The sequence below is a fragment of the Silurus aristotelis genome (genome assembly GCF_946808225.1).
Source record: "Silurus aristotelis genome assembly, chromosome: 9".
NCBI lineage: Eukaryota > Metazoa > Chordata > Actinopteri > Siluriformes > Siluridae > Silurus > Silurus aristotelis.
In genome coordinates, this window is record NC_139582.1 from 2,085,888 (window position 1) to 2,198,387 (window position 112,500).

Below are 112,500 nucleotides of genomic sequence, written 5' to 3' on the forward strand. Positions count from 1 at the left end.
TTTTATTTAATTTCTGATCAAACGAACAAAACGAACTAAATGACAAAAAAAGATTCGTTCATTTTAGAACAAAGTTAATAAAATAATAAAATGATCTTCCCACCACCTGGAACCACACACAGAATGGTGCAAAAAAATTAAAATCATCTTGGGAGTGAAATATCTGCAGACTGAAACACTTTATTCGTGCAAAAGAACCAATGTGATTGACCAGACTGGTCTGAACTTACATTTACAACATTTGGCAGACACCCTTATCCAGAGCGACTTACATTGATCTCATTCATAAAACTAAGCAGCTATGGGGTTAAGGGCCTTGCTGAGGGGCCCAGTGTGGCTGGGATATGAACCCACAACCTTCAGATCCAAAGTCCAATGCCTCATTCACAAAGCTACCACTACAAAAACACATCTCAGAAAGAACAACACATCTAAACTCGAGCAGAAGACCAGAACAGGTTCCACTCCTGTCTGCCAAGATCAAGAATCTGAAGCTATCATGGACACAGACTCACCTACATTAAACAGTTGAAGATCAGGTGTTGTTTTTTTTCACCCAATCTTCAACTCTTCCTAAACCCAATGTGATCCCATCGACCTCAATGTGTTGTGCATGCTGAGAAGATGTTCTGCTCACCATAGTAGTAAAAAGTGATTATTTGAGTTACTACAGACTACCTGAGAACTTAAACCAGTCTGGCCATTTTTCTCGGATAGAAAATTCCAGGAGATCGTTAGGAATGCAGTATGATAGAACACGTCAATTAGATGATATACATTAATAATAATATATAAAACTAAAAGTCAGTGGTGCATCTGTCTGTCTAGGAGACATCATGTTCATGTGCAGGGTGATCTTGGGTCTTCTGGCCCTGCTTCTAGTTTGCTGTGTTCAAGCTGAGGAGGAGGTACAACACACACACACACACACACACACACACACACACACACACACACACACACAAACACAGAGCAAGATTAAGAAAGGGAGTTCATAAACTTCATTGTATTTAATGTTTTTCACTCCTGTTTTTACGCCTTGGCCATCGGTGATGTCGTGTCCAGCATGGTGAGTGACATTTGTGACTAATTGATGTAACTGTACATCTGCAATAATTAACGAGAGGATTAAATGCTTTGAATAATCGAATGGGATCTGTTTTTGTGACAGCAGCTGAATTATCTGTTGGGGAGCTTCTGGAGAGAGCAAACAGAGGCGTTGGTATACTCTCCCTCATACACACACACACACACACACACACACACACACACACACACACACAAATTAAGGTTGTGCATTTCCATCACTGAGGTCGATGCGATTCACATCTAAATGCATAGCGAATGATACGATACATTAAAAACGATACGATTCAAAACAACGCAAAACAAAAAAAATCTTCAGTTTACTCAAGTGCCTTCTGACTTCAAACACAAGCTCCTTTTAAACACACGCCTTTGTAGTTAAAAAAATAAAAGGTTATTTTCCTGTTGTGTCTGCAGGAGGTTACAGCTCTACCTCTGCCATGTTAATCTGTATTCTATGTGACTCTCAGGACACGCCTCGGTCTCTGTAGCGTTGTGATGCGTCATATTCACGTAGCAGCAGCGATGCTGAGAGAACTCTTACCATCTCATTTCTATACACACACACACCAAATCAGACACGTGTTTAATGGAAAGCGTCACAGCCACGTGTTCGACACGTTTCCATGCTACTCTGTTAGCTGTGATATCTGTCTCTTGTGTATGTGGCAGTTCGTGACGCGACCGAGCCGAAAGTAATAGAAGATATTGCTGTTGATGATGAAAATAGCGAAAGAAATGCTGATCCCTGCACCTCGAGTTACTGCATGTGGCCAAAGTCCAGTGACGGCAAAGTCTACGTGCCTTACGTCATCTCCAACCAGTTCAGTATGTGAACCCGACTTACTTCCTGTATTCCTGAATTCCAGAATAACGTATGAAAGACCTTCATGATGCATATTCTTCGCATGTTCAGATTCCCGTGAGCTGCAGATCATCCAAAGGGGTTTGGATTCCTTCTCTTCTGTTACGTGCATTCGCTTTGTTCGGCGCTCGAACCAGAGGGACTACCTCAGCATCGCGTCCAACAGTGGGTGAGACACAGCATCAAGCAAATCATTCAAAGGAAAGATCAACATCTGGAGGAAATATCGGAATTATGATATTTTAATTGTATCTAAAGGTTTGTCTGGAGTTTTAGAGGTACTCCACAGTTGCCTCCAGGATTTCTGGTTTTATCACAACTCACAAATAGATTGTGTTAAATTGTCCTTGAGTGTGTTAATGAGCATGTGAATGTGTGTGATGAACTAGCATCCCATACCAAGTGTATTCCTACTTCACACACAATAGTGTTCCCAGTGATCCACCAAAACCCTGACCAGGATAATGATGTTGGATTTAGAAAATTCAAATATAATTAAGAATTATAAATAAAAATCAATTAAAATAAATAAAACTAATAAAAAACTAAACAGCAGTATTTGACATTACTTTTATCTTGCGATCCACAGATGCTATTCCTTCGTCGGACGGCGTGGAAATGCCCAGAGCTTGTCTCTGGATAAGAACGGTTGTATTTATCATAACACCGTTCAGCATGAGCTTCTCCACGCTCTGGGCTTCAACCATGAGCAGTGTCGCAGTGATCGTGACAGTCACATCCGCGTTGTGTGGGAGAACATCATTGACAGTGAGTCTCCACAGTGACTATTCTGCAGGAACGAGTTTTCGGTTCATGTATGCAGTGAATACTGTTCAGCTTTCTGTAAAACTTTATGGGCTCAAAACTTGTTCTCCTGTTCCCTAAGGCTATAAGTACGCCTTCGACAAGATCGCCACTCTGAACCAGGGAACTCCGTATGACTACAACTCCGTCATGCAGTATCACAGGTCAGGCAGCTTTCAAACATCTTTTATAAATTTGTGGGCAACTTTGTATTTGTGAAATCAGAATCATCTTTACTGCCAAGTATCACGGGTTTGCATGTAGAAGGAATTTATTTATGGTGTGCTATTGCTATAAAGATATGTAGAAATATATATTGTTATACCACAAAAGTCCTAAAAGACCACGAATTCTAATCTTTTTTCTTATTGTTCTCTCGTGATCTCGATGTAACAAAAGTTGTTAAAGTTGTTCTTCAATTTCTCCTGATATCGACGTGACAAACAAGTTCTCGAAGCAGCATCGTGGATAATAACTATAACTATTTATGTAAATTAAGTCATGATTAAAAATTCATTTGTGATCAAACAAGAAGAAAAATACATTATGATGCAGGGCCTCTTAGGACGTCTGAACTATGCAATTTGTACAGTGGATGTAAAGTAAAGGAGGGCAATGATCATTTTTCCGAATAAGTCCAAGGTGCACAGTTGCAGTATGGAAGTCCTTGTTGATTGCACTAATGAAATAAACAATGTGGAGTTTGTGTTACTGTTATTTATTTTACATTTATGGAAATTTTTTGTTTGTTTCCTGGAGCTGTTATTATTTTATTTGTTATTTCAGGACTGCCTTCTCTAAGAATGGCCAGCCCACCATGGTCCCCATCCCGAACAGCAATGTAGCCTTTGGCCAGGGAACTCAGATGAGCCAAAATGACATCACCCGTGTCAATAAACTCTACAAATGTTGTACGTGTTTTCATTCTTATTCTATTTATTATCTTCGTATATATTTTTTATCATATATTATATTTATACACAAACAATTAACATCTTCAGATTATAACTTCCCATTCGTATAAAAACTTTTATTTTAATTTTGTCCTTCAGAAAAACTTCATTCAACCACAAGTCCATCTCCAGAGAGAAGACAGTGAGAGCTGCACCTCTGCCCAAATCCACACACTCGTACAACTTTCTTAAACCTTTAAACAATATTAATATAACACAATCCTCTCCAGCATGATCCTCAGCCTTGTTAAAGATGTTTGATGGACCTTGTCATCAATTTGCTTCATTGAATTAATAAATAAAATGATTTTGAAAATAAAGACTGTATTTCACACTTATTTTCACTTCCAGAAATGTTCATGACCTGAATGTTTGTTTTGTACGTTCACCTCACTGTTTATTAACTGCAGAGATCATAAATAACGTTTGTTCAATAGGGACAAATTATACAATATTTTATTACTGCTTAATCTTTCTAAAGCTGCTCTACAAATAGAAATGGATTGAATTTAATGAAACGCCTGTGTACTGACTTTCAGCCATCAAAGATATATGAAACATGCACCCATCACACTGTTCTTCTGTATAATTGTAAAAATGAGAATGACTGGAGGGGGTGTTTAGCTGGAGGGTCCATGAGATGTTCAAACGTTCAGCATAAACTATTAGAATTCCAACACAGCCATCTAGTGGAGAATGAAGCCATCTGTGTCTTTACTATTGAACTTTACAGCACAGACTGCAGGAGACTGATGGACTGACAATCACTCAAAGGCATTACATATAGTAGGGATGTGCATCTCCATGACTGCGATTCACGTCCCGATCAACAGCCAACAACAAGATACGCTGAAGATACATATGAAGCAACTCCTGATGTGATGTAAGATTCAGTGCGATCCGATTTATATTTATTACATGCGGTTTAATTCACTATTATTGATAAAATTTATAAGCGAATAAATATGCATCACTGTTTTATTATTAGAATTCAATCCTATTTTATTTTTATAGCACTTTCATCAATGGAGATTTCCAGCTCATTATCCCTAACGAGGAAGCCAGAGGCAATGAGGCTGAACGATGATATGTGCTAATTGTGTATCCAGGGAATTTGTTAGAAGAAAACAGAGAAAATAGTTAGAAAGTGTGTGTTTTTTTTTTTATAATAAATGCTAATTTAAGTACTACTGGAAGAGGGTTGCTTATAGACTACTGTCCAGACATCATGTGGATGTTCATACCACCATCTAGGTGCCAGAACAAAGAAGAGAATACTTGAAGATATGGAGATATGGAGGGACCTGTTGGGAAGTAGTAGAGGATGGATGGAGCATGGTGTAGTGCAGGGTGAGATATAGGGAGATACCAGGAGTGTAGCAGTGGGATGGTGTGGAGAACCTGAGAAGCTGAGGCAGAGCTGGTGTGAGTGAGGTTTAGGAGTCCATGTCCATGTTGTGTATATACTCCATGTTATTTGACATAACGGACCTTCACAATAGGAGTACAAACCATGTGCCATGAAGTCCATAACTCCTGGGAATGGACAAGAGAGTCTTGTGGCTGAGGATACAAAGGGGTGAAAAACTTTCAGTAAATTTCCAAAACTTTTTATCTGATAAATTTTTTGAATATTCCAAGTTGGAAACTTATTGGGAATTTATGAGAATTAATTAGTAATTTTGGGAAATTTGTATAAACTGTATCAAGTCAAGTCAAGTCAAGTCAAGTTTATTTGTATAGCGCTTTTCACAATAGACATTGTCTCAAAGCAGCTTTACAGAAAACAACAGTGAAGGTGAATGGTGTGCGTTTGTCCCTGATGAGCAGCCGTGGCGACAGTGGCAAGGAAAAACTCCCTTAGATGATATGAGGAAGAAACCTTGAGAGGAACCAGACTCAAAGGGGAACCCATCCTCATATGGGTGACATCAAGAGTTTGGTCATAAATCTTTCAACAATACAGAACAATTTGTGATCATCATAGATCCAGCATCAGCTTCTCCATGCCAGGGCCTTTAAACACTCGGCATCTACTTCTCCATGATCATCCATAGGTCCATAATCTTCACGAGGTGGGACGTGACTGGAGCTGGCAACATGCAAACATAAATTTTAACATTTTGTTTGGTCGTTAGCTGACATGCATTCAAACATACAGATTTACAAAAATGACGTTGTTTTTGCCAAATTTGTATTTAATTGTAAGTAGAAAACATTGTAGCTTTTTCTAGATATATATATTTGTGAATATATATTTTTTTTTTTACAATATTATTGTTTTGATCTGTATTTTTAAATAAATAAATGCAGGCTGGATAAGCAAAATTCAATATTCAAACATTTTAAAAATTGTAATGTGTCCAAACTTTAGACCAGAACTGTTTCTTCTGTATGATAAAAAAAGGTGGAAGACAGAACATGAGCTAGTAAGCGTCATAAATTATAAATAAAATAGTGCTGGCTTACATTTACTTTAAAAAAATATGTAATATATGTCATTTATGTGAATACTCAGCCAATAAGGAAATTTTTTTTTTTTTTACATTAATATTGTGTGCAGGATTATAGAATGCGTTATGGAGAAAATGCACATTGCCTGTAGGGGGCGTGTGTCCTCAGTGGCCCTGCAGTAAGTGTGCATGTAATAGAATAGCCCAGCTTGCTCAGAAACTGGGGTCAGAGGGTTAAGGGCCTTGCTCAAAGGCCCGAGTTGCAGCTTGGCGATACCAGAGCTCGAACCCCCGACCTTCCAATCAGTAACCCAGCGCCTTCACCACTGAGCTCCCACTCCCCTGATTGATGAATATGCAGGTAGAAATTCAACTGGAATTGAATTCAATCTGGTTGTTTAACCAAAATTATTCTGCAGGAATTTTTTATAACTACATTAAAGTTCCCTGTTATAGGATAACCTGCAATGTTGTAAATTCCCAATTTATCCCATTAATTCCAATGAAAGTTTCCAGTCTTGAAAGATCCTGGGATTTTGCAACCCTACCTGTGGTTGACCGTGTCAGATACTGCAGAAAGGTCAAAAAGGATAAGAAGTGATAACAGCTGTGCTGATGTTTAATGCAAAGTCGCGGAGCTCAGACCCAATAAGGACAAATATTTAGTACATTTTTGCTCAGTTAATGAAAATAATTCCGCAAAAAACCCACTTGTGGATAGAGCATTGTGATTTTCCACAGTTACACACAGCCTGACTGAAAGCCTGGAGTAAGTGTAGTTATGGTAACGCAATGAACTATTGATAGAATTTGAATGTTGTCTATTCATATTAGTGGAACTTACTGTGTAAATTTGTCTCTCAGAAAACAGTATATTTATTTGCTCGCTAGCAACAGATGGCTAGCGGGTGATATTAGTCCTGGAGAGACAGTCCTTATACAGCACATAGTAACCTGTACAAGCTTCAAATGATCACGCTGAGTTCTTCATCTCAGTCACACACATACTGAATTTAGTTCCCAGTCCATCAGAGTGTCTGCTTTCATCTTGCAGTAATTATAAACACGTCCTCTAGGGGGCAGGAAATGAAAAGTTTAATGAAATTTTTGTTTCAAATCAGTATCATTAGCTGTGATAATGCAGAGGATGTTCCCTGGGTGTAAATACATTTGCAGAATGCTTTGATTCCCCCAAACAGTTCTAATTTTGATATTTAATAAACTTTCAGTGTATAAATCAGTTTCATATTTACATCATGTTGTTTAACTTTAAATTTGATCAAATTTTGGTATTCTGAATAAGTTATAAGTCACAATCTTACATGGCATCAGCCGAATGAGTATGACGCAGTGTTGCTGTCTTCTAGCGTGATTATTGACCTCATTCTGTTCTCTGAAGCTCATGTGAATAACATTAACAGATATTTTAAAAATATTGCTAAAAATAGAAATATGATGTCGTTACAGGATGCAGAAAAACTAGTTGATGCTTTGGTAACATCTGGATTAGATTACTGTAACGCTTTACTGTCTGGGTGTTGGAGTAAGTGCAGAAATAAGCTTCAGTTAGTTCAGAATGCAGCAGCAAGAGTCCTCACTAGATCTAGAAAATTTGAGCACATCAGCCCTGTTTTAATCATCTACACTGCTCCCAATTACATCTCACACTGATTATAAAATACTACTACTGATGTATAAAGCACTTAACGGTCTCACGACGCAGTATCTGAGTGAACTTCTGTACCAGTATGATCCTCCACGCCTACTTAGGTCAAAAGGTGCAGGCTGTTTGTTGGTACCTCAAATAATAAAGACAACAGCAGGGGGCAGATCTTTCTCTTATAAACCCCACAGTTATGGAACAACCTTCCAATCAGTGTTCGTGATTTAGACACAGTCTCAGTGTTCAAGTCGAAGCTGAAGACGTTTATTTAGTAAAGCTTTTGATCGGAAGATTTTTCTTAGGTAAAGGAGCAGATCTGAAGGGATCAATTATCCTGCTATAGTGAGTCTTGCCAGAGTCCCAACTGCACACTGACTTAACTTTCATATAACGATACATAAAAATCCATATCTTTCTCTGCCTTCTTTTCCTGTTTCTCATCTACGGCCTGGAGCTCCATGAAATTACGGAGCAACACAGGAGCTTTAAGGATTTGGATTTGGACAGCAGTTTTTCTGCTACACTAACTCAGGACTACAGTTTGCATCTGATCACCATCACTGCACCTCAACATCTTTTACCTGTAATACATGGATATTCAGTTCAGCCCAGATGAGGATGAGGTTCCCCTTTTGAGTCTGGTTCCTCTCAAGGTTTCTTCCTTATGCATCTCAGGGAGTTTTTTCTTTACAACTGTCACCACCGGCTTGTTCACAAGGGACAAACTTACACTTATAAAGAACATTTTATTCATTTTTATCATTTTTATTCTACTCTACTCCACTCTACTCTACTCTGTACTACTTTATTCTAATCTACTTTACTTTTTACTACTCTACTCTATTGTACTCTAATGCACTCTAATATAGTCTAACCTACTTCACCTACTCTAGTCTACTCTATTCTACTTTACTCTACTCTATTTTACTTTAGAGTACCCTACAATGCTCTACTTTTCTATACTCTACTGAACTCTACACTATTCTACTCTAATATATCCTGTAATATACTCTATTGTATTCTACCCTGCTCTACTGTCCCCTACTCCTCTCTGCTCCTCCCTACTCTAATCGATTCTATTTTACTCTACTCTACTCTATACAACTCTACTCTACTCTTCTCTAATCTACTCTACTCAACTCTACTCTACTTTACTCTATTCTAATCTACTCTATACAACTTGACTTTACTCTACTCTACTCAACTCTACTCTATTCTAATCTACTCTATACAACTTGACTTTACTCTACTCTACTCAACTCTACTCTATTCTAATCTACTCTATACAACTCGACTCTACTCTACTCTACTCTACTCCACTTTATTCTACTCTACTCTACTCTACTCGACTCTACTCTACTCTATACAACTCGACTCTACTCTACTCTACTTTACTCTACTCTACTCTACTCTACTCTACTCTACTCTACTCTACTCTACTCTACTCTCCTGGACTTTGGATCCAAAGGTTGTGAGTTCAAATCCCAGCTACACCAAGCTATCACTCCACACCTTAACCCTGTAGCTGCTTGGTTGTATAAATGAGATACATGTAAGTCGATCTGGATAAGGGCATCTTCCAAATGCCATAAATGTACTTTATGGTACTCTTTTGTCTTTATGTACTCTAATCTAGCACACTGTACTATACTCTATTGTACTCTACTCTACTCTACTGCACTCTATGCTACTGTACACCTCTCTACCCTACTCTATTGTGGTATACACCACTTTACTCTACTGTTTAATCTACCATAGCCCTTATCTACTGCACACTACCCTACTTTACTCTACAATACTTTAATCTACTCCATACTATTCTCTACTCTACTGTGATCGACTGTACTTTACTATCTTACTACTCTTCTCTACTCTACTTTGCTTTATTTACTCTACGATATTCTATGAACTCTAGATCAGTATACTGCAGTAAGGAGTCGTCGTTGTAAATCTAGAGGTGCTCAGTCTATCCTGCTCGCATTACACATTTTAAATACGAGCAATATGTTTTGTAACTAATTTATTTGAATTATTTTGCAATACATTTGTATGTCTCTCTTTCAATTTCGTTGTGTTTCTTTTGCTTTGCTTGGTGCAATGCAGTGTATCCACTGAAGGGCTCCGTCCCCATATTTTCCTTTTTTTCTTTATGATAATTCGTCCCTAGTTTCCACAAGCTGTGGGTTAAACCTCCTTCACTGTGGGCTAATGTATTTTATGTAGCGTTCCCCAGCCTTCAGTATGCTTATTGTGTTTATTGTCACTACACTGCTGTGTGTGTACCAGAATAGAGCGAGGTTCTGCCCTGAATAACCTGCATCCCAGTGAGGCTGCAACCGTGTCACTAGTCTGCCATGCATTTTGAACAGAAGCCTTTTGTTTTGTTCTTTTGTGGTTGCTTTTGTTGCGTGTGTGTGAGTGCGTGTGTGTGTGTGTGTGTGTGTGTGTGTGTGTGTGTGTGTGTGTGTGTGTGTGTCACGATGTCTGTGTGTATTACACTGCTTGATCCTGTTTAACCTGACCAGTGTGTGTGTACTGTTATATATATTTTTGGTCTACTGAATTTAATAATTTTTTTAATGTGCATGATTGGATTAATGACCTCCAAAAGTGAATTTGCTCACAATATTACAGGACCTTGTTTACATCTTTAACATTTCATGTTAAAATTCACATTTCCTCCAGTGCACAAATACAGATACATCAGTTTCTCCTACTAACGAAGAAATTAGCTTTTTAAATTCTAATATTTTAGTTACGTTTGTTTTCGCACCTGATACACATTGAACACTATTAAGCACTTGCATAAAGCCTCACCTTTCATTGCATCATTTGTTTCTCATTTGTCTTTCCATGTAATTATTATTATACTGTATATATTAATTTAGTGACTGAAATTCACTCAGCCTGCTAAGTTGTGACATCAGTTTTTAGAGACCTGAAATTTCACTGGAAAAAAATATATATATTTAATAATATATATTGGATTAATCAAATTAATTTAGCATTCAAAGATTATTTCAGTTACAAATTTGTTGAACTTTGCTAGACTCTAAACTGAAGTGCTGCATGGTTAATAAAAGATCAGCATCAAGGCGTTTAAAAAGAAAACATGGAGTATAAGAACTATAAGCAACAAACCATAAAATATTAGAGATGGTTACATCAAAAATATGTGGCAATAATGTGTAATGTTGAAATAATTTGGTCGTGAAATGATGGTAGTTCAGCGTTCAGAGAACTTTTAGCATTTCTAAAATGGTGAGTTTAAAGAACTTGTCTTAAAAATTCACAGTTGTATTTTTGGAGCTCTTTATTCAAAGCTTTTCAATGGCTGAGATCTTGACAACAAAAGACTCCATCACATGCCATTTCCACCCTGCGACAAACCAGTCAACCAGCCAATTCCAGACCAGACCAGACAGAGATAAAGGGGAGGAGTCAATGGAAGGTTATTCATGGAGGAGATTATGCAATTCACATGGGTGCAATTGTATTGAAACAGTTTAATAAAGTTCTTACTGTATGTTGGGAATATTAGTAATTGGTCATTCATTAATGATTTGCTCCTTCTGAACAGATCTTTTATATGAATCTGGACTGACGATTCATCTCATATTTGTGGCTTTGTTTGTGCTTTGTGTTATAAAAGATTTGCAACGTTCTTCGTTGTTTGTTCTTCTGATCCTATCCAGACAAAAAGTCTCAGACCAGAAGCCTAGAAAAGCTGAACAAATCATTTCTGTATCCTGTTCTGATCATTTGTCCTTAACTGCATTATCATATTGTTTTCTTAAGACTTTGATCACAATTCAGGTGAAATTTGGCTACTGAAAATGAAAAAAATAATTATTCTGCTCAAATGTACAAAATTATTTAAATTAAAAATTATACATTTTTGACTAAATGAGAGTCAAAAAAATGAGCCAATCTTCCCATCACTAATTAATATGTAAATTATGATTAAAGTAAAAATCAAGCGGCAGCATGTAGCTGCAAAATGAAAGAAGCCCCAGTTCTGAACCTTGTGGGGTAACAGACTGAGAGCAGTCAGATAGATAAGAATTAAACAAATTCAGTGCTCTTTAAAATCTCCAAAATTGTATTTTGTCTACAGGAAGTCAGCATGACTAATATATTGCACAAATTACAACTTCTTAGCTTTCCTTTTTGCACTGTTATGGTCACTTTACTACTCCTCTGTGTTTAACATCAAATTTGCACATTATACTGTATGATATGTAACATGTAATGTTACACTCCTACAATATGTTTATTGTATATACATATGAATATTTAAATATATTGTATTTATTTAATAATATATATTTGTACTTCTAGTTAAATGCTAACTGCATTTTATTGGCCCTGTGCTTGTAGTCTGCACAATGACAGTAAAGTTGAGTCTAATCCAATCTAATGTCATTCTCAAAAATAAAAATAAAAATAGAGATCAGTTCAGACCAAACAGTTCAGACCATATAATCAGACAAAAAAAAAAAAAAAGAGCAGCTTCAGCGCAACTCGTACTGTAGGGAGAAAAAAATGCATCACACATCATTTTCTGCATGACCTACTTCCACCAATGAGAAATAAAACTGCAAGAACAAACTGCAAGACCTTTTCTAAACTATGGATTTAACACACGTAGCTGTACTGCCGGGGAAAAACAGGCCTCAGCATTCTTAGCATTAAATGACAGATTTACATATTTATACATATTTACACACAAATAAAACACATTTATTTAATTACCTGAATGTTTATAGGGTTTCATTCTGGGGTTTGGTTGGACTGAGAGTGTCTCTCTCTGGAGTTTTGTTCTGGGCGTCTCTCTAGGGTTTTTGTCTGGATTGAGAGTGTCTCTCTGGGGGTTTTGTCTGGATTGAGTGTGTCTCTCTGGGGTTTTTGTCTGGATGGAGTGTCTCTCTCTGGTTTTAGAGTGTCTCTCTGGGGTTTTTGCCTGGATGGAGTGTCTCTCTCGGGTTTTTGTCTGGATTGAGAGTGTCTCTCTGAGGTTTTTGTCTGGATTGAGAGTGTCTCTCTGGGGTTTTGTCTGGATTGAGTGTGTCTCTCTGGAGTTTTTGTCTGGATTGAGTGTGTCTCTCTGGGGTTTTTGTCTGGATGGAGTGTCTCTCACTGGTTTTTGTCTGGATTGAGAGTGTCTCTCTGGGGTTTTTGCCTGGATGGAGTGTCTCTCTCGGGTTTTTGTCTGGATTGAGAGTGTCTCTCTGAGGTTTTTGTCTGGATTGAGAGTGTCTCTCTGGGGTTTTTGTCTGGATTGAGTGTGTCTCTCTGGAGTTTTTGTCTGGATTGAGAGTGTATCTCTGGGGGTTTTATCTGGATTAAGAGTGTCTCTCTGGGCTTTTTGTCTGGATTGAGAGTGTCTCTATGGGGTTTTTGTCTGGACTGATTGTGTCTCTATGGGGTTTTTGTCTGAATTGATAGTGTCTCCCTAGGGTTAGCTCTTGGTATCTAAGGGTTTTATCGTGATGAACAGTTTTTTTAATCCTATTTTTTGGGAGGCATGAAATTTACTGGACTTTTTAACATTTTATTTGATTTATGAACAGACCCCCAGACATCACATCCATAGAGCTGCAATGAATTTGATCCAGATTCTGAGTGGAACAGTAGTGTAAATTATTTGATTAAATGTACCTCATTACTGTACTTACGTCATTTTTTTATTGATACTTTTTTTTACTCAGTGTTAAATATATAATAATGTTTACTTTTTACTCAACTACATTTATGATTTAATATCTGTACATTTTGCACCTCTGTTGAAGACGTCATTAACACTTCCATACCCACACCTGTTGCTTAGGAGGTTTTTTTAGCACCGCTGTCACATTTTCAACCCGAAAAAAAAAATTTTTGTAAATAAAAAAAAATATTGGCGCATTTAAAGGTGCATCAAATCTCAGTCAGCTCTGAATATTTTGTTTTGCATCTAAAAACGATCTACTATCTATATAAATGTAAATATTATATATTATAATTTAATCTAATCTAATTTCATTTTAAAAATTACTTTTATTTTATTAGTTAATTAAAGATTCTTTTGATTCCTTTTCACTTTTCTACTCTCTTTTTATTTTTGACCCACTTGTTTGATCTTTGTTTTATTCTGGCATGTTGAAGACGCTGTTGTGTTGATGATTAATGCAGTTTTGAGGTGTACAATCTGATTTGCATTTTAGGAAATAAAACCTCACAAATCAACTGTTTTTGGCTTTTCACTAACACGTGTCTTAGTGTCATGGACTAGTCATCTTTTAGCCTACGTTTAATACGAGTCACAAACTCCCAGGGTTCTTCTGGAATGTGTCCTGGAAGTCTTCTTCTGTCCAAAAAAAATGTGTACGATTCTTCTACGATTCAACGGTGTCAAAACGGCGAGCTTGGATCTTCATCTTCGGGGAGAAGAGACGAATCTGGCGAGTAGGGTAGGTGCAGGAATGAGATCATGTGGATGATACTTTGATGATCATCATGCGCAAGTTGTCGAACGGTTTCCACATCGAAGGTCTCCCTGATCTCTCGTCGTCTTCCGGCGATGTTCTTGCAGCGTCGGCATACGCCAAACGTATGTCATGTCGAACGTCCGTTTTCACGCAGAATTTCACGTATGCTCTTTGTTCTAACTTGCTGTCCCTGATGAAATCGCAGACGTGGGTCAGAACAGCACCAGTTAGACTGTTAGTCTCGAAACTTGTTGATACCACCGTGTAAACTCATAATTTGCTTATAAGACCAACATTGTCTGAGTACACACTTGTAATCCCTTTTAAATCCCTGGTTCCTCTTGAGGTTTCTTCCTCATATCAACTCAGGAAGATTTTTTTTCCCTCACCACCATTACTTTTGTCTCGCTCATTAAATTGAGTTAAGTACTGTATTATATTACTAGGTTGAATATTCCCTACTCCAGACTGCAGTGAGTCATTTGATGTGTCAGCATGCAAGAAGAAAACGAATCAACAACATTCGTAACAACAGCAGGAAAATTTTAGAAGTATTAACAACTACATCGGTTGTACAGCGAGCACCGGTGTTATATGGAAGGCTTTGTTTTGTGCAGTTCAGAGACGACATCCTGGGATATGAGGCAGTGTACACGTGGGAGTGTTTGGTATAAAAGTAAGGTACACATTTGCTGCAGGACGAAGGTGTGAATCCGGTGTGCACTGAGATTGGATGTGGTAGACAGTCAGTTTCTTAGCAACAGCCCACACAGAGCTCATGAGGAAAAAAGAGAGAATCCTCGAGTCTGATTCTATCTTCAGGATGACATCCCTCCTGCAACTGATCCACTGATAGCATCATGATGTATATCTCGAACAAACCTGTAGTAAAGAAGAAAAAGTGACATAAAGCCTTAAAAAAATCCTCCTCAGCTGTTGTGTGCGAGCAATCTCACTGCAAATCCAAACTATTGATTTTCATGAGACTAAAATGCAGATCCAGTGATCATTTATTCTCACTGTGAGGATGAACAAGACGCCATATGTCTTTTCACACACACACACACACACACACACACACACACACACACACACACACACACACACACACACACACACACACACACATATATGATTCAGTTTGTGTAATGTCATTCATTCATTCATGTTTTTGACTTTGATCAGATGTTCTTTCCTCTCCGCTTTTCAAATCTGCCGTGATCGTTCAGTCTTCTTCTTCACTGCCTCGATGGTCATTGCTAAGCCATTTTGCCAGATTGTTGGATTCTGCTTCCTTTCCTCTCCCCCACCTGTCTCCACGCTCATCGGGAGGTGAGAATGGATCTGAGAGCTCCCTGGGGCTTGGCACCACACCCTCCATCTCTCATGCTTGCTCTTTTGCTCTTTCTCTCTCTCTCTCTCTCTCTCTCTCTCTCTCTCTCCATCGCTCTCTCCCTCTCTCTGTGCCAGATGGCAGTTTATCTGAAAGAGTATTAGAGCAGGACATCTAACAAATGTCCATTCACTCCCAGGGTTTATTCTCTCCATGGAGCCTGAAACCATCATTGGTTTTAAGGTCGTTTCTTTCGTGTTTTAGGGAAATAATTGTGAAACGTTGCCACAAGACTCCGTTCTTTTGTTTTTTGTCAGAATGTGAGAACGTGTTTTGGAGACTCTTCTGTATCTGTGTGCACAGAGAGAGGGGGACTGAGAGAGTAAAAAAAAAAAGAGAGTTAGTGATGGAGTGAGAGAGGGAGAGAGAGTGTGTAGAAGTGAGGATGTGAAAGAGAGAGAGTTAGTGATGGAGTAAGAGAGAGAGAGAGAGAGAGAGAGAGAGAGAGAGAGAGAGAGAGAGAGATAGTGGGAGGAAGTGAAAGTCTGAAGGAGTAAAGGAGAGATAGAGAGGGAGAGAGTTAGAGAAAGGAGTGAGAAACTTTGAAAGTGAGAAAGTAAAAGAGTGAAAGGAAGATGAAGTGAGAGAGTAAAGGAGTGATAGAGTGAATGGGTGAGAGAGTAAAGAAGTGAGATAGTAAGAGTGAAATAGTGAAGGAGTGAGAGAGTGGAGGAGTTAGAGATAATAGAGTGAGAGAGTGGAGGAGTAGGAGAGTAAAAGAGTGAGACTGTAAAGGAGTGAGAGAGTAAAGGAATGAGAGAGTGAAGAAGGTCTTTGTTTTTTTCTGAATTTATTCACTCTTACTAATAAATAATCTGTTCTTATAGCTACTACATGAGCCACTCTAACGGCTAATCAGAAACACTCCTCACCACCATCCAAGAAATTCCATCTGAGGACGAAGAAAAGATCTTCATGTCCTGAGGCTGAGCTTCAGCTCTTCCTGCTTCACACAACGGACCAGGTTCTGTAGAAGAAACCCATTTAATGGATTTTACTAAATTTGGTGGCTTATGTAACCTCATTAGATGTGGGCGGTTGATGTTTTGTAATGTAAGGCTGTACGTGTGTGTGTGTGTGTGTGTGTGTGTGTGTGTGTGTGTGTGTGTGTGTGTGTATAAATAGACAAACAAATGCTCAAAAAAAAAAAAATCCACAATTATGCGTACCCACTGCACGAACACACTGCAACAAACAAAACCAAACGTCACGAAATCGTATGAACATTACGAAGAAAAAAAAAAACATTTTGCACGTGCACATCATCATCATCATCATCATCATCATCATCATCATCATCATCATCATCGTTGTCCTACTTGTCTTCGTTCCACATCAAATCTATATTTCAATTACAATATTTGCTGATGCACAACACAACGCAGCACACGAGCCCAATGCAGGCGCAGCACAACGCAGTGATGGAGTGTGAGATCTGTTGTTTCCTCGCCAAATTAATTATATTCAGTTTGACATGAGAATAATCTGTGAGGCAAAAACTAATTATTTATTAATTTCTTCAGCAACACACACACACACACACACACACACACACACACACACACACAGTCGTTTCAGTGTTCTCACTATACCCAAATGCGATTATTTATGTGTTCCAGCCGACTGCGTTTACATAAGCAGCCGAGCTCGAACAGCTCATACACGAGGATTTCGAATCGGTTAGAAATTGATGTTCTCTGTCAACATAATCCGTAACAGGGATATCGCCGTCCAGACACCTGCTAGAGAATAATACCATATACCCTTGAGGGGAATTAAGATTAAAGAAAAAAGAGCCTTCTGAAATCCTAAGCGCAGAGATTTCTGGGAGCAGCGTCTCATTTCTGTCTGGCGCTGAAGCAGTGACTCTTAGAGCGAAGCTAAAGCTCACATTGGGCCTGAGGAAGATTAAAGGGATTAGGTTTCACACAGAACATGCATACGTCTTCTCCGTATCGGACACACGGGACTCGGAGAGCGAGAGCGAGAGCTTCCAGCCTGAGATTCGGTAATAAAGGTCACGTCATTCAGGAGAGTGCAGTTTTCTGCACTCATACATATGTTTTCATACACATCATCCTAAACACACCACCCAACACACACCAACCAATACACACCACCAACACACACCAACCTAAACACACCACCAACACACACCAACCTAAACACATCACCCAACACACACCAACCTAAACACATCACCCAACACACCAACCTAAACACACCACCAACACACACCAACCTAAACACATCACCCAACACACACCAACCTAAACACATCACCCAACACACACCAACCTAAACACACCACCAACACACACCAACCTAAACACATCACCCAACACACACCAACGTAAACACACCACCAACACACACCAACCTAAACACACCACCCAACACACACCAACCAATACACACCACCAACACACACCAACCTAAACACACCACCAACACACACCAACCTAAACACATCACCCAACACACACCAACCTAAACACATCACCCAACACACACCAACCTAAACACACCACCAACACACACCAACCTAAACACATCACCAACACACACCAACCTAAACACATCACCCAACACACACCAACCTAAACACACCACCAACACACACCAACCAAAATACACCACCAACACACACCAACCTAAACACACCACCAACACACACCAACCTAAACACACCACCAACACACATCATCCTAAACACACCACCAACACACACCAACCTAAATACACCACCAACACACATTAACCTAAACACACCACCAACACACACCAACCTAAACACACCACCCAACAAACACCAACCTAAACACACCACCAACACACATCATCCTAAACACACCACCAACACACATCATCCTAAACACACCACCAACACACATCAACCTAAACACACCAACCTAAACACACCACCCAACACACACCAACCTAAATACACCACCAACACACACCAACCTAAACACACCACCAACACACACCAACCTAAACACACCACCAACACACATCAACCTAAACACACCACCAACTCACACCAACCTAAACACACCACCAACACACACCAACCAAAACACACCACCAACACACACCAACCTAAACACACCACCAACACACACCAACCTAAACACACCACCAACACACACCAACCTAAACACACCACCAACACACATCATCCTAAACACACCACCAACACACATCATCCTAAACACACCATCTAACACATCAACCTAAACACACCACCAACACACACCAACCTAAACACACCACAAAACACACACCAACCTAAACACACCACAAAACACACACCAACCTAAACACACCACCAACACACACCAACCAAAAAACACCACCAATACACACCAACCTAAACACACCACCAACACACATACCAACCTAAACACACCATCTAACACACACCAACCTAAACACACCACCCAACACACATCATCCTAAACACACCACCAACACACACCAACCTAAACACACCACCCAACACACATCATCCTAAACACACCACCAACACATACCAACCTAAAAACATCACCAACACACACCAACCTAAACACACCACCAACACACATACCAACCTAAACACACCATCTAACACACACCAACCTAAACACACCACCCAACACACATCATCCTAAACACACCACCAACACACACCAACCTAAACACACCACCCAACACACATCATCCTAAACACACCACCAACACATACCAACCTAAAAACATCACCAACACACACCAACCTAACACACCACCCAATACACATCATCCTGAACACATCATCGAACACACATTATCCTGAAAACACCACCAACACACCAACCTAAACCCATCACCCAACACACTTCAACCTAAACACACCACCCAACATACATCAACCTAAACACACCACCAACACACAGATAGATAGATAGATAGATAGATAGATAGATAGATAGATAGATAGATAGATAGATAGATAGATAGATAGATAGATAGAAAAGGTGAGAGAGAGAGAGGAGGTGTGGGAGAGAGAGAGAGAGAGAGAGAGAGAGAGAGAGAGAGAGAGAGAGAGAGAGAAAGAGAGAGAAAGATTCCTCAGTAGTATTAGATGAATAATTTAGATGTATTTGTATAACAGTGAACATTTTCTCAGAGCAGCTTCACACTATTTTATTCTAAATCCTTAAGTGGATCCCTGTTAAGTGAGTCAGAGGTGACGGTGTTGAGGGACCAACTCACGGTCTGAGGAAGAAACCTTGCAGGAACCAGACAGAAAAAACCCTCATTCTTATCCAGACAGTGGATATTCATTCATTTTCCTACAGTTTCATCATGAAATCCATTGTGTAGAAAATGATGGAGACTTGAGTGCAAAATTGAGATGCTTTTTAGCTGCATCCTACAGCTGTACTGTAAATGCAACCGAAAACCAAATACCGCTGAAAAAATGCAATAACAGGAAAAAAAGATTATTCTGATTCAGCAAATATCATCATAAAGTGTAAACGTGTAATAAATTGAATCATATTATAATGAACACAAGCACCAGATTGCAGTCTGTCCAACTGGGTTTGTATCTGAATATACTGAATAAACGGAGGTCCAAAAACCACATGACTCCCATTAGTCTCAGACTCTGTCAGTCACAAGACCCAGTCACATGTCACTCATCACCCACACCTGTATCTTATCACCCTTATTAGCATATATATTTTTGGAAGCTCCACACTCCTCCCTCATGCTTGTCCTCTTGATTTTTCACAAGATTTGGTTTTAGCTCCAGCTTTCTGCTCAGGTTCTCATCTTCATATTCACTCGCTACTTGATGTTTTGCTTTTTTCTGTATCAGAAGAACCAGAAGAACACCCAGAGCTAGAGCCTGGACTCATGTGCACAACATCACACCTGCTTTTTTAGCATTTTGCACGACACTCTTCAATTTAAAAATTGCACATCTGGCACAGCTGCACTTTATTAGGTATAATTATGATGTCATAATGTTCTGCTGCATGTGTTCACTACGTCTTTCTAATATTCTATTTTACTGCAATGGTTCTATTTTTTATTTCTTTTCTTTTATTATATTATTTTATTGCCAGATGTGTGAGACTTGGCACATCAGTAAAATAAGTGTTTAGTGATTAGGAGTTTTCCCGTGGGCTCACCACCTGCAGGAGGGACCGTAAGGGACGGTGCTGTGAGGATTGGGCAGCAGTCAAAGGCGGGGGCCTGCTTAGACTGCTGCCCCCGCGACCCGAATTACGGATAAGCGGGAGAAAATGAATGGATGAATGAATGAATGAATGATTAGGAGTTATTTTTTGGTGGAGTTTATATCTGAATGTATGAGTAAAGAAAGGACGTCGTTAAAAAAACGTGTTGCAGTGAAGATTTTGCCTCTTGCATTTATTTATTTATATTAATGGAATAAAAGCCGTAAAAATTTATTTGCTTATTTCTTTGTTATTTACAAGGTAATTTTGACAGCCCAAATATATATATATATATATATAGTTACACTTTATACTTTTATTTGATTTCTTTATATTCTACTTCGATTTCTTTTTATATGTTAAACAGCTGCAAGAAAAATGTCACTACATGTCGTACACTGTATGAATGTTTGTGACAAATATAATTTGATTTGATTAATGTACAGTTTTAACGTCAGTGTTGCAAATGACACAAAACGTAACACACAGCGAGGTGTGTGTTTGAGGTTCCATGTTTCAATAGAATTATTCTAGAAGGACGTGTCATTTGCCTAGAAATGCTGTTAGTTTACATTTTTACGTTAACAGCATTTGGTGGATTCTCGTATCCAGAACAATTTACATTTACCTCATTCATACAATTGAGCAGCTATGGGGTTAAGGGCCTTGCCCAGGGACCCAGGGGTGGCAGTGGCTGGGAATTGAACTCATGACTGTCGGATCCAACGTCCAATGCTTTAACCACTAATCTTCATTTAGTACAATTCTATTCTATTCTAATAAATATCATTATTTTCTTGGGAAAACCATAAAAAATCCATAGAATTTTTATATTCGCCGCTTTATGGAAACACACACACACACACACACACACACACACACACACTCTCCCCCTGATGTCACCCCAGATGGTCATTTCTTTTGTTCGTCCTCTCCAGAGTCCCCCGATCGTCCCGTAGCCCCCGATTTCTCTTAGATCATCCAATGAATGTATGACTTTCAGTGCTTATGTGTGCATATGAGTGTGTGTGTGTGTGTGTATGAGTGTGTGTGAGCAGGAGAGATATATAGAGAGAAAGAGAGAGAGAGAGAGAGAGAGAGAGAGAGAGAGAGAGAGAGAGAGAGAGAGAGAGAGAGAGAGTGTGTGTTTGAGTGTATGTGAGAGTATGTGCTATGCCTGCAGTTTGCCAGACATCAGCAGCAGGTTGAGAACAAACACGTAGAGAAGAGAGGAGAGAAAGAGAGAGAAATAGAGAGATAAAGAGAGGCAGGGAGCAAGGGAAGACATCACACCATACATCTGATAGAACTTTACACTAACCTTCTACCTACAAGTCAGAGGTAAGCAATAATTCATAATCTCTCTCTATCTCTGTTTGTGAATCTAATTACTGCATGTGTGTGTGTGTGTGTGTGTGTGTGTGTGTGTGTGTGTGTGTGTGTGTGTGTGTGTGTGTGTGTGTGTGTGTGTGTGTGTGTGTGTGTGTTTGTTTCTCAGATCTGATGCGATGTGGATCAGGGCTTTGTGTGCATTTCTTTTCTGCAGAAATGTACAATCAAAGCCATTAACTGCTTGTGTATTTTCTCTCCTGCATGTTTATCATGCAAACTCTGGAGCTCATTAGAATCTAAAGCAGCTATATGAGGACAGGTTGTGTGTTTGTGTGTGTGTGTGTGTGTGTGTGTGTGTGTGTGTGTGTGTGTGTGTGTGTGTGTGTGTGTGTGTGTGTGTGTGTGTGTGTGTGGGACCTGTTTATATCTTCGCATGCTATGTGATCTCCACTGCTTCTTTATCTCAACATCTTACTGCCTTTTTCTCACAGTATCTCTATCATGTCATTCACTCTGTTGCTTATGGACTAATTAAGCACTAATTAAGGACTAATTAGAGAAGATCATTAAGAGCAGACAGATTTAAGTCGATCCTAAAGCTTTATATTGAAGGAGATTTGAACACAAACACACACTGCATGTGGAGGTGTTGAGTAACAAAAGAGATGCACTGTGATGTGTTCTATCCCTTTAGGCAAGACAATGAAATGGACTTAAACACCACAAAGAAGCCTTACAGGTGTGGGTGTGTGTGTGTGTGTGTGTGTGTGTGTGTGTGTGTGTGTGTGTGTGTGTGTGTGTGTGTGTGTGTGTGTGTGTGCGCGAGCGTGAAAGATGAGACAGTGAGAGACCGCCAGCTCTCAAAGGACTGATGCTATTTTTGAACAGATTTTGTGTTGCATCTCAGAGAAATTGTGATTTTCACGTGTTTATTATACTGAAGATTCGACCTGAAAACACACCGGAAAGTGTGTGTATACGATCGATCTCTCACTCCATCCTTCTACTCCACTCTGTTTTCTTGTTCTGTGATCCCACACTCCTACAGCTTATTTCGTGTTTACTCCATGATACGCTGCGGTATTAACTGTTTCACACACACACACACACACACACACACATACACACACACACACACACACACACACACACACACACACACATACATACCACAGCCAACTATTCCCACTCTAATATTTTGGTCTTTAAAATAAACAGCTGTGATGAAATTTTGAGGTTGGACGAGTCGCTAAGTGTGTGAACGACTTTAATGACTCAGTTTGTCAAGTCAAAGTCTCAGAGGACACGAGACTCCTGTCTTCATCACTTCATCGTCTTTTTTTTCCTCTTTAAATAAGGGCATGTCTAATTCAAAATAAAACAAATTGATTATATAAAAATGTGTGTGTGTGTGTGTGTGTGTGTGTGTGTGTGTGTGTGTGTGTGTGTGTGTGTATAAAACACATGAAATGTAAAACTTTATAATGTATTATAAATCATATGTAATAACTGGATTTATGGTTATTGAATGATCTGATTTATAGGTTTAGTTGATTAATCTATAAAATTATTACTGATTCAGATAGAATTAATAATTATATTCTGATTTCCTACTAAATAGACTCAGTTTATTGGTTTATTATTTATGATTGGTGCTCAACGGAACTGTGATTTATTTATAATGAGATGGTGAGGTGGTGAGATGGTTAGATGGTGGGATGGTGAGATGGTAAGATGGTAAGATGGTGAGGTGGTGAGATGGTAAGGTGGTGAGGTGGTGAGATGGTAAGATGGTGAGATGGTAAGATGGTGGGATGGTGAGATGGTAAGATGGTGAGATGGTAAGATGGTGAGATGGTGAGATAGTAAGATGGTGGGATGGTGAGATGGCAAGATGGTGAGATGGTGAGATGGTAAGATGGTGGGATGGTGAGGTGGTGGGATGGTAAGATGGTCAGGTGATGGGATGGTAAAATGGTGGGATTGGCAAGGTGGTGAGATAGTGAGGTGGGAGGATGGTGAGGTGGTGAGATGTTGAGGTGGTAAGATGATAGGATGGTGATGTGGCGAGGTGGTAAAATGTTGAGATGGTGTGACAGTTAGGTGGAAGGATGGTGAGGTGGTGAGATGATAAGATGGTGGGATGTTGAGGTGGTGAGATGATAAGATGGTAGGATGGTGAGGTGGTGAGATGATAAGATGGTGGGATGTTGAGGTGGTGAGATGGTAGGATGGTGAGGTGGTTAGATGATAAGATGGTGGGATGGTGAGGCGGTGAGATGATAAGATGGTGAGGTGGTGAGGTGTTGAGATGGTAAGATAGTGAGGTGGTAAGTTGGTGAGATGTTGAGATGGTGTGACAGTTAGGTGGAAGGATGGTGAGGTGGTGAGATGATGAGATGGTGAGGTGGTGAGATGGAGATTGGGCCTTTTTCAACATGCATCTTAGGTTTCTAATTGGTAATATCGTGAAACCTAAGCGGCTCTAATAATAAAATTTCCCTTTGGAAAAGTCTGGCTGTATTTGTTATTCAGTGAAGCAGAGGCAGGGAGGATGTTGTTTACACCACAATGCACTGGTTCTAATTAGTTTGCCCTATTGAGTCTATTACATGTCATACCACAGCCATATCAGTTTTGGATGCAAATTGGCTCGGCTTATTAAGCTGCTCGGATGAAGAGACTCTGAGGACTACCTTCAGATATCTGACCAAGAAGCTGCGTATGGATGAGCAACAATCCGTGCTGTCTTTCTCTTCTAATGAGAGTATGGTCAATTGTTAAAGGTCAAATGTGAGTGTTTGTAGGAGCTGGTCATTCAATTAAATCACACAAAACTGTTTAAGAATGAGTTATTTTTGTCTTGAAATCTTACACTGCAATTCAACAAGCTTCTGTAAAAAAAGATCTTATCCAGGCGGGGTGGATGGATGGATGGATGGATGGATGGATGGATGGATGGATGGATGGATGGATGGATGGATGGATGGATGGATGGATGGATGGATGGATGGATGGATGAGCAACAATCCAGTAGCTTAAATCCAGTAGCTCGGAAACCCAACACAAGTCCATCCAATCTCACAATAAACATTCAAAACATGAGCGTGCAAAGACTTTAGCTGCGATTCTCACGTTCTCACCAAATAACATTCAAATGTCTCCAAAAACATTAAATCCTGTTACTGAGCTCTATATTGCACAGCACTTGACTGTTGTTTGACATATGCTTGCTTATTATGGATTTGTTTGTGTATTATTATTATTCCAGCCCTGGAATTTCCTGGTTCTGGATTTTTTTTTTTCTCTCTTTGACATCATTGCTGCTTTCCATCATAAAAAAACCGAACTGAAGTGTGTGTGCAGGACGCAGATAAAACCACACACCGCATCATCCTGCATGAATGTGTTATTGCTCATATTCACTCATATGAGTGCTGAGAATATTACATTATATCATTATATAAAAAAGAAACATTGAGTCATTGTGTACAGGGACGTGAGAACACAGTAGCAGATATTAATACGTACGAAAAATATGACAAACAATAATGACAATAATCATAATGGCAATAATGACACAGCAATGATACGATAATGAGACATAATGACACAATAATAACAACAATAACAATGACACAATTATGATACAAAAATGAAAAAACAATAATAACACAATAATGACAACAATGATATAATAATGGCACAATAATGACTATGATACAACAATGATACAATAATCACAATCAAACAATGATATAATAATGATACAAAAATGACACAAAAATAGCACAATAATGACAGTGATACAATAATGACAATACAAACAATGACACAATAATGACACAATAGTGACGATGATACAACAATGATATAATAACGATACAAAAATGACACAATAATGACAATGATACAAGAAAGATACAATAAACATAAAGAAACAATGATACAACAATGATACAATAATAACAAACACAATAACACAACAATAATACAATAATGACAATAAAAACAATCATACAATAATGGCACAACAACGACACAATAATGACAATGATACAAAAATGACACAATAATGACGAAAACAATTATACAATAATCACATAACAATTTTACAATAATAACACAATAATGACTATGATACAACAATACAATAATCACAATAAAACAATGATATAACAATGATACAAAATGACACAATAATGACAATGATACAATGATACAATAATCCCACAACAATAACACAATAATGACAATGATGCAACAATGATACAATAATCACAAAGAAACAATGTAACAACAATGATACACTAATGGACACAATACCGACACAGCAATGGCAGTAATGACAATGGCAAAACAATGATACAATAATGAAAAACAATGATGACAAAGAAAATGACAACTATGACAATAAAACAGCTAATGACACAGTAATGACAATGACACAACAGTGACACATCAATGACACAACTACGACACATAATGACAATAATATAAAAATGACACAATAATGACAAAAACAATGATACAATAATGACACAACAATTTTACAATAATGACACAATAATGACTATGATACAATAATCACAATGAAACAATGATATAACAATGATACTAAATGACACAATAATGACAATAATGACAATAAAAACAATGATACGATAATGACATTTGTGCTATTCATTAAATGGCTCCTGAAATATTTTGAGTGAATTCTGAGTCTCGTATTTTCAGGCACCTTTACAGGGTGAAATGTACGGGAATAAAAGAGAGGGTGTGGCCTATAAGACATTACAACTAACCGATAAAGAAAATATGAATACGTGGGAGAAATTCAGAAGTCTACTTCCTTCTTATATTCCTTTCTTCTTGTTCTGCGGATTTTCACCGAGAGAACGTTGTCATTTTTAAAGCCACGATGTTTAAAAGCTTATTGATAATGTTTTATTCTCTGACTGGCTTTTGAAATGTGCGAGGGACGAAGATTACAGCGAAAACCATAAAACTGAGACTCCACAATATAATACAGGCACTTTTTCTTTTTTCTTTTAAATATACATAAATAAACTTTCAGCTTTAATCTGGCAGACATATAAATAACTCCTCCCTCTATCGGTTTGGGTTTCCTCCTGGTTCTCTGGTTTCCTCCTGGTTCTCTGGTTTCCTCCTGGTTTTCTGGTTTCCTCACTCCTCAAAACCTTGAAAACATGCCAGTAACTAAGTTGGCAAAGTTTCATTGTCTCTAGTGAGGGAGTGTTTGAATGTAGGTGTGAATGGTGCCTAGATACGCCATATGACCAAAAGTATGTGCACCCTTGACCACCATAACAATATCCAGGCTTTCTGAAATCACATAGAACATCTCTGTATCCCAATTTCCCTTATGATCTGATTTTTACATTGTTCCAGCATGATGATGCTTTCTGTGCACAAAGCAAGCTAACAATGGTAGTTGTAAAAGGATTTGTACTAGAAGAACTCGAGTGTCCTGCACAGAGCTTCTGCAAACCCTCATAGAACTGGCTGGTTTAATAATATGGAAAAAAAACAAGAATTTCCAGCTTTCAACTGTCCAGATTTCTGTGAGCCTGTGCACACTGCAGCCTTCAATCGTATCTGCTGTATTGTAGTCTGTCAGCTTCAAAGTTTAAGCTGAGAGGCTTTTCTTCTTCCTGTGGTTGTAAAAAGTAGGTATTTGAGTTATAGCCAACTCAGAATAGTCTGACTATTTCCTTCTGACATCTCTTATCACCAAGAAGGTTCTACTGGCTGATCCGACGCTTGGTGGAGGTTTTTTTTTTCTCCAGCAGAGTTGAGCCACAGTCCAAACAATACATCTCTATTCGTAAAGGACAGCTACAAAATGGATTCCTCTTTTCCTTCTCCAATCGCACTCTCCAAGGAACCAGTTTCCTACCCAGTGTCCATCTCTCTGCTCAGAGTTAGCGTCCCTGGTGTCCATCATCAAGCCTGTTTGGCTTCTTAGAGCAGACACTCTTCCAAAGCTCCACAAACTTATTTTTCAGAACCTAAACAGATCCTCAGGAACATTTGGAGAGTATATGAAGTTCAAACGATAACAGTCTGTTTAAGTGCTACTGAGAAGATAGAAAGAGCAGAATATTTTGTCCCTCATGAGAGACTCTAAAAGTTGTTGTGTTTCTTGGCAACAGGGAACGAGGAGACAGCGCAGCGCTGCTGATTTGGAGCCATTAGGCTTCCATCAGCAGATAAATCAAACAGCGTTAGCAGATATATCACCTTACATCATCTGTAAATTTAATTCCCTGCCGTTTATCAGGAAATGAGAAACAAACAGGTCGACTTCAGGCAGCGGGCAAGCTCGCAGGGTTCAGCCAGTAATTGCTGGAGCACAATGAAATGAAAACAAGAAAACGCTAAAAAGTGTCGATGAAACAGAAAACGTCATAAACACAGTTATTACATTATCACCATGGGCTTTTGTGCAGATTAATCACGCAAGAAGGAGGCAAAAACAGATGATTTGTTTCGGAAATGTTTCATCATTCACCATACAGGCTGGTCCCTCTTGAGGAGCACTTAATGGATCTTTGAAGAACCTTTCATCGAAGAGTTTCCTTCAGGAAATGGGTTCATCTAGATCCTTTTTAGACGTTTACTACTGACCGATTTAAAGCCATTAAGGAGGCTTTTTTACTAAGTGTGTGCACTTCTTTTGCCAGGTTTGCATAATATGTCTCAACAAATATGTCACTTATAAAATTATATGAGTTTATTATATTATATTATATTATATTATATTATATTATATTATATTATATTATATTATATTATATTATATTATATTATATTATTGGACTAATGAAGACATGTGAGGAAAAAGACCTGGCAATGACCAAACATCTGGCAATAATATCATTACATATGAACACTGCCATAATCTCTGACATTACAAGAGAACTTCAGCACAACATTTACATTTCGGCATTGTTCAGATGTAAAACATGAGGAGAAATCATTCATTAACATGAGAACTAGTTCGTAACTTCAGGAAGCTCACGTCCAATCAGAAGCCAATACATTGCAGGAAACAATGTTTAAAGTTTTTTAAGGTATTTCCTCTGACACAGAAGACAGAGGGCGGAAGACTAAATGGGTTCTCTAATTGGGCAATATAAGATCTTGTATTGCTGAGATCTTCTGGCAATGCACACAACCCTTAAAACTGGTAGCAGTTTATCCTCTCTTGAGCTTTACATGCTCATGAAGTACCAGTGATCATGTCTCTTTCTTCTTTCTGGAGCTGACGTCCTACCTCTGGATGGTGTTCTCTTCGAATCGAAAGCACTTGGTGATGCCGAGGATGGTTCCACATGAACAGTCTAAAGATCTAAAGATAAAGTTACTGTGGAGGTTACACTCAAGAACCATGAAGATGGATTTGTGCTCGGGGCTACAATCTACCATGAACAGTTTTTACACTCGAGTCTCCATCAGTAAACAGCTGATAACCTCCACAATGATGGAACTATAATGAATGGATGTTCGTTTGTTTTCCAGATGATGATTTGTTTCCTTTTGAGTCTGGTTCCTCACCAGGTTTCTTCCATCTCTGGGAGTTTTTCCGTGCCACTGTCACCACTGGCTCGCTTATTAAGGATTTATATTTCTGTTAAGCTTCTTTGGAACAATATTTATTGTTAAAAGTGCTATACATTTCAATTTAATTCAATTAAATTTTATTTATATAGCGCTTTTAACAATGGACATTGTCTCGAAGCAGCTTGAATTATAAAACAAAGTTTACTTATGTTTAAATTAATGTGTCTTTATCCCCAATTATTAATTTTATAGCAAATAAAATTGTATTTAATTGATTTGAACATACCGTTTGTTAAAAATTCTTTATCAAGTTGTCAGTGACAATTCTAGACATGTTCAATTCCACTCAAAATACAATATGTTTGCTATTTGTCCAATTTAAAATGATCTTTTATTTTGTCACCTTTGTAGATGTGCAGTCACAGGACCACATGCTCACAGGCTTATTTACCACATAAGACTTAATATTGCAGCTGGTGGGATCCATTGGGGCAGAAACCATGCTGCCCTTTACACACTAACTTTAACTAGTTTTAAGATGTGGCCATCAAAGATTTAGTTTTATAGCAAACAATCAGAATGAAATCTATGTTTATTGTAAAAAAAAAAAAAAAAAAAGAAGAAGAAGACTGAAAGAAAGATAATGTAGTAAATAATGTTCATGCGATAGAAATGTGTGTGCACTACAGTGAAGATTGAGTTAAGGAAGAAGGCATGGTTTAGGTGTGTTGTTTCTGAGATGTGGTTGTTGCAAAAGATGTTAAAATCTGGCAACTCGGGTTAATGAATAATATTAGTTCTTTTTTCTGTGAATGTGACGTATTAAATAGACTACAGAAAAGGAATATCGAAACTGCTACAAACATTAAATGTTATCGGTTAATTAAAATTAAAAGTTTGCAAGGTGTTGTTGGTTAAAACCACAAGATTAAATCAATAACGATAAATTTGATTGTGGTAGATGTTATTCGATTTTTTTTTTTCTTGTGTTTAATACATGACATGCTGTCAGGGATCCACCAGCCTCACCTTCACCAAACCCACCTATCACTCCAAGTAGCTCTCCAACCTACTAACCACCTGCACCTGGCACTCATCAACCACCACCCTATATAACCTCCGTTCCCCCACCAGCTCATTGTCCGCTCTACAGTTTCGGCTGAAGAACCTTGTCAGACTACCCAAGCTACAGACATTCCGGTTCTGGTTTGGATTACTATTGTTTGTGGGACTCTGTTAAATTCTACAAACTCTCTCTTCATTGCATTCACCAGGTTTAGTCACACCTTAGTTTTATGTTTGGTTTGCCGATTTCTGCCATTTGCCCTTTGCTGTTCATTAAAACCTTCGTTATTTGCACTTCGGTTTCTGGCACGTTTTTCCGCCTGACACATGCACACACAAGACCTAATATCGTTCATTAACCAGGGTTGCCAGGTTTCAACATCTTCTGCAACTTCCAACTAAATCATTAAAAAAAAACACAAAAAGACCTAAACCATACATTATTTCTACCATAACTCATTCACCATTGTGGTGCCCAAGAGCTAGTTTAAATGTTCATAGAAATGAGTAACAAAAAAATATGTTTCAAGTCAAAAAGACGAAACCATTGGCCCTAATGATGAAAATCTTGAGGAACGTACGCTCTGTTATTTGTTTCATGAGCAAATCTGCAGAAGGCCCAGATAACAGAGCATTAGCAGAAAGCAGGGAGTAAAGCGATTCAAAATCTCATTAGCTTTCTAAAATCCCTTCAGAATGCAACACACATAGAACCTGTGAACCTCAAATAATGCTGTAATGTGTGTAGTAATAATAATAATAATAATAATGATAATAATAATAATGATAATAATAATAATAATAATAATATCATGCCTGAGTTGTTCTATGTGAAGCATCCCATCAGATTTAGTGATAATAAAAAATTTTTTATGAATTGGATCTTACAGCTTATAGCTCCCTGAGCTGCACTTTTATTCAAGTCCCCGTCTTCAGCCAGGATCCAGTTCCTGTACACAAACAAACAAGTAAAGAACACTAACAAGCAGCAGATGCTTCCAGACAATATCACTGCATTACACAATCACACCGTTCTCTGTGGAAATGATGTAATGATATAATGTGGTGGAGTGAATGAAAATGTCAATACATTTAATGAGTCCGTTAGTAATTATGGAGAAAGGGGTGTAAAGGTAGTGTTGTGTTGTGGTCCAGAAACATCTCATTACAAACATTACAGCATTACAGTATAAATAAGGACAGTATAATATAAAGGTGCAAACTCCACAGTACAGTGTGGTTCACAAGCTCTGTTTTATTATATGACACATTGTAATGCTGTGGTTTGGATCCTCTGATGGTGGAACCACTGCACTTCTTCTGACTGATCACTGACCTTGTTTTGTCTTGGAGGTTTTTGGAGCAGTGTATTAGAGAGCAGTCACACCACCATCATACCATCAGCCAAACACCAACCGCTGGAATATATTTAGAATAATAGTGCTCATCAATCCAGTATAGCTCTGGAGAATCTGGAGAATCTGTGCCATGGTGCTGTGGAGAGCTCTAAACCTCAGGAACCTGCGCATGGCCACCATGGACTACAAAACCCAGAAGATACATACACACAAGTCAAGCAATTTTTAATGGGACACACCTGTGGACACACACACACACACACACACACACACACACACACACACACACACACACACACACAGAGGCTATAAAAAGGACTTTCTTTCAGCCGTTCTAATTTTTGAGAGGATTTTATTGTGCACTTTGTTTGCTGATCACATGACCCTCTGATTGACCTTGTTCTTGATGAGGATGTTTATTTGTCTTTACACCTCTGTATGTCTTCTTCTGTCCTTCTGCGTCTCTCTGTATCACTTTCCCTCTCGTCATCTGTTCTTTCATGTCCATGTGTTTGCATTAGGGCCTGTAGATGTGACACGATGTGTAAAATTCCCCAGACTTATACGTTTCCTCTCTGTCCTAGTGACATCTGACTTATCACCAGAAAATCCCAGACAGTTGAAGTCCTCTGTTGTCATGGTAACCCAATTCTTTCACCTTTCTTTTAACATTAGACGTGTTTGTGGGCTTGTTTATGGAGCCTGAGAGGAAATGCTTCTCAGCAGAAAGTCAGGAGCAAACATTCCCCCAGAAATCCTTCTCTTCCAGGTTTGAAGTGTTTCCACTTGTCTTCAAACAATTTGTCTACCCAATTACAGTGTCAGGATTGTGGATTATGGACTACGTTACCCAGCATCCACTGCACTCCCATACCACTAATCCCTCACACCTGCTCCTCATCACCTTGATTAGTATTTAGTCTCATTACTCTCGTTGTTACATGGCGGATTAAGGAGGATTTTTATTTTTTTATTTTTTTTATTTTTTTACTGTGGCAGAAAACGGAAGGATTTGAAAACGTTCCGAATTCTTCTACCTGTTCAAGTATTGCTCCAAATAAATGCATGAGTTAATTAAAGTATTAATATAATATAAACACAGGTAAGGGACCGAACCTCAAACACACCTGAGACACAGAAATGCATTTTACAACCCAGAATTTGATCTTTAACAAAAGTCAGATTTTGGTAGAGGGAAAAACATGACTTGAAAGCAGCTCTTTTGGAAAAAAAAAACCAGGTGAAAGTCAGTGACTGGGAGAATAATAACGATAGATAAAAGAACAGGGAGGGCAGAATAGGGCTTTTAGAGAAAATGAGTTGTGTGTGTGTGAGTGAAAGAGAGGAATAAGAGCTTTTGGTGCAGAGAAAACAGAGACCTATTGTAAACTTCCATCCCCCACAAGACCACACACACACACACACACACACACACACACACACACACACACACACACACACACACGATCTGCACAACAATCAGAGCACTGAAATGCTTAATTGTCTTAACTTTATTTAAATACTTTTTTTAGCCAAATACTTTGGTATTTAAGCCTTAAGGTTTTTATTATTATTATTATTATTATTATTATTATTATTATTATTAATATTTCTCATCAAAATATAATCTCATCATTAATTTCCTATATTTATCTCTTTTATGTAATTCCCTACACTGTGTTTCAGTAGAACATACATTCCACACTTGAGTTCTTCCACTTCATCCTTCACACCAATGTGGTGGGTCTTCATCAAGCTCGATTTGTGTACAGGAACATCATCGTGCTGGAACAGTGTTTAGAAGTCTTCTTAGAGGAACTGTAATGCTACACTGAGATGTTCTGTGTAATTGCTTCCAATTTGGTTGTTTGTGGAGGAACCAAAGCCTGGTCAGGTCAAAAATACATCATGATTGTGATTTATTCCGTATATCGGTAGGAGAATGCTGAGGATGGAGCCACCAGGAAGGAGGAAAAGAGGAAGACATGAAGGTAGTTGGGTTGAAAAAAGCAGATGTAGAGGACAGAGGTGTTTGAAAGCAGATGATCCGCAGTGGCGCCCCCTAATGGGAGAATCCGAAAGAAGAAGAAGAAGATTGTGATTTATTCCAACACCCTCTAACTTTCCTGGAATCTCATGAGATCTCATTAAGAGAACATGATCTCTATTATTATTCATTACTTTTCTGCATGCTTCCATCCTCTGGTGATGTTGGGAAGCAGCTCTTGCTCCGATGTTCTGCTGTTAGTTTAGAAATAGTCCCGATTCCTCTGTTGTGATGTCGTGACTCCATGACGGAAGGAAAAGAAAAATAGTTTCCGTTAAATGCTTACACAACTGAGATTACAGACAATGCAACGGTGTTGAGTCAGCTTCTGTTATCTTCTATTACTCAGATCCAGCATGGATCTCATTAAACTCCTTTCTCCAGGCAATAGGGAGGAGGCAGAGACTGCTATTAGTGTTCCTCTTGTAAACAGTCACCTGAGGCAGTAATATACTGTGTTTTGATCTGAAACCCCCCTGCTGGCACTCACATTTATAATATCTTTAATTAGAAGGATGCAAACACACAATAAATCCTGTAATAAACCCTTAAATAATTTTTAACCTTAAAACTTATAGGAAATTCATTGTGTCCTGTATAAAACATTAGTCAGTCTGAAGAGCACATTCAGTGACGGACTTATACATCGAATGCTGCGCCACAGGAGATCGTTTTTGCCCTCTATAAAGAGGTGGAGTTGCTCCACCATATAGATCATATTTATTTAGTTATATTTATAGATTTTCATGGCACACAATATCTCAGGCAATTATTTGTAATAATCTCAGTGCAATCATAATACAAATTATTACATTACATGCTGCTACACATTTATTTTCATTGACATATTTACCGTATTTTCCGGACTATAAGCCGCTACTTTTTTCACCACTCTTGGAACCTGATCCAAGAGTGGGGAAAAAAGTAGCGGCTTATAGTCCGGAAAATACGGTAAATATGTCAATGAAAATAAATGTGTAGCAGCATGTAGCAGCTTAAACAATGAAGCGGCTAATTTATGGATTTTTCCCGGGTTTTTCCCGGTTTCACAAACTTCAAACCAAAAAACTGAGCCCCATAACATTAGACCAATGAAATTGCAGAACGGGTTCAGGTGAACCAATGAAACTCTTTATATTAAATCAGATGCGTTCCCACTGAATCGGGCCGCACCACATCATAAATATGGATGATGTTCCTCTGAGGTTTGACCTGCCGCTCACTCGGACTGTCTACAGGAAAGGAGAATCATTCGTCATGCTGAAAACAACCGGGCATGAAAACACACTTCACCTGTGTTCTGAGCTGCACTGCATCGGGAGAAAAGATTCACCGATGGTGATTTTTAAACGCACGACGATGCCAAAAGATAAACTCCCGAGAGAAATAGTTGTGAAAGGAAGGAGGAAGACAGTGAACAATGACTTTCTTAGTCGGCTACTGTTTAGATACAAGCCGTGTAACAGACACTGTCTTTCATTAAAGCCTGTGTAAAGTTCATTAGTTTCAGTGTCGGGACTTATTTATATTCAAAATAAAAATTTTTGTGAAATTCAGTGGGTGCGGCTTATATATGGGTGCGCTTAATAGTCCGGAAATGATGGTACCTTAATATGTATATTTATTTGTATTTTTTTATCTTTATTTTTGACTTTGATCTTTTACCCCAAGCAAATGCAACCAAACAATTTCCTTATGGGATCGAGAAAGAATTCCGATTACGTTTCTGCGTATGAATGCGACCGTCTTCAAACCCCAATAAAAGGGTGCAGATTTAATATTTTGGATCTCAAGGTCTGGATGCTGCGGGACTGCCGTAGGATTTGATGCATTATAAATAAAAAAGTATATGATTGTCTCTGAATCCTTAGTTTGCTAAATTGCCATCTTGAGTCTGATGTTGGTGTGATTTTGAGATTAATAATTAGTCTTTAAAAGCTTTAAGGATGATGAGAAAAGGCAGATGGTCTTGTGTGTGTTTCTGCATAGAGAACAGTCATTTAGTGCACAGGATAAAGTGGTTATTGAAGATGAATGAATAGATGAAGGCCATTATTATGATCCTGTATATACAGTACATATACACAATAAAAAATACACACCAGGAGCTTATTGCTGATGTTCTGAAAAGAAACTGTTCATTGTCGTTGCTCCATTAAAGATACGTGGGTTACGTTTCCAGGGTGACTTTCCAATACACTGAGATACAAACCATAATTACTTGTAATCAAAACATATTCGTACTCATCAGTGGAAGACAGAAAGGAAGTGCATGTAATTCGTTCCTGTTCTTAAGTAGCTTTTTGGTGCATCTGTATTTTGCTGAGGTATTTTTATTTTTATTTTACTTTAACTTTACTACATTTAAAAAAAATTTATTCGAATACATTTTGTGAAATCAGTCGTTCTTTTATTAACGAGGATAAAAACGTAACTGGTGAAACACGCAGCGAGTCACCAATCAGGATCGAGCGCACGCTCTGTTTTACACGTGTTCTGATCGGCACATTCGAGTCTTTTCACATAAACTGAGGTGATTAAGTAAAGAGTCTTGTGATAAAAAATTAAAACAGGAACATTATAGTTATAATAAATCACTACTTTGGATACTTAAGTACATTTTAAGGCAAAAACATTTGTACTTTTACTCAAGTGAAACTTTAAAGGGACACTTTTATTTTTACTACATTGTTCGTTTACTTTGTCCACGACTAATATTTAGTGTTTATAACAAAAATACCGACTCTGATATGTTTGTTCCTTCTTTCCCAGCAGGAATGACGATGCTGCCCAGCGCCAGGTCACTGCTGTTGTGTGCTTTATGCCATGGGGTGTCCGTGTGGGCGTTTGCTCGCATGCCCGATGCGTTGGAGCTGCGTTCAGCTTTTTCCGTCGCTCGTACCACCAGTATGGAAGGCGGCCCGAAGATGGTTGTTACCTTCGACAAGTTCTACGTAAACATCGGCGGTGACTTTGAACCCAAAACGGGATTATTCCGCTGCCGGATCCCTGGAGCGTACTACTTCTCCTTTACTGTTGGGAAATTCCCACACCGGGATTTGTCAGTGATGCTGATGAAGAACCGGAACGAGGTCCAGGCAATCATCTATGATGACAATGGTGGTGAGGAACGGAAGGTCCAGAGTCAGAGCGCCATGCTGCAGCTCGACTTCGGCGACACCGTCTGGCTACGTCTCCACGGCGACCCACGTTATGCGATCTATAGCAACACGGGGCACTACACGACCTTCAGTGGATACCTGATTTATCCAGATATCTACACCTTCCAAGAGCACAATCAACATGACCAAGCAACAACTTTCCCCCAGCAAGTGAACACAGACGTGCCTGTGGCTGAAGAAAAGAAAGACAAAGAGATCAACGAGGTGAGGAGGGATGTAGAGGAAGAGGAGGACCAGAGGTCGGCTTTCTCAGTGGGTCGCACGCAGAGCATTCTGGGAATAGATAAAGTTTATCCTGAGCACAAGCCGGTTATATTTGACACCGAATTTGTCAACATTGGAAATGACTTTAACATGAGTTCGGGCGTGTTCCTATGCCAAGTTCCCGGAGCTTATTACTTTTCCTTCAACGCCGGTAAACTGCCGCACAAAACCCTTTCTGTGAAGCTGATGAAGAATCACCTGGAGGTCCAGGCCATGATATACGATGACAGCGACACTGAGAAAGCCTTGCAGAGTCAAAGCTTGATGCTGCAGCTGCAGGAAGGAGATACGGTTTGGCTCTACAGTCACCAGAGGGAAGGATTCGGTGCGTACAGTAACCATGCCAAGTATATCACCTTCACTGGATTCCTGGTGTATCCAGAACTCCCCCAGAAGCTCGTGCAGCAGCAAAAGCAGGGTAAAGAGCTTTAAGCAGGAACCGAGGCACAACATTCGGTCTCTGTCTGTGATCAGAGGTCAGAAAGACAGCGGGTTTTGTCTGCATGTGGACTGCATCCAAATAAATCTTTTCACTCTGTCAGCTCTTGTGAACTCATGCAGGGACACCTGAAGTTGTGATTTTTTCTGTTCTGTTTTCTGTTCTGTTTTGATTCTTTCCTCTTCTATTTGCAGATTTGTTGTGAAGGAACTATAGAATGAGCACAAAAGCCTAATGAAAAATATATAACCAATAGAAAGACACATTTTAGGAGCATAAAAGTCGTAGTGTCCTGAATCCCAGATCAGATCTATGCACTGAAAAAGCCTTGATACTTTTCGGGTTATACCAGTTCACAAGCAAAAACTAGCGGCATTCATCCGGTGGTTATAACACAGGAGCGCAACAGACACCCGGGGCTGTGTTCACAATATTTATTTATATATATATATATATATATATATATATATATATATATATATATATATATATATATATATATATATATATATATATATATATATATATATATATATATATGAATTAATCCTGGTATCAAAACTAATATAATTAATAAACCTAAACCTAATTCTTCCCGTGGGCTCACCACCTGCAGGAGGAATCGTAAGGGACGGTGCTGTGAGGATTGGGCAGCAGTCGAGGGCGGGGGCCTGCTTAGACTGCTGCCCCCGCGACCCGAATTACGGATAAGCGGGAGAAAATGAATGAATGAATGAATAAACCTAATTCCTGAAGCTCCACATCCTTCTTTCTAGCTAACTACGAATTTTTTTTTAGTTTCTTAAGTCATGATGGAAATGATGGAGCAGAAGCTCTCCAGAAGTTCTCAGATCTCGGCTCATATCCCTGCCACCACTTTTCCTTCCTTATAGATTCAATATCACTCTTTTGTTATTTAGCTGAAGGTGTGCATTCATTCATTCATTTTCAGTACCTGTTCATCCTGGTCTCGCTGAATCCTTTGTCAGAAACATCAGGCATGAGGGAGAAAAACATCCTGACAGATACATCACTAGCACCATGCACATTCATACCTAAGGTCATGCCTAAGGTCCATACTGGCACACTTCAGAGAGGTGAAATCAGAGATCCAGAGAAATCTTTACCCCCAAAATCAGCATCGGACCACAGACACTGGAGATGTGATGGGATGTTGCTACGTACTTCCTCGCCATGCTTTTATTTATTTATTGCTTTACTTCTCAAGTTATGTATTTATTGTTGATGCGACGTGCTGTTTTTTAATGCATTTCATTTCTCGCTTCCCCCTGCAGCCCCCTGCACGGACCCGTTACATTCTATCTTCTAGAAGAACTTCGGTCCACAACCTTTTTTTGCACCAGATTCACACAAAAAATATATTTTTTGCAAATTATATTATTATTATTATTATTATACATGTTATATAAATTTGTATTTTTAATTACATTTATAATGGAAAATTTGACTTACCACAATGCAGAATCAGAGGGAACTTTATTTATCGAAGCAGAGAAAGAAACTGCGGGAACCCTGTTCTAGAGAACCCGGGTGTACACAGTAAACGTTCTCTTCAAAGCTTCATCAACAGATTTACAAAACAAAAAATCTTTAGTTCTTGTAGTTTGGTTGTTTGTGAATCTTCTTCTTCTTTCAGCTTCTCCCATTAGGGGGCGTCACAGCGGATCATCTGTCTCCACACTCCCCTGTCTTCTTCATCTGCCTCTTTCACCCCAACCACCTGCATGTTTCCCTTCACCACATCCATAAACCTCCTCCTTGGTCTTCCTCTTTTCCTCCTTCCTGGTGGCTCCATCCTCAGCATTCTCCTACTGATATACCCCATGTCCCTCCTCTGCACATGTCCAAACCATCTCAATCTCACCTCCCTCACCTTGTCTCCAAAACGTCCTACATGCGGTGTACAGGCCCTTTTTTTAAAAAGTAGTAAATATCCATCTAAGAAGCAAAAGTAAAAGGGAAAAGTGGGAAAATTGCATGCAGCTGCACTCATGGAAAAAAAAATAACGTTCCTGTTCCTCGTTCTGCATGTCGGAATATTGTCGATTCGGGGATGGGGGTGGGGGTGGGGGGGAGGGGGCTGTTCTGGCAGTGATTAGGTGTTATTTATGGGATCACCAACTCCCTGTTAAGGTTGTATACGTTTTGTGTGACCACAGTAATAATCTGCCCCCCAAACACATCCCTAATCACTATCAAAAAAAAAAAAACATTGCTCGAATCACTAGTGCATGCTCCTACTGACAACTTGTTGATAAACTTTTTTTTTTTTAAAGCAGACGTGCACAATTTTACCCTGGGATATAATCTTCATTTCTTTCAAATCTATCTGTTTCTATTCTTGTGAATGTAGACTTTTATGTTCTGTAACTGGTGTTATAGTGATTTGCATTCTAATATGCGACCAGAAAAGGAAATGTTGTGAAAACATGTACCAGATATTTAAGACTAAAGTCGTCTTTCCTGTGGTCTGAGCGCCGGCTCGGGCGGATTGTATCTCTTTTACAGTGTTCTGTGGATGTTTTTGTGACTGACACCAAAGTGAATAAAAACTGGCTGTAAAACGTTTTTACTTTTGAGGTCCTGCACATGAGCAGTATGTTATTTTGTACCGATAAAAACTATAAATATCTCATGCGATTTCGATCAAAAACGTTCAAATGGCCATTTAGAAAACTGTGTATATACAAAGATTAGTGCACGTCTACGCATAGGATCGGTATGTGCTTCTTTCTTTCCATGTTTAGTCTTTATTCTATTAGAATAAGATCCACTCTCCTGGGAAGATGTCCCACTAGATTCTGGATTTTGTGGAGATTGTGCTTCAGGTACTGATCAGTGTTTACATTCATCCCAAATTAGGTTCAATAGTGTTTCAATAGCAGGAGATCTTCCACACACTACCAACCATGAAAAGCAGATCTCAAAGGCTTTGTGCACTTTGTGTCATGCTGGAACAGTTTTCAAGTGAAGGGAAAAATCGATGCGACAGCATCCAAAGACGTCTTACACAATTGTGTCCCTCCGACTTTATGGTAACAGTTTGGGGACGAACCACATCTGGCTGGAAAAATCCGGTGTCCCACTACTTTTGTCTTCATTGTTCCAAGTTTTGTTATAGTTCAGTTTACTTTTTTTTGGGAAACTCACTTTTTCATTTGAGTTTATGATAATAATTGTACACCTTCTGTACACTTTTGTAATAGAAATAAGCGGAGCTTTGATGCTACTGCATCACGTTGTTCAGGAGTTAGAACAGGACACTAACCCTAATGCAGGGACGGCTCATCAGCACTTACACAGAACAGGTTCTACATTACTGTGGGGTTGATGTGAATAAACACCTCATTACAAAGACAGATTCAGAGTTCAGCAGTGCAAAAACCGCAGCCAGCAGCCTGCTGAGACTAAAGGGCTCTGGTCAGATGAGTCATCCTCACATCCTTACACATCTATACAGAGTGGGAGAATGAGAGTGTGTGTGATGTACACCAGGAGCATGGTACAGACCTGGCAGCTAAAGGGTTTTTCTGGCCTGATTTGGATTTGGATTCCTTCTGTAAAAACTGACCACCTTCATCCTATCTTTAATGGGAGTGGCCTGTTCTGGCCCCACCCCATCCAAGACGTATGAGGAGTCATTGAATAATTTCATGAGGATGAAAGAAAATGTTACTATGGTTTCAGTTGTTTAATAGCAGCGCAATAGTTTAGCGCAAACTCCCTACCTACATGTTCAATGGTCTGAACTCACGCCTGAACTCCTTCCAGCCAATCAGAAACCACTATTTACACCTGAACTTCTTCCGGCCAATCACAAACCACTATTCACACCTGAACTCCTTCCAGCCAATCAGAAACCACTATTCACACCTGAACTCCTTACAGCCAATCACAAACCACTATTTGCACCTTTGAATCTTGCACACAGTCCTCCATAATGTGATATCATGGTTAATGATTGTGACCTCCTCTGGTCTCCAGACCTGCCTGATCCATCCTAAATGCCTCCTTCTGGATAAACTTCTCATTAATTAAAAACCACACGTTGCTGCTGAGGATGACTTCTAAAAGGATGAGCTCTTTAGCAGGAGCTCTTCCACATCATCCAACCCATGGAAAGATGATGTTCATGGAGCTGGCACAGGAGCCGTCATGCTGGAACGGGTTTTGGTCTAGTAGTTGGAATGAAGGGAAAGTTTCATACTCCTGCATCTACAGTCGTTCTATACAATCGTGTGCCTCCAGATTTGTGGTAACAGTTTGGAGGAGAAGCACATCCGGTTGGGGAAGTCGGGTGTCCCAATACTTTTGGTCACACAGTCAATGTTCTGTAATTTGGTGGAATGCGAATAAATGAGGAAACCAGAGGAAAAACAGTCAATCTTTTAGAATTCACTCTTTATTCAGATGCTTGGAGAGGTCTCTGAAATAAAGTCAACACAGGGTCTCATATTTACATAAATACGGTAGCGGAAAAAGCGTAGAGGAACGCGACATCCACATCACAAATAAAAGCATGTTACTTTGCAGGTTCATCTCCAGCCTCTAGTTTGGGGGAATCTTTGGGCTCCCTGTATGCAGGAAACGCCTCCCAGGGACTGTTCAGATCAAACTTCCTGAACTCCTGGGCAAGTTCCACCGGCTCTGCCACAACCCGCTTCAGCTCATCATCATAACGCACCTACGAGACAAACACGAGTCATAACATGTAATGCATTAATACTGAATACTGGATTGTGATTGGCTGGAAGGGGTTCGGGTGTGAATAGTGGATTGTGATTGGCTGGAAGGGGTTCGGGTGTGAATAGTGGATTGTGATTGGCTGGAAGGGGTTCGGGTGTGAATAGTGGATTGTGATTGGCTGGAAGGGGTTCGGGTGTGAATAGTGGATTGTGATTGGCTGGAAGGGGTTCGGGTGTGAATAGTGGATTGTGATTGGCTGGAAGGGGTTCGGGTGTGAATAGTGGATTGTGATTGGCTGGAAGGGGTTCGGGTGTGAATAGTGGATTGTGATTGGCTGGAAGGGGTTCGGGTGTGAATAGTGGATTGTGATTGGCTGGAAGGGGTTCGGGTGTGAATAGTGGATTGTGATTGGCTGGAAGGGGTTCGGGTGTGAATAGTGGATTATATATATATGAGCGAGAGAGAGAGAATGAATCTCTTTACCTCTACATATCCAGAGAGAGGAAAATCTTTTCTGAACGGATGGCCTTCAAAACCGTAATCCGTTAGGATTCGTCTCAGATCCGGATGATTGGCGAAGAAAACTCCAAACATATCCCAAACCTGAGAGAAAAAAAAAGAAATGCCGCATCATGCAAGCGATAAATCAATACACGGTATCAGGAAGTGAAAAAAATAAGGGAAAAAAAAAAAAACCCTACCTCTCTTTCGTACCAGTTGGCAGCTTGATGGACGGGAACGGCCGAGTCGACGGGGGTCAGCTCATCCGTGTAGGTCTTTACTCGGATACGAGAGTTGAAGCGCAACGACAGAAGATTATAAACGATCTGAAGAAAAAAAAAAATCCAACACACGTACACATTTACACATTACTCAGACCTGCTCATGAACTGCATCAGAAAGGCAACACAAAAAAACATGAAATAAGTCTCATGTGAGAAGGTTCCTCTGGCAGCTCAGAGCTCTACAGGAGATCTTCCACTCCAACCCACTTGATATTCATGGAGCTGGCTTTGTGCACGGTCATGGTCATGCTCGAACAGGTTCGGGTCTCCTATTTCAAGTGACATCCAGAGACGTCATATACAAATGTGTGTCTACAGGTTTGTGCCACAGTTTGAGAAAGAACTTCATATGACTGGAAATGTCAGGTGTCCCAATACTTCCCTCCATATATTAATTAATTAATCAATTAACTAATTAATTAACTAACTCACTAACTAATTCATAAATTATACGCTGAATACGCTTTTAATATTCCATGAATGAGATTAGGAAATATATCACAGTGTTTAAAAGCTACTGGTGTAATAAAGTGTGATAATAAATATTCATATCTGACCTCGAAGCGGTTCTGCCTGGTGGGAACGTCAACCACGGTGAGATCGGTCAAGTTGCGGAACTGGGCGTTAGTGTGATCTCGGAGGAAGCTCAGCACTGGTACGACTCCTTCTGGGTGGATCATAACATCCAGCTCGTTGTAGCACGTCACCTAAAAACACACACGGCTCGGATCAGCTGTACATCTGTACACGCCTACAAGCTGCAAAAAGCTTTGAATTGTTGGGAGTTGATTTTAGTAGAACTTTCAGCAGTGCATTGAGGAGGATACCTGAACTTGTTGAACGTATTTGGGAAGAATTTCAGCCACGTATTCCCCGAACTGGGAAAGCTGGTCATGAGTCACCGCATCCTTGGGTCGAACTGTAGCTATAAAGCACACGGAGAGAGGAAATGAATCAATACAAAATCAACACTAAAAAAAAAAAAAAAAAAAACACAAAATAAAAAGATTATTGTGATGTCACACATTACAAACAATATAAGCAATAGTCCAGATGGTCCATCAATAAATTAGGGTTACTCACGGCTCGTCTCGGTCACCGTCGCTTCAGAGCGTGCTGGGATGAGTGCAGCATTCCGACTCACAGCTGGGAAGAAATTCGGAAAAATCACCACCATTACATAACATTCAGCCCCAAAATCCCGCAGTATAATCGCTTGACTTCTAATAACCTGAAACGATGTTTTAATATATGCAATATATATAATATGCATAGCATTTTAATGTGTTTTTTAAAAATAAAACAAACAAAAAATATGCATCACTATATCGATATATCGATAATTGTATCACGATCAATCAAAGATCGCAAATTTAAATCGATATATCGCACCTACACTCTCACCTTCCTGCTCGTTTGCTGGTATTAAAACCCGTCAAAGAGCAAAGTATACAGTGTACACAAAGAGCACACAGATGTAACAGTAAATATATTACAAATACTGATATAGTGTTTAATTCTTATTTATTTTAATATTTCAGATTATTTTAAACACTCTATTGAAGTCCATTTTCCCTTCTAAACCACGGCCAAATCCCAAATCGCTCCCTACTGCACTGATAAAGTGCACTATTCCGAGTGTACAGTCGTTTCCTTGTACACTTCGTAGGGCGCTTGTGTAGGGCGCACAGATTGAATTAGCATTCAGCCTAACCTTACTGCGAACACATAGCTTGGGAGCTAGAGGAAAGGTCACTTGCGGTAAACGACGCGATGTATAGGCCGAGGAAAATGACACAAGCACTGTTAATCTGGATAAATCAAATATTTATAAAGAGAAAGATGTCAAAAACTTTCGTCACTTACCTGCCAGGCTTCTACACAAAGTCCCGCGGGTGAGCCTCAGCAGGGAAGCCGCCATTTTGACTCAATCAGCCAAAGAGTCGATTCTTCTTCTTTGCTTTTTGTTCCCTATGTTGCTGAAGCGGTGCGGCGCGCCCTCAACAGGCGAAACGAGGAATGACATAAATAAAACTACAAAGACAAAAACACACACACTCACACTCTTCACTTTACAGTTTCTCAGAAGCATTTCTCGAATCGTCCTTAATATTTGCAAACCAGTAAGTGCATTTCTCAAAACAATTTGTAAAAACGGCACAAAAACAATTGATTTCTCGCAGAAGCCTGTACTTTTCTCAAAATCCTTAGTTCATCTTTCAAGTATTTGTGTCATAGCCTTTAGAATATCAAGTCCTTTGTCATTGTTCACAAACAAGTTCATCAACATTTATTCTGTTTGGCTTCGATGAAGGTAGGTTTTTGTAGGTGGATTGTAGTTTGCAAGAGACCGGACAGAATTCACATGTCACAAAGTCAGTAGGAGTAAGACAGAGTACATGTGTGTGAATAGGAGGGGGGGGGGGGGCAGTGGAGGGGTGCGGTTGCAGGGAGAAGAGGTGGAGAAGGTGGAGGAGTTCAGGTACCTGGGGTCAACAGTGCAAAGTAATGGAGAGTGTGTTAGAGAAGTGTAGAAAAGAGTGCAGGCAGGGTGGAGAAGAGTGATAGCAGGAGTGATTTGTGATAGAAGAGTATCTGTGAGAGTGAAAGGGAAAGTTTATAGGACTGTGGTGAGACCTGAGATGTTGTATGGATTAGAGACAGTGGCATTAAGTAAAAGACAGGAGGTGGAGCTGGAGGTAGCAGAGCTGAAGATGTTGAGGTATTTATTGGGAGTGATGACGATGGACAGGATTAGAAATGAGTTTATTAGAGGGACAGCACATGTAGGATGTTTTAAAAAAAAGGTGAGGGAGGTGAGATTGAGATGGTTTGGACATGTGCAAGGGACATGGGGTATATCAGTAGGAGAATGCTGAGGATGGAGACACCAGGAAGGAGGAAAAGAGGAAGACCAAGGAGGAGGTTCATGGATGTGGTGAGGGAAGACATGCAGGTAGATGGGTTGAGAGGCAGATGAAGAGGACAGGGGGGGGGGGGGGGGGTATGGAGACCGATGATCAGCTGTTGGACCCCCTAATGGGAACAGCCGAAAGGGAAAAAAAAGACAATGGTACATAATCAATTGAATGAATGTACCAAAGCATTCTCAATTTGTTCAAAGCAACAAGAAATAGATTTTATTACACACTATGTGCACAAGTGATGACATGATGTGAAGGTTGAACAAGTTTTTCAAATCAACTGAGAAAAAAATCTGTAATATGCAAACTAGATGTGAAGAGTGAGACACAGCGAAACTTCGTTTAAAAGATTTAATTGTTTCGATATTCGAGTACAAAAAAAAACCATGTACAGCCATCTTTCTTTTTAGCATGTGGAAAAAGAAAGTCACAAATGAGCAGAAATGCACATAGTTTTATATTTAAAAAATGCTATTTGGTTATAAACAAACCACCAGCTAAACCACAGGACGACGGGTCTTTGTGTTATACATGACGTGATTCTGGTCCACACACTTGTTGGTGATACTTGTCCAGCATGTCACGCTGTGCAGAGCGAATTAGGACGTGCGGCCGGATCTCTGCCAACATGGTACAGGCCTGTTCTGGGCTCCAGCAGTGGATCTACACAGAGAAAACAGACAATATGGAAAGAATAAAGATAACAAACTATATGGGCAAAAGAGACGAGCCCGATCCCAGGGCAGATTCCATACCTGATCCTATGCGTGATTCCACACCAGATCCCATACCCAATAATACACCTGATCCCACACCCAATCCTACGCCAGATACCATACCCTATCCCATACCTGATCCCATGCCCAATTCTACGCCTGATACTACACCATATCCCATACTCTATCCCATAACTGATCCCATACCCAATCATACACCTGATCCCACACCCGATCCTACGCCAGATACCATACCCTATCCTATACCTGAACCCAGGGCAGATCCCATACCTAATCCTACGCCTGATACCACACCAGATCCCATACTCTATCCCATAACCGATCCCACGCCAGATCCCATACCCGATTCCACATGTTCAAACAGTTGAGTGTGGCTTTTGATGGTCAGGTAACACTGCGCTCGCTCTCTCGCTCTCTCGCTCTCGCTCGCTCTCTCTCTCTCTCTCTCTCTCTCTCTCTCTCTCTCTCTCTCTCACACACACACACACACACACACACACACACACACACACATTCTCAAACTCATTCACACCTAGCTGCAATATAGTAAACCCTCTCTACATACTGGAATGTACTCGTAGAATGGAGTGAATAAGGGGAGAGAAAATATCATGTCTCATCACTTGATATCTGGTGCTCACAGTCCTAAAAAAAAAAAAAAATCAGTTTTGTCCCTCATTACAACAGTCACTCATCCGTCCACATTCCTGTGTCTCACCCTGATGAGGTATGCGGCAGCCAGAGTGGCACTGCGAGAACGTCCTGCTTTGCAGTGGATGTAGACGCTGGTTCCCTGATCGCGGTGTTTCAGAACGAACTCGACTCCACGGTGGATGTGTTCCAGGCTGGGAACTCCTGTCAGATCCACCGTGCTGAGCCGGATCTGTTCCACGCCTTCTGCTCGCCAATCCTACAAACCCCGAGCAACTTTAATGTGATCAGGGAACCAGACCAAACCGTGACATCATAATATTATTTATATCATGTTCAATAATTATACTGTTAATATATCATCATATAACATCACAAGTCACACCAAAAACTACAAATCCTGCGAGTCGAGACCGGTTTTCTGTGTGTGACGACACAGAGGTTTCATAGAACCTGCAATTCTACATATATATTATAATTATTATTATATATTATAATAACACACACATACACATAAACACATAAAAGATATAGAAGGTGGTATCAAAAAGTTTGGAGACTCGCTCTGTTTACAAGAAAATACTTTATCTACATTTACACACCATCAACTTCAAATTAGTCTCCTTGCACAGTAACACAGAGCTGCCAGCGTTCACGCAAGAAACGACAGCATGAATCAATGTTTACTGCGTTGAAGGTTTTCATGTCGCCTCATATTTTTATTTTTAATAAAAATGGTCAAACAGAAATGCTTTTATATATATATATATATTTATACACATACACACACACACACACACACACACCTCGCAATTATGTTTGTATGAGTTTTGAGGATATACTTTTGGCCATATGGTGTAAAGTAAAAGAGAATCATTTCTTTCAGTTTCATTTATTTCAGTTTCTCATCTTCCTGTTTCTTAAAAACACATTTCCATGATTTATAAAGGGGAAATACAGTGTATACAGTCTATAGAGATGGGACGGACACACACACACACACACACACACACACACACACACACACACACACACACACACACACACACACACACACACCTCACCTCTAATGAATTGCAAAAATAATTTGTCTCATATTCTTCGTTCATCGTTACCACCCCTCGAACATTTTCCACTTCAACCAACTGCAAAAAATAAAAAAATTGTAACATTCATGATCCTGATTTAAAGAGAAAAATACATTTATAAACCTGATTTTGAGAGAAAAATACATTTATAAAGCTGATTTTAAGAGGAAAATTACATTTTAAACCTGATTTGAAGAGAAAAATACATTTATAAAGCTGATTGTAACCAAAGAAAGTGTGAATAAAACATTGGGTTAGTAAGAAACAGCCCAGTTCTGAGTGTGAAGGTTCAGGACACAAATGTACACTTGCAGTTCTTTGAGATCTTTGAGAAGTTTCTGCACCTCTGTAGTCATGGACTTGAAAGGCAGAGCTCCGAGGATGACAGTCTGGTCCACGCGATCAAACCACCGCCGAGACGAGACTTTCTCCAGCACCACGTTGTAAGCGAGTGTGGGATAAAACAAAACCCTGGCTAACAAACCCGACATTATAGCTCCTATTCGCCCCAATTACCTCCTGCCCTCATACAATACACATACCTGTCATTTCTCTAACGTGCGGTCACAGGACACTTCTTCAGCGAAAAGAAACCACCTGTATCGTGATGAGCTACTGCCCCCTACTGGACTGGAGGGAGGGCGACTACTAGGTAGATATATCCTAGATAGATAGATAGATAGATAGATAGATAGATAGATAGATAGATAGATAGATAGATAGATAGATAGATAGATAGATAGATAGATAGATAGATAGATAGATAGATAGATAGATAGATTTATATATAAAACTATATGTATAGTGGACGTGTAAAAAAAAAAACGTGATTTTATATATATATATATATATATATATATATATATATATATATAAAATCTCCCTTATATTCATAATTCAGATTAGATGAAAGAATATGGTGTTTCTTGGTTAATCAATAAGTAGAAAATTGATACAATACTACTATACTATTTATTTTTGTTTTTAAGAATCGTGTGCAGTTAGACTCAAGCTGCCATATTTGATCATAAATAGTATAAATGTAACATAAATGACTGATGCAATAAAAAATGCTTGCAAGAACATCAGAGATGAAGCATTTATTGTGATTTATACTGCTTTAAAAAAAACACACACACCAGTAAATAAACAAGCCCTTATATAAATAAACAGTTAGACGTGTTGAATTTGTTTGTGTTGCAACATCCCTAACATTCCTGCTGATTTATACACTCAGCGTTTCTCCATCTCAAATGCATCCATGAAGATCTCCTTGTACTGTCCCTCACATGTCACTAACCCTCATGGGCCTTCTTTCAGTTTTATTGATTCTACTAAACACGTGACCAATAGGTCCATTCCAGTGTGTGTTTGTAGGGGGGGGGATTATGTTGTCAATCCTCTTCCCGATATAACAGTTCCTAACAGGTTTCGAGTCAGTTTAATTAAATATGTGTTTAATTAACAAAAAACAGAGCAATATCTTCAAATCTGTGTGCAAATCGTGGAATTTGAGTTTATTTTTGATCAATGGCTCCACCCTGCTCCCCTATTAGAAGTATGAATGGTAAATGCAGGAAAGGCGGCCATTTTACACTGTGTCCCTGCTAGTCAGTGGGCTGTCGGGGGGAAGACGCGCTGAAAAAATAAATTAGCTTCAACAAATTCCCACAAGTAAAAAAATATATACATTTCCAGATATTAAAAAAAAAGGTGGACTTTAGTGGTAAGTGTGTATATATTACTTGTTTGGAGGGAAAAAACGAGATAAAAAAATCGCTAATTAGCAAATTAGCTTGTTCTGAGTGTTAGCCGCTAACTTGTGTAGTCCTGATCGTGTAGCATGCTAACTCACTGTGCTAACTAACATACGTCACTGTGGTGGAATCGAGCTGGAGGAGATGAGGGGGAGTTTATTTAATACATTTATACACGAATTCGATGGTAAAAGCTTTGAAATCGTGCCCGTTTAATATGATTAAAATAACGATCCCGTGCACGAGCCTGCTCGCGAGACAATGATGACTTTGTGAGGAGAAGCTAACTAACTAGCTTTAACTAGTATGGTGTTTGTTTTATTTATTTAGGCTGTTCTCCTTTTGTTTTCATCTCCGGGTTTGTATTTATTCATTATATAGCTATATTAAATTATAATCGCGCAGAGGAAACGAGTCAGATAGCTTCGATGCTAATCGCCACTTTTACCTCAGAGGCCCGTGTCTTGTGATGTTGCCGCCCGTGCGCGTGCTCACCGTCTCCGGTCTGAACTGTGAAGTGGCGGAAAAAACGGTTTATGTATTAAAACCTGACGCGTGAATACATTTTATTGGGGTTCTGGACATTAATATTTCTGATACTGCGGCATTATTTAGACTTCTATCCAACCGTGAAGTGTTTACACACACACACCATGTTGCTGTTTAACATTGTCTGAGAGAGAGAGAGAGAGAGAGAGAGAGAGTGAGGCCTTGTCCTGCTTTATTTATTCACTTTTGCATATAAAAGTGGCTTAAACGATTGTAATCTATGTAGGAAAAGTCGTGGCGGTGCTCGTCTTAGTCCCCCCCAATCCAATCCAGGGCCTTCTCAGCAGGTTCAGACCTGGAAATATGGAGAAGAGCGTCACAGGAGCAGTGGCTGTGTGTGTGCGCGCGCAGATCATTCACACTGAATAATTCAAATTCATGGTCTGGGTATAATAATAATACATAGATTAATGTGCTCAACTGTGGAACAGCCTAATCTGACCATTTGTTCTTTACACAGTGTGACACGTGTGTGTGTGTGTGTGTGTGTGTGTGTGTGTGTGTGTGTGTGTGTGTGTGTGTGTGTAGGGGGAGGTTAAAGTAGAGGATCTCAAACATTTGAGAAGTTCTACAGGCCTGATGTGGCAAGATGTATTTTGCAAACGTTGTGTAAATGCATGTATTTTTTTATTATTATTATTAGGATCTGTGGGTTCAGCTCTGTAAACATTTCAATAGGTTTAGGTTGATCACTCAAAATCATCAATCTGATAACTTGATTACTAAAAACTGAATAATAATGGACCACTTGGATTAATTTGGTATACCACGGCCGTGAAAAGCGTGGAAACACTGAGACTTTAACGGCTTTTGAAACACGTTCCTTTTGTTTATATGCAACAAACGTCCAAGCGCTCGAAACGTTATTTAGAGAGCAAACAGTTGTCTGTATCGTTATCTATTAAATCCATAAAATGGCCTGCACAGTCATCGCACCTAAATCCTATTGAACTGCTTTGGGAGGAACCGGGTCACAAGAAAGAAATCTCCAATTAGTGAAGAACACCTTTGGCGAGTTTTACGAGAGGCACTGCGAAGGTTTTGAGCTGAAAGTTTGAAGAAACGAACTGTCCAGATGCTGAGGGTTTTCTTCATGCTAATGGAGTATTATTTATTATTTAAATACTGTAGAACATTTGGTCAAAGGAAAAGTACCATGCATGCATGTCGAAATCTATAAAACGTAGGTTGCTCGCTATAGGTTTCCACACATTTTACAGCCACTGCAGAACGTGATGGTGTGTACGTGGTAAATAAAGGAACCCACTAATCTGCTTACTATCGTTAGTATACATGGGGCACGAGCTCTACTTCCTAGCTTTGAGCTTCTCTTCTACACGAGTGGACGTGTGAAGTGAGTAAATTTGAGTATGTTTAGTTTGAGGCAGATGGCAGGGAGAACACATTACTGCTGAACCCGTGTAACTCGATAAGCTGTCATCTATATTTACACTTAAAGAGCTCGAATGGTTTGTTTAAAGCTTCAAGTCGAGCACTTCTTCCCCTTTTTTCTGTTCTAATGAAATATTTAATAAACTCTGACGTGGTGCAGGAATTGCTGAACTGAGTAACAGACATGGACCAAACATTTTTGGAGCACATGGGAAACTCAGAAGCGATGTTCACAGCAGTTAAAGATCATCTCAGAAACTTGACTCCACTGTAACTTCCTGAGTGCACTATAAAGCAAAAAAAAAGTGTTGGGACACCTGACTTTTATAGCCTCTTAGTAGAAAGTTTGGATGCGGTAGCGTATTATCTTCCCAGAACAACAGTGTTTATTTTGTGTTCCGAGTCCATACATGCTCTAAAGATTTTGAGGTGGATAAAGTGAGCACTGTAGTATTGCTAAACGGATAACGAGACCAGTCACCATGTCTGTCACCATGTACAGGAACAGATTGGATATTTGAACGTTTCAGTGCAATGTTGTGCACTGATTGCTGCTGGGGCTGCACAATATATTGCAAATCTATGTATCATGGTATTCATACCGCAAGGCGTTATAAAGCTCAGGAGACTAAGTAAAAATCTGTAAACAGGAGGGTCTCTCTACTTGCACCAGTACTGTCTTTTTGCCAGTAGTAGCTGGAATGTAACCTCAAACCTGGGGTGCACTCGGCGTTCACATTCATCCCAAAGGTGTTCAATAAGGCTGAGGTCAGCGCTCTACAGCAGCTCTTCCACACCAACCCATGTAAAGCATATCTTCATGGAGCTGGCTTTGTGGTAACAGTTTGGGGAAAATACCACGTATGGCTGGAAGAGCAAACACTGAAAGTATTAATTAGACTTTTCCAAATTCATTAAAATTCATGATTATTTGATACATCATGCAGCTGATTTTTGGCATTTTTAAATTAATCAGCATCGGTCGATTGTGCTGCAAATTATGCCGATTATTAGTAAGGCGCATCTGACAACAAACCGCACGTGAGTTTTGTGCTTGCTTGAGAGAACATAACTCTTATACCAGCAGGTGGCAGTAGTCTGTATTCAGCATCCAAACAAGAAAACCGGAAGAGCTAAAACTGTAAATATAAAAAGCAAGCAGTGTTCACACCACAAAAAAATCGGCATCATATATCTGTCTTTGGCTGCCCTGATTTCTAAATATCGCTAATGGCTAGAGAAAAACCCATATCGGTCGACCTCTGCTTAAAACATTTTGTTTGTTCCTATTCATCCACACAACTCAGGCAGGTTCTTGTTTCAAGATTGATTTTATTAAATATTTAAAAGAAATTTTATATATATATATATATATATATATATATATATATATATATATATATATATATATATATATATATATATATATATATATATACACACACACACACACACAAATGCACAGGTCAGAGTTTTGGGAATGTGAAGCTGCTTAGATATTGCAGGTTGCTTGTGCAAACAGTTGTCTACAGAAAAATATCTTTCATTTCGACTCATTAGAGAACAAATTAAGTGTGTTAACTGATTTATTTATTTATTTTTTTCTCCCCACACACTACCTTCTTTCTTTCCCCTGATTGGCTGCCAAGACTTTGTCAGTTTGGGTGTGACTACATTAAACCACATCTTAACTACCACACTACATAACATGAGTAACGCAACCGATTGTTGAATTGGTTTTTGTGGGCTTTGAATGGGCTCATTGTATTCCGGTCCCATGGTGTTGGCTGTGTGCCTGGTTGTATACAGGAATCGATCATATTGAGAATGTTGGTGTACCGGAGTTTTTTTCTTCTTTTTTTTTTCTCCTCCTTGCTGTTTTTGTGCTGTGAAACAACAAACCTCCCTCAAGCCAAGAACATGTGATCCATCTGTCTAACCACCTACTAAAAGATGTTTAAAAAAAACAACTCCTAAAGCTTAAATTATATAACTAAATCACATTGTGTTTGTGCCACACGGGAATATTTTAAATAAATGCAGATTCATTTTTTATTATTCTTTATGTCCCAGTTCTTTTTTTTATTAGAAGCTCTTGAGGTTCCCTATAAGTTTCTATTGACTCTTGAGTCAACTGTATATTATTTGCCTCTGAGTTTGAGTTTACAATACTGTTTTATTTTCCTCTCTTGACAAAGAAAACCTTTCTTAGGTTTTTTATTTTTTTTATTTAATTTTTTTTTATTTCAACTTTAAACTTGCATACTTTAATTTGCTTGCGAGTGGAGAGGGTCTGCTTATCTTAGCTATAGACCTGTTATTGGGTGCAGCAGAGAGATGTAATGTTCATGTGAACCCTGATATTGTGATAATGGATATCTGTTTACTAATTTGTTTTATTTATTTTTATTTTTTTGCAGAAACGTTGAAATTCTATACAGGAAAGCGCCACTTTAAAGTAAGTGAGATTTGATAATAATTGTTAATGGTTCACATGCATATTATCACACAATCACACCACAAATTGTGCTCTGGGTTAATGATCTGTACATACAATATATTGTATTTAACTTTTCCAGACATTTGTGGTTCTTCCCAAAACTGATAGTTACCACTATATTAGAGCCACACAATTGTATAGACCTCATTGAAGGTGGTAGCATGAAAATTTCCTTTCACTTAAACTAGAAACCTGTTCCAGCATGACGATGCCCCTGTGCACAAAGCCAGCTAAGCAACATGTGCTCTTTGGGTTGGAGAGGGGATACATATCTTAAAATATATATATATTTAGTTCCAGTTTTTCCCAAAAGTGTTGACTGAGTTAGAGCAGGTCATGGCCTTCTGCAGGACATTCAAGTTCATGTCTTCATGGAGCTTGATTTGCGTTCAGTACGATTGTCAAGCTGCAATCTTGTTTATTAGAGGATATTAGTGTAAAAAGAAATTGAGAAGAAACACATATTGGGCTGATATTTTTTGGTCATTCTGGATATTTGTTTGTGTAATGTTGTTTTCGGTCGTCAGTCAACGCCTCCTGTTAGCGAAATGACGGGAGTTTAAAATATATATATATATATATATATATATATATATATATATATATATATATATATATATATATATATATATATATATATATATATATATATATATATATATAGGCTTTCATATTTTCAGGTTTTGTATTTGACTCCCGAGTTGCCTGCAGGTTTTCTCCTGTGCCGCATTAAATAAACCTGCATGCAGCAAATCTGTTTAAAGGCAGGGAGACCTCCAAATTAATAGATGAGCCGTTTTCCTGGTTACATGTTAACCCTGCATGCACACACACACACACACACAACGCTTATGTGTAGCTGCTTGTCTGTGGGTGGATTTTAGTCCTGCATGGTAACACCTCCATTATCTGGCACCGCAGGCGAGCTGTGTTCATCGACTTTGGCGCAAGTCTGAATTTCGGCAGATCTTAGAAATTTTGTACATATGTTTATTGAATGTTTGAGATGTGCACTGGTACACAATAAGATGATATATATTTATTATAGTGTGTGTTTTGGGTGGAATCGCGCACTGTTCAACTGTTGGTTTGTCTATTGAATCCGGTGTTACTTGTCAGAAGGGGAGCGGGTTGAAGTTGCTGGTTCGTAGGGTAAATTCGGTCCCTTATTATTACCTGGACGGCAAAAGCGGCGTGATGTTTTAATCCGCCTCAACGAGCCGTTGCGGTTACCATTGCTTTCTGGTCTTCTCAGCCGTCGTGCCATGCAGTAACCGTTAGCGCGCTCTCCACTGTGCACCTGTAGAAATTCACAAGAACCTCCGGGGCTTGGAACAGATGTGAACGCCAACAGTCACGTGACGCTTTATTGTTTAGATACAGAAAATAGTTTCGGATAATATGCTGTGACTAATGAATGTACTTGAAGGCTATAAGGAGTAAAATAAGTAAGGAGCTTTATACAGCTAAAAATAGGGTAAATGGTTTAATAGGATTGAAAAGTGTGATATAAAATTTGATATGGAATAACAGTTGGCCATTTTAGTCTGATTTTGTTTTCACCACATGCACTCACACTCTTTGGTAGTTCCTTCTAGAACTACCCTATGATGAAATTTGGATTGAAGCAAGGCTAATAAACATAAGACTAACAGTAAATAAGTAAATAAAAATAAGTGTAAGCATTTATTTGCTTGTTTCAGCTTGTTGGTCAGAACAAACCTGCTGTAAGTAAATGTTTATTTTTTATTTTTGGTGGGGTTGTTTTTTTAAACGCTGCTGACCATATGCTTCATTCTTTCCTCGTGCTATAGCCACCACCCCCACCCGCCCGCGTGCCCAACCTTTCATAGTCAAGCCATGAATAACACACACACCATGCAGCTGTCTTTGAACCGTTAGACCACTGTGGTGTTTGAGTAAAGAAACACACAAACAAAATGTCATTTTCATTATAGGTTTATAAATTATTAATTCTAAATCGTCACCAGTAAATGTAACAATAAACCACTTATACACTTCAACCTTCAAAATCCGTTCAGAATGACTTGCATATAAATTTTTTTAGCGTGTGTCAATCTCTGGCATCCACAATTCATTTTACGACAAAAGCCACCCATGTCTGTTGTTTTTCTATTTTACCTACAATGCTTTTGGACAACATGCTAATTAGAGGTCACCCTACTGCTGGTCATTACTCTCAGCTTTAACACATCATCTGCAAAAACATCAACATATAGGCAGATACCCTCACCCACACTGTGGTTTAAAATAGAGGTCGGTCAATATGGGTTTTTCTTGTTTAGAAATCAGGGCAGCCGATGACCGATATGATGCCAATTTTCTTTGGCCCATATGTCTGGCTGCTGCTGTTTTTTCCCCCCTTTATCTCATATAATATAACAGTTAATAAAAAATTATAAAGAAGATTGCTTAAACATTTATTAACCAGATCACAAGCCTTTATAGTCAGGGCACTTGTTACTAGGTTTTGGTTCCCATGACCACCTGTAGCCTAAAATACAGCTAGTTAAAGGCTGTTCTGTTACTCTCATTTTTTCTCCAAATGTTACTCTTGCTTTAGTTTTTGTCCACACCGTTGGCACTAGGTCGATTCTGCATGTCGAATCAGCAGCATGATCGGCTATTTAGCTTCGAGAGCAAGTGCACTTGTCTTTGCATATTAGCAGACATGATTGAAAAAGCTACACGGATCCGTTAGTAAGGAACGTGACGGGTGTCAACACCGCTTGCTTAGAGTGCCAAATACACTCTACTGCCACCCGCTGGTACGGGAGAGTTATGTTCTCTCATGCAAGTGCAGAATGTACAGGCACGGTTTGGTGAGAACCACCTCCACACACCTGCAAGCCAGTCAGATGACTTTGTCAGGGTAAATATCATGGTTTTATTTTATTTTAATGAACTCAAAACACGACATTTACCATGACAGTCATCTGATTGGCTTGCAGGTGTGTGGAGGTGTTTTTCTTTTAACGTTACTAACTTGTGAGAACGTCACCAAATTACACCAGGCTTCATCTGCTGCTTGTGTTTTCTGTCAGGAGCCGAGACAGCTAATCATCTTTTCTTCCACATTAATAATGAAGCTGTTGGAATTAACTGCTGGTGGTGTTTCTCTCTTTTTTTTTTTTTTTTTTTTTTTTTCCTCCCCAGTTGTCATCTTGCACTTTTAGCCATTGATCAGAATCACCATACAAGTTCCACCACATGCAAAATTCTTCCATGTAGCTCTGTTAGGTCATCAGGAAACGTGTACAAAAACTGACTTATGAAAGAAAACTGTGTGTTTAACACTGCATTTAAGGCTCTGGTTTACTAATCAGAACCTGCCACTGTTGGGCCTTTGAGTAAAGTTCTTAACCCTCTTTGTTCCAAGCTGACCCCATGCTCTGACTCTAACTTCCACACAAGAGATATGCAACGAAAATTGTCAATGTGCTTGAGGTGTATGTGACGAAGAACTTCCAGCAAATCACAGTCAAGTACTCGCACTGACCAGGGTGTAATACATTATTAAATTATTGCATCCAGTAGTTCTTTAACCATGGTCCAGTGATTTCTAACACCCAGTCATATGACCCCCAACAAGCCAGTTACATCACTGAAAAAGCACATTGATGGTGCCAGAACACGATTGTGCCCCCGAGGGTTTCATCCACGTAGGGATTACCAGCGCGTTACCGGTCTCCATTCATGTTCACCGATCAGCCATTTTTATCAGCGTCAATCTGACACTCTGTTTACCTGACACTGCACTCTGTTCTGCTTGGCTAGGAGAAAAGCTCACAAAAAGTCCCCAACCATCAGCACTTTCATTGTGGGATCAGGGGAGTGGTTTGTCCGGCCCTGGCCCAATTAGGGGACCCTGCCCTGTTAGCTGCTAAAGCCTGTGTTAATCACAAAGTGCTGTCTTTTTTGCCCTGTGTTGGTCTAAGTTTGTCGTCTTCAGGTTGTTCTATGTGGTTTGTTTTTCCTCGGAGTCCGAATCGGATGTACTGAAGTCAGCGTATCGTCTTCTCTCACAGTTACTCCGTTTCCAAACACTGAATCTCGAAGGCTTTCGTTCAGGCGGCCTTATCCCTGGCGTTGTCGTTTTTACATGACTGGAAAGCCGCCCTCTGTGGATACCGTTTTTGCTCTTTTTTATTCTTTGTACCTGAACTTAAAGTTCATCTGTTGTTTTGCATCGTGGCTTTGTGGAGAAACAGCTGTGGATTTGTGTTTGAGAAAATGTCTTCGTTTAACCTGGACTTTCTGCCAGAGATGATGGTGGACCATTGCAGTCTGAACCCGAGTTCATTGTGAGTACGGATATTTGTTAAATATTTGTTTGTGGTAGGTGTAATCCTAGCAAACCGCATCCTCCAAATATTTTTCTGTTTTCTTTCTTTTTTAAAACATTTCAGAAAGCATTACCATACACTCAATACAGTCCCTCAGTCTTCAAGAAATAACTGGAAACTCATTTTTTCCATGAGCAACTAACTGCCTTTCATCAATGATCTCTCTGTCCCAGCTTTTATTGTTTTGAATGATGAATGAAACCTTGTATAATCAGCACTGCAAGTTGCTTTGAACAAAAGCGTCTGCCGAATAAATAAACGTAAAAATATATATGTACAGAGAACTTTCTTTGTCATGTCAGGTCTAGCTAGTCTTTCTTGATATTTGATGCTGTAGAGCACTGACCTCAACCCTATTGATCTCCTTTGGGATGAATGAACACTGACTGCACCCCTGGCCTTCTCACCTCCCCTACATCAGTACCTGACTTTACTAAACCTCTTGTGGCTGAATGAGCAAAAATATCCACAAAATCTAGTGGAACATCTTTCCAGGCGTGTGAAGCGTATAAGAATAGCAAAGGGGACTAAACGTAGAATGCAAACTTTTGTCCATATAGTGTACGTCTTTTAAGATTTCAAAGTGGCGATTTAAGGAGCCGCCTGAGCTGCTCATAAAGCTTCAGAGAACGTGTGGAGGAGTGAAGATAAAGTTTGCTGATTTATTAGGGTATAAGAACAAAAACTGTGTATAAAGTAGTGTTGTTAAAATCAGCTGCTTGTGGTATTCAGTTGTTTAATCACGGTGTGTGTCAGTGTCCCACATTTTGTGTGGCAGCAGTGTTTAAGTGAGCGATAATTTTGCAAGGGTTGATTTTCATGTCATTTTGTACACGAAATTATTTTCATTATCTAGTTACCGAAGACGTTACAACCCACAGACCTGTTTCTTATTCTGTTTTTTGTTTTCCTCACCATACTGTGTGTGTGTGTGTGTGTGTGTGTGTGTGTGTGTGTGTGTGTGTGTGTGTGTGTGTGTGTGTGTGTGTGTGTGTGTGTGTGAGAGAGAGAATCCAAGCTGGTGATCATGCTCTTTCTTCATTTCCTAGTGTTATTTGTTGTCTTAAAATGCAGCATGTCCAAGTTGTTTGAGTACACAAGTTTTGTGCAATTGACAAAGACAAGGATAGAAATGGAGCTGCACCTAATGATTATTTTGATAATGATATAATCCGATTTTTTTGTTCTTGTTTTTTCCCCCTGATTAATCGGATAAATGTTTAGCTTATTATAACTATATAAAATCCAGGGTATACTATATTTCTGTATAAAAGTGTACTTTAAAAAATGCAAAAGCCAGATATTGAGTTTAATTATCATTAATTCTGACATTTTATATAGTTATAGTGGCTGCATGGGGGATTTCTCTTTCCGTTTCTTTCTGTTAAAAAAAAATAATAATAAAATTTGAGTATACAAGGTGAAGCAAATTGTATTCTTAAGGATAATTGCAGATGGCAAGTTGTTTTGACAATTTTTGTTTTAAAAAATTCAGACATTTTGTTCAGTTGTGAAGACACAAGCACCTAGAATATATAATTACATTTTGTATAATAAAATTGATATATGCATAAATTATACAAGCATTTGAACTTCTAGTAAATCTGCAATAAATCATGTTTGATAACATAAATTAACTGTTGTAGTAGACAAATGCTAAAAAAAAGAGAATGAAATGGAGAAACGCAGCAAGCTAACAGGCTTGATAAAAAAAGATAAATGAAAAGGAGAAAATATGCATTGGTGTTGAAATGAATGGAAAAACACAAAGTTTGCCTAATGCCTCGCAGTTTCTAGGCCACCTCTGCTTCATCTTTTTTGTTCTGTCTGCTTCGGAGTTGATTGTTAGAGTTCTCTCCAGGGATTGGAGGCTTAGTTAAATATATGCGATTCTATTGGTTGTAGGCCATTTTCATTTTCAACATGTAAAGATATTCTGGAACTACGGGGGGGGGGGGGACTCTTCCCGATTAGCAGAAGAAAACTTTGGATTTGACGAAGCTGCAATTGTGAGAAATTCAGAATTGCGAGGAAAAAATTGGGAATTGCGGATCTATTTGAATTTTATGTGGTGGAAACAGGCTTTTATATGAATTTTCCCCATTACTCCATTTATCATTTTGCAGCGTTAGTGGCAATGGATTTGTCTGTTTTCTAAATTTTCACGTTAATCGAGGAATCGTTACAGCCCTACTTTTCATAACTTACAGGTTGCCGTCTTCTTTATTGCGTTTAATAAAAAATGCTCCCATTGCTTTGGATGACTCGGACGCAAACTTTTTTCTGGTGTTGACTTTGTACTCTCCATGTTATCTTGCCCATCACGCTAACCTGTAGCTTGAGCAGCCCAACTAGACATTTGTTGACAATGAATTTCTTTATTGAGTATCAATTTGATCGATTAGTTGTTGCAGCCCTGCTTATTAACACACTTTTGTACTAGTTTAATAGTATCTCTATTGAGTATTTATACAGTTGTTTATTTTCTCATTTACACAATGTGTGCTGAATTATCAGACATTGGAGGGTGTTGGTTTTCTTTTGGATTGGAAATCTCATGATTTGGTGTTTTGTTTTCTTATTATTTGTTATTTCAGTTATAATGAATTTCTCCTTGAGCAGATAAACAGGCTGTTCTTTATAGATAAGGGTGTACCAGACCATATCTGTCCTTGTCTGAGTGTAAGGAGACCAGGCCTGCTGCTGATGGAAGGTTCTACTTGATGACGATGCCTTATCAAATAGAGATTCACTACAGACTCTTGTTTAAATGGCTCGTTTTACCTTATGTGGTTTTTCTATCAGATGTGTACTGGTAACTCCCTCTGAGGAAACTGGTCTGTCGAGCCCTGTACAATGTATGTCCTGTCTGTGGTACATACACTCAGTGGAGTGGCATCTCTACCTGGAATTGCAACTCAGCAGTCCAATACACTCCTGAATGGTACAGTCCAGAATATATGGTTAATCATTCCCTTTAGTTAGAGGCTATTTTGCTAACGGTGTGTATCTGCTGTACGTGGTGCTTCGTCCCGTTGTGTCTCAATTTTTATTTATCTTTGGCGTAAATGTTTGGAAAATCCCAGAAGGTCAGGCAAGTTTTTCCGAAAAAACTCAAACCAACCCATCTGGTAACAACCCTGCTGTGCTAATTAGGGCTGAAATGACTCGAGTAACTCCAGTAAATCGAATACAAAAATGAATCGTTTAGTTAATTTAACTACACACAGTGCACCATGTTTCTCCAAGGAACATAATTACTGACACATCACTCGCTAAACTCTGGAGCGCTCTGAACAGGTAAACGTTATAGAAACCTGTTTCCGCCGCATAAAAATAAAAGTTTGCCTAATTGAGTTGTTTTTCTCGCAATCCTGACTTTATTTCTCCCAGTTCTGAGTTTATTTCTCGCAATTTTTTATTTTTATTTTTATTTTATTTTTTATTTTTTTTAGCAAACTGTAGTGCCAGAAAGTTTTACACATTGAAAATGAAATACGCTACAATCAATAGAATCGCATGGTATTAAACAAAGCCTTTGATCACTGGAGAGAACTCTAACAATCCACTCTGGAGGAGACGGAACAAGACAGATAAAGCAGAGGAGCCTCGTTCCTACACCAACAGCTTCAAACTTGAGGCAGACTACATGGATGCACCAAAAATGTTGGGTGTTTATAGAAATAAAGAATAAAGTCGCACTTGCGAGAAAAAGGTTAGAATTGTTAGGAGGAAAAAACTCGGAATTGCAAGAAATAAAGTCCCAATTAAATTAAATGGGTTTAGTTTCAGATATTTTTTTTCTAAAAAGGAAACAAATTACTTGTTAATTAAGGGACCCATCTTATTGTCGCTTGTATGTTTATTATTGCTCTTTTAATAAAGAAAATAGTACTCGTTATCTGATTAATTGATGGAGTAAATGTTAGAATACCTAATTAACAAAATCATCAATAGCTGCACCTCTAGTGCTAATACAAGATGCGTTTTTCCACCTAATAATGTTAATATACATTTCTTAATTTCAGAACCAAGAAGATGAATGGGACACTGGACCATCCAGACCAGCCCGACATTGACTCTATAAAAATGTTTGTGGGTCAGATCCCTCGTTCCTGGTCAGAAGAACAGCTGCGGGAGCTCTTCGAGCCTTACGGTGCGGTCTATGAAATCAACATACTCCGAGACAGGAGTCAGAATCCCCCACAAAGCAAAGGTCTGGGATACAAACTACACATTATCTATAGGACTATGCTTTGTGATGCATATATTAGATCATGTATCTGATCACACCAGCGCTATCTAAAAACAAAAATTCTGGTGTTGAAGTTTATGATAGAACATCTGATTAATGACTTTGTTTGACTACTTTTTCTTCTCACCTGATTTGCAGGTTGTTGTTTCATCACATATTACACACGCAAATCAGCACTAGAAGCACAAAATGCCCTTCACAATATGAAAATTCTTCCAGGGGTGAGTATGGTCTGAGTGGATCATGGCTGTTTTAAGATATATACTATATGAACAAAAGTATTGGGACAAAATCTAGTGTTACACCTTCCCAGAAGAGTGGTGGTTATTGTAACAGTAAATGACTAAATATGTTTATAAAAAAAGTATAATATAAAATAATAAAATAAAAGAAGCACATTTCAACCTTATGGTTGGGTGTCCACAAACTTTTGGCCATATTATCTAGGTGTTGTATGTGTTAGTGTTTTAAAGATTGAATGTCTGATGTGTTCATTCTGTCATGTGCCAGATGCATCATCCCATTCAGATGAAGCCAGCAGACAGTGAGAAGAACAACTGTAAGTATCATATGGGATTCTTGGTTTTAGGGGTAATGAGGGTTTGGATTCTAACAGCTAGGCCCAAAACGATATTAAACGCAGTTTCTCTCTCTCTTTTTTCCCCCCCTCCTCTCTTTTTCCTCTCTCTCTCTGAGAAGTTGTCAAATCATTTTCACAGTGTGTGTCTCTCACTCTCTCTCTTTCATTGTGGTTGTCATATGACCACAAATTCTAGTCAGTAAGGTCAGGGGTCTTTCCTCCTCATAAGCAAACCTGTGGTGTTTCTCTGTCTGTCTCAGCGGTAGAAGACCGAAAGCTGTTTATCGGGATGATCTCTAAGAAATGCAACGAGAACGACATTCGGCTCATGTTCTCCCCCTACGGCCAGATCGAGGAGTGTCGCATTCTCAGAGGACCGGATGGACTGAGCCGCGGTGAGACGTCCTCAAATTCTGACTGCATCATGGCTATGCATTTCTAAAAATTGCTTTAAAAAATCCACAATTCTGTGAAAGTCAGAGTTAAAATAACTAGCAAGGCATGAATATTTTCAGACGGTGTCTGTTGGGACAGAGTTGTTGATATTTTCCTTTATTTTAATGAAAGAAGTGAATGTATTAGAATGATTTTAAGTTTAATTTCCTGAAATGCTGTAAAAAAAATAATAATAATAATAATAATAAATAAAAATAAAAAGTGATCCAGTTTCACTAATTTACTCTGTTCTTTTAACTTGTCTGTCACCTGGTGAGTTTTATTGATTGCATTCTTTAAACCTCCTAAGTTTATCATTGCTTTTATGGAATCTCAGAAAAGGCAAAAATCAGTATCTGTACAAACCTGCCTTTCTTTTTTTCCATCCAGGTTGTGCCTTCATCACATTCACAGCCAGACAGATGGCACAGTCTGCCATTAAATCCATGCACCAATCACAGACCATGGAGGTACTGCAGTCTAACATATGATGTTCTTTGATCGTCTTGTCCGTCTCCGATTTCCTTTTTCCTCTAATTTCACTACAGTTTACGCTACTCTGTGTTTGTGTTTGTGTTAGTGTAGGAGGTATACAAGTGATGATCCAGGTCTGGGTGAACCTGATTTTAATGCATGATGTTGAGGTGAAGAGCATTTAAATAGGCCTCATACCTAGCAGTGGATTATCACCTTAAATCATGATCACAAGTTCAAATGTGATGTTTGCAGAGCAAAACTCATTTAATCATTTACTAATAATAAAGCTATTGGAGTTAATTCCTGGTGCTTTTATTTTTATTTATTTGTTTGTTTGTTTTTTCCTTTACAGTCTGTATTAACCATATTACCATATCCACCACATGCAAAACTGCCCAAGAAGCTCAGTGAGGTCATTCAGAAATGTGTACAATCACTGTCTCACTCTGTACAGAACTGGAACTGAATGTTACCATGGTTACAGGTGTTAAAAAGCAGCGCATTAGTTTAGATTCAACTGACAAATGCAAACTTTGTGTGTTCACCTGAACTCCTTCCAGCCAATCACAATTCACTATTCACACTGACCATGGCATAAGTGTGTGCGTGTATATACACGTTTATTTGAACTGATTGATTATATGATTATGATTATATTTTTTTTTTGACTGTGTATGTGGATGATCAGGGTTGTTCATCCCCGATCGTGGTGAAGTTTGCAGACACACAGAAGGATAAGGAACAGAAGCGCATGGCCCAGCAGCTGCAACAGCAGATGCAGCAACTTAATGCTGCCTCCATGTGGGGAAATTTAACTGGCCTCAACTCGCTAGGCCCACAGTACCTCGCAGTGAGTACAACTAAGTGCTGCACACACTCACTTGGTTGAAGCCTGGTTTAAACTCCTTGTAAAGGCTTTGTTTAAGGACCTTTTCATTGGTGGCTTTTCTAATACTTGAGCGAAACATGAAGTTATAGCTCCTATTTCATTTCATTCCAGAAATGAAACAGCAGCTTCAATAGTGCTGAGCATCACATCTTTCTACTTCTGCTTGGCACACAGGATATTGTTCTGATTTCACCCAAAGAACTAATAGATAATAGTAGAATAATAATAGAACTAGGTCAAAGACAGTTGTAGATCTTGCTGATTTACTCCTACCGATCCCTTTTTTAAAAAACCTTTTTAAAGGAACACCTACGCACCTAGTCATTCACCTAGTCACCTAGTATTTGTTAAATCACCTGGCAGCAGTGCAATGCGTAGACAGATTGTGAAAATTAAAAAAGCTATCAGAATGAGGTAAAAAATGTGATCACATGTGTTTTCACTGTAACACTGTAAATGAGCAAATATAAGCTTTGGAGTATAAACCAGGCTTAATATTTTATTTTTGGATACAAGTTCAGGCACCTTCTGTAGCATTGCATGGGTTGAAATGGGCACACGGCTTAGTATAAACCTACTGCAACAATCGACATGTTGCAGTATAGAGTAGAGCATGCGATTCCTTCTAAAACACTTACATGGTGTGCCTACCTATGATTCAATTAAATAAAGACTTTGAATGGTTTAATCGATTTGTTGTGCTGTAATCGAGTTGCACCTGGGCGACAGATCTATGTTTTGGCCTTTCGAACTCTATTTTGATCAGTCTAACAATTTTAGGGTGCCTTCTGGATATTTGATTGGCAACTTTTAATTGGTGTTTCTTCATCCTCAAAGGCCGACATAGATGTGGAGCTCTTCTTTTTGTGAATGTGTTAGTGCTGCTCCATGGGTGTGCTGTGAAAATTCTTTTCTTTCCTTTGTTTTCTTTTTATTTCTCTCCTATTACTCCTTTTTTATTTATTTATTTTACCCAATTTGTTCATTCATTCAATCTATCCACATCCCACTCTCCCCTCCGTCGGTCAGGGTACAAATCAGGGTGTCGTCTATGTTAAAGGGTTGTCTTAAGTGCCACATAGTCCTGCTTGAAGTAGCGTCCATGAGAGAAATGTCTGATTTAAGATAAAAACAAATAAAACCTATATACTATGGACAAAAGTATTGAGATACTTAAATTTTTCCAGCCACATGTGGAATTTAATTTAAATCCCCAAACTATTGCCACAGAATCAGAGGCACACAATTGTATAAAATGTCTCTGGATTAAGTAGTATGAATTTTCCGTTGTTTGAAGACAATGACAATGCCTCTGTGCACAAAGCCAGCTCCAAGAAGATACATGGGGTGGTGTGGAAAATCTCCTGCAATAGAGCTCCAACTATATTTTTCATTTAAAATGGATTGGAAAGGCTTTACTTCTGTTTGGAGAAATTTAAACATAAAGTGACTATTGAGTATAAATGATTTCACCCAGTTTATACTCGAGTGCCTGCATGTCTGTGGATGAGAGGGCAGTGTACACCTGGTGCTCAAACTTTAAAATATGTTGTGAGGGTTAAAAAAAAATCACTACTACTTACTTCCTCGTTCTTAACCATTCTTATGGTTCTTTTTAGAGGAGAGGACCCTTTCACTACAGGCTTTGCATGGCTTGTGATATTATTATTATTATATAGTGTAATATACAGAGGAACCTATCAAATCTGCTGCTTTGCAGAGTTTACACTCAGATTATTAGCTAATTATATTGGGCACCAAAAAAAAACGACTTTTTCTTAGCACAATTTGGATATTTAAACGTTCATGGCTGGTTTTGAATTCAAGTAATAATAGACCCAAATATCCTGCGAATGACGCACCGCATTTACATTTTATTCCAATAATCATATAGGCTTCCAGTTTGCTGATGCTTCGGTTTTCTCGCTTCAGTGTTTGCTGCAGCTAATTAATACACAGCACGCTGTTTTTAAGGAGTGTGCCAATCAGTTGCGTGCTTTTTTTTTATTTTAATTTTTTTTTATGCACTAATCATAGCCGTGTGTGTGTGTGATTTCAGACGTGGATATGCGAACATTCTTTAATACGCAAGTATAAACCAATAGTATATTTATGCACTGGGATTTGATCTAGTTTTCAGACTCCGTACAGAGAAATCTCATTTTGTTGCATCGTCGCTTATTTTGTAACTTTGTCATGACCCCCCCAACCCCCGCTCCACCCCCCCCCCCCCCAACCTCCCCAATTACTTGAACTTTTTTTTTTTTTCCCCTTTTCTGATTTTATCCCTCGATCTCTCTCTTTCCCTCGTTCCTCTACTCACAGTCCTGGAAGCAGTTCTGACTCTCTGTGTTCTCTGTTTTGGTGTAATGTCTAGCTTTATTTGCAGCTCCTGCAGCAATCCACATCCTCGGGGAACGCTCTCAACAATCTCCACCCCATGTCAGGTGAGATCAGTGCTCTCGCTCGCTCTCTCTCTCTCGCTCGCTCTCGCTCTCTCTCTGTGTGTGTGTTAAAGCATAGAAGTCTTTATGGTCCAAATCTTTTTTTTTTGTATAGATTTCTATGCTTGTGTGCACAGGTCTGAATGCCATGCAGAATCTGGCTGCATTGGCAGCAGCAGCGAGTGCCACTCAGGCAACTCCGAGCGGCAGCAGTGCACTGACCACGTCCAGCTCGCCGCTCAGTGCGCTTACTAGCTCAGGTACTGCCTCCGGACAACAGACGCTCTCTGCCTGGGATAGCTGCAAGGGTTCGTTCTGCTTTTTAATCTCTCTTACCCAACAATGCCAGCTGTTTCTCAGTAGCCAGTGCTGTACTGTACAGTAATATTTACGCTAACTTCTATGTGTGTGATTTCTCCACTAACCCTACTGCTCTTTCCATTTTTCCCCTTAAAGCATCCCAGTGTATTCAGCAAGCTGCTTTTATGAGGAGAAATGCAATATTCGATTGATGTTAATTTTATTTTCTGATTTCTAAATTTTTTATTTTTTTTTTTGGTCGTCATTTAATCACCATAACATTAAAACCACCTGTCTCATAGGTGTAGCTCATTCTTGTGTTTCCAAAACAGTTGAGTCCCGCACTCCACAAAACTCTGAAGGTGTGTGTGGTTATCTGGCACCGAGACATTAGCAGCACATCTTAAAAGACCTATCAGTGGTGAGGTAAACCCTCCATGGATCGAACTTGTTTGTCCAGCACATTCCACAGAAGCTGGATCTAATTAACGGCTGGCAAGTTTGGAGATTGAGTCAATCTGTGTGTTGCAGTTGGAATGTGCAGAGAGATTTATCCTGCTGAAAGATGACACTGTCATTAGTTTCCCAGAACAACAATTCATCGTCGAGACTTTTTTCCCCTGGTGTTAGTTACTCAGACTCTTGTACTCCAACACATCTTGCTGTCTAATGCGTCCCATTTCTTTACAGGTCCCACTGTACAAGATGATGAATGTTTTTCACGTCACCAGGCAGTGGTTTTAATGTTATGGCTCATTGTGTATGGAAATTTCCAACACTTATTTTAATGGGTTTTTTTTGTTTGTTTGTTTGTTTGTTTGTTTTTTTAGTAGTACTTTGGTGCTTAATTATATTTCCCTTTTCTGCCCTCTGCACACAGCAGGTTCCTCTCCCAGTTCAAGTACTAATTCTGTGAATCCCATGGCTTCTCTGGGTGCACTACAGTCTCTGGCTGCAGGTGCCGGTGCTGGTCTCAACATGAGTTCACTAGCAGGTAAGAAATTATTCTTATTTATTAATAATTCTGGTCTGAGACCGAAACTGGACATAGTGATGATCACTTGTTAAATCATTTGGCATTCTAAAGATTTGAGACTTGTTGGGGAAGATAACATTTGTAACAAATATTTCTGTAGGCATGGCTGCGTTGAACGGTGGCCTGGGCAACGGAGGTCTATCTAATGGTTCTGGCAGCACTATGGATGCCTTGACACAGGCAGCTTACTCTGGGATCCAGCAGTACGCAGCCGCAGCCTTGCCCAGTCTTTATAACCAGAGCCTACTTTCTCAGCAGAGCATCAGTGCTGCTGGCAGTCAAAAAGAAGGTCAGTGTCGGGAGTAGCACATCTATGCAATTCAGTGTCCTTTAACTGTTTGAGCATTTTGCAGGTGGGTCTAAATATTGGTTATACATTTGATCAGTAGAGTATTGCTGCCACTTCATTTTATTATTTTTTATTCTTGGCCACAGATTATCTAGAGCGATAAGCATTAAGGGCCGTGCTCAAGGGCCCAACAGTGGCAGCTGGGTGGAGTCACTGTTGCATAGTATTTAATTGTAAGACTTTTGTAATACTGAGCAATTGTGTGAATCTTGAAACAAATCTAAAAACACTTAATACTGAGAGCAGAGAGCATGTTGGATTGCAATTTTCATGATTCTAAAGCTTGAAGCCAGAAAAGCAAAGGGACAAAAGCAAACTAGGGGTATAAGGGTACACAGAATTCTTGGTTCGGTACGTTTTTAAGTCACAGTTCGGTACAGTTAGGGGGAAGAAATGCCAAACACCAAGTTTCTTGTTGTTATTTTATATTAATGCAGTTTTATATTATTAACATTTGTAAATATCAATGGCTTGCGGTTTTAAATAAAATGCCTGCTCGGTTAAATAATATATAAAATATTTTATAAAAAAAAAAAAATATATATATAGAATTAATTTAATTAATGCAGTACAATTTTATTATATTGATTAAAATTAAATGTAAAAATTTAAGTTTACATTTGAGACCCCATTTGAGTAACGTGTGCGCACACGCATGCATATGTTTTACATTCAATATTTAAGTTTCAAGTTTAATAATAATAATAATATTAATAAATGTGCTTAAAGTGCAAGACGGAGACTAAACAAACTTGCCACTTGCAATTTTTTTACAAATATTTTTACTATCCACTCTTTATGCTTCTCTTACCAAGCTCTGTATTTTCTTCATAGGTCCAGAAGGTGCAAATCTTTTCATTTATCACCTGCCACAGGAGTTTGGTGACCAGGACTTGCTTCAGATGTTCATGCCTTTTGGCAGTGTTATCTCTGCCAAGGTGTTCATAGACAAACAGACTAACCTCAGCAAATGTTTTGGTAAGCAGTTCATTATTAACTATATATGCCAAAGTTCTTTTTAAAATGAATTCGGTAACTTTATTATATTGTCCAAATACTGTTCACTCTGTAGATAAAAGGTGTTGATTCTTGATTGGTCGATCGTGTGGGATTATGTTTTTGTGTTGCATGCATGATATTTAATGCAACAGCTCTGTACAGAGAATGGTCAAGACCTTCTGTGATTTCTGGTCTGAGGGGTTTTTTTTTTTTTCTCCCTTTCAATCAATCAATCAATCAATTAATTATTTATTTGTCTCATGACTGCTGTGCAGAGCAACTCAGACCAGAACACTCTGGAATTAAAATGATCATTTCCTGTACAGCGTCTCTTGCGTTTGTCACGTTACGAAAGAATGAATGCAGCATATGCCTGTCTCAACGAAAAACCAAACTCAGCTGAGTGGTGATCATCTCGCCTTATTTCTCATCAGTTTTTCTTTGCTAGCATTTATACCTTTTTGAATACGGTCAGAAGTTTGTGTCTGTGGACCTCAGGGAAATCTGGCTACTGAAAATGTAACATTTTAAATTATATTCTGCTTAAATGAATGATATGAGAGTCAGAAAATGGTCCGATCTCATCAAAGGTGCATGTTTAACTCCTATTGTCACCATAAGCACAAAGATAACATCCAGAATAATTCCTGAATATTACATTCGAGCTTCAGGATTGGATACAGGATTTTACACACCTTTTGTTTGAGGAGCAGGGAAAAAGTAGAACTGAATTTTTGTTTGATTCTCTTAATTTTGTTTGCATTTTCAAATCATAACTTTTTAATTTTTGTAGCTAATACAAAATTCCAGACTTTCAGGATTTTCCAGGATGCACACACAACTTAAGAACAGAACAAAACGTCCGGAGAATTTGTTTCCGCTGATTATTGATAGTTATTGCTGATCAATGATCTCTCACCACTATCTTTTAATGTATTTATTTACGTTTGTTTATTCGCAGGCTTTGTGAGTTACGACAATCCCGTTTCATCCCAGGCGGCCATTCAGTCAATGAACGGTTTTCAGATCGGAATGAAACGACTGAAGGTTCAACTAAAACGATCCAAAAATGACAGCAAGCCATATTGAGTGCTTTTACTCTAAAATGGACTTGGTTTGAAAATGTGTCCCCGGTAAGTTGTGTGTGACGCTGGAAAAGTACAAACACCTGCCCCTTACCCCTTAACCCCTTCTCCTACTGTTCCTTCACTCCTTTTTTTTTCCCCCCCCTACATATCTTCTTTCTTTAAAAAAGAAAAGAAAAAACATCACAAAGAAAAGGAAAAGCAACATGCAAAATTGAGGTTGTTTGGTTAAGATATTTTTTAAATTTTTAGGCTTCATGGAAATTAATTTCTTTTAAAAGATTTTGGTGCCATATGAATCTTTCTTGCTGTGTTCAAATCGTTCATCAGAAGGATGTTGCACAATGAAATGCGGTCGCTGACAACTCTCGGTTCACTGTCATTCTCTCATCCCGATCATGTTCCTGCAGATTTTACCTGTTGTGTTTACACTATTGACTCGAATCGTGTGTGTATATGTATGTGTATATATATATACACACATACATATATATACTCTTAATAGTCAAACCGATGCCTCCTTGTAAAAGCTGCCTTTTAAATAGAATCTGGAGGTCTGCTGCATACATGCAAACGATAATCGTTTTGGTTTTTTTCTTTCACCACGATCTGAAGCAGGTCGCTCATCAGACTCTTGTTTCCATAGATGCCTTTTTAATGTTTTTTTTTCTGGTCTTTTTTATTATAGTAACTTATTTATTTATTTAAAATACTGCTAATTTATTTAAAACAGATTGTTGTGTACATTTTAGTTTTTTTTTTTTTTTTTTTTCTTTCCGTGTTTTATTTATAAAACATTTTCATTAAATTGTGGTGTTTTGTTTTGGGGGGGGAGGGGGTTGTTTTATTTTTCTTTTCTTTTTTTCTTCCACTTACCAAAAAAAAATAATAATAATCATATTTGGTGAAGTAATTTGTTTTACCCTGTAGTTTATTAGGACGATGTTGCTCGGCACACGAGCTGGTCCAGTCGACAGAGATGAGTAGTACCAGGATCTAATGTTTACTCTCAGGATTGCTTCATTATTTATTTTGATCAGATAAAAACAAAAAACACACGTAATAAAGCAGATTAGCACCGAATGAGCGAAAACTTTACCACCGGATAGGAAGGTATTCATATATGCTTTTCACATAGTCATTCCCGTCTGTCACCTCAAGGACACAAGCCACTTTAATTTAGTCCCCTAAGCATTTTAATTAATTACGATTCACCGCTGAAGTCACTTCGTGCCACGGAAATGACATTTAAAAGTATTATGTAAAAACTTTTGGAGAGATGACATTCAAGTTGCCTGATTTTCTTCTTCTTTTTGTGATGTGAGGGTGATTTTATTTAAAAAAAATTTCACCTCAGTTCAAGTGGTTGTTGTATGCTTTAAGCAATAATTGCATCCTGAGTGTGACGTCTGTCTAAATTTACAGATAAAAATACACTTGCTATAGTCGGTTATTTATTTTGTCCTTCCACTTCAACATATTCTTGTGAAATTTCCAAATAGGTACTTGTCTCCTTTTTTTTATTTTTTTATAAATAATCTTTCCTTCTTACTTAGTTTGGCATGTCCAAGTTCCTCTGTACACTTAAATTGTAATCATGGTTAATTAGTAAACCTTTATATTAAGGTTAATATTTAATCATTTCATTAAGGCCTACAGGGTCTTGGTGGTTTTTTTTTTTTTTTATGGATGTGGACGAGAAACCATTGACCAGATGATGTGTATATGAATTAACTCTTATGCCTTTTTCTATTTTTATAGAGGTTTTATAATATTGCCTAAAAAAAATATTTCTCTGAATTAAAAAAAAAAGTTTAATAATCAGTCAGAAGAAATTCAGCAGTATTTTGTAGAATCCTGATGTGAAGTTTTTGTGAATACATTCACAAATTGTTCAAGCGACAGGCATGTGGCCCTTTTTTCTTTTTAGCTGTAAGTGTATTGTCTTTTGTCCAACACTCAAAAATTGTACCAAGAGTTCATGCGTAGATGTCGAGCTGCTGAAGCTTCTATGATGCTCTTCCAGGGTTCAGTAGAAAGTTGTTGGAAGTGGAAACACAATTATGTGCTGCCAGTTTGATTAATAATTTTTGCATCACACAAACATGTGGCCAAAGGTTTGTGGACACCTCAGCCTACGCTTTGAACATCCCTTTTTACATTTAGTCCTCATTTACTCTAATAATTAAGCTTCACTCTTCTGGGAAGATGTTCCACTAGATTTTGTGGAGTTTTGTGCTCATTCAAACACAAGGTACTGATGTAGATGAGGAGTCCTGGGGTGCAGGCAGCGTTCACATCCACCCCAAACGTGTTCAATATGGTTTACATCTCTATAGCAGGAGATGTTCCACTCCAGCCCATGTAAATCATATCTTCTTCATGGAGCTGGCTTTTTGTGCGCAGGGGCATCGTCATGCTGGAGAACAGGTTTAGGTCTCCTAGTTCAAGTGAAGGGAAAAGATGGTCCTGTGTGCTTCCAACTTTGTGCTAAAGGTTGGGAGAAGGAGCACATATGCTGGAAAAGTAGGGTGTCCCAATACTTTTGGCCATGCTGTGAGCGCTAAAAGCAGCATGCAAATAAACGAAAATATAATACGAAACGTCCTACAGAGAATTGCTTCTGTTTTTTTTTTTTTTACTTTGAGAAGCGAGTATTAATCCACGACTAAAGATAAACCCAGCTGTGTCTCGGTACGAAAGCTCGCCGTCCCGAATGTCACGTAAAACATTAATGAACTACGATAGCTTTAATCTGAACCCTGGAACTCTTAGCGTGTTTCAATTCTGGTCCTGTAAATGCTCAATCTATGGTCTCTGTGCCTCTGTAAGAAAATAGTAATAACAAAACATGTAATGGTATAAACTGGTTCAGGCCTGAGGGTGTGTTCTAGAGCTGTCATGTACATTTCTGAATCCAAAGATTATTTTACATGGGGACTCTTGCTCTCAGACCTTATGACTACTATCTACTTGTTGGGGGGGGGTGTTATTTATAATTACTTATTTATTTAATAACGTATTTATTTGGGTCCTAGTACAAGAAGTCATTGTGTAAGAAGCGCTGGGGTTCGAAAGCAGCTGCATGCTTACTGGACGCTCACTTAGTTTCACTGATGTGCCAAACAGTCCTATATATAAAATACAAGCTGCTGTATGGGATACGTTTGTCTTAAATTTTTTGTGCGACTTGAATATACGTGTAGGTTACTGTCGCTGTTTGCCGTTAGTTTTTTTTTAATAAATATATACAGACTGTAAACGTTCTTATTTCTATTATTTTTTTGCCCGTTATAGGACCTGTATGCACAAATAGTAAGCTGCCTTCACGTTGTCTGTTGTTCGCGTTTACTTATACGACCCAAGCACAAACTGAACTGTACATTTTTAAAAGGTCTAGGGAAATAGAAAAGCACAAGATTTTTTTTATTTTTTTTGCATATAAACGACGGCTATTTGAGAGAGAAAAAAATGTGAAGTCAATCAGCTTTACCGTTGAATGTCGCTGATGCCGATTGCTTTATTTGATTTTATTTTCAAAGTCTATTGGAAACCCTAGCTACCTACATTAAAATACACCATGTTGAAGCTTTGTTGTTGTAACTATTGGTACACACGCTTTTTTGTCGTCTCTTGGTGGTGTTGGATGTAAAAAAAAATTTCCCCTTAACTCCTTTTTGGCATGTTGCTCGTCTCTCCTCTTCCTCCTCCTTTTTTCTTTCTCTTATCCCCCTGTGTTGCATTCAGTGTTCTATCCAAAGTAAGTAATGTATACCTTTTGTACTTGTGACCCCTCCCCTTTGAACCAAACCCCACCCCCATGAACCTTCTCCATGCAGAGATGATCATTTTGACATGATTTTCTGTTTCTTCTCCTCTCCTTTTTTCTGTTGTGGCTTTAACCTAGTTTTGTTGTTCGTTATATTTTTTTTTGTTTGTTTTTTTCGTTCTAGATATCTTCGTGCCCGTTTGTTCATCGTTTCCCCCCTAGCATGTCGATGTGACGTCAAAAGTTCATCGTCCAGTCCGTTGTCCTCTTCGCTTCTCTGACGCTTGAAATTTTTCCACCCTTGACCTTTTTTTTTGTGTGTTAACTTCAGTGTGGTTACTTGTTTTGTGTGGTGTTCATTTCTGTTTGTGCTGCCAATAGGGGGCGCTAGAAAGACTGCTGTTACTTATTAACTAAAAGAAGAAAAAAAAAGTAAAGTTTCTTGTTCAGAACAGAGTCTATTTTTGTAGAACTTGCGAACATAACCACTAGCAAACGTTTTTAATTTTCAGTGTTTCGTTACCCAGTTCGATCGTTTTTTTTTTTTTTTTTTTTGTTTCGTGAAATGAATTTTATTTTTGCATTGTTTTAAAGCAGTCTTTCTAGTGCACTCGTTTTTACTCTTTTTGTTTCCTCTAAAAGCAGCCAATCCATTTATAGAATCACTTTGTGTGTGTGTGTGTGTGTGTTTGTGTGTGTTGGGTGTGTTTTCCTCTTTTTCTCACTTGTACACTTTTTTTTTATTTTTTTTTATTTTTTTTTTTATAATTCACATTTTGCTGAAACTGAGGATAACCTTGTTATTGTGCTAGGGTTTAGTTGGCATGACATATATATTTTTTCCGTTTTGTTTTTTTGATGGCATAATTTTTTGGGAGTTCTTTAACCGTGTGACGTTATGATAGACACTTGAATTGCTTTTTCTTCTTTTCGTTTTTTCCCCTGTTTAGCGTGTCAGGATATCATAGGCACATGCTTTTTTTTTTTTTTTTTTTTATTGTGTGAAAATCAGGATTAGTCTGAAATAAATTAAAAATAAGCATAAAATAAGCGAAATTAAGTTGTCAGTTAGTATATATATATATGAGTGTGCGTTTCTTTTATTTTTTTTTTTGTAACTGCACTGACATCCTCAGCAAAATGTGATTTAGTTGTGTTGGAACAAAAAAGAAAATAATTATACATATATCTATAAAAAAAAAGAATAAAATGGTGCCAAAAGTTTTGCATGTTGCTGTTGGTCACATTTTATGTATTTTTCATGTCTCCTGGTCCCACTTTTAAATAATTAATTTTAAATTTAGTTATAACCACATGTTAAAAGTGGATTTTTTTTATTTTTATTTTAAAAGGGTATTTGTAATGAAGATTTCTTGTATTAAGCACGGGCCAGAAATCCTTCTTTTTTTGAAAAGTTTGTGGCATGTTGAACGGTCCTGAGTTTTCTGATCAATCTGTTTTCAAGTTTTGGGTTTGTTGTCCTCAGTCGTAGCCACAGCGCCGTCTTGTAGTCCGTCTGTCTTTAACTTTTTTCCCCCTGGTAATAAGGCTTCCCTCTTAAAAATAAAATTTCCACCCTTTAAATTGCCCTTTTTTTATTTTTAAAGGATTTGGCAACCTGGTTTTATTTCAACAGTGGGTTGCTAGCACACACAAAAAAAAACTTTTTTTGGCAAATTGGGTTTAACGCTGCAATTTTTTGGCATTTTATATCTAGATTTTAAAGCTGCTGTTTGTTTCAGTGTACTCTGAAAAATGACCTGTGGGATGTTTGTCATTATATTGATACAGAGTGATTGTATTTAATAGTAAGAAAATTGTACAGTTTTTGCCTTTTTCTACTTCCACGTTGTTTCGCAATGTGAATGAGATCCGTGGAGAAGTGTAGAACTCGCCACCACCACCACCACCACCGCTACGACCAAACATGCGTCTAAACTCGATTCAGTGATGAAGCAGCCTTCAGTCGATTTAATTTTTTTTTAATGGTTTTCACTGGAATTGTAGACTGACATGACGAATAGATGTCTTTAGTGGAGTGTTATTTCTAAATGTTTTTTTTTTTTTTTTTTTTTTTTTTTGAGGTTTTATTTAAATTGTGATGGAAGTTCAACATTCATTTTCTTTTTTCCATGCTACTGTCTGCGCAGAGGTATAGCGACGTGCGTACACCACCACAGTCATTTTTGTAGTTTCCTTTGGTCGGGTTGTTTTTTTTTTGTCTGATTAAAACTGAAAAGATTCACATCCTGCTTTTATGTTTTGTTTTGTTTTTTACTCTCGTACAACTTTCAAGTGTGAAATGTTTTCCTGTCGCTGACACATCCGTGATTATGATTATGTATTGAACAATTACATGTGACTTCTATTTCCTAAATACAAGCAAAAGAGGGAGAGAGAAACGATCAACATGATCTTTTTATAAAAACAATGAGGTGCAACACTGGGAAATGTTATTGCAACATCAGGAATTTGTAGTCTTCTGCATGTATATGTATAAATAATATTCCAGGTGTGAGGTATTAAAGGATGTTGGTGCACAATCTGGAGGTGAAGAAGGTCCCCAGGTGAAGCCGAGAGCATTAAAATGGTGTACGGTCGCACACCTAGCCGTGGATCATCACCTTATAACTATGATCATTTCCCAGCATTGAGGCGTTCAAGCTGTTCTTGAAGTTTGCAGAGCGAAACTGACCGAATAGATCAAAATAATTTGTTGCTCTATGAAGGTCAGTGAGGTCATTAAGAAATATGTACAATTGCTCTGGATGGAACAGAAACTGTGGTTGTACCATCGTTACCAGTGTTTGTAAGCATTTAATTGACAAACGCAAACTACCTGCGTGTTCAACTCTCTGAACTCCTTCCAGCCAATCACAATCCACTATTTACACACGAACTTCCAGCCAATCACAATCCACTATTCACACACGAACTTCCAGCCAATCACAATCCACTATTAACACTGACCAGGAGATGGAAATGACACAGGAATCCTGCCACACTAGTAAGTGTTTATAATCTCCAATTTACTTTCCATCAAGTCGACAATATTGCTGATATTTTGGAGTGATTGATTTGAACCCTACAGGGACTACATTTTCATCACCACATCCATGTTTCTAATAACAGATTTTTTTTCCCCTTACAATATTATTATAGAATAGTAGAAGCACAGAAGTTCATCTGTTCTTCAGAGCTTGCTGTCCTGCTTGGACTCTGAGGTGGTAAGAGGAGGTAGATGTTTGTATTTAGGTGTGATGTTAATATAAACAGAGCTTTCGTAAGGATCACGCAGCACGATGCGATGAAGATCCCGACTGTCCTTCTGGACCTCCTCAAGACTCTTCTCTGTAGACACGCTCCTGTCGGGTTCCTCCGGGTACAAACTGTCTCCTGTAGGACACACAAGGCAAAGCAAGATGTTTGAGCAGCGTTAATCTGGAATCTATCCATGAGCACAAATCTCCCAAAACATCTATTGGAACATCTACCCAGAAGAGTGGAGGTTATTCCAACAATACACAGGAACTAAATGTGGAGTGAGATGTACAATCAATCTCATGCTCAGGTGTCCCAATACTTTTATTCTGTAGTGTAGCTCTCACAGTGACTCAAAACATCTGATCCAAACCTGGTAAGAGAGATATGTGGCAGTCTGAAGTCCTTATGATGACAGGTAGACATCTCTCGCAGCCTTCCGTCGATCTCCGTCTGGCAAAGTCGTGAAGGTCGCTTAGTGAAGAAAAGTTTAACATTCGGCCGATATCGTAGAACTGAGGTGGCGCGATCCAGAGGTCTTTTTCTCTGTAGCTGTGGAGTATTTCAGGTGGTGTAGACCACTGGAGGAAGCAGAGATAAAGAGTGTACAGGGTCAAAAATGTTTGAGCTCAAGCTGGATGTCTCAGTCTGCATTTATTCCTGTTATAATAATCTCCAGTCTTTTGGGAAGATGTTCCACTAGATTTTGTGGAGATTTGTAGCTCATTCAGCCACAAAGACAATCAATTTGGGGGTGAGGAGGACAAACTTTGCATCAGTGAGACCTATCACTTAATCAGGAACACCTGCGACTTCATGCATTTATCCAATCATTATTCGCAGATTAAACACAGATCAGACACACAAATCTGCACGTGATAAATTACTAAAATCTTATAGAAATAATGTGAATTCTTTAGAATTAAATTTTATTCTCATTCAAGAATTGGCACTAATGTAATTCTTCATAATGTGTGAATGCAGTATGAGAAGGAGGTTTGTGTAGAAAGCAGAGGCGTAATGATACACATATTCCTACAGAATTTTTTCGGTACAGGGTTTTCGGGTTCGGTGCCCGTCTGCACGTGCAAATCTGAGTTTCCTCAGGAAAGTATTAAGTGGTGGACCGCAAGTTTATTTAGTCTCCGCCTCGCACTTTGAGCTCAGTGTCACTTTTTTTTATTATTATTATTATTAAACTTAAAAACATACACAACAGTACCAGGAGTATGAAATACAAATACAATACTGGACATACGGTTTGTAGTGTGTTGTAACAATTTTGTTTCGTGAAACTGTGGCCCCTCCCTTTTTTCACGACAGTCTAGCGGATTCTTCTGCATTTGCTTTGAAGAATTTCTCTTAAAAGGAGAAAATCCTGACAATTCCACATAGAGAGTGAATGAATGAAGACATTTGTTAAAGTATGCTGAAATAAGTAAAACAGTTCAGTAGAACAAATCCTTAGAAAACACACACACACACACACACATCTGTATTACTCAAATTGGGTCTAAAATGTATTACCTATTTAATTAAAATTTTCTATTTATTTAATGAATTTCATTTGTGCCAAATAAATCGATTAATCAATTTAATTCATATAAAAAATTTTATTGCATTAATTAAATTTATTATATTTGATTTTTAAATATTTTGATTGTGTAAAATATAAAATATTATTTTATATATTATTTAACCAAGCAGACATTTTTATTAAAAATTTTATTAAAAAAAACTTTTGATGTAACTGTTGATGTAATAAACTGCATTGAGAATAAAAACAACAAGCAATTTCATGTTTTGGATTTTTTTCCCTTTTAAACGTACCGGAATTAAACTGAACCGGGAATTTTGTGTACCGTTACACTGAAACACACACACACACACACACACACAGTAGTCACCTTGTAGAGTTGTATCTCCCTCTGGTCCTGCAGTGTTTCCGGTTTGTCCTTTAAACAGCACATGTAAAACGCAGTGTCGTAGCGTCTCTGCTTCTGCGACGTGCTCCTGGGGGTGAGCCAGTTCCCCCACTCGTGCAGAGCCCAGATGTTGGGTAAACACTCCAGCTCTCTGCACATCTGGATAAAATTCGACGAGTTCTCCAGGACCAGCGATCTCCATTTAGCGATCAGAGTTTTGTCCCAGCGATCGGACAGCCCTGTCAGCGCCTTGTCGTGTTCCTCAGTGTCCAGAGTGTTCGCCTGGTCCTTGGGAACCACCAGGAGAACCCCTGCTTCCTCAAAGGTCTCTCTGACCGCACAGATTCTGAACGCCACGTCCCCCGGGATGGGAGAGCCGAGCTGCTTCCGGTCAGTGGAGAACATCGGAGGTCTGGTCTCCTGCGGCTGCTTGACTGTCGCGATGCCGAACTTGGGCAAGTGTGAAAAAGCTTTAAAGACCTCCAACCACTCACTGGAGAAGTCTGAAGGTTCCACTAATCCACCTGGAAACACGTAAGCGTTGGGCATGAAGCCACTTTTCCCGCTCCGTTTGAGCAGCAAGACCTCATAGTCGAACCCTGGTTTGGGTTTTAAACTTGATCTAAATGCAGGAGTTTCTCTCCAAAGAGACTCAACGCTCCGCTTGTATTTGCTTCCAGCAGCGAGGATGACTGTGGCCGCTTCCTTCCAGTGCTTTAAAGCAGAGTTCATCTTCAGCTGCAGTTGAAACATCGACATAAACCTATATTCATATAATTGTTACACTGTATTCACATTTATTCTCATTAAACACAATATTTACATACACACACAATGTGAAATACACAACAGCGCCTGTACTTCTTGAGGAGTCTTAAGAAAGCTCTTCTGTCCCTAAGGATTCCAAAGAGTTTTTACCGCTGCATCATCAAGATCATCCTGAGCAACTCCATCACTGTATGGTAGGGAGTCTCCACTGTGTGTGAACGTAAAGGGTGCCCGACTCATCACTGGCACCCGACTACCCGCCATGGAGCACCTTCACCACAGCAGACGTCTGTGCAGAGCTCACAAACATCATCAAGAACTCTTCACATCCCAGTCACAAACTGTTCAACCTCCTTCCATCATGAAGGAGATACAGGAACATACAGTGAGGAAAATAAGTATTTGAACACGCTGCTATTTTGCAAGTTCTCCCACTTAGAAATCATGAAGGGGTCTGAAATTGTCATGGTAGGTGCATGTCCACTGTGAGAGACATAATCTAAAAAAAAAATCCAGAAATCACAATATATGATTTTTAAACTATTTATTTGTATGATACAGCTGCAAATAAGTATTTGAACACCTGTCTATCAGCTAGAATTCTGACCCTCAAAGACCTGTTAGTCTGCCTTTAAAATGTCCACCTCCACTACATTTATTATCCTAAATTAGATGCACCTGTTTAAGGTCGTTAGCTGCATAAAGACACCTGTCCACCCCATACAATCAGTAAGAATCCAACTACTAACATGGCCAAGACCAAAGAGCTGTCCAAAGACACTAGAGACAAAATTGTACACCTCCACAAGGCTGGAAAGGGCTACGGGGTAATTGCCAAGCAGCTTGGTGAAAAAAGGTCCACTGTTGGAGCAATCATTAGAAAATGGAAGAAGCTAAACATGACTGTCAATCGCCCTCGGACTGGGGCTCCATGCAAGATCTCACCTCGTGGGGTCTCAATGATCCTAAGGAAGGTGAAAAATCAGCCCAGAACTACACGGGAGGAGCTCGTCAATGACCTGAAAAGAGCTGGGACCACCGTTTCCAAGGTTACTGTTGGTAATACACTAAGACGTCATGGTTTGAAATCATGCATGGCACGGAAGGTTCCCCTGCTTAAACCAGCACATGTCCAGGCACGTCTTAAGTTTGCCAATGACCATTTGGATGATCCAGAGGAGTCATGGGAGAAAGTCATGTGGTCAGATGAGACCAAAATAGAACTTTTGGGTCATAATTCCACTAAACGTGTTTGGAGGAAGAAGAATGATGAGTACCATCCCAAGAACACCATCCCTACTGTGAATCATGGGGGTGGTAGCATCATGCTTTGGAGGTGTTTTTCTGCACATGGGACAGGGCGACTGCACTGTATTAAGGAGAGGATGACCGGGGCCATGTATTGCGAGATTTTGGGAAACAACCTCCTTCCCTCAGTTAGAGCATTGAAGATGGGTCGAGGCTGGGTCTTCCAACATGACAATGACCCGAAGCACACAGCCAGGATAACCAAGGAGTGGCTCTGTAAGAAGCATATCAAGGTTCTGGTGTGGCCTAGCCAGTCTCCAGACCTAAACCCAATAGAGAATCTTTGGAGGGAGCTCAAACTCCGTGTTTCTCAGCGACAGGCCAGAAACCTGACTGATCTAGAGAAGATCTGTGTGGAGGAGTGGGCCAAAATCCCTCCTGCAGTGTGTGCAAACCTGGTGAAAAACTACAGGTAACGTTTGACCTCTGTAATTGCAAACAAAGGCTACTGTACCAAATATTAACATTGACTTTCTCAGGTGTTCAAATACTTATTTGCAGCTGTATCATACAAATAAATAGTTAAAAAATCATACATTGTGATTTCTGAATTTTTTTTTTAGATTATGTCTCTCACAGTGGACATGCACCTACGATGACAATTTCAGACCCCTCCATGATTTCTAAGTGGGAGAACTTGCAAAATAGCAGGGTGTTCAAATACTTATTTTCCTCACTGTACACACCAGAACCAGCAGGTTCAGGGACAGCTTTTTTCCAACCACCATCATCACCATCACCCTTCTGAACTCTACACTACAGTGTTAGATCACTGTATAAACACTGTGTAACTTCTAACAATGTACAGGTTGCATATTGTAAATGTTTATACCCCTCATTCTCTATACACACATCTGCACTAGTTTATTTATAAGTGCATCTATATACACACCTAAAATACTGTACATCCTGCCTATTATTTCACATTTACATCTACATATATTTTCAGATTTTGCAAATTTTTTTTAATGCCATAACCTCATAACCTTCTACTTGTATCTTACAAAACAGTATATATACACACACACACACACACACACACACACACACACACACACACACACACACATATATATATATATATATATATATATATATATGTGTGTGTGTGTGTGTGTGTGTGTGTGTGTATATATATATAATTACATACTGCACATATATTACATAAACTGCATTTTATTGCAATGACAAAAGTTGTATCTATCTATAATTCTCGCATACACTTACACACACACACACACACACACAATAATCACACACTCTCATTACACACACATATAATACTCACAAATTCTGGAATCGACTCCTTACACTTGAATCAAATCGACTCCTTCAGCCCCTTTTGACCACCTAAAGTTCACCGGAACGTACCGAGTCCCAAATCACGCACTAGTCCACTTATTACGTCACTGAACACATTAAGGGGAAACAGGGCGTGATCTCTATATAGTCTACTAATTATAAGTATGTGCGGATTGGAACACTGCCTCAGTTCTTCTTCGCTTTTATTTGATAGCTGTGTCTCTGCTTCTTCTGGCTTTTCTCTCTCACTCCGAAACAAACGACATGTTGATTATCGCCACCAAGTGTTCACATCATACAATTGCTCGATTAAATTGCTCGATCTTTTTCAGCAAAGCCTACACATAACAAACGTCACATATCATAAACTTGTGCTCCAGAACATCTGATTACATGCATATTATCAACTTGTGCTGTTAATATCATGAACAGCAGCTACGCTAATTTCTCTCCACTGCTTCTCTTTCTCTCCCCATCCCGAGGCATGCTGAGGTTGCTACAGCTCCAGTCACGTCCCACCTCATGCAGATTATGGACCTTCAAAGAAATAGATGCGGAACTCGCAAACTTTCCGAACCATCTAGAGACGTACCAGTGCCAGCTGGATCCTACTTCATGTGTGAAGTATGGACACTGGACCTGCTGGAGTGTTTAAAGGCTCTGGCATGGAGAAGCTGGTGTTGGATCTGTGATTATCACAAATGATCACAAATGCTAGTAGCTCCTAGTTTTATAACCAAAAAGACTGTATAGGACTGTAGAAAGATCATTACTTGTAATCTAACACTCCAGTGCTCATGTTAGTTCTCACTCTCCAGTGTTCTGTAGTGTTTAAAGACTATAATCACAGTCTTGATGTCACCCAAATGAGGATGGGTTCCCCTTTTGAGTCTGGTTCCTCTCAAGGTTTCATCTAAAGAAGTTTTTCCTTGCCACAGTCGCCACGGCTGCTCATCAGGGATAAACACACATCGTTCACCTTCACTGTTGATTTCTGTAAAGCTGCTTTGAGACAATGTCTGTTGTCAAAAGCGCTATAGAAATAAACTTGACTTGACTTGACTTTACTTAATTTCTCTTTCTTTATATGTATATCTGTGTTTAGTTTAGTCCTGTGTTACGTGTAGTCTCATTCATTAACCCCCTATGTACACGAGTGATTGTCTCTGAGTGCTGCTCTCAATTTAAAGTCACTGAATACTGATTCTGTTACATGCTAAAGTTACAGCTAACATGGTATAAATTCGGGAGTTGTTTCTTTCTTGGCCGGGGAGATAACCTTTCTTAGAATTGATTAAAGATTATACTGTCTGTTCGGTGGATGAACAGATCAAAGAATTGTATCATTGATTCTATTACTGTTAATTCTAAGATTTAATCTAAATATTTATAATTAACTATAACCCGTTATTATTACTCGTACGTATTTCCCTTTTTGCAAGCTAAATTGCTACACCTCATCTATTTTAAAATCTGCCTCAGTCATTGCCTCGCCACGTTACCATGTTAAGCGCACCTTTACATCAACTACAGCAGGAAGTTTTATCAGTAATCTCCCGGAGTTGTTGAGATTAATTGGATCTCTGTCTGACTCCACAGAGCTCGACTGGGCCACTGAATGTCTAGAATCAACGTTACGGTACACTCAAGGAAGGAGAACCTCCTGAGTTACAGAAAAGCTCTTAGTGCTGCTGATCAGCATATTTCTCCACCCTCATAGAAAATAACAAGCAGAATCCAAGATTTATTGTTCAGCACGGTAGCAAAATTAGCAGGAAATAAAATAACTACAATAATATGCAAACCATCAATAGGTAGAAATGATTTCATGAACTTTTTAATACAAAAGTTGAAACATCAGGCAAAAATCCAGACAATTCGGATAAATCTAAACTATTTTATAAATAACTCTGTAGACAGCAGTGTAATTATAACAGACAATCAATTACAAAGTTTTACTACTTTTAAAGAGAATGACTTTTTCTGCCTCTTCCTGCTTCTCCCATTAGGGTTCGCCAGACCCCCCTGTCCTCTACATCTGCCTCTTTCAACCCAACTACCTGCATGTCTTCCCTCACCACATCCATAAACCTCCTCCTTGATCTTCCTCTTTTCCTCCTGCCTGGTGTCTCCATCCTCAGCATTCTCCTACTGATATACCCCATGTCCCTCCTCTACACATGTCCAATCCATCTCAATCTCACCTCCCTCACCTTGTCTCCAAAACGTCCTACATGCGCTGTCCCTCTACTAAACTCATTTCTAATGCTGTCCATCGTCGTCACTCCCAACGAACATCTCAACATCTTCAGCTCTGCTTCCTCCAGCTCCACCTCCTGTCATTTACTCAATGCCACTGTCTTTAAACCAGACACACGGCCCGTTGGGATTATTAATCCGGCCCGCCGAATGTGACCAAATTCTATTAAAATCGGTACGGGTAAACCTTGTTCAATTTACTTTTCACCTGTAATGCCTACATTTCCCCAAAAGATGTCGCACTTCAGATATATTGACCTTGTTTGCGTGTATTACCGTATTTTCCTGACTATTAAACGCACCCAAATACAAGACGCACCTACTGAATTTGAATTTGTCATACAACATCTCAGGTCTCACCACAGTCCTATAAACTTTCCCTTTCACTCTCACAGATACTCTTCTATCACAAATCACTTCTATCACTGTTCTCCACCCACTCCACCCTGCCTGCACTCTTTTCTTCACTTCTCTAACACACTTTTCATTACTTTGCACTGTTGACCCCAGGTATCTGAACTCCACCACCTTCTCCACCTCTTCTCCAAGCAACCGCACCCCTCCACTGCCCTCCCTCTCATTCACACACATGTACTCTGTCTTACTCCTACTGACTTTCATTCCCCTTCTCTCCAGTGTGTACCTCCACCTCTCCAGGCTCTTCTCAACCTGCTCCCTACTCTCACCACAAATCACAATATCATCTGCAAACATTAGTCCATGTAGACTCCTGTCTGACCTCATCCATCAACCTGTCCATCACCACTGCAAACAGGAAAGGGCTCAGAGCCGATCCTGGATGCAGTCCAACCTCCACCTTGAATCAGTTTGTCATTCATACTGCACACTTCACTCCTGTCACACTGCCCTCATACATGTCCTGCACCACCCTCACATACTTCTCTGACACACCTGACTTCCTAATACAATACCACAACTCCTCTCTCGCACCCTGCCATACGCTTTCTCTTAATCCACAAGACACAATGCTACTCCTTCTGACCTTCTCTGTACTTCTCCATCAACATTCTCAAAGCAAATAATTCATCTGTGGTGCTCTTCCTCGGCATGAAACCATACTGCTGCTCACAGATAGATTCCTCTTCTCTCAGCCTAGCTTCCACTACTCTTTCCCATAACTTCATCTGTTTTCTGTTCTGTTCTTGCCTTTATTTTGTTTAACCACCAGATGTCGCCAGTGTGTTATTTATTTTCCTGCACTGATTAACAATTGTCTCCACGTGTGTGTCATTGCTTGTGCTTATATAAGTCCTCCTTGTAAATCTGTTGTGGTTTGTTTCCCTGTATCTCAGGCATTATCTTGAGCAAGTACCTGTGTGGATTTTTCTTCAATTGTTTTGAGTTTGTTTCCGTGCTTGGGATCACATCTCATCTCCCACGCAGCCAACTCTATGAACTTTTCTAGCTAGCTACTGTATGTTTCTAATTGTGTGAAACCGTTACCACAAGATTAAACATAAAACTCATAACATCATGAAATTTTTCTTTCGCATGAACTAGGAGATCTGAGTCTGTTCCAGCATGATGCCCCTGTGCACAAAGCCTCCTGACCCACATCAGTACCTGACTTTACTAACACTCTTGTAGCTGAATGAGCACAAAACCTCCACAAAATCTAGTGCAACATCTTCCCAAAAGAGTGGAGCTTAGTATAACAGCAAATGGGGACTGAATGTGGAATGGGATATATATGTATAGTCACACAAACAAACATCTGCCAAGGAGCCTTAATAAAGGATATTGTGTGATATCTTCTTATATCTCCCAAATTTAATTATAAAAAGAGGCTTTTAATGATTATACACAAAGGAAAGTAATAGATCCACTTACTAACACCAGAAAATGAAACACTGCAACACCAATACTGCTCATGTTGTAGCTACAAACACACAACTATGAGAGTTTAGTTCTTGTTTTCCAAGAAATCAGATGTCAGCACTTGTGGTTTTTCTTGACAAATGTAAGACTATTCTCAATCTGCATGTGTGAACAAAAGATTCTTATTGCATTCAAGTGTGTATTTAAATACACCATGCTCAGTCAGTAGCTGGGAGAGAGAGAGAGAGAGAGAGAGAGAGAGAGAGAGAGAGAGAGAGAGAGAGAGAGAGTGTGTGTGTGTGTGTGTGTGGGGGGGGGGGTTTCTTTCTCAGCGTTCTTTTACAGATAATACCCCATGTCATGACATGTGATGGTTCAGAATTAACCAGAGTTCAAATACATTCAAATTATAATTTTATTTGACTGACACACACACACACACACACACACACACACACACACACACACAACCACACACAGTACAACATGCAGTGAAATGCCTTTTACAACTGATCTGGGACACATTATAATCAAAATTTAATTAGCTGCAGTACACAAAGTAATTTACAATAAAAAATAGAAAAGTAATTATGCTCTGTTTCTCTCTCTCTCTCTCTCTCTCTCTCTCTCTCTCTCTCTCTCTCTCTCTCTCTCTCTCTCTCTCTCAGACCTCGAAGTGTCCTCTCTCTGTTACAGCCTGCAGAGGGAAAATAATAGAAACATCACAGGAATTTGCACATCAAAGACATTAATGGAGGTCAAATTTATTTCCAAAATATAATGTATGTAATAACCTACGTTTGCAGTTTCATCACCTGAGATTCTGTAAAAATGAACAATTATATTAAATTATGTATAAAAATTGGGTTTTTAACATACAGTGGCTGTGAAACGTGTAGAAACACCGAGTCTTTTATGGTTGTTAAGAAACAAACAAGTTTATTTTACTTCCATGCAACAAACTTGAAAAAAGGCAAAAACACACAAGGACTGGAGAGAAGATGTGATCAGACTCCCTCACCCCCACAGTCACACATGAAGCTTAATGGTTTGGGGTTGTTTTGAAGCAGGGAAGTTTGGAGGCTTTTTCCAGAAAGTGAAAGGAATCCTGAACCAACATGTCTACAACAAGACGAAGAGCCGAAGCAACGAATACATCCGAGTACTGTAAGAGTTATTTAGAGAGCAAACAGACGTCTGGAGTGTTTATCTGTTATGGAATGACCTGCCCAGTCACCGCACCTCAATCCTACTGAACTGCTCTGAGATGAACTGGATCACAAGGTCAGAGAGAAAATCTCCAACTAGTGAAGAACATGTTTGGTTTAAACAACAGTTTTACAAGAGACTTCATGTTTGGAGAAATGAATTGTCTGAAAGTGTAAAGTTGTTGCTCTGCTAAGGGAGAATTTTTCAATGATAATAAAGTGGAACATCTGAACATTTATACAGATACACTACTGATTTTGTTGCACAGAAAAGAAAAAAACATGCATGTGTCTCTCAAAAACCATAAGACTTTAAAAGGCTCTGTACCATTATTTAATAAAATTAAATAAAAACTATTATTATAAAACTTTAATAAAACTGACCTGGTGAAGTTTCAGTCTTTCTACAGAAATAAACCCCCATAACAGCCATCGGAACAACCAGGATTATTGGCAGTGTAACACATAAGCGGATGAGAGACTCGACATCTGTGGAGAAACAATTCAGTACTGTTAGGGGGAAGAAACAGTGCTCAACACACACACACACACACACACACACACACACACACACACACACACACACACACACACACACACACACACACACACACACACATGCAGTAACTCACCATCACTGCTGTTGTTTATTGATATTTCAGGTCCTTTGTCTTTATGTAAACTGACTGTAATATTATTTATGATCTTCCAGTTGCCTTTTGCCGTGTACTGTGTGTGCACGTGTAAGACACAGAGATATTGTCCAGCATCTGACTCTGTTACATTTCTGATCCTGATGTTATGGCTGGTTTTGCTATCAGATTCGTTCGAGATCCTGTGAAGCAGATCTTCTTGCACATTGCAGTGGTGATTGTACTTCACAGCAATCATTTCAAAATCATAAGAATACACACAGCTGCTGCTCCTTTCAATGGTCTTAATCCAGTACACAGTAAATTCCTGGTGGTCATATCCTGCTGCCAAGTTAAAACAGCAGTTTAACAGAACATCCCCCCCTTCAGTTAGCTCGACTGAAGATCTTTCCTCAGATTTGGTCGTCAATGAGGGAAAAACAGTTTTACTGATTATTCTGAGAAACAAAAATCTTCTTGAGAAAATACAGAAAATGAAAACGTACTCACTTTCTTCATTTGCGTGAGCGACTACGTATGATGTAACAGTGCTGGGAGACGGTTTGAATGGATACAAATAATAAGAATCCAGAGCAGAAGCACATCGAAAAAATCCACTTCTTGCTATTAGAGGACAGTTTTCACCAACTTTGTCTGATTCTGTCTTTGTGCAGGATTGCGCGATATTATTACGATTTGTATATGTGTGACCACACATATAACCACAATCCATTTCGCAATTCGTATCAAATCTGCTCTCAGACATTCGACTTATATGCCATTCACTGCTGTTGCAATCCAATTGCACTTCTTCATTTGCTGTATAAATGAATTCTGTGTGTCCTTAGGGGAGAAAAAAGATTATTAAGAGACCTTTTGTTATTATTGTTTACTTATATCATGTAACCCACAATATCATTCAACAACAAAAGGAAATGTAAAAATTACTCACCGTGGCTGCTGCTGAGGTAGAAACTCAAAAGAACCAGAAGATACAGCAACATTCTTACACTTTTTTATTCTGAACAAATAAACAACTGAAGTGATTAATGTTGGAAATGTTTTATCTTTTCTTCATGAAAAATATAGAAATAAATTGTCTTCGAGGAGGTGAAGAGTATCGTGGCTCCTGCAGTAAATACTGTGAAGACTTTTTAAACAAGTGGGAAGAAACTAAAGTCTCATATATACACACACACATACACACACACACACACACACACACGTCATATTACTAATATTAGACACGTGTGCATACGTGTGTGTTAAAGAGAGAGAAAGAAAAATTGAATGCTGATGAGAAAAGTGTGAACAGAAACATTGCAGGAAACCGATATCATGTTTAAGACGTGACATTAGTGTGTATGACAGATTTCAAATATAATGATGAGCATCCTCATGTGCGTTTCTCTGAAATACAGTCTTCACAAATACCAAAAATGTAATTGCGTTAGCTTCATTATACTTACACAGACCTGACCTGAAGCAGTGTTTGTAACGATTTCACCGTGATTTCAGAACTGTCTTTATCTCTTCTGTTTTTGCCTTTTGTTTGTATAACCACCTGATATCGCCAGTGTGATGTCGCCTCCACTAATAACAAATATATATTCCCGGGCTGAGACAAGCTAGCTAGCTTCGGGGTTGGCCGACCTCCTGTATTTGTAAGTATGTCCGAGACCAAATCAATTTCCTTACCTCCGTAGGCATAAAAAAAAGTCTAACTCAGATGTATTAATGTGTGCAGAGCTAAGATAAAGGTAAAAAGGCCAGCAGTACTGATTCTGAAGGCTCTGGGCAGATTAGATTGACATGGCAGCACATAGAGACTGAAATCTGATTGGACAAATAATCTAACATCTACATACACGTACTGGAAGCAGTGCAGCCGAGAGAAACGCTACGAAATAAAGAGAATAAACTGTAATCAATTAATACAATTTAATGGAACAGATATTAGAATTCAGGTTGTAAATGTAGGTCAGTGCTTCTGATAGTGTTTAGGCTAAAGGTTTTACTGACCCTGACTGCCCACCACTGGTCTACTCACCTGGTACTCTGATCTTCAGGAGAACCGGCAAAACATCCAACTTCCTCCTTACTGACTCTTCAAGAATCTCCTTTGTCTACCGCATCCAGACTCGTTGTTCAACAACAAAGTTCTCCATTTTCTTAATTTCTCTTTCTTTATATGTATATCTGTGTTTAGTTTAGTCCTGTGTTACGTGTAGTCTCATTCATTAACCCCCTATGTACACGAGTGATTGTCTCTGAGTGCTGCTCTCAATTTAAAGTCACTGAATACTGATTCTGTTACATGCTAAAGTTACAGCTAACATGGTATAAATTAGGAAACAGCAGCAAGTTTTATCAGTAATCTCCCGGAGTTGTCGACATTAATTAGATCTCTGGGCCACTGAATGTCTATGTCTACGTTACACTCTAGATGATGGAGCTCCCCTTAAAACCAAAATGATCATCGAGGGAAAAATTCGCACTGTGGTATAACGATCACCTTAAAACAAACCACTCGGAAATTAGAACGTAAATGGCATCAAACCAAATTGACAGCATTTGTAATAGCATGTAAGAAGAACCTCCTGAGTTACAAAAAAGCTCTTAGTGCTGCTGATCAGCATATTTCTCCACCCTCATAGAAAATAACAAGCAGAATCCAAGATTTATTGTTCAGCACGGTAGCAAAATTAACAGGAAATAAAATAACCACAATAATATGCACACCATCAATAGGAATTAATGATTTCATGAACTTTTAAATAACAAAGTTGAAACATCAGGCAAAAAATCCAGACGATTCATATAAATCAAAACTATTTCATAAATAACTCTGTAGACAGCAGTGTAATTATAACAGACAATCAATTACAAAGTTTTACTCCTATTTAAGAGAATGACTTCTACTTCTGCATCTTCTTTCCGCTTCTCCCATTACGGGTCGCCAAACCCCCCTGTCCTCTACATCTGCCTCTTTTCCTCCTTCCTGGTGGCTCCATCCTCAGCATTATCCTACTGATATACCCCATGTCCCTCCTCTGCACATGTCCAAACCATCTCAATCACACCTCCCTCACCTTGTCTCCAAAACGTCCTACATGCGCTGTCCATCTAATAAACTCATTTCTAATGCTGTCCATCGTCGTCATTCCCAATGAACATCTCAACATCTTCAGCTCTGCTACCTCCAGCTGCACCTCCTGTCTTTTACTCAATGCCACTGTCTCTAAACCAGACACACTGGTTGGGTTTATTAATCCGGCCCGCCGAATGTGACCAAATTCTATTAAAATCGGTACGGGTAAACCTTGTTCAATTTACCTTTCCCCTGTAATGCCCACTTTTCCCCAAAAGATGTCGCACTTCAGATACATTGACCTTGTTCACGTGTATTACCGTATTTTCCTGACTATTAAACGCACCCAAATATAAGACGCACCTACTGAATTGAAAACTAATGAACTTTACACAGGCTTTAACGAAAGACAGTGTCTGTTACACGGCTTGTATCTAAACAGTAGCCGACCAAGAAAGTCATTGTTCACTGTCTTCCTCCTTCCTTTCACAACTATTTCTCTTGAGAGTTTATCTTTTAGCATCATGAATCTTTTTTTGCAGCTCAGAACACACACATACAGTGAGGAAAATAAGTATTTGAACACCCTGCTATTTTGCAAGTTCTCCCACTTAGAAATCATGGAGGGGTCTGAAATTGTCATCGTAGGTGCATGTCCACTGTGAGAGACATAATCTAAAAAAAAAAATCCAGAAATCACAATATATGATTTTTAAACTATTTATTTGTATGATACAGCTGCAAATAAGTATTTGAACACCTGTCTATCAGCTAGAATTCTGACCCTCAAAGACCTGTTAGTCTGCCTTTAAAATGTCCACCTACACTACATTTATTATCCTAAATTAAATGCACCTGTTTGAGGTCATTAGCTGCATAAAGACACCTGTTTACCCCATACAATCAGTAAGAATCCAACTACTAACATGGCGAAGACCAAAGAGCTGTCCAAAGACACTAGAGACAAAATTGTACACCTCCACAAGGCTGGAAAGGGCTACGGGGTAATTGCCAAGCAGCTTGGTGAAAAAAGGTCCACTGTTGGAGCAATCATTAGAAAATGGAAGAAGCTAAACATGACTGTCAATCGCCCTCGGACTGGGGCTCCATGCAAGATCTCACCTCGTGGGGTCTCAATGATCCTAAGGAAGGTGAAAAATCAGCCCAGAACTACACGGGAGGAGCTCGTCAATGACCTGAAAAGAGCTGGGACCACCGTTTCCAAGGTTACTGTTGGTAATACACTAAGACGTCATGGTTTGAAATCATGCATGGCACGGAAGGTTCCCCTGCTTAAACCAGCACATGTCCAGGCACGTCTTAAGTTTGCCAATGACCATTTGGATGATCCAGAGGAGTCATGGGAGAAAGTCATGTGGTCAGATGAGACCAAAATAGAACTTTTGGGTCATAATTCCACTAAACGTGTTTGGAGGAAGAAGAATGATGAGTACCATCCCAAGAACACCATCCCTACTGTGAAGCATGGGGGTGGTAGCATCATGCTTTGGGGGTGTTTTTCTGCACATGGGACAGGGCGACTGCACTGTATTCAGGAAAGGATGACCGGGGCCATGTATTGCGAGATTTTGGGGAACAACCTCCTTCCCTCAGTTAGAGCATTGAAGATGGGTCGAGGCTGGGTCTTCCAACATGACAATGACCCGAAACACACAGCCAGGATAACCAAGGAGTGGTTCTGTAAGAAGCATATCAAGGTTCTGGCGTGGCCTAGCCAGTCTCCAGACCTAAACCCAATAGAGAATCTTTGGAGGGAGCTCAAACTCCGTGTTTCTCAGCGACAGGTCAGAAACCTGACTGATCTAGAGAAGATCTGTGTGGAGGAGTGGGCCAAAATCCCTCCTGCAGTGTGTGCAAACCTGGTGAAAAACTACAGGAAACGTTTGACCTCTGTAATTGCAAACAAAGGCTCCTGTACCAAATATTAACCTTGACTTTCTCAGGTGTTCAAATACTTATTTGCAGCTGTATCATACAAATAAATAGTTAAAAAATCATACATTGTGATTTCTGGATTTTTTTTTTAGATTATGTCTCTCACAGTGGACATGCACCTACGATGACAATTTCAGACCCCACCATGATTTCTAAGTGGGAGAACTTGCAAAATAGCAGGGTGTTTAAATACTTATTTTCCTCACTGTATATATATATATATGTACATATACACACACACACACACACACACACCGCATATCCTGGCCCGGCCCCTCTGTCAAATTTTAAAACCCATTGTGGCCCGTTAGGCAAAAAGTTTGCCAATCCCTGGTCTAAACCATACAACATCGCAGGTCTCACCACAGTCCTATAAACTTTTCCTTTTATTCTTGCAGATACTCTTCTATCACAAATCATTTCTGTTACTCTTCTCCATCCACTCCACCCTGCCTGCACTCTTTTCTTCACTCTGCACTGTTGACCCCAGGTACCTGAACTCCTCCACCTCTTCTCCCTGCAACCGCACCCCTCCACTGCCCTCCCTCTCATTCACACACATGTACTCTGTCTTACTCCTACTGACTTTCATTCCCCTTCTCTCCAGCACATACCTCCTCTCCAGGCTCTTCTCCACCTGCTCACTACTCTCACCACAAATAACAATATCATCTGCAAACATTAATCCATGGAGACTCCTGTCTGACCTCATCCATCAACCTGTCCATCACCATTGCAAACAGGCAAGGGCTCAGAGCCGATCCTTGATGCAGTCCAACCTCCACCTTAAACCAGTCTGTCATTCATACTGCACACTTTACTGCTGTCACACTGCCCTCATACATGTCCTGCACCACCCTCACATACTTCTCTGACACACCTCACTTCCTCATACAATACCACAACTCCTCTCTCCACCCTGTCGTAGGCTTTCTCCAAATCCACAAACACTAAATGCAACTCCTTCTGACCTTCTCCATCAACATTCTCAAAGCAAATAATTCATCTGTGGTGCTCTTCCTCGGCATGAAACCATACTGCTGCTCACAGATGGATTCCTCTTCTCTCAGCCTGGCTTCCACTACTCTTTCCCATAACTTCATCTGTTTTCTGTTCTGTTCTTGCCTTTATTTTGTTTAACCACCAGATGTCGCCAGTGTGTTCCTTTTTTTCCCTGCACTGATTAGCAATTGTCTCCACGTGTGTGTCATTGCCTGTGCTTATGTAAGTCCTTCTTGTAAATCTGTTGTGGTTTGTTTCCCTGTATCTCAGGCATTATCTTGAGTTGTCTTGAGCAAGTACCTGTGTGGATTTTTCTTCAATTGTTTTGAGTTTGTTTCCGTGCTTGGGATCACATCTCATCTCCCACGCAGCCAACTCTATGAACTTTTCTAGCTAGCTACTGTTTCTAATTGTGTGAAACCGTTACCACAAGATTAAACATAAAACTCATAACATATCATGAAATTTTTTTTCCGCATGAACTAGGAGATCTGAGTCTGTTCCAGCATGATGCCCCTGTGCACAAAGCCTCCTGACCCACATCAGTACCTGACTTTACTAACACTCTTGTAGCTGAATGAGCACAACACCTCCACAAAATCTAGTGCAACATCTTCCAAAAGAGTGGAGCTTAGTATAACAGCAAATGGGGACTAAATGTGGAATGGGATATATATGTACAGTCACACAAACAAACATATTTGCCAATAAGACACAATGTCATTTATTCTCCACTCAATAATAAATTTCCTCTTGTTTACTCAAATATAGAGGCACCATAAAGGATATTGTGTGATATTTTCTTATATCTCCAAAATTGCTTTATAAAAAGGGGCTTTTAATGATTATACACAAAAGAAAGTAATAAATCCACTTACTAACACCAGAAAATTAAACACTGCAACACCAATACTGCTTATGTTGTAGCTACAAACACACAACTATAAGAGAGTTTAGTTCTTGTTTTCCAAAAAATCAGATGTCAGCACTTGTGGTTTTTCTTGACAAATGTAAGACTATTCTCAATCTGCATGTGTGAACAAAAGATTCTTATTGCATTCAAGTGTGTATTTAAATACACCATGCTCAGTCAGTAGCTGGGAGAGAGAGAGAGAGAGAGAGAGAGAGAAAGAGAGAGAGAGAGAGAGAGAGAGAGAGAGAGAGAGAGAGAGAGAGAGAGAGAGAGAGAGAGAGAGAGAGAGTGTGTGTGTGTGTGTGTGTGTGTGTGTGGTGGTTGAGTGTCCACTTTTTTTCCTCCATTCTCAGCATTCTTCTACCGATATTACACAATGTCATGACATCGTATGGTACAGAATTAACCAGAGTTCAAATACATTAAAATTATAATTTTATTTCACACACACACACACACACACACACACACACACACACACACACATACACACATTACAAAATGGAGTGAAATGCCTTTTACAACTGATCTGAGACATTATAATAAAAATTAAATAGAATTTACAATAAAAAAAAAGAAATGGAATTATGCTCTCTCTCTCTCTCTCTCTCTCTCTCTCTCTCTCTCTCTCTCTCTCTCTCTCTCTCTCTCTCTCTCTCTCTCTCTCTCTCTCTCTCTCTCTCTCTCTCTCTCTCTCTCTCTCTCTCTCTCTCAGACCTCGAAGTGTCCTCTCTCTGTTACAGCCTGCAAAGGAAAAATAATAGAAACATCACAGGAATTTGGACATCAGAGACATTAATGGGGGTAAAATTAATTTCCAAAATATAATGTATGTAATAACCTACGTTTGCAGTTCCATCACCTGAGATTCTGTAAAAATTAACAATTATATTAAATTATGTATAAAACATTGGGTTTTTAACATACAGTGGCTGTGAAACGTGTAGAAACACCGAGTCTTTTATGGTTGTTGAGACACAAACAAGTTTCTTTTGCTTCTTTGCAACAAACTCTGAAAAAGGCAAAAACACACAAAAACTGGAGAGAAGATGTGATCAGTGTCTACAACAAGAAGTAGAGCAGAAGCAACGAATACATCCGAGTTCTGTAAGAGTTATTTAAAGAGCAAACAGACGTCTGGAGTGTTTATCTGTTATGGAATGACCTGCCCAGTCACCGCACCTCAATCCTACTGAACTGCTCTGAGATGAACTGGATCACAAGGTCAGAGAGAAAATCTCCAACTAGTGAAGAACATGTTTGGTTCAAACAACAGTTTTACAAGAGACATGGCAAAAGATTTCATGTTTGGAGAAATGAATTGTCTGAAAGTGTAAAGTTGTTGCTCTGCTAAGGGAGAATTTTTCAATGATAATAAAGTGGAACATCTGAACATTTATACAGATACACTACTGATTTTGTTGCACAGAAAACATGCATGTGTCTCTCGAAAACCATAAGACTTTGAAAGGCTCTGTACCGTTATTTAAAAAAATAAAAGTAAATCTATTATTATTATAAAACTTTAATAAAACTGACCTGGTGAAGTTTCAGTCTTTCTACAGAAATAAACCCCCATAACAGCCATCGGAACAACCAGGATTATTGGCAGTGTAACACATAAGCGGATGAGAGACTCGACATCTGTGGAGAAACAATTCAGTACTGTTAGGGGGAAGAAACAGTGCTCAACACACACACACACACACACACACACACACACACACACACACACACACACACACACACACACATGCAGTAACTCACCATCACTGCTGCTGTATCTTGATATTTCAGGTCCTTTGTCTTTATGTAAACTGACTGTAATATTATTTATGATCTTCCAGTTGCCTTTTGCCATGTACTGTGTGTGCACGTGTAAGACACAGAGATATTGTCCAGCATCTGACTCTGTTACATATCTGATCCTGATGTTATGGCTGGTTTTGCTATCAGGTTGGTTTGAGATCCTGTGAAGCAGATCTTCTTGCACATTGCAGTGGTGATTGTACTCCACAGCATTCATACCAAAATTATAAGAATACACACAGCTGCTGCTCCTTTCAATGGTCTTAATCCAGTACACAGTAAATTCCTGGTGGTCATATCCTGCTGTAAAGTTAAAACAGCAGTTTAACAGAACATCTCCCCCTTCAGTTAGCTTGACTGAAGATCTTTCCTCAGATTTGGTCGTCACTGAGGGAAAAACAGTTTTACTGATTATTCTGAGGAACAAAAATCTTCTTGAGAAAATACAGAAAATGAAAACCTACTCACTTTCTTCATTTGCGTGAGCGACTACGTATGATGTAACAGTGTTGAGAGACGGTTTGAATGGAAACAAGAAACCAAAATCCAGAACAGAAACACATCGAAAAAATCCACTTCTTGCTTTTAGAGTACAGTTTTCACCAACTTTGACTGAATCTGTCTTTGTGCAGGATTTCTGGATATTATTCAGGTTTATCACGTGTGATTCATGATGAACACATTCCACTGTACAACTCACATCAATTACACTGTCAGACTTTGTGCTTATTTGCCATTTATTGGTGCTGCAAATCAACTGCACTTCTTCCTTCACTGTATAAATGAATTCAGTGTGTCCTTCAGGGAGAAGAAAATGTACTAAGAGATCTGGATTATCATTTATTTATATCATGTAACCCACAATAACATTCAGCAAAAGGAAATGTAAACAGCACTCACCGTGGCTACTGCTGAGGAAGAAACTCAAAAGGACAAACGGATGAAACACCATTTTTACAATTATTCTATACTGAAGAAAATCTGAAATGAGAATTGCTGGAAATGTTTCTGCTTTTCTTTATGAAGTGTAGAATTAAACTAAATTCAAGAATCGTGGCTCCTGAAGTATAATAAATACTGTGAAGACCTTTTAAGCAAGTGAGCAAAAAAAGAAGAAACACACACACACACACACACACACACACACACACACACACACACACACACACACATATATATATATATATATATATATATATATATATATATAGAGAGAGAGAGAGAGAGAGAGAGAGAGAGAGAGAGAGAGAGAGAGAGAGAGAGGGTTAGTGGTTAGTGGTGGAGGTCACAACTTTTTCCTGTTACTAGACACAGCGTGTGTGTGTGTGTGTGTGTGTGTGTGTGTGTCTTCTTTTTTTGCTCACTTGCTTAAAAGGTCTTCACAGTATTGATGTCTGAGAGAGCTTGTATGCTGTGGTTGGAAGTGTGAACAGAGGCATGGCAGGAAAGTGAATCGAAGACATCAAAAGTGTTTAAGTTCTTTGAGTAAAACATTACAACAGCAGCGTCCTACATGTTTCTTTTTGTTTTTTTGGACTGATACTCAGGAATCAGGACACACCACCTCTGTCCAATTCACTGTGTGAGATCAAAACAACACAGTCCTGTGCACAATGGAGATCAACTCGATTAAACTCGGGTGGTGTCAAAGTTTAAACACATCATACTGACACTTTTTAAAAATAATGATGAGATAAATGTCAGAATTTCAGTGTGAGTCGGGACTCTGTTTTCTGCTCTGTTCTTGCCTTTTTTTTGTTTAACCACCAGATGTCGCCAGTGTGTTCATTTCTTCCCTGCACTGATTAGCAATTGTCTCCACCTGTGTGTCATTACCTGTGCTTATGTAAGTCTGTTGCGGTTTGTTTCCCTGAGTCTCAAGCATTGTCTCGCGGTGTCCTGAGCAAGTAATATATATATATATATATATATATATATATATATATATATATATATATATATATATATATATATATATATATATATATATACAGTGTTGTGCTCGTTACTAAAAAATAGTAACTAGTTACAGTTACTCGTTACTTCATTCAAAAAATAACTCTGTTACTTTGTTGATTATTTACACCAAAAAGTAATGCGTAACTGTTAAAAGTAACTTTTTAGTTACTTTTTTAATGAACCTTATTTAATGTTCCCATTAATGCCCTTTTATGTGTTATGGTCTACAAACACAAAACTGACTTGAACACAAAGTAATTTTTAAACACTATTATATTAAAGTCAGAGCAGCACAAACTGAATATATCACAAGGATTTCTAAAATAAAGAACAAAACAAGCTGAATTATATATTCACAATCAAAAACTGAAGAGGCTTCTGCTGTTGTGTTGAGCTCTTAAAAATGTTCCTTTCACAGCTGAAGTATGAAAACTATCAACAGTGTAGAACACCGGGTTAGCCTCTAGCTTCTAGCTCCTCAGGCATGGAGTTCCTGGAGGAGCTTCAACAGATTGGAGTTTCTGTTTATCGCAGTAGATACAAGTTTTGAACCAGAAAGACACAGTTTACATTTGACTCAAAAGTTTTTGTCTTTATACTCAACTAAAGTGAAATAATGAGCATATTTCCACTTTGAGAAACTCGTCTTGCTCTCGGAGTTACTTTATTTTTAAAAGTAACGCGTTACAGTATTAGTTACTGTCAAAAGTATATATATATATATATATATATATATATATATATTAATTTTATACAGTGGTGTTAAAGTGTATTCACTATAAGAGATTTCTTGATTGTGTGTGGCAGTAATCAGGCCTGGGTGTGGCACAGAGGTGAAAAGTACTTCATTACAGTACAGGCAAATACTTTGTTACTGTACTTAAGTAGATTTTTTTTGTATCAGTACTTCATTATTTATTTTTCAGACAACTTTTTACTTTCACTCATTACTTTCTTACACAAATATCTGTACTTTTTACTTCTTACATTTTCAAAACAGCTCGTTACTTTAGTTTTAATCCACTGAGAAAGCAACAAGAAGTAAAGTTAACGTTGATGAGACAGAGGGAGTCAGTGATGTAAACATGACTGAGAACAGACACATTCCTGATCACCTGATTATCATCATCATCATCATCATCATCATCATCATCATCTTTTCTCTGCTTGTATTCTATATGTGGATGTTCAGTCTGGACACATTCATTAGGGAACAACATTTTTAATTAGTTTTGTATTAATATTGGGCTGTTAAAGTACAAAAGCGAATTATTTTAAACGGCACTAAATTTTATTAACACGATATCAATTCAGCGCACATTTCGAAATAACTAATAATAACTAAATATAAAAGAGGCGAAATTAAAACCTTCAGCACAACATACATTTATTCACGACGTCCTTTCTTCACTTAGATATAAAATAAATAAATAAACTCCACCCAAAAATATTTTTAATCAGTTAACATTTGTTTTATTTCTGCACCAAGTCTCAAATCAAACACCAAATCCGCCATAATTCACACAATTTACCCTCTGGGTGGCGTTTTGTGGGTTTTTCCTTCATAATGGCGAAACAAACTTTCTTTTTGATTGTACAGATAAAAACAAAACATCATTCGAATCTGTAAAATGTCTAATTTTATTTGTATTTACTTGTAATAACAACAAAACGCTGTGTTTTTGTAAAATAAAGTAAACCGACAGGGGGCGCTCTCTGCCATGTCATCTCTCTTCACAAACACACAACCTGAATCTCAGTGAATATTTACCTCACAGACATAATAAATATATGTGTAGAAAACTCGAAAAGTCTTTTACATTACCCACATTCACTTCAAATAAAAATATGATCTGATTCTGTAATCGGTATGAAAACATAAATCAGTATTATTTATACCATAAATCAGTATTATTTTGATAAAAGCTTCTTGACTTGAAGAGGTGCAGTTTATCCGGTATCACCTCATTAACTGTCCGTGTGGAAACAGCAAAGGTTCCGTTTGGTGCCCTGATGATTTACGTCATTTAAACCACCATTATTACTTTAAAACAGTTACAAGAATTTGCTTCATGCTCTATGTTGCATCCATATTTCTTAATGTCCATGTTGCTTAAAGTATTAAAAACAGGAAGTATTGATATATTGTACATTTAGAACAGATAGAAATGTGCGATTATGTTGTGATTAAATGTTTAATTTGATTGACAGCCATAATATTAATATGATGTGAATCCAGTTACCAGCGTGACACTAAAACAGGTAGAAGTAATAACTAATTTTTACTTAAGTACAAGTCAGAGCCAAAACTTCTTCACTTTCACTTGAGGGAAAAAAAGGTATAATCAGAACTTAAACTTTTACCCGAGTATTTTAAATCATGAGTATCTGTACTTTTACTTAAGTAAAGGATGTGTGTACTTTTGCCACCTCTGATGTGGCAAGAGAAATTGAACTCAGGTTTGATAAAACACAGTTACAGCGCTGTAACAGACTCGTTGCAAGTTATCACAAACGCTTGATTGCAGTTGTTGCTGCTGAGGGCGGCCCAACCAGTTATTAGGTTTAGGGGCAAACACTTTTTCACACAGGGCCATGTAGTTTTGGATTTTATTTTCCCTCAATAATAAAAACATTCATTTAAAAACTGCATGTTGTATTCACTTGTTATATTTTACTAATATTTAAATTAAATTTAAATACGATCTGAAACATTAAAGTGTGAAAAACTTGCAAATAAATAAGAAATCAGGAAGGGAAACACGTTTTTAACACCACTGTGTATAACATGACATTTTTCTTTCGCATGAACTAGGAGATCTGAGTCTGTTCCAGCATGACAATGCCCCTGGTGCACAAAGCCAGCTCCATGAAGATATGCTATAAATTGGTTTGGAGTGGAAGATCTCCTGCTTTCAAGCCATGACCTCAACCCTATTGAACAACGTATGTGAACACTGACTGCAGCACATCCACAGCCTCCTCACCCACATCAGTACCTGACTACTATCAGTACATGAGTTACTGACACTCTTGTAGCTCAATGAGCACAAATCAAACAGCAAATGGGGACTAAATGTGGAATTGTATGTGTGTGTGTATGTATGTATGTATATATGTATAGTTACACAAACATATCTGCCGAGATATAACTCAATGTGTCTAAAGAATGATTTAATGATAATACACAAAAGAAGACTTAAAAAATCCACCTACTAACACCAGAAAATGAAACACTGCAACACCAATACTGCTCATGCTGTGGCTACGAACACACAACTATAAGAGAGTTTTGTTTGTTTCCCAGGAAAGCAGACATTAGCACTTGTGGTTTTCTTGACCAATGTAAGACTATTCTCATGTGTGTTTGTGTGTGTGTGGGTGTGTGTGTGTGTGTGTGTGTGGGTGTGGTGGTTGGGTGTCCACTTTTTACCCCAGCAAGCATAACCAACCCTCCCATTAGATCCTGCTCAATCTTAAAACAATAAATACACACACAATTAATTGCAGCACCACATCCATTTTATTTTGGATAAACAATAACATAACAGCACAAAATAATTAATGCAAAATAATTTTTAAACCACAGCACAATATAAAGTACACATAAGCACACAAATTCTATATAATAATGTATATATAATAAGGATAGATATCACACGGTAATTATATTTACATCATTTACATCTGATAAAGAAATTGTTGGCAATGCACACAGTAAATATGTTAATACTGTATATAGTAGATATTGTATATTGTATAGATATGGTAAGATTTAGCGATTCGCTAAGTTCCGAGGCGCGTCCTGAGAGTCACACAGAATACAGATTAACATGGCAGAGGTAGAGCTGTACCTTCCTGCAGACACAACAGGAAAAGAACCTCTGGTTTTATTTAATAATAATAATAATAATAATAATAATAATAATAATAATAATAATAATAATTTAATAAAAAATATAATTTAATAGAAAACTATCTACTGTATTGAATTGCATAGAATCATATTTTTTTCCATTGCATTGAATCGCATTGTGTTGAATTGAATCATTGAATCGTATTGCATGGCATCTGTAGCTGTATCTTTAATGTATCGTATGGTTGGATATGCATCGAGATGCGAATGGCATCGGCATCAATCATGGAGATGTACATCCCTAGTAGATATGGAAGCGTCGATCATTAAACCTGTTGAATACACAATTTAATACGTTTTATTATAATGCTTGTGGATCCCAGTGATCCTACACCTAAAACTTCACTGTATTGACTGTTGCTTTATAGACAGAAATCATATACATGCAGTCACCGTCACTTCAGTAAATGTCAACGTTCATTCACCTTGAAAAATCCCTTTAATGATGTAAATGTTGGTGTCTTGTTATGCTCCGGATTCATACAAGTCATTCTGCTTTACCACCGAATATGCGGCTTCTTCTTGGCCTCCCTGTTTTACAGCCTCCCTCTTGGACTTAAACGTAATCTCTTCTTCTCCAATCCCCACAGCATATGGAGAACCTGTATATAACATGGAGTGTACATTTTTGTCATACATGTTCAGACCTTAATCCTGGACCGAAACTGGATCTTATCTAAGAAACACTGCTCGCAGGACTGGAATACACACCAGTCCATCACACATTTCACACCTCACTCAGGCCACCTAGTGAAATAGTTTAGGGAGGTTTGGAAAGATTCCACCTTTTAAAAAAATAATTATAAAAGCAGTGGTGGAGAGTAACGAAGTAAACATAATTCGTTCCTGTACTTAAGTTGTTGTGGGGTTTTTTTTTCGTGTCCGTACTTTACTAAAGTATTTCCATTTGTGGAGATTTTAACTGTAACTTCACTCCATTTCAAAATCAAAGATTTTACATTTTACTCGACATTTTGTGAAATCCGTCGTTCTTTTTATTAATGAGGATAAAAACGTAACTGGTGAAACACAGCGAGTCACCAATCAGGATCGAGCGCACGCTCTGTTTTACACGTGTTCTGATTGGCGCTCTGTGCATCTACTGATCACCAACATACAGTTCAGCATCAGTTCAACATCAAGCAGAACATTTAGAGAGGAATAAATGATGAAGAAACTCCAGACTCGAACTCACCACAACACACGTGACCTCATTTACATGATTTTTACACAACACGAGTTGATTAAGCAAATAATCTTGTGATAAAAATGATAATAGGAACATTATAGCCATAATAAATCATAGTACTTTGAATACTTGAGTACATTTGAAAGACGTAATAATTTACAGACTTACATTCCATATCAGCAGCTTCTTTTGTATCGTCCCCGTTCTGGTTCCTGTACGTTATAAAAAAACGTGTTGAATTAGAAATACGTTATAGCAGAGGTCTTGATCAGGCAACAGGTTATACTGCCAGTGCTTACCTCTGCAGCTCTATCGCCTGAGATCCTGTCAAAACAACGATTTGTTATGTTTTTGCATACAGTAGGTATTAGCACATGAATAAATGCACAGAACCCATACTTTAATTATTATAAAGGACTTACTGGACGAGGTTCTAGTCTTTTTCCAGATAATCCCAATTACAGCAAGAACCAGCAATGCGGAAATTGTAGCATATAAAGGGATCAGTTTTGTGTTGATATCTGTGTATACATGACAATTACAATGTAAGTAGAATTAAATTACTAAAGGCAAAGACACACACACACACACACACACACACACACATGCAGAAACTCACCATCACTGCTGTTGTTTCTTGATATTTCAGGTCCTTTGTCTTTATGTAAACTGACTGTAATATTATTTATGATCTTCCAGTTGCCTTTTGCCATGTACTGTGTGTGCACGTGTAAGACACAGAGATATTGTCCAGCATCTGACTCTGTTACATTTCTGATCCTGATGTTATGGCTGGTTTTGCTATGAGATTCGTTCGAGATCCTGTGAAGCAGATCTTCTTGCACATTGCAGTGGTGATTGTACTTCACAGCATTCATGTCCAAATCATAAGAATACACACAGCTGCTGCTCCTTTCAATGGTCTTAATCCAGTACACAGTAAATTCCTGGTGGTCATATCCTGCTGTAAAGTTAAAACAGCAGTTTAACAGAACATCTCCCCCTTCAGTTAGCTTGACTGAAGATCTTTCCTCAGATTTGGTCGTCACTGAGGGAAAAACAGTTTTACTGATTATTCTGAGGAACAAAAATCTTCTTGAGAAAATACAGAAAATGAAAACGTACTCACTTTCTTCATTTGCGTGAGCGACTACGTATGATGTAACAGTGTTGAGAGACGGTTTGAATGGAAACAAGAAACCAAAATCCAGAACAGAAACACATCGAAAAAATCCACTTCTTGCTTTTAGAGTACAGTTTTCACCAACTTTGACTGAATCTGTCTTTGTGCAGGATTTCTGGATATTATTCAGGTTTATCACGTGTGATTCATGATGAACACATTCCACTGTACAACTCACATCAATTACACTGTCAGACTTTGTGCTTATTTGCCATTTATTAGTGCTGCAAATCAACTGCACTTCTTCCTTCACTGTATAAATGAATTCAGTGTGTCCTTCAGGGAGAAAACAAAAACAAATACTTACACCATTGTACATTTCTATAACCTGAAATGTTTAGAAAGAAAGCTGTTCATGAAAAGTATGACTAAATTAATTAATATTAAATATTGAACAATACACAAACTAAAGTGAGAAACAATTTACTTACCGAGGCATTTACTGAGAAAAATAGAAATGACCAGGAGGACGAAACACCACCACCCCATTACTGCTGTTTATACTGTCGCAGGAGAAAAAAGGGCAGAAGTGAGGTTTTTGTTTTTCTTTTTTTTTCTTGGGCAGTGGTCTAACATGCATCAACTGGAAGTAGTGAAGGAAGTCTTCCAAAAAAATAGAAGAAAAAGGCGGATGTCAGATCTTGTGGGTTTCACAAGTGAAACATTTTCAAACTCAAAAGTGTGTGTGTGTGTGTGTGTGTGTGTGTGTGTGTGTGTGTGTGTGTGTGTGTGTGTGTGTGTGTGTGTGTGTGTGTGTGTGTGTGTGTTCACAACTGTGTGTGTGTGTAAGGATATGCTTCAGTGTAAAACGTTCACAATGATTTATCGATTCCATGAAGTTTATGGGCGAATAATTCACACTTGATAAGAGGAAAGTTGACGGTTGGATAATGAGGAGGATGTTTGGGAAATAGATTGTCCTAAACAGGAAATGTCTGTATAAGTATAACTACTCAACTAATTCCATTGTGAATTGACTTCCTTTTTAAAAAGAAGGAAAGAAACATGGGTATGAGTATCACTGAGCCACTCGAGAACTTTACGGCTGGATTTGGACTGTAGTTCATACCAGCAGTGGCTCAGAACTACAGCTTACATTAACAGATATGCTATTAAGCATTCATTACTGAACAGTACACCTTAACTATGATGGAAGTGTAATTAATGGACATTTCGTGCAAACCAGATGAGGATGGGTTCTCGTTTGAGTTCGGTTCCTCTCAAGGTTTCTTCCTTATACCATTTAGGGAGTTTTTCTTCATCACATTCACCACTGGTTAACTCATTAGTGATAAACTAATAATGAACACATTTATAGAATCTAAACTTAAACATTCCAACTTTATACCATCTTTAACTGTGTAAAGCGGATTTGGGACAGTGTTCACTATATGGACAAAAATAATGGGACACCTGACCTTTTCTGCCATGTGTGATTCTTCTCCAAACTTGTTCCATCATGGCAATGCTTCTGTGCACAAAGCGAGCTCCATGAAGATATCGTTTTGAGAGGAAGATCTTGAGTGGCCTGCTATAGAGCACTGACCTCAACCCTACTGAACACCTTTGGGTTGAATGTGAACACTGACAGCACCCAAGGCCTTCTCACCTACATTAGTACCTGCCTTTGTGTTTGTCCTGATGAACATAAAAGTCCACATGCAAAAGAGGATAAAAAAGTGGAAAATCTTCCCAGAGAAGTGGAGGGAATTATAAGAGCAAATTGGGACTAAATGTGGAATACGATGATGAGCTCGAAAAGCACATACCGTACTTATGACCTGGTGTTCGCAAACTTTTGGCAATATAGTGTATATATGTGTAAATAGAAACTTAATTAAATTGAGTACAAACAGGAAAAAAGGATGTTGAGTATCTATCCATTCATATATACTGAATTGTAGTCTGGTTTCAGGCCACAGCTGGAGTTGTATCCATTTCCCATCAAACACCACAGCATTCCAGTTTGTCACTTTTTTTTCCTGTTTTCTGTTTTTGTGTGTATATTATATTACACCTCCATTTTTGAAACATGTCCAGCATTTGTTACAAGACATATGAACTGCAAAACTGTAATTTTAATTGATGAACTTTTGGTAGAATTGATTTTGGGAATAAAAATACTTTGCATACATACACTATGCTGAAAAAAGTTTGAGGACACATGAGCATAAGATTCATATTTAGTCCCCATTTGCTGTTATAATAACCTCCACTCTTCTGGGAAGATTTTCCATCAGATTTTATGGACATTTCTGCTTATTTAGTAATAGGGGTGTTAAAGTCAGGTACTGATGTAGGTGAGGTGAGGAGGCCTGGGGTGCAGTCCGAATTCCAATTTATTGTTCAATAGGGTTGAGGTCAGAGCTTCTTTAGCAGAATATCTTCCACTCCAACCCATGTAAAGCATATCTTCATGCACAGGGGGTATTGTCATGCTGGTTCTACAAGTTCAAGTAAAAAAAAATTTTAATGTTACCACATCCAAAGACGTCTTATACAATCGTGTGATGTCAGCTTTGTCCAACACTCCAGGAAAGAACCACATATGGCTGGAAAGGTCAGGTGTTTCAGTTCTTTATCCACATCGTGTAAATATGACTAACTCAACCTTAGCACAGGCTGAGAAATTCAACCCAGTCACATCTATCCATAGTTACAGCTTTCACAGATGTTCCTAAGCCAGCTGTTTTAATAGAATCTCTTTATCCATCCTTAAACTCTCCTAAGATCTCTGTCTCATGAGAAGTCATTTGACCCAATTATAACATGTGGATAAAGACGATAAAAATGTATCTGGAAATCTGCAAAATGATCAGTTCTTTATCATTCAGAACAGAGCAAAATTCAGCAATAAATAAACCGTGATCCACTAATACTATGGACAATTCTCACACCGACCGCCAGAGGTCACTCTCACTCACATGTTGAATTTCGTCCTTCCGTCTCTCTGTCACTTCCTGTTTTCTGTGCGCACCTGCTGTTGTGTTCCCTTTAATTAGTGTGAAAGTCAAAATATATACAAGGTTGTGGTACTGCGAAACAGGATGAGGATGAGGTGGTGCGAAGCAGTCGATATCAGGAAGAGGAAGTGTGAAACTACCTGTCAGTGTAAAGATGAGGCGATGTGAAACAATCTTCACTTTATTTCTATCACTCACTTAATATGAGTCTGAACTTGCACAACACAGTGGCACTTTATACCACACCGTACTGCGAATGGACCCTTTAAAGACAATCACACTCTTCTTCTTCTTCTTCTATTTCTTTCTGATGTAGTGTGAAACAGTCAATATGGGGACAAGGTAGTGTAAAAGAGCTAGTATGAGAATGAGGTTGTGTGAAAGTCAATATATATGAGCATATTTATATATATATATAGTCAATATTCGGGAAGAGTCAGTGTGGAACAGTTAGTATGAGGACGAGGTAGTGTGAAACACTCAGTAATCTGGATTTGTACAAATAAGTCTGTGTAGATTCTATATCAATGTTGGGTGTGCAGAAGTCATGTAAACAATGGGTCCTATTACACTGAAGGTTTATCAGGATTTCTTTTAAGGATCAGGGTTTGTGGTTGAGGGGAACTGATGAGCAATAATACACTAACAATGAACCTGTAGTGTTTCCTCAACAGTAAGGGGACAAAGAGTTAGTGTCCAGGGTGGGATCTGGCCTTGATGATACTCAAGGCCCTTCTAAAGCAGCGATGGGTATAGATTTCTTCCAGGTTCAGGAGTTTTTCCATTGATATCCCTCACTGTACTCTTTAAATCATGCACACATGAACACACCTTCTTTATCTTAAAAATGGCAGATTAGTAATCTCATATGAAATACATCAACAACAAAAATAACACGTTTTTCATGCATAATGAAATGGTTCAGTAGGCCTATTTGTGGAAACCCAGAACAACACATTACATGAATCTTTTAAGTATATAATAAGTACTATAATCATTCAGGGGTAAACAGGGTTTAATGGCATCATTTTATGTGTTCACACTTACCTTGAAAGTACAATGTTTTTAATGATTTATATTTAATTTTAGCTTTTTTATCTTGGGCTTTTAAAGAGTCTGAAAAACAGAAAGCTTGTTAATCCAGTGTTTCTCTGCTGTGTAATAATAGAATTTATAAAAGAAAACACAATCTCTAAAACAAATAGACATTCTGTAGTACATTCTGTGGGTAAGACAGGTAGACAGAGATGCCATGATTCAGATAGACAAGTATATATATATATATATATATATATATATATATATATATATATATATATATATATATATATATATATATATATATATATATATATAGTGTATTAGACAGACAGTTGGGTAGATAGATTTTTACTATACATTATTTGAAATTTAAAGAAAATGTCTCCACACATCTATCTATCTATCTATCTATCTATCTATCTATCTATCTATCTATCTATCTATCTATCTATCTATCTATCTATCTATCTATCTATCTATCTATCTAGGGTTAGGGTTAGGGTTATCTATTCATGGATGGATTCATTTATTAGGCAGCAATTAAACATTTTGTCCTCAAAGTTGACGTGTTGGAAGCAGGAAAAATGCGCAAGCGTAAAAAGATTTAAGCGACAGATCGTGACGTCTAGACGACTGGGTCAGAGCATCTCCAAAAACTGCAGCTCTTGTGGGATGTTCCTGGTCTGCATTGGCCTGTATCTATCAAAAGTGCACCAAGGAAGGAACA

At 38.7% G+C, this 112,500-nt stretch overlaps 7 protein-coding genes and 2 long non-coding RNA genes across 30 annotated transcripts; 3 read left to right on the top strand and 6 right to left on the bottom strand.

Moving 5' to 3' along the window:
* Nucleotides 1-1,149: 1,149 nt before the first annotated feature.
* On the top strand, nt 1,150-4,028 carry LOC310731587 (high choriolytic enzyme 1-like; the record flags this gene model as incomplete). Its single annotated transcript, XM_083551243.1, has 7 exons — nt 1,150-1,222; nt 1,759-1,914; nt 2,003-2,120; nt 2,541-2,719; nt 2,838-2,919; nt 3,542-3,666; nt 3,808-4,028. Coding segments are annotated over 7 exons (735 nt in total). The 3' UTR covers nt 3,810-4,028.
* A 17,933-nt stretch (nt 4,029-21,961) lies between these two features.
* Nucleotides 21,962-38,416, top strand: c1qtnf4 (C1q and TNF related 4). 2 transcript variants are annotated; one of them, XM_083551201.1, is made up of 2 exons: nt 21,962-22,241; nt 37,062-38,416. In XM_083551201.1, exon 2 carries the CDS (start codon nt 37,067-37,069, stop codon nt 38,165-38,167), a length of 1,101 nt encoding a protein of 366 aa, XP_083407327.1. In that variant the 5' UTR covers nt 21,962-22,241; nt 37,062-37,066; the 3' UTR covers nt 38,168-38,416. The 2 variants fall into 2 exon arrangements, with proteins under 2 accessions (XP_083407327.1, XP_083407326.1); XM_083551200.1 differs by having other exon boundaries at nt 22,080-22,241; nt 37,065-38,416.
* Nucleotides 38,417-42,577: 4,161 nt separating this feature from the next.
* ndufs3 (NADH:ubiquinone oxidoreductase core subunit S3) lies at nt 42,578-45,684 on the bottom strand. Its single transcript, XM_083550072.1, has 7 exons — nt 45,533-45,684; nt 44,750-44,812; nt 44,494-44,591; nt 44,224-44,373; nt 43,583-43,708; nt 43,365-43,484; nt 42,578-42,879 (listed from the first exon to the last, which is right to left on the bottom strand). The coding sequence occupies exons 1-7, from the start codon at nt 45,585-45,587 to the stop codon at nt 42,718-42,720; spliced, it is 774 nt and encodes a 257-aa protein (XP_083406198.1). The 5' UTR covers nt 45,588-45,684; the 3' UTR covers nt 42,578-42,717.
* A 1,243-nt stretch (nt 45,685-46,927) lies between these two features.
* ptpmt1 (protein tyrosine phosphatase mitochondrial 1) lies at nt 46,928-49,729 on the bottom strand. Its single transcript, XM_083550086.1, has 4 exons — nt 49,411-49,729; nt 49,043-49,123; nt 48,046-48,237; nt 46,928-47,253 (listed from the first exon to the last, which is right to left on the bottom strand). The coding sequence occupies exons 1-4, from the start codon at nt 49,555-49,557 to the stop codon at nt 47,116-47,118; spliced, it is 558 nt and encodes a 185-aa protein (XP_083406212.1). The 5' UTR covers nt 49,558-49,729; the 3' UTR covers nt 46,928-47,115.
* A 918-nt stretch (nt 49,730-50,647) lies between these two features.
* On the top strand, nt 50,648-77,474 carry celf1 (cugbp, Elav-like family member 1). Of its 19 annotated transcripts, none has more exons than XM_083549996.1 (15): nt 50,648-50,792; nt 55,185-55,222; nt 63,660-63,847; nt 64,025-64,107; nt 64,397-64,445; nt 64,727-64,861; nt 65,292-65,371; nt 66,067-66,228; nt 68,645-68,714; nt 68,849-69,019; nt 69,895-70,005; nt 70,148-70,336; nt 71,231-71,374; nt 72,357-72,528; nt 76,434-77,474. In XM_083549996.1, exons 3-14 carry the CDS (start codon nt 63,670-63,672, stop codon nt 72,482-72,484), a joined length of 1,500 nt encoding a protein of 499 aa, XP_083406122.1. In that variant the 5' UTR covers nt 50,648-50,792; nt 55,185-55,222; nt 63,660-63,669; the 3' UTR covers nt 72,485-72,528; nt 76,434-77,474. The 19 variants fall into 19 exon arrangements, with proteins under 19 accessions (XP_083406122.1, XP_083406138.1, XP_083406127.1 ...); XM_083550012.1 differs by having other exon boundaries at nt 50,649-50,792; nt 69,892-70,005; XM_083550001.1 differs by having other exon boundaries at nt 50,649-50,792; nt 68,849-68,971; nt 69,892-70,005.
* A 1,785-nt stretch (nt 77,475-79,259) lies between these two features.
* nudt19 (nudix (nucleoside diphosphate linked moiety X)-type motif 19) lies at nt 79,260-85,028 on the bottom strand. The gene is made up of 4 exons (XM_083550046.1): nt 84,800-85,028; nt 81,418-82,173; nt 79,884-80,091; nt 79,260-79,645 (listed from the first exon to the last, which is right to left on the bottom strand). The coding sequence occupies exons 2-4, from the start codon at nt 82,165-82,167 to the stop codon at nt 79,443-79,445; spliced, it is 1,161 nt and encodes a 386-aa protein (XP_083406172.1). The 5' UTR covers nt 82,168-82,173; nt 84,800-85,028; the 3' UTR covers nt 79,260-79,442.
* A 4,481-nt stretch (nt 85,029-89,509) lies between these two features.
* LOC310730719 lies at nt 89,510-91,178 on the bottom strand. Of its 2 annotated transcripts, XR_014534927.1 has the most exons (3): nt 90,504-91,178; nt 89,710-89,734; nt 89,510-89,608 (listed from the first exon to the last, which is right to left on the bottom strand). It is a non-coding gene; the product is annotated as an uncharacterized lncRNA (long non-coding RNA). The 2 variants fall into 2 exon arrangements; XR_014534928.1 differs by having other exon boundaries at nt 89,510-90,209.
* Nucleotides 91,179-98,378: 7,200 nt separating this feature from the next.
* LOC310731504 lies at nt 98,379-100,679 on the bottom strand. 2 transcript variants are annotated; one of them, XR_014535237.1, is made up of 5 exons: nt 100,423-100,679; nt 99,991-100,320; nt 99,253-99,909; nt 98,559-98,583; nt 98,379-98,457 (listed from the first exon to the last, which is right to left on the bottom strand). It is a non-coding gene; the product is annotated as an uncharacterized lncRNA (long non-coding RNA). The 2 variants fall into 2 exon arrangements; XR_014535238.1 differs by lacking the exons at nt 98,379-98,457; nt 98,559-98,583 and adding an exon at nt 98,603-98,951 and having other exon boundaries at nt 100,423-100,678.
* A 4,854-nt stretch (nt 100,680-105,533) lies between these two features.
* Nucleotides 105,534-108,326, bottom strand: LOC310731690 (uncharacterized protein). The gene is made up of 8 exons (XM_083551470.1): nt 108,201-108,326; nt 107,716-108,045; nt 107,206-107,634; nt 107,009-107,107; nt 106,886-106,910; nt 106,755-106,798; nt 105,823-105,999; nt 105,534-105,669 (listed from the first exon to the last, which is right to left on the bottom strand). The coding sequence occupies exons 1-7, from the start codon at nt 108,256-108,258 to the stop codon at nt 105,863-105,865; spliced, it is 1,122 nt and encodes a 373-aa protein (XP_083407596.1). The 5' UTR covers nt 108,259-108,326; the 3' UTR covers nt 105,534-105,669; nt 105,823-105,862.
* Between the last annotated feature and the right edge of the window lie 4,174 nt (nt 108,327-112,500).

What these genes read in the sequence shown, in the direction of transcription:
- LOC310731690 (XM_083551470.1), bottom strand. Translation starts at nt 108,258, where the DNA reads ATGGGGTGGTGGTGTTTCGTCCTCCTGGTCATTTCTATTTTTCTCAGT. An exon ending in TTTTCTCAGTAAATGCCTCG is followed by an intron (nt 108,046 to 108,200) that starts GTAAGTAAATTG and finishes TTCTCCCTGAAG; the next exon opens with GACACACTGAATTCATTTAT. An exon ending in CGCTCACGCAAATGAAGAAA is followed by an intron (nt 107,635 to 107,715) that starts GTGAGTACGTTT and finishes TTTTTCCCTCAG; the next exon opens with TGACGACCAAATCTGAGGAA.
- nudt19 (XM_083550046.1), bottom strand. Translation starts at nt 82,167, where the DNA reads ATGAACTCTGCTTTAAAGCACTGGAAGGAAGCGGCCACAGTCATCCTC. An exon ending in GGGAGATACAACTCTACAAG is followed by an intron (nt 80,092 to 81,417) that starts GTGACTACTGTG and finishes TGCTTCCTCCAG; the next exon opens with TGGTCTACACCACCTGAAAT. An exon ending in CCACATATCTCTCTTACCAG is followed by an intron (nt 79,646 to 79,883) that starts GTTTGGATCAGA and finishes TGTGTCCTACAG; the next exon opens with GAGACAGTTTGTACCCGGAG.
- ptpmt1 (XM_083550086.1), bottom strand. Translation starts at nt 49,557, where the DNA reads ATGTCGGGTTTGTTAGCCAGGGTTTTGTTTTATCCCACACTCGCTTAC. An exon ending in TCAAGTCCATGACTACAGAG is followed by an intron (nt 49,124 to 49,410) that starts GTGCAGAAACTT and finishes TATTTTTTGCAG; the next exon opens with TTGGTTGAAGTGGAAAATGT. An exon ending in CTGCCGCATACCTCATCAGG is followed by an intron (nt 47,254 to 48,045) that starts GTGAGACACAGG and finishes TTCTCTGTGTAG; the next exon opens with ATCCACTGCTGGAGCCCAGA.
- celf1 (XM_083549994.1), top strand. Translation starts at nt 59,519, where the DNA reads ATGTCTTCGTTTAACCTGGACTTTCTGCCAGAGATGATGGTGGACCAT. An exon ending in ATATGAAAATTCTTCCAGGG is followed by an intron (nt 64,108 to 64,396) that starts GTGAGTATGGTC and finishes GTCATGTGCCAG; the next exon opens with ATGCATCATCCCATTCAGAT. An exon ending in TGCTGGCAGTCAAAAAGAAG is followed by an intron (nt 70,337 to 71,230) that starts GTCAGTGTCGGG and finishes TTTTCTTCATAG; the next exon opens with GTCCAGAAGGTGCAAATCTT.
- c1qtnf4 (XM_083551201.1), top strand. Translation starts at nt 37,067, where the DNA reads ATGACGATGCTGCCCAGCGCCAGGTCACTGCTGTTGTGTGCTTTATGC.
- ndufs3 (XM_083550072.1), bottom strand. Translation starts at nt 45,587, where the DNA reads ATGGCGGCTTCCCTGCTGAGGCTCACCCGCGGGACTTTGTGTAGAAGC. An exon ending in TTTGTGTAGAAGCCTGGCAG is followed by an intron (nt 44,813 to 45,532) that starts GTAAGTGACGAA and finishes ATTTCTTCCCAG; the next exon opens with CTGTGAGTCGGAATGCTGCA. An exon ending in GACGGTGACCGAGACGAGCC is followed by an intron (nt 44,592 to 44,749) that starts GTGAGTAACCCT and finishes TGTGCTTTATAG; the next exon opens with CTACAGTTCGACCCAAGGAT.